Here is a 121,586-nt window from a genome sequence, read left to right as displayed (position 1 = left end):
TTAATCAAGTTCCCCATTTTTGTTTTTATAACTTCATTGAATATCGTGATTCCCCTTCTTTCCATTATTGGATCGTAATATTTTTAATACCCTTCTTTCTATTATAGGATCGGCTTTCAGCTAAAAGTTTTATTTCTTGTGATATAAGCAATCACGCACTACGATTGGGTGGTTCGCATCGCTGCCCTAACTTGGTGTTACAGGCACATCGGAAAGAACTACTTACTCTATTTGTAGGTGTTCCAATAGTTTTCAATCTCTTACTACAATCTAAAACCAAGTTGGTATAAAAATTAATTAAAATAGTAATAACTAGTTAATAGCGTCTGTTAAGGTGATATTTAATTAAAAATTATAATCAATGTATTGTTTTTATTGAATTTTGTAAATAAAATGCATTAAATATAATTTTTTAAATAATATTTTAATTAATATTAACCAGTACTTATAAATGCTTTTAAATTGAATTAAAAATAAAAACAATGATAGTTGTCCATGGGAAGCTTTTAGGTGTCTTTAATTAACTTTGGGCACGTACCCCCTTCCTTTGACCTTTGTTCAGTGTGAAATGAAACTGCCCAAGTGCGGCTAGAATTATTAGCTTCACTTCTTGTCCATATTCTCTTCTTTATAAGTATCAGGCTCATCGCGCCCCCCCACCCCCCCGTACACCCCATTTCTTTAACAAGAGGAACAGGTTGAGTAATTAAGTCATCTCTTGGCACATAATCTTCATTTTCTCTATTCAAAAACAAACTGGACCAAGGCAGGCGGGGCAGGCAACAGTCAATTTCTTTCTAATTCTAAAACTAATAATATTCTCATATTGTGTTATTGCAATTAGAAGGCCACATGACATGAAGTCATCTTTTGTCTTGGTGTGTCTTGATCTTATCATGACTATTCTAATGTGAACAATAAATAATATTTTGTAAGTTCGTATGAACGAACGTGACATGTTTTTTGCTACTGATAAAACCGTCTTTCCTTTTTTTTTTTTAGCTTCTTTCACCAACTCTTGTCATAAAAATCTTTTCTTCCGATCATGAAAAAGAACAATCATGTAATGTCTAGCAAAACTTCATTTTGTAGTATTCTAATTATAAAGAATGTTTGAGGTCCCAATTCAAACTAAGAAATTAAAGAGTGAATTATCTTTGAAGTATGTTTAGTTTGGTGGGAATTGGAGGTGGTTCCAATTACCATGCACCCAATGCAGGTATCCCGGGAGAGGGGATTATTAATCTTATGGGGTCTTTGCATAATAATTGAGACAAATAAAGAAAAGAAAAAGCTTAAAGGGAATTGGAAAAGAAATGAGCATGATTTGAGGAGAGTACTATTGCAGTGGCACAGCTTGTTGTGCAGTTGCAGAAACCTTCTACCACCCTTATACTTAACAATGGCACTTTCTAATCGAGTGGTGTTGACTTTTGGCTGAAGTTCGCAGACGCAACAAAAAGCATTTACAAAGTAATGGAGAAGTGGGGTGGGAGCTGGCAGAGGGCAAGTCGACATCAATCCAATAGTTGGCAATATAGTATGGGCACCAAACTATCATTTACAAAGTGACAAAAGGTACTGATAAGATCAGTAGAGTGGCGCAGACACGGTTAGAAGTTGACAAAAGTGCTGATACGACTTTCCTTCTAAAACTTATGGTGCTACCGTAGATCACAGCTCTATGCCACGGTTCGATAGGAATCTTTTCGGGATGAAATATTTATGCTTTATGAATGAAATGAAAGGAATAGTTAGTACTCATTCGGTAGTTTGCAATGACAAGTGCACCCATCAATCTATAATAGGAACAAAAGGAAAAGATGAACGCAGAATATCAATAGTGACATGCTCCGGATAACTGACGCTTTGGCCTAGTGGTTAAGGCGTGTGCTTGCTAAGACCCACAGCAAAGACGCAACTAGCAAACAGGAACAAGCAAGGGCCCTGTTCCGGCCACTACTCCTTCGGACTTGGGACGTTTAATAGAAGTTCGGTTTCATCCACATCAACTAGGATTAGAGCGGCAGCGCCAAACCACCCATTTGGGCAAATTGCTTAGAGGCAAATAACTTGTCTTATCGGTTGCACTACTTCTTTTCTTGACAAAATTCGATCTGGGGACTGAGATCAACACCATTCAATTGCTATCAATCATTTTTCTTTCATTGCTTAAAAATCGAAAAAAAGAAAAAAAGAAAAAAAAAGAAACAGCTATCACTTACCTGCCTTAACAGAACAACGGAAGAGCAACGAACCAACAAGAAAATTTACCAGGAGCATAAATTTTAGATTACATCTTCAACCCCTAGCAAATTTTGTTGGGGTGTAAGCGTTGGGGAAAGTTTTCCCGTGGAGATGATGGTAAAACTTTTAATCTATGTTGCAACAAAAACAGGGGTTGCATTTCATGCACAAACTGATTACCATGGAAAAATATTCACGTGATAAGCCATTCATCAGCATCCACATCCAAGGAGAGAACGAGAGATTAACACAAGAAGGATAATTTTCATAAAATTGGGCATATCGTACTCAGTGCATATAAAATTCTGATCCCCAAGTCATAATATAGCCAAACGTTTTTTTCTAAAAAATTACAACAGCTTCAGTCAAATCAACAGAATGCTGAAGAAATGTGTAAACTTCTTCAACCACATGAGAAAGGTAAAGAGGTTCAATAGCTAACAACCCAAAAGATCTAGTGGCCATACTTTTGGAACTCCCACTCACTATTATCTGCAAAAGCAAAACGACGCAGACATTACGTAGTTGCAAAAAATAGAATGCGGCAGAATATCCCAGCAAAATAAGGCATAGGGAGGCAAAGTGCGTACCCAATGGGCACACTTGACGAGTCTTGAGCCATCGGCTGATGCAGTGGAAGTGAAATGCATGGTTGCAGACCCCTAAACACAAAAAAAGAAAAAAAGCAATTAAATACTGATCAAGCATGCTGAAGCTGGAGCACAGGTCAGGAAATATTAGTGTTTATGTGTTTTCTTTAAAAGAAAAAACAATCATAGATGAGTTGAGGCATTTTTCCTTCAATACATACACATTTATATGTAAGATGAGCAACAACTGTTACACAGAAGGCCATAAAATCCCAATTAATTTCTTGAGGCCTTCACTTAGTGTAGTCATGGAATTCTATTCACATTTGATGCTAATAAAATGTAGGGATCAACCCTTTTGGCTAAGTATATGAAACCACCAAAGGAAGGGCAACCAATATAGTTCATACTAATTGGCCCAGTCCAAAAGTGAGAAAATAATCAGAAGGATTTTGGGTACAAAATAATCTGAAATTTGCTAAGTCTGCACAAACATCAAATGCAATTAAGCAAACCAGCCCAAAAGTCAACTTGCTTAAGCAGATCTACAAAATAATGTATCAGGATGCAACTAGGTGTAAATTATCATAGCCAAAGCATTAGAAATAACGATCTAATAGCCCCCATAAACTTAATGCATTAATCACCATTTGCATATTAAAAGGTATAGTTATTGGATATGTTCTTAATAATAAAATAAAACATAAAAGTGTCGTCATAATTTCTTGAAAATTTTCTTATTCGTTCTCATTTACACCCTGACAACAACGCTCACTCCTCCACTTCATGAAATCAGTAACTACAAGTCCAAAATTAAGTTCTAAAATCCCAAACCCTGTGTTTGGGACGAAGTATACCGAAACCAAACAACCTAGCACTAGTCCCCAAAGTAAACAATGCTTACACAATCCAAAACAAACAACTAGTAGTATATGTTTTAAGAGTACTCCTTTAGTAACCCTAACATACCTTTCAAGAATTCCCAACTCAAAAGCGGAGATATGACTATCAAGAATATATATGGCAAACTCAATTGAATAATTCCAACAACGAAACATGCCTAAGACATTACTGTACTGTATAATTTCGGTAAGCTTAAGGTTTCGGGGAGTGGAAAAAGAAAAACATACCCCAAGCAACAGTGCACTCCTCACTGGTGGCGCTGGCTTGGTTGGCCTGGCACTCGATACCTGAAAAACCAAATTTAAATAATCAGAATTAATAAACCTAGAAAAAAATCATAAATCGAGCAAAAAAAGTTGAAAAATAAAATGAAGACAGAAAAACCCACAGAGATCCATGATATGATTCCTGCAAATTGCACAATTATCGACCACAATATCTACATCCATCAGCCAAATCAGCGTCAATAAAACACTAATTTTAAAATGAAAGAATATAGAGGAAGCATATTAGGTTAGGCTTAGGGATTGGTACCCCAGGCCCAGAGGGCCACGGCACTCCACTTTTTGATCTCGAAGCGCTTAGGCTTCTTAGTGGAGGAGGAAGGGGCTGTGTTGCTGGAAGCCTCACCGACGGGGAGCATCGGCACATCGGAGTCTAGAGTAGCCATGGTCGCGATTGTAAAGGGCAGGCACAAGATCGTTTTGCTTTTGTTTTGGGGGCAGAGGCAAACGCAGGTGAAACGACTAGAATAAAGCACGCGCGTGCTTTTTTATGATTTATTTTATTGTTTTTTTTTTCAAAATTGTTATTGTTTATTTAATTTTTTAATTTTTAATCTAAATTCTTTTTTTTTTTTTAAATAAAATCAATTCTTTCTCTAATAGCTTGGTTTGATTTTAAACAATTGGATTGGTTATAAAGAGAAAAAGAATTTACTAATTTAAAAACTCAGTTAAAAACATTCCCAACAAATAGTATTTTTAATTTAGCAAAAATCTAAACAATTGAATAAATAGGGGTAAAAATGCAAACAAACATGGAACCAAAAAAGAAAAAATTGGGAGAGAGAATTGAGTTAGTTTTAGAGAGAGATAATGAATTTTTAGAAAATTAATATAAATTAAAATGAAGAAAAAAAATAAAAAGAAAAAAAAAGTAATGGTTATGAGAAAAAAATAATAAAATAAAATTTAAAATAATTAAATGAACGTTTTAAATTTCAGGAACTAATACCAAGGAAAAAAATGAAAAATACAATGAAAACTTTATCCTTTTATTATTCTAATCTTAATAGAGATTTGGTTTTTGAATCAGTTAAATTTTTATGTTTTTTTGAGAAAAAGTTAGAAATTATGTTATAAAAATATATTTTTATCTAAATTAGGCTTCATTTTGCTTTATTATTATTTTTTTAATGGGATTGAATATTTATGGGTTAATGTTACGAATTATCTTTAAATTATAATAAAATATTTAATATGATATCAAAACTTTAAAAATTTTTAATATGATATTTGAATTATAAATTTATAAATTAATATAGTACTTATGATCAATTATTATCATTAATGTAATTAGTTTCAAATAATAATAATTGATAGATAGATAACTTTTTAAGTATCATGTTAGTTAATAAATTTTTAATTTAAGTACTACATTAAAAAAATTTTAAATTTAAATATTATATTAAATATTTTATTATAATTTAGGGTCATTTATAATATTAATCCATTTATCTATAATAAAAAATATACTGTTTTGACAATAATTACTATTTGAATGCGTATGTTACATTACAAACGTAGATGTATGTTTGGGAAAATAGAACGAAATTCACGCACGCATGAACGGCAATAATTAATTTGGTCATTCAACTAATAAGAATGGAACATTTTAATAAACACAATTATTTGGTCTCACTTTAACAAAGAAATATTGCAAACCAAACAGTTGAACTTGGGATCCCATCAGGCAGATATAATTAAATAGAGGTTCATTGACACTGGTTTATTTGGTTCAAACTCAGATTTTCTTAGACATGTTAATCTTTGCCTAGATGACAGACTGATTTGACAAACTTGTAAGTTTGTCGATGTCATTCATTTTCTTGGTTGGGAATTTTTAACCAAGCTGAGAATCAATTCATGGGGAATCCATGCTGCTAATATAACTTGTCTTCTCTGTGGACATGGTGGGGACTGCAATGCTGAGATTTTTTGGATTAAGCAGAAGCTTGAAGTGTAAAGCTTTCTTGGGAGTTATGTTATTTTATTTGGAGTGCTCTGTCGTTATTTTTGTTTGGATAGAAATAAACGCAGGAGACTAATTTATGGAAAGCAAGCCACACACAGGCCAATGCATTATTCTGAATCACACCGGTGATATTTTTCAAATACTGCCTAAAAATTCTTCAACAAATGGCTGGTAATCCCTTTGGCAGAGGAAAGTGGCTTGGCATAAGCTTTTGTGGTCACAGTGTGTCATTCCTAGGCGTGTTCTCATTTCCTGGATGGCAATTCTCAACATACTTCTTAAAAAGGATACTGTTAACTTTGGGAATTGACGTGGATAGGGATTGCAATGAGTAGTAAATATACAAATATTTATCATTTAGATAATTAATGGATATCAATTAAAAAATTTACTATCAATGATAAATTTGAAGTGGATATGGGTAAAATTTTTTGAATATTTAATATCTAAATTGTTTAAATTTTAATAAATAGTGATAGATGTTTGAATTCGTATTTGAATTTATTATCTATTTATATATGTATATAATATATATATTTATAATTTTATATTTGTAGAAAATTTCATATATTAACAAATAACTTTTATTTATTATTAATAAGAATGAATTTAAATTTTAAATTAAATTTTTATTTATTTTATATTTTAATAAAAATTTTTAATAAACGAATATTTTAATAAATTTAGATATTTTAACGAATAATATTTATTTAAATAATAATATTAAACTTAAACGGATATTTAAATAGATTTAAATATTATAAATATTAAATATTTCGGATAAAAATATCTAAAAAAAATGGGAAATATCCGCTTCATTGCCATTTTTAGAAACGGAGAGAAGTAGTGTTTTCTGCCAAAGGAGTTGGAAACCAGGGATCACCTGTTCTTTGGCTGTGGTTTCTTGACAAAAGTATTTGGAAGGAGATATGGAAGCTCTGTGGCCTGAACAGAAGTTATAGGCTGGAATGAAGAATTGAACTCTGCTGTGCAGAGGCTTAAGGGGAGGGCACTCATCTCAATTCTTCTATGCATAGCCTGAAATGCACTCATTTACCAAATTTGAAGAGAAAGAAACAACACAGACTTTACAATCATGCTCATGAGACTACCGATGATGTTCAATGGAGGCTTAATGGTTTGCATCATATTGCTGCTGATTCTGTAAATAGGAATTATTGACACATCGTGTCTCAAATCTCAATGACTATGTTTGAATAATTTGTAATTGCCTGTCGATTGTAGAGATGTAGCAGTTAAACTTTGTTTCTTTTCCCTTAATTATTGGCGACAGCCCATCAAGCATAAGGCTGCGATTCAGTCAAAGTAGTTTAGTGGAATTTGATCCCTCACCGTATATCCGCGTTGTTTCCATGCTTAGCTGTATTTGCCAATTTAGAATATTTTGCTTTTTGATCAACATAGCTTGGTGATTACCCATTTTTGAACTAGTCTTTTGCCTGATAAAGAATTGAACTCAGTCCATCTCAGATACATTTCAAGAAAAAAGAAACAAAAAACAAAAATTCTTGTATTTGAATGAATCAAATTACACTTAACATTTGCCACAGTGAGCAATCCAAGGCAATCTTTAGTTGCCGCTTATTTACAGTTGTGCTAATCTATACTCTACGCTCCCCTAGCTTTCTGGTGCAAGGGAGAATTCGACTCATTTCCAAGATTTTGCTTTACAGTGTCCCTTTCCGAGTGAATTGGAGACATCCTTGGTGATCTATTTTGATGCCTATGGCCATGATAGAGCTTGTGGTTTTTGTGATGATGGCCGCTCTCTTTCTTCAATTCCATTTTAGGTTCGCATTCCTTAGTGTCGTCCTCCTTTGGCGAACCACTTTCGGTTGGAACCGTATAAACAAAGGGACCAATTGGGATGTCTTCATAGTCCTGAAGGGGCTCCAAAATCTTGACCACATCACTCATTTTTGGTCTTTGCTTTGGCCGGTGACTAAGGCATTGATAAGCCAATGCAGCTGCCTTTCGTGCCCCCATTTCTGAGTATTGGCCTTCTAGTCTAGGATCCATTACCCGGCCAAGTTTCCTAGGATCATTCAACATTGGCCTTGCCCACTCTGCCAAGTTCTGTTCTCTTTGGGAACGGCTCTTGTCTAGAGATCTTCTCCCCGTTAAAAGCTCCAGAAGTACCACTCCAAAGCTATATACATCACTCATTGCTGTCAAGTGACCTAAAACAACAGTTACAATTATATCAGCTTTAAGCAAATCTACATTTCTAATTTGTATGAAAATATGAAATTGATGCTTTACCTGTCATGATGTATTCAGGAGCAGCGTAGCCTTGTGTACCCATAACCCTGGTGGAAACATGAGTGTCATCCCCTTCCGGGCCATCTTTTGCTAGACCAAAATCTGAAAGTTTGGCTGTGTAATCCTGGAAAAAAAAGAACATGTCGGAAAACGTAACATTAGTAAATGAAGAAAACCCATGTTACAGTTCTAAATGGACAAGTTTTATGCGGTATATAAGAACTTGAAAAAGCAGTACTTACAGAGTCTAACAAGATATTTGACGCTTTAAAATCTCGGTATATGACTGGTTTCTCTGCTTCATGGAGATAGGCAAGACCCTTGGCAGCTCCAAGAGCAATTTTCATCCTTGCTGGCCATGGAAGTGAAACTGAATACCCTGCATACAAGGAGATTTGACATTAATTTCTTTTATTTTTTGCATATACAAAATTTTTCTAAAGCAGAATAGTAATTACAGAGAGAACATACTTCTAAATAGCTGATGCTCCAAGCTACCTCTAGGCATATATTCATACACCAGTAGCCTATGTTCTTCTTCGCAACAATAACCGATCAGCTTCACAAGATGTGGATGCCTCAATTGTGCAAGAAAGATCACTTCAGTCTGTTTCAGAAAGAAACATTTATTAGTCAATAAATCAAACTTCCAGCTGAAATAAGCATTAGAACAAATGGGAATTCAGGAAACAGAACAATTACTGTCCTAATGTAAGCAATATTGATTGAATTGAAAGTTGAAACTACACACCAGCCACTCTCTATGTCCTTGCAGGCCCTCTAGATCCAGGAGCTTAACAGCCACAGGCTGAGCTTGCAATCCAGGCCTAAGCTTGTCATCAATGAACCCCTTATGAACAGGTCCAAACCCACCTTCACCAAGAAAATTGGCCGATGAAAAGCTCTGTGTTATCACCTTTAGCTCCCCAAGCGTAAAAACATGAAGGTCTGAACCGGCAAGCGATACAGACAGATCCTCCGAAAGCATTGAACTGGGATAACTTAAGTCTAACATTGCAAGCCTCGTAAATGAACTTTGTTTTGCAACTTCCTTCTTGGGCTTGGCTTCTTTTTTCTCAACACCCTTGGAACAGCTCGGGATGATCGATCTCCAAGTAATTTTCATCACAGTCATTTTTTCTGAATCCTAACTATAATTCCACAATTTCACTTCTTCAAACTTGTACCGACGTATAGACTATTATCCGTGGTTGGTTAAAACTGACAGCTTTCAGGTAATGATTTGAAAGAACCAGAAAGTTAGGTAGAAGCGCTAGGATGGTGAAGAATGAGCAATGGCTTGGAAGGACTTTAACAAGGTTTGGGAGATGGTGGCTTTAAAAAGATCGAAATATTCAAACACCAAATCACCAACTGCTCTGAAAACCCGATAGAGAGAAAGAGGTTTCCAACTCCTTTTTGATAGTTTTCAACACCCTTCGATTTTTTCTTCATACCATTCTCGACATCATTCTATACAAGCATAAATACATGGAATTCTTCCAAGTTTCATATCATTTGATTAATGATGAATTGAGTCCATAAGTCTACAAAAGTTGGTTCAAGACAAAATGACGCGGCCGCCCCTGCCCCCTTGAACTTTCCCTCTTTCCATAGTGACAAAAAGACAGGAAAATCAGGACATTGTTTTCTGGCCTGTGGAATGTTCCGTATGAAAGCACATCTCGATGATTCAAGGCTTGTTTTGCATCTCAGCTATAAATCGAAACTATTTGTTGTATCTCCAAATTTGACAATTCAAAAGTGTGGGTTTATTTCATTAAAGAAATTGGTATTAATCATGTTGAGAACACCACCTGCTATTGCACACTAAAATCCGCGGTCAGAGGACAATTTCATCAAATTTGAAGTCTGGGTTTGTTTATATTTCGTAAGAGAAAGAGATTGGTATGTGGCTGCAATAATAATATTGTACTATATATCTTCTGTAAGATTTACTTCAATAAAAATACAAATAATATAGTATTATCTTTGTTTTAGATGGCTGACATGATGAAAATATTTTGTACGCGTGACGATTAAACTACAGGATCATCATCACAACCGCGTGAACTGGACTTTTCCTCCTTCATTCGGATTGGACGGTCATGATTTTTCTTTGAAGTTGACATTTGGGTATATGTATATCTTATAAAGTGGGTCCTCTAAAGTTGGTAGGTGAAGGTGAGCTTGATCTCTTATTGTCAACTTTAGCTAATCCATTTCTTACTTCTATCAGAAATCAGAAATAAAAAGGAAGAGACTGCTTATGAGCTTAGAGTTCACTTGAAGTGTGATTGAAGGGATTTTTATCACATCGTAATATTATTTTATAATTAAATTTTATAAATTTTATTCATTTATTAGATGAACTCTTAAAACTTTCAATAAAATATTTGTGGATTTAAAAAAAAAAAATCGGAAGTGACTTTGTTAAGGGTCACCTTTCTTTTTTTTTTACTTGAAAGAATTTAAAAGTAGATGAAATTATTTTTTTTTTAAGATCAAAGTAAGCTGATAATTCATAAGGAAATTTATGATTTTTTTTAATTTTTTAAATTTATAAATCTTTTATCATTAAAAAATTATAAAAATTTAAATTTAAATAATTTATATTCAAACACTAAATTTTAATCATTTATGTCGATCCTTTATCAGCTTTCATTGCATTATTATTCATGAAAAAAAAAATTGGCCTAGAGAAAAGAAGATAGGAGAAATTTTGACATGGAATCCAGGCAAAGAAATAGGTGAGAGGGACTATGCTCGAGAGAAAAGGACAGGGGGTCTCGTCATGTCTCAATCCTTCACCCGTGAAAGGGGCAAAATTTGTCAATGAGGGAGTAGGTGTGTGATTTGAAAGAACAATTTGAATTCGTCATGTCGTCAGATTAAGGAAAGTCAATGCGGCAATATTATCAGTCTACGTAAAAATTACGACCGCGTTTGGCATGAATGAAAGTTTGAGGAAAAAATGAAAATACAAATAGAAAATACACTGCTTAGAAATTAGTTTTGAATTTGCATGTTTCGTGGTTATTTCCTTTGCAGATTTTTCTTTCCTAACATTCTTCACTAATTAAAAACAAATCGATCTAAAGATTGCTTTCTTTGATTATTATGTAATAAATAAAAAACAAATTGTTGTTGACATTTTGAAGAAGGGAAATACTTGAAAATTGTATATAATAAATTTTACAAAAGTACGTTTAGTCTTAAATGGCAGGTGAATAATTTATTAATCACATGGCAAATGGACGCACCAAAAGGACAATTTGATTACGCTTTAAATTATAAATAATATTTTTAATAATTTTTTATATATATTATTAATTTTCATATTAAATTTAATCAATCTATCAATTCAACCTTTTTATAAATTTTTTTATTTATTCATTTATAATAAAAAAATTTCACAAACTACACTTATAAAATTTCATATAACTGTTATTCTTTTTTTTTTACATCATTTACTCCTTGAGTTATCAGTCGAACAACTAACATACCAAGAGGATTATTAAAATAATTTACATTAGGTTACGCAAGTAACATTAATTAGACATGGTCTGCGAAGTCTCAGGTTTAGTACGAAATATGACTCAGATGGTTGATATTTTGTCCCCGAATCTTTGAATCTTAATTATCGTACTATGCCGGTAAAACTTGTCCGAATAGTTCTTTGTTAGAGATAAAATTCCCTAAATATAAGATGATTGAATGACAAAAACGAAGCCAATAATAAAATTTTTTTCAGGTGAACCACCAACGACTCTCTTAAAACGACAATGATGTTAGTAATATGACTTAACTTCTAGACTCTTTCAAGCATGTGTAACGTCTTTATCTCGCATTTAGATAGTGTGAAAGTTCTTTATAATATATAACCAAAATTTTAAATCTATAATTATAAGATTTTTTTGTAAAATAAAATTATGAAAAATTTAAATTAAAAAATTTAATATTTTATAAATTAAATACATAAGATGCTTGCCTTATTAAGTGTGATATGTTGTTGGGTTCTGGAAGTCAAAGTCCGTTACCTAATGTATGCATGCACGTGGACGGGGTTGTGAATCAAAAGCGTGTTAGAAACAATTAGGAGAAGGAGAAAACTATGAAACTGGATCCAGCGGAGCATAGAAAAGATACTACGGAGTCAAAGTCAATATTTGGCGCTCGGTTTTTCTGACTGATATATTTATATATATGAAATTATAAGCTTTGGTTAGCAGCTTCTGGAACCCTTCAGGCCGAACGGTTTGTCTTTGTCATCAACGCGTAGGCGCCAGCAGTTTGCGAAGGAGAAAAAAAAAAAAAAACTTAATACTATTATTAGTCCTTGCAGCGTTTGCAGATTTAGTTACATTGACGGATTCATAATTTTTTTGAGTATTTATTTATAATATTATATATATTTTATAAATTTATCGATTTTATGGTATTTAAAATTTTTTTATTTTTTTTTTCATATTTGAATGTATTCACGATTTATTTCTTTTAATTTACAGAGTGTCCATAAACATTCTCTCTCACTAAACGTTACTCTGCCACTATCTAACTAGGTCGTTGGCTTCCTAGTCGATACTTGTTAGCCATTCCAACTTAAGTATACAAGCAAAAGCATTTAACGTCATTATTCATATTAATTTGTAAAATATTATGTGCATCATATTATTGAATCTTACGATTTTATTTTTAAAAAATATATTTAAAGTTAAAAATGATATATACATATATATCTTACGTCAAACCTTAATACCTATACTTATATATAAAAGTAATTTTGAATAGATCAAATTTTAATTTCTCTACCACGTCATTAATTTTATTGTTCATATGAATATATTGTTAATATTATTATAATTATTAAGAATATCAAAGGTATTTTGTAACAAAATATTGCACAAAAAAAAAATGAAGAATGAAAAGAACCATGACCATCGTTGGTAGTGCCAAAGCCAAGCTTCACCATTTATGAAAGTGTCGATGATACAAAGAAAAACTAAAATTAAAAAAAAAAAGTAAATTTTTTTAAATTTCTATAAAAATTCTCTAACATTCTCAAACTTAATATCAAATAATAGAAAATAAAAAACATAAATTAAACTTAAATATAATAGAAAAATAAACCAAAAATTAAAAAAAATCTAAAACTCAACATCAACCAACCCAAAATCAAAACATATATCAAACTCAAATATAATAGAAAAATAAGCCAATTTTTTTTTTAAATAATGCCAATAAAACAAAAATCAAATCAATATTACATAATCCATAAATCAACTTAACGAAAATGCAAAAAATAAAATTAAACAAAACACAATCCAAATATACCAACCTAACCCTCACTGCCACACCCCTACAAACCCATCTCTAGCCGCTCCTATTTCAAACTCCCATTCAATGCCATAACAACATAACTCTTTGAACCACTAAGACCCCTCATCTCATAACTACCACCACCTACAGACAAGCACTCGCTTGGACCGAAGCCACCAACCAGCAACCGAGACTAACCCAAACCACTCAAAACCCATTCACCCACCAAAACCCAAATCCTCCATAACATCCTACCCAAACACACATAAACCATAAAATAACATAAAAAAAGAAAGAAAAAACCAAATCCACTGGGAAGAGGATAAACATTGACAAAAAATACAAAAAAAAAGTTTGAGGTTTTAGGTTGTTTTGGGGCTTGATCTTTAGAGATGATGAAGCTCAGGATCAGATAAAAAACATAGTTGGAATTGGTGGCTAGTGGAACGGTGAAAAAGGGTAATTAAAGGGTTGGAAACCACGACCTTTAGGCTCAGATCAAGGGCTTTATGACGAGTTTTGGCAAAAACTATGACTAAAAGCAAAAGAGAAGAGAAAAAAGGGTTAGGGACAAGTTTTTTAGGGTAAACCGATGCTGGTGAAAGGTGGACGACGACAATGCTAGCAGTGGCCAACAAGGCTACGATAGTAGTAATAGTAGTAGTAGTAGGAACAGCAGTCTATTTGAAAAGAGAGAGAGAATCGATGAGACCATGAGAGAGTTAAGGAGAGGTAGGATGACACAGATATAGAGATAGAGGAAGATTAAAGCTAAAGACGGTTAATGTGAAAAAAAAAATAAAGAGAAAAGTCATATGAACACTGAGTTTCTTTGCTTCTCTAAGGTTGAGGTAACAAAATTTAATATTTGAATGAAAGAATAAGAGAATGGGAGGGATAAAGTTTGCACTTTGCACTAAGCAATGCAAGTGGAAGCATTTCACGGGATGAGTGGTCCGTCTCTCTCTCTTCCTTTTTCACCATACCACTACCATTTAATAAAAAATTAATAGAAAGAAAGAGAAGAGAAGATTCCTCTTCTTTTTTTTTTCTTTTTAATTAAGTACTTAGAGGATTAAGAAAAAAAAAAAGAATACCACATTAAATTAAATGAGTTATTAAAGAGTAGTGTTTTAAGCGTTTTATTAAAATGTTATTAATAGAAACCTTCTGGTTGGTTGTGAAAAAATTTTGAAAGAGAAGAAAATTTTATTTTGAAGGAAAAGAAGGAAATGGTTTAAAAATTTTTGTTAGCTTATATAGTTGCTAAAAAAAAAAAGTAAAACGATGTTGTTTAGGTGAAGGGACCTGCGCGCCAACCCATAATCTGACTTAGAGTTTGCACACTTGATCGGGAACTGGTTGCAATTGACCAATTTTAAATCGGCTTAACTGAACCAATGTTGAACATTGATCGTGAACCATTCGAGACAGGATCAGACCGCTTCAAATTGTTGGAAAATCACTTGAACCTTGTTAAAATCGCCTAAATTGGTTTGAACCGTACCTTTGACCAACCGTTTCTGGTATTTTTAATTTTAATTTATGCTTTATATATTTATTTAATATATATATGTTTGAAATTTAAATTTGTTTAAGTAAGGATATTAATTTTTAATAAACAAATAATAAAATAAATGATAAAATAATTATTAAATAAATAAAAGTGTTAGATTAGATTATTGGTTTTGAGGTATTTTATTCCTTTAAAAATATTTTTTTTCTTGAATTATTAGTTTAATTTTTCTTATTTGATTGATAATTTAATAGCAAAATGATAGTAATTAAGAAATTTAAAGAATATGTTATTATCATATTATTTTTTCTTTTAATTTCTTTAATCAATGTTTCATATACTCATTTTGTTAAATAAATTTGTTATTACAACCTATTGTTTAATTACTTTAATCTATTAGCAGACAAGTTTCAATTGCAATTTGAAAAAGGAATATTTCAACAAAAATATAGTATAAGGAGGCTACAACTGTTGCTGTCATTAACTTGAATAGAGAATTTAACTATTTATCACTCCTTGTTTCTTCTCATAGATATATTCTTTTATTTTTTGGTAATATATTTAGCTATTTGTTAATTATTATTGAAAATGAATTAGATTTTATGTTGATTATTATTGAATATTTATTAATGTTGCTATTGATATGGATTTTATGTAGCTAAATATTAAAAATCTATCGATTTTTATTTTTATCCTCAATGTTTTGATTTTAACATTATTATTTTTAGATGCTTAATTATTAATTTAAGAGTTTACCTTTTTTTTTTTTTGGACTAGTCTCTAGATTTTTTAAGTTTTTACTAATAAAAAAATCGTTCCACTTTTAATTTCAAAAAAAAAAAAAAACATTAAAAATCACACATTTATTGTTACATTTAATTGTGGCATCCCACACAAAACGGGCTACACACTAGTATATAATTAATATGAGATTAGTAACTTTTTTTGAAGACATGATTCTTTGCATGTTGAACGCAGTAAAAGGGCTGACTTCTATTGGGCTACGAGTTGATAGACAGTGCTTATTGGGCCCAGTGGTGGCTTATGTTCCTGGTGGGTGGAAAATCCACAATGCTACACAATCAATTTCGGACCCATCATACTAGAGCACAGAAAAAAAGAAAGGCAACCACTACTTAGGCATCTGCAAATTAATCTACAGACTCAATCGCTATTTTAAGACGTTGAAATCAAAACTTATCATAGTAGCCAATCCTGAAAAAGGACGTTTATGGACCTCACTCGACAATATTCTTCACATCCAGAAAATTACTATACAATATGGAATCTAAGGGAATCCAGAATGATCCTGTACACTGAAAGTGGATGACTCACACTGACTTGCTGTCCAACCAAATCGTTCCAGATAATTAGCCTCGATAGCTCGTTAATTTTGACAAAAAAATATCTCATCTACCATTCTTGTCCTGGACCCACCCTGCCATTGTGTCCATATATTTCTTCATCGACCTTATCTTTCGTTCTCCTTTGAACAAACAAGTGGTTTGATTTATATTATATGCCTAGATATTTCGTTGCAATTAAGGACATAAACAAACAAAATGTTTAATGAATAATCATGAATAATTTTTATTTGATTATATTTATTTATTAAATTTAATAAATAATTATATAATAAATAAATTATTAATGTAATAAAATTTATTTATATTTAATTTATTTACACTTTTATTTAAGATTATTTTATCAAATAAATAATTTGTATCAATTTCATTTTATTACCAATAATGATGTAACGAGATATTTATATGTACATATCAATTTTATTTATAAATAATTATATTTTTTTATTAATTATTTTTTGAATCAGTTGATATATTATTAAAATTAAAATTAACAAATTATAAGTTAAATAAAACTTAAATACATAATATTTTTTTTAATTAGATATGTAATAAATAAAAAAAATTAAAAAGTAAATTAAAAACTAAAAAAAATTATACTTTTTTCCAGAAAAAAAATATATTACTTCTTTAAAGTAGCTTTTTGATTTTTGTTGAGAGAGGTGGGGACGGGGAGGGGTGGCTGCTAATTCTTCGACTATAAAACAACAAAACAAATGAAGAGGAAATAGACAAGAAAAAGCTGGACATCAAGATGGGATTGTTTTTGTAGTTTAGTTGATTTTTTTTTTAGCTTGGTTGGGGTTTGATTCAGATTGATCGATGTCAAGTTTTGATCATGTCTTTTTCATTAATTTTCTCCTATTTAATCCGCAAAGCAATGCGATATCAACACTCAAAAGTTTTTTCAATTTTGGTTACAAACCCAAAGCTAATATTATTATCCCACGGTCCAAATCACCACGTCCTTTTAATGGTTAATATAAAAACTTTTGGAATAACATACAAATAAAATTTTCAAAATTGCACTTAAATTTGGAAATAAATTATCAATATGTTATTATGTGAAATTAAGAATACCAATTTTTATCTTATTATAATTATAATTATTAAATCTTAAAAATGAATGAATAAAGCTCAATTATTATAATTTTTAAAATAATATTCCTTCAAATATTTATAATTTAATTCATTCAAATAAATCTAATTAAATGTTTTCTATAAATTACACCATTAAACTAAAAAAAATTTTAATAAAAATTTAATATTTTATAACATTAAAACTCTAAAAACAATAAAATAAAAGTTAATGTTCTTAATTTGATTAAAAAAATCAATAATTTATATTTATTTTTAAATAAAATTTGAAATTTATTTGAATATCATCCCAAAGCCCTTTAATCCGCAAATAAAGAAACACAAAATATCTTCCATATGGCATGGTATTCTAGTAACATCTCTTTTAAAAAAAACGTAAAATAAAAAATAAATATTTCATATTGGTCATCAAAAACCAATAATTTCTCTTATTTTTTAGTTTTTTAAATATTAATCTTCTTTCAAATAATTTTAAAAATATATTATTTCACATCGAATTTACATATAATTCTTTAGATAAAATTTGTGATTTTTTAAAAATAATTTAATAAAAACTTTAATAAAAATTTTAAATTGATAAATTGATAGAATTAAAATTTAATGTGAAGATCAATAATATATAAAAAATATTAAAAATATTATTTATAATTTAAAATTAATTTATATTTATTTAATTCTAAAAAAATTTATTAATATTTTTACTAAAAATTCTATCAAAAAATATATCTAAAAATTTATTTAAAATTTTTAAAATTTTACATACTTAATTTACGTAACAAAATTTTTAATTTATCATTTTAAATTTTATTTAATCATTTTTAATAAAAATTTTTAAAAATTTTACTTGAAAACTTTAGTGTAAGACTTTTCCCATTACAATTGCATTAATGAGTAGAAAGCCGTTTGAAGTTATAACTGTACGTAAGGAAATACGTCAGCTCAAGTAGAAAGACAAATAGATACGTAACAAAAAAGGTTTTGCCCATACAAAGTGTAATAAATTCGGTATCTTTCAACGTGACATAAACATAATCTCCAAAACAATAATTTTCCTAATTTTTTTATCGGTGAATATTTATTTTTAATGAGTTTAATTTAGCCATCCAAATTAGTACGAATCAGACACTGCTACCCCGGCTTTAAATTTCTGTTCACCGAAGTAGCCAGACAGGCCCAGAAACAGAGAGAGAATCAAAGGGAGAGGAAAACATAATAATGGCTCGCTCAACGTTGGTGTCCTCGATCATCCTCCTGCTATGCTGCGCCGCCGCAGCAGCATCAACTTTCGAGGACTCCAACCCCATCCAGATGGTACCTGATGGCCTCCCTGGCTTCGAGTCCTCTGTTCTTCGTGTTATTGGTCATACTCGTCAAGCTATCTCCTTCGCCCGTTTTGTTTACAAGTAACCAATCGTTTCATCATCAGACGGTTATCTTAACTCTTACTTTCTTTTCCATAAAAGGAAGAGTGAAAATTGAGATGAAATTTTGGATTTTTTTGTTTTTTGTTTTGGATAGGCATGGGAAGAGGTACGAGAATGTGGAGGAGACGAAGCTACGGTTTCAGATTTTCAAAGACAATTTGGATTTAATCAGATCCACCAACAAGAAGGGATTGCCTTACACTCTCGCTCTTAATCGTACGTACTTTTTTTTTTTTTTAATTTGTAAGTTTATTTCAGCCTATATCTACGGTCTGCTGATGAATCAAAGGTGTCTGATTCCGACACCTAACTTACTTCTGTTACAAAGTGTATGAGTTGACTTTCTTAACTGTGATCTGGTTTAGTTCAGTTCAGTTCCAGTATGTTTGGTTACAGTTCCACTGTAGCCGGACACGTCAGTATTAGAGAACTGAACGTTTTTTTTTTTTTACTGCGCATAACCCACGGGGAAGGAAAGGAAGTCTTAATTCGAAAGAGCTCGTTAGCCACTAGGCAAAAAATTTGAGGACGAACTGAACTGATCTTACTTTGACTCGACCAATTGTGAACTAATGGTCTTGATTATTGCACTTCAGCTTGATCTTTTCAACTAAAACTTGGCTAATTTTTATTCAATTTTGTTTTGTAGTTTATTGTGAATGATTTTTTTTTTGTTTGTTTGTTCATTTATTCAACGATGCAGAGTTTGCTGATTTGACCTGGGAGGAGTTTCAAAAACACAGGTTGGGAGCTGCTCAAAACTGCTCTGCTACCACCAAGGGCAATCACCAGCTCACTGATGTCGTCCTTCCTGAATCGGTACTTTCACAAGAAAAAAAAAAAAAAACTCTATAAATACGAACCCAGTTATCACTAATGATTTTCTATAAAGCTACTTAGTGAATTTTTTTTTTTTTTTTGACTTGGCTAAGTTGATACTTGGTATTGCAGTATTTGTGATTAAGGATATAACTACAAATTTATGAGCTCTATTTGGGTTTGGCTTAATGGATAATTCTTCTGCTACATGATATCTACAGAAAGACTGGAGGGCATCCGGCATAGTCAGCCCGGTCAAAAATCAGGGCTCCTGTGGATCCTGCTGGACATTCAGGTTATCTCTCAGTTGTGATTCACCAAGTTACTAAGAGTGGCTTTTGAATTTTTAAGTTGTAATATTATGCATTTGCATATTGCAGTACCACTGGAGCGCTTGAGGCAGCTTATCATCAGGCATTTGGAAAAGGAATCTCTCTTTCTGAGCAGCAGCTTGTGGACTGTGCAGGAGCCTTTAATAACTTTGGTTGCAGTGGTGGGTTGCCATCCCAAGCCTTCGAATACATCAAATATAACGGTGGCCTTGATACAGAGGAGGCATACCCTTACACAGCAAAAAATGGTCAATGCAAATTCTCATCTGAAAATGTTGGTATCAAAGTCATTGACTCTGTCAACATTACCTTGGTAGGTTTACACACCATTTCCCTCCTCTTTTTCTGGTATCGCTGTTTATATTGATCAAGCTCTTGATGTCAAATAAACCTTACTTTCTGAGATGAAGCAGAAGATAGATATCTTGCTTGCTCGTGACTGAGTTTGATGGTTTATGTTGGTTGGCCATGGCTATTTATGTCATGCTTGTTAGTGTGGCATAAATTATATATTTCATATTTTGGAATTTCCTAATATGTACAATCAAACACAGGGTGCTGAAGATGAATTAAAGCATGCAGTTGCCATGGTTCGGCCTGTTAGTGTGGCATTTCAAGTTGTCACTGGTTTCCGTTTTTACAAGAGTGGGGTTTACACGAGTGACACATGTGGCAGCACTTCCATGGTAAGTTTTTTCTCTGTTACTGTTATTTTTTTGCTTTGAGTTAGAGTAGTTTGTTTTGGTGGCAAGAAAACAATATATGTTGATGATTTGTTCTTGTGAAGTTATACAATTTCTATATATGGCCAAAATAGGTTCAGTCTGTAGTAAAGCTTTCATAGTAAGCCTTGCCTGCCTTTTTAGTGGTTATAGTAGAATTGGTGCTTCAAGATTGAGATGTGAAAGCAGTAACAACTAAAAGTAAAACGGATTCATGACCTTGTTTTTTGCAGGATGTGAACCACGCTGTTCTTGCAGTTGGGTACGGAGTTGAAAACGGCATTCCATATTGGCTTGTTAAGAACTCATGGGGAGAAGAATGGGGTGACAATGGCTACTTCAAGATGGAGATGGGGAAAAACATGTGTGGTAAGTCCCAACCTCATCGGATCTCAGACATCGAATATCATTTCTGAATTATGATGAAAAAGCTAAGAATTCAATATGAAAATTTTGAACCGTAACCAGTGGATATCTATCATTTAATTCCCTTTACACGCATATCCTATTTGGTTGCAGGTGTGGCAACATGTGCATCATATCCTGTTGTTGCTTGATCTGATTGAGAAACTGTCTGGATTAGGTCGTTGCTTTGTGTCATACAAGCCGTCTAGTTATGGTATACAAATATTGTAGTTGTCGATATCGAAAGGTGAGGGGCCATGGTCTAGTTGAAAGTGCTGGCTTGATGTACAATAATGTTCAAGACGTATGAGATGCAAATGTGTTGTCCACAATAATTGACATAATGTAAAATTTATCTTTGAATGATGCTTGTGTAATAACTTGCCAACATTGAAAATCAATTTTAGTATAAGCTAATATTTGGCACAATTTATCACTTGATATCCCTTTATTGATGATCGGTATGCCCCTGATGTACATAAATGAAAAGGGTGAAATTCATTCATTTTTTAAAATTTCTAACCATCTGTACAGGCCAAACATTGCAGGAGCATGTAGAATATGAGAGCCAATAAATCAAACAATATTGAATTGCCCCACAAAAAGAAGGAAAAATAAAATCTAAACATGAAATTGATCATATCTATTTTCCTTTTCCTTACCCTAAACATGAAATTGCTTAATTTTCAATTATCATGTTTGGAGATCATGTTGGACATGGAACACCATACTGAACTGCAACTACAAATGGCTAACCTCCGCAGTACTTTCCAACTCATTCAGCATCATGCCAGTTTTCTTTAGCATCGTCAATGCATTTGAAGAAAAATATCCGTTGGTGATGTTACCCTACTAAATTCAGATTTAAGATGTAGCAGCTTTTAAGATCCTATAGCACCCTCATAAAGCGTAAGAGGCAACAACAGAAAACCATTGAGGTTTCCACCAATACCTGGAAAAATGCTTTTCTACTATCCTGCCAACCCATAGAAACAAGAAAGATACATTAAGAATAAACAATGAAGTAAATAACAATCCAACTTGAAATCAATCCTTCAAGTCCTCCAAATAAGATTTAACAGCAGATGCTCTAATATTATATATTCATAAATACATGCATGATACATACATCAACTTTAACTATGATCCTGAACTCAAAAAATCAAATCCCTCAACGGCACCGAGCTTGACCTCAATCAACCGATAATAATTTCCAGGACATTGAGCTAGCTATTCAGGCTTTATCAGTTGATGCAAACAGGTTGTACTAATTTATTAATCTTCTCCTTTATTTTCTAAATATCATTTACTAGTTATAAATCTGCAGCACAATTGAACTGAAGGGGACTAGAAATCAGATTACATCAGCATCAAACTTCCTTGCCATCATAATTACTATTGAACCCAACTTAAGATGCACATATCCTAAAAAAATCTTCTCCTGCTTAGAGGATCACATTATTTTCCCATTATATAATAGTAAGCCCCAGTATGATTAAAATAAAATACTACAATTAATGAGCTTCATTGATTAAAAATAAAAAGGGAATTGATGTACAGCTAATAAGAGAGCTGAACTGCCTAGTGATTAAAGTTGTTTTTACACAAACTTGATTGTGTTATTACTTCTACACATATAGAGCATCATTTGCATTATTTATAAATATTGCCCTTAACCTTATGACATACAGGGCAATGGACAAAGTGACTTGCCAGAAGGAGAAACTTTCTATTTCAAGAGAACCACAAAGACTAATACAAGTAACTTTGTAGGGAGAGACAGAAAAACATGCATTTTCATATAGGTCCAATTGAACCAGAATCAATTTGTAAGAAGGTTAATTGCATAGTTGAAGTTTACGCTTGAATAAAAAACAAAGACTTAGCCTTACTAAATACAAGGTCATTTGTGCTTCGAGCTGGATATGCTTAATTGGATACCTGATGCATGAAGAAGAGACTTCTCAATATTTCGGAATAACACCAAGTTCAATGATGGGGAGCTTTTCTCTTAAGCAGCCACAGGCACACCTCTATTTATCCTCGAAGGAGAACAATTCTCCAAGGATGATGAACTTGCCAACTTTATGTCCTGTGATGTTATTGTTTTAATGCGGGAGGCTTCATTAGGCATCCCAGCCTTCAAAAGGCAAGATATCAAAGATCGTACAGTGACATCATCTGGGGTACAACCAACTGACAACATTTTATTGAAAATGCTAATTGCTTCAAGCATTCTTCCTTTCATACAGTGCCCGATAATAAGAATAGTAAATGTCACTTTATCAGGATGACATTTATTCTCTTCCATCTCCACTACAATCTGATTGGCCTCATCCAAATTTCCAGCCTTGGAGAACCCATCAATCACAGGGTTGAAGACAAACGGTTTTGGAACAATATTCCTACATTGCAACTCTCTCAAAAACTCACGGGCCTCATGTAGTCTATTTTCCTTGCATAGAGCATTTATAGTAATAGCAAAGGTATAAACATTTGGAGATATATTTCTGCTTTTCATTGCATTCCAAAGCTGCAAAATCTGGTTCACATCTCCAATTCGACAGTACCCATCAATTAAGGATGTGAAGGTTACAACATCAGCAATGCAACCAAAAGAAACCATCTTCTCATACATGGATTTAGCGGAAAGCATATCACCAACCTTTCCAAAGCCATCAATCAGAATATTAAAAGTGATAACACTAGGCGCAATTCCTAAACTAATCATCTCATTTAGAAGAGCAGATGCCTCCTCCATCTTACCCAACTTGCAATAACCAGATATCACTGATGTATAAGTCACAACATCTGGTGAACAATCATCACTTGATTGAATTTCATTCAATAAATTGTGACCTCTATCTACCTCATTTGCCCTACATAACCCATTTATAATGGTGTTATAGGTAACGATATCAGGAAAACAACCAAAACACCCCATATCATTAAAAAACTCGTAAGCTTGATCCACTTTTCCAACTCTGCAAAGGCCTTGAATTAGAATATTAAATGTCCAAGTATTTGGATATAAGTTTGATCCTAAATTCTCTTTATATAAGCTAACTGCCTCTTCTAGTTTGTTTTGCTTAACCATCATATTCAACAAGCTATTTAATGCAAAAATGCTGACCACCACTTTATCAGACTGAACCTCAGCAAGCAACTTCTTTGCCATACCAAACTCACCTGCCCTAGCAAAAGAGGAAATAAAAAAGCCTAACATAGTACTATCAGGCAAATGCCCATCAACCCTCATATAATCAAAAACTAATTTAGCGGAGTCATGTAGACCCATATGACAAAATGACCTCACAAGCAAATTATAAGTCCAAAAAGAGTGAGTAATATTAAAATTCACTCTACTGAACTCTAAAAACTTCAACCCCAATGCCGGATTGTTTAACCATTTAACAACTTCAAATTCAATTAAAGGAGTCAAATTCTTGCTCAAATAACCCAAACAGCCATTATCCAAAGGTTGTGAATAAACAAAGAGAGTGCACACAACCTTAACGAACCAAGCCTCGTGCTTTTGGACTGCCTTTACCTCTTTACTGCCTTGCGGGTGAGATCCTCCATGAAATTGAATGTGAAAATCAGGAATGAAGACCTTGGAGGCGGCTCGAACCCTTGAGGAACGAGTTGTGAATGAAAAAAGGGTCATCTGCAACCCCACGCCATATCTAAGCCTAATTATATATCCAAAGCTCTCTACTTGAAAATGAGCGAACTTTCTATTGGGAACCCCAGGTTCAAAGTTGGGTTTTTGATGAAACTCTCTATTCTTCATGGAGATGGTGAGAAATCGAAAAACGGGACCATAGCAAAACGACTCGCAACTCAAACTAATTGCTGATTTACTACTAACCCAGCAAAGAGCTAAAACCCCTGATAAATCTCAACCACTCAATAACTAAAATAGATCATTGGACGATCACTGAGCATTGGGATGATTGAAAATGAGAACAAAAAATGGAAGGTGAAAGAAATCTGATATAACAAAAATAATATAATGTGAAGAAAAGGATTTTGGAGTTGTTTGATGGAAAGGGAGTATTTTGATGAAAACAAACTAAGGAATGGCAATACTAGGGTATTGCCTGTGATGCTGGCTCGCTGCCCCGTCGAGATAGACTACTGACTATTGTCTAACGAAACAAGACAAGGGCTTCACGGTTTGGCCTTTATCTTTCAAAATTTAGACCCATCGAGGCCCACTTGGTCCATATTTAAGCTACAGTTTTAACTTCTAATATAGGCTATACCTATTGGGCCTGTTGGGATTCCATTTCTATTTGACAAAAACGAGAGCAAGTGGAGGCGTTCCAATGTGGACGTTCGTTACAGCACTGAGTCTTGACCCTCAAAAGAAGTTTGTGAAATCTGTAGGAATCCAGCTTTCTTTTCACCGAAAATAGAGTATTTTTGAAAAGGTTGAAGCTTTTTCTTTGAGAGAGAGAGAGAGAAAGAGAAAGAGGTGGACGATGTCTAATGAAAGGCAAGCTTCTTCCAATCCCGCATCTCCAGAAGAAAACGCTATGTAAGCTTTCAATCCTTCATTTTCAATATTTTATTTTATTTTTCTATTTTCCCCCCTTCATCAGTTACCACCATTTTTGTTTGACAATTCTGATGCTTGAAGAACTTTAAAATTTGTTCCGTCAATCATTTCTTACTAATCACTTTCTTGCTTTTACTGTATAAATTTATCAATAATTACGTGCGTTTAGTGTACAATTGGAGTATCATTTTCAAATTATTCACTGTGGGAATCAAATTTTATTCATTTTAATGTGATCTGAGAAATATTTACTCTAATGAGTAATGGAAAGTTTCTAATTTTGTGCCATTTGTAGGTTCCTTGATATACTGCATGAGGCGCCCTTATTTGGCCACCGGAAACCAAGGAGTATCTTTGGCGGTGTTTTTTACTGTTTCATACTGGCAAGTTGAAGTTCATTGCTTTTTTTCTATCAAATAATTAAACTTTCCTTTCAATGTGTGATTAGGCAAACTCTGATAGTTTTTCAAATTTTTAGGCAGGTTATGCTATTTTGGCTGCAGCAGCTCCTTGGATATTTGAGCCCATCGAGAAATTTGTCTTACAGTTGCTTTGCAGTTGCGATGTTGTTCTTTTAATAGTCACAGGTATCTTGCTAGTTCTTATCTTGATTTGCTTGAGGTACTTTCTTCTCGGTCTCTACCATCCAAGGGGTGCATTTGGTATTAGATTTGAAGACAATATTAATTATACCTTGTTTGATATGGAAGGCGCACGGTGCTATGACAAGGATTTGAGTACACTGGTAACTGTTAAGTTCTTGTTTGCTTTTACAGGCATTTTTCAACAATATCTTGTTTATCAAGTTCAGAAGATACGTTTACAGGTAACTTTATTGATTATTCTAACCCTAGTGGTTTCCTAAGTGACATTTGATAGAAACCATTAAACGTTCTTGTGTTTTATAGGGTTATTATAGTTTCAGTCAGAAGTTGAAGCATATTGTTCGCCTACCATTTGCCATTACAGCATATGGTGAGTATGTTTTTGTGTATTTTTGAATGGCAGCACTTGATTTTCATAATTCTTTTATTACTATTATTTCAATCAGAAATGGACCTACTCAGGTGAATGTTTTCCCTAAACCAACTGTTTTGATTCCAGAATCATAATCCTGTCCAGCCTATTAGGATGTAATAATCCCTTTTAACCACATGAAAGATAGTGGATTACCTCTATGGGACCTTTTCAGTTAGGAATAATGTTACAGTTATAGTCATACTTGTATCACTTATGATGTCATAATTGTATAATAAATGGCTATTTTTTTTGTCACATCTTCATCATTGTTGTATTAGGAACTGCTGCAATGATGCTTGTCATGGTCTGGAAACCGGACATCAGTATTCTTTCCACCTCTGCCATAGTCAGGTACTATAGTGAGCAATAATTCCAATCTATTTACGCTTAATTATGCTTCTTTAAGTCTTTATTCTTTATAGCTTTTAGCCTTCATCAGGTTTGTGAAAGAAATAGTGATTGTGTATCCTATCATATTAATTTCATCAGCTTTAAAAAATGTTTGCCTCTTGAAATGTACTTGATTTATGAGTTCTGGATGCTCATTCTGCATTATTTAGTTTTATGTTACAATTTGTAATCGTGTCATTCTGATGTTATTGATTGCTGGGAATGTTGGGTTAACTTAGATGTTGATATGAAATATGAATGATAGTAATATTCTATATTCTCCCTTTATTTAGATTCAGAACTGAATATTCCTCGTTACTCTGTTGAACCACATATCATTGATAATATCCCACTTGATTCACTTGATTTGCAGGATTATTATGTTGGTTGAAGCAGTATGTTCTGGGTTCTTTATGAGTATGTATATCGGTAAGCTCACATGCATATGTAGAAGCATTTGAGGAGTTAAATTGGATAATTCATGCTTCGAATTTAGGTTTTTTCAGTTATCCAATTAGGTGCCTATATATTTCTGCCTTGCTGTGGTGTTTGCAGGTTATGTACACCAGTACAATTCACTGGATTCTCAGCCTGATGTTTTGAAGTCATTATATTCTCCCCTTCAGCCATCAAGTCCTTTGGAAGATTTGAGGTAATGACCAAAATTTTATTGATTCAAGCCAAACTATAGTTTCAAGATTCACTGTGAAAGACATTCTGCCTGCATTGAGAGAATGTATCACTTGAAAATGTGTCTTTCAATCTTTGGTTTAGTTAGTTTAATTTCTGTTGCTGGAGCTTTGCTGGTTTGTTGATATCTGATTGTGGTTGTTGCAGATTCACTAGTCATGAAACCAAGACAAATTAATGTGAAATTACAAATCATTACAATTGTTATATGTAATGCTGTGAATGTGCTATGTTCACTTCTGTTTGGTACAACAGGTATTATGATGGTGGTCGACTCTCTGACCAGCAAATGGCTTTACTGCAGTATCAGCGTGAAAACCTTCATTTTCTGAGTGAGGAGGTACTTGATCATCTCATACCTATAATTCATGATAGTTATTTTCCTGTATCTTTTGGCAGTATTGTAACGGACCACTGTTATACAAGCAATATATCTTTAACTGCAGATTCTTCGATTGCAAGAGTGCTTAAGCAAATATGAAGGATCTAATGATGGAAGCACACCTCAGGTGATCTATCTTTACACATGATGAGATGAATGTTCTTTTGTTACATATTTTTGTTTTTTAAAAGAAAAATTAGGGGAGTAGTTGGCATCTGTGCAAGAAACGGTCAGAATAATGGTCCTTTTCAGGTTGATCTTGCCCATCTATTAGCAGCTCGTGATCAAGAATTACGAACAGTTTCAGCTGAGGTAATTCACATAATCTCTTAGGCTAGTACTTGTTGCCTGCTAGAAACCAGAAAAATCACAGTTTGCTTTATTTCCTTATCAATGTCAGAGATATTCTTTTGAACAATTAAGTTTTCGTTCTTGCATATTATCTGTTGTTCTCTCATGCACCTCATGCCCTTTTTCCTCGCTGCTTTAACAATGGTTTTTTAACTTATGGTTTAAATAGATGATTTTTGCTGAGAGTAATGTTTTATCATGTTAAGAATTGGGGTGTTATCACATGATTCAAATAGGGGGCGTTTATTTGGCGGGCAAACACTGCAATATATGCCTTACATTTACAGCTGTGGATACACGCTAGGGACATAGAGTTTTATTTGTATTTTTACTCGTTCCAGGCTCCATAACACGAATAAGATGAAAATTTTCTGTTGTTTCTTGCTCCATGCACCTAAAATTGTTCCACTTTAGGCATTGATAGTAAGCAACTGACATTGTCTATTTAAATAATTGTGATAGTAGAACATTCTGTCAGAAACTGAGCAATTAAACTATTTGAATTGCAGATGAACCAACTGCAGTCTGAGCTAAGACTTGCCCGTTCTTTAATGGCTGAGAGGGATGCAGAGGTCCAGCGTGTCCGAACAACCAACAATCAGGTAAGTGCAAATACCTTGGAATGACAAGTGGTAATTTTGAGTGAAAATGGACTTGATTAACTATTCCTAGTCTATGCAAAATTGTGTTCTGCTGAAAATGTTTTTAATCGGACTGCTATGTTGACCTTAACCCCATCTATTTTGCTGAAAACTGAAATAGTTTGTTGAAGAGAATGAAAGGCTGAGAGCTATTCTCGGAGAATGGAGCACCCGAGCAGCAAAGGTAACTTCTCGGCCATCCATTTCTTATTGTTTGTATGCTTTATGATTATATAGTGATAGTAATGCTATGACAATGCTGAAGCTTGAGCGAGCTTTGGAGGTTGAACGGATGTCAAACCTTGAATTACAAAGGAAGGTTTCAAACCTTAGAAATCCAACACAGGCATCAGGTGAATCAAGCGAGCAGCGGGGAGCCTAAGTACGCCTTCCGGAGAAGTTGTATAGACTGATTTCCCACTGCTCCCAACACTGGGAGTGAAACTAATCTTTTTCTTATATGCTTAAAAGAAACTTCAAGACTGGATAACATATGCTTTACAGCTATTATCCCTTGATTTCTTGCGTTGGGGAGTGGTTCTGGCAATGTTCTGGGACCTGTGTACATAACAGTAAAATTTTTCCCTTTGCTGGATGCAGAATTTGAATGACACTAATCCAGTGTGCCAAATCCTCTAAATTTAAAACATAGTCAAATTATGATGAAAAATCAAAATAAAAATTTTCGTTAGATCCTCGTCTTCCAGTGACGTGCTATATCAGAGTTTGGATGTAGTGTTAAATATGCAAGGGTTGTTAGGTCATTACTTGGAATTGACATGTTGTCTCACTGTTCGGGTGCAGCATCAAGTAGGTAAAGATTTTCGTGTGTTGGTGGACGATCACGAGTAATATCAAATAGTTAAAGATTCTTGTGTTTCAGTGGGCGATATGAGTGAGGATAAGTTACTAATCCAAAATCATTAGGATTCTCATTTCTTAAATGATCCCATTTTTTATTTAAATTTACAGGTTTTGAAAACATGAGAAGGCCCCAAGGCTCGCAACCATATTGGTATTAATACTAAAAAAATCATGGTACCTAATTAAATTAAAATTTTTTTATAATCAAAGTAGATAGAAGTGTCAAGTTAATCGAAATTACATAAAATGACCAACCTTTTGGTTTTTAAATCAGATTTGATATCTTATTATTGTCTAAATGTTAATATAAGTTTTTTGAATTATTGAAAAGGAATTTGTCTTGTTAAAAGGATTTCTTCTTTCACCTAAATTTGTAATTAAAAATTTTCAAAGACAATTATAGTTAACAAATCTGTTTTAATTATCTCATTAAACTCGAAATTGAAGACAATTGATAGCCAAAAAATCGTATAATTTATTCTAAATATTCCTTTTTTAAAAATAAAAAATTTATTCTCTTATAATTATAAAAATAATGGCAAAAATAAAAGCAAGGCTAAAGCAGAAAGTCAACGTGTCACCTTCTTGTATCTCATGATTGCCACGTGTTAAATAAACTGTCGCCGGATACCAATAGAGGCTTGCCTCCGTTCGATCTAAACGTGAGAATTTTTTGATTTGTCTTGTTGCTTTTGATTCTTTTAATGAAGTATTTGATGAGAGTTGATTTAATTGCAAGACATGTAATTAAGGATGAGAACGAATTTTTATTTATTATGAATTTAATTTGATTTTATATTTTTAATATTATAATTTTATTTGGTTTAATTTTTTTTATATTTAAACTCTATTTAATTTAATATTATATAAATTATATTATATTTGACTCGAAATTAATAAAATATTATTTTTAATATAACTATAAAATTAAATAAATTTATAAATATTTATAAATATAAAATTAAATAATTAATTAAAAATAATTTTTTATATAATATCAAATTATATTAAAATTATTAATATTCAATCTTAATTTTTTTATTATTATTTAATTTGATTCGATTCACTCGAAATTAAATTTTAAAAAATTTTGATTATAAGAGATTGAATCCATTTGAAACTTTGTCTGATTTTTTTTTTATTTTTTATAATTAAAATTACCAAAAATTAAACAAAAACAATAATTAGATGTTAATGTAATATAATTTTTATTTAAATATTTAAAATTACATTAATAAAAATAATTTTTTTTATAATATAAGGTCATAACTGAGGAAAAAATTAAAAGCTCAAACTAATTCATAGGGACCACTATTTATAAACATTTTTTTTTCTTATTTGTCATAGGTTTTTCTTTTTATTTGAACCAATCACTTACAAGATGATCAAACTTGAATCATAACCGTCCACGTCAGACTAACGAGTCAACCAAAACCTATGACAAACACGAAACATCGTAATCTGGTTCACAACATAGTCCTGCCCCTTACTTTCTTAATTTGTACAAAACAAAAATATATTATCCAGATAATCCTCTTTTTGTGTTTTTCTTTCTCTCTACAGTTTCCAACAAAAAGAACATGAAATAAAAAGAATTTTGGATAAGGCTTCTCCCTCTTCATTTATTCGGTTCAATATCTCTGTGTTATCAACAATGGCGGAAATATCGACTGCCCATCTGCACTTCACCAGATATTAATACCCCCTGCTTTTATACTCTCTTACTTTCTCTGCTCTTTTCGTTCCCTAACACGATGTCTCTTGTTTTTGAAAGGAATGGTTGTAGTAATTCAATCAGAGGGTTTATCCACGGGATGCAGTGTATCTCGGTCTATGATTCGCAGGAGGAGAAAAGCGAGGATCGGAGGAGGTTGTTGTCGGCGGAGGGGAGAGAAGAGGATGATTTGGGGTCTTGTAGTTCGTCGTCGATCGGAAGGAATAGTGATGTTTCCTGTGAATCATCGTCGGACGGTGAAGATTCAACGGAGGCTGAAGTGCAAAGCGAGCTTAAAGGACCTTTGGATACCATGGATGCTCTAGAGGAGGTTTTGCCTATGAGGTAAAATTTTTTTGGAGAAAGTAAAACCTTGAAATTTTTTTTTTTTTTGTTTTTTTCTTTCTGGCATTCCATCCAATCTTGCTTCTTTGTTGATGGCTTTTAAAAATTTACTTGTTTCAAGTGATGATCAGCTGATGCACTTGTAAAGTGAAACATCTGAACACCAATTACTACTTGAACTTGCACTCTTTGTCAATCTAATGCCATTAAAGCTGTAGAGATTACCAACTGACTGTGACCAAAGGCCATGCACTTCCATAAGCATTGGTTGAATAACAGGGAAATGTTTTCTTAAAAAAATTGTTGTGATTTTGCACAGTTGTTGTTTGGGTGCTTCAATATGTTATTTTTGTGGTTTTGCTTTATTACAGAAGAGGCATATCCAAGTTTTATAATGGCAAATCAAAGTCTTTCACAAGTCTAGCTGATGCGGCTGCTGCTGCCTCTGTTAAAGATTTCGCAAAGCCAGACAATCCCTATAATAGGAAACGCAAGAACTTATTGTCTCATAGTTTTTTGTTGGACAAGAATCGCAATCATCCTGTGAGAAACGGTGGAAGTGAGATATCAAAGAGACTAGCTAACTCCAGTCGAAACACAGTGGCTCTTGGAGCTACTATGAGTAGCTCTGCCTCTGACTGCAACTCAATCTCATCGTCGTCGTCTAGCTGTCCTCCTCCTCTGCATCCACAGTGTAAAAAATCAACTACCATCAGATCATCATCAGCGACTGCTTTAACAAACTCTCCTTGCCGGTCTTTTTCCTTGTCTGATCGACAGTTTGTTGTTGCTGCAACTGGTAACATAGCTGGTTTGGCTGTTCATAGTGGCAACAAGGACGACAAATCTAACTGATGTCTGGCTTTCAAAATTATGAAACTGGAAGTTGCCAAAATGTTTATGGCATTCTTGGAGACTGGCAGCTGCCACTTCCTGCTTTGATCTAATGCTTGTACTTGTAGGGTTAGAGCTATACCATGTACATGCATTTTGAGAAGTAATTCCCAGTGTACTAATCTCATGTTTGCATTTAGTTAGATTATGATGAGAATGCTTTATTGTATAATTCGAGAAGTAAAATACATTCTCTTTCTAAGCAGCATATGTTGGCCTTTTTCTCATTTCTCAGCGATACTGGAGTCACTATTTACATGTAATTGCAGCACGGTTTTTCCTTTTTCTCCTATCTACCCTCTTCACCATTGTTTGTATTATTTTTCTTGCTGTATCGAGGATGATGGTTATAGTGGCTTAGGATCCTCAGGCCATCCTTATGGTTCTTGATTTTTGCCGATTCCTGTGGGTAATAGTGGAATTTGGTAAATAGCTCACCAGCATGGAAGAGATCCCATTAGCTAATTCTGCTCTTTGTGCTAATGCAATGGAACTTGCGAAAGACATTAAGTTGCAGACAATTTGAAATGAGAAATAAACCTTAGAAATGTTTTCGACTTTCCTTTTGTTATTTTGGAAGAGCGGTCTACCTCTGTACTATTAGGGAAAGTTCTGGAGCAGTTCAATCTTGTTTCCTGGGTTTACATCAAAATTATAGGTATTGAAAGTCAGATGATGGTTGCGGCGGCATGTTCAAATGTCCGTGTGCATTTATGTACACGCACATGTGGATGCATGCACGGACCAATGTGAGAGTGTTGACAGAAGGAACAATCTTATTGCTAAAAACTCATGTTTTATGTTTACAGATCTTGTGATTCCTGAACAAGGGAGATACATAACTGATCAGCCTTAGTGAAAACATATTGAACAAGCATTAATGCACTCACCAAGTAGTCATATGGCACTCAAAACAACAAAATTGATGTTATAATGGATTCATAATAACGTCAAATTATCTGAACTCGGGTTTAGTCCATTTGATTTATAAAATCACCTTTAAAAATAGCATCCCGCAAGTTCGTAATTCAAATCTTAACACTTGTGTTTCCTTATCCACAGATACTGCCTCTTTGTAACCAAAAAAAAAAATCAAAAAGCGATATCAATTGATGACAGAAGGCTTGTTTAGTGGAGTGTGGACAATAATCGCTTGAGTAAAGTAGCATGTTTACTTGAATTTATCTGAAAAATGAATGAAGTTTACCATTTTGTGTCATATTTACGTAAAACCCAGTTCTTTTAATTTCATTTAGAAACAGAGAATATCAAATTTGAGTATTGATTAACAGACTTCGTTATTAACCCTCAAGTAGTTTAAGTGTAGTCTATGTAACAATTCTGCAAAAGGTGAGGCAATCTAGCAGACGAAGATGCTGACATCTTTTTTTGGAAGGAGTAATGAATAAACTGCAACTATCACAGCATAAGCTGGCTGTTTCCATTTTAGGACAAAAAAAATCCTGGGTTCCGTCTGAATTTTGTTCCTGAATAGAATAATTCTGTACATAAATAGACGGATTTAAGCACTTTCCTTCTTAATTTCATATATATGGAATGAACACTAGAGTTCTAACCAAAAGATAAAACCTCAAAATGTCTCCTGAACAAAACCATTTAGCAGATTGGTGACTAATTATTACGTTCTTTATCTTGATAGACATTTGTAAATTCTCCTCAATGCCAAATACTTGATACCCTGAAACGGAAAGATTATAAATGATTCCAACTCTGATTACCATAGAAAGGCTGCAGACTCATTAATTATACCTTTCCATAAAGGATTTCTTTCTTGAAATGACATAAAAGCCAGCAAAGGTTCTGGTGGTATTTAGGCATTACTTTGGTAAGAACAACATTATTATTCTAGGTCAACCTTTGTTTGAATTTTGCATTGGCAGTGGATATATGTTGGCCTGGAGTGGACTGGAGTAAGAGAAGTCAAAAACCTGTCCTGTGGGGGCCCCTTGATTTTTCCTGTGCTGGTTGGTGGTAGAGGGAGGTGCTTACTGCTTACCAAGTGAAATCCAGTCCTATCTGAGAATCAGGTTTCTTTCTGCTTGCCTTCATGGCCAAACGATAGCATATAAGATTTCAATGGTTTTCACCCTTTTCTTTTCTTGGTTTCATCTCAATTTGAACTTTAATTTAGTGATTACAATGCTTATCATACAGGTTCCTGATCCTCTCGGTTATCTCTCCTAGCTAAGGCACTGCTGATTATTTACCATTTGCTGAACATGATGGTTCCTCCGTCTTCATTTGTTTCACAAGAGGAATTCAACATGTTTCACAGAATTGATCGAGAGTTGTACACTCTGCTTGTTATCAACCTATGGCGGGACCCTGTTGAGTCTATGCAGGTAATAGCCCTATGGCTCTGGCTGGAGAGGGTAGGTTTCAGAAATGTTGTACAGAAGACATTGTCGTTGCCTTATGTATTGCTAAATGAACTTGCAGATGAGGCTGTCACATGCCTCAACATCATTAACAATGACCAATTAGCTTCCTCGTCCGAAGGCAATGACAATGCTTTGATGCAAAGCCTGATTGAGAGGGATCTGTCTCTCCAATTCTTTTATGAAAATCGGCTGATTGCAACTCAAGGTATTGCAAGAATTGTGAATGAAGTATGCATGAGAGCTTTAAGGGACATTATGCTACATGCCATTGAAAGAAATGCAGCCCAAAGCTTGGCTGATAGCAGTCAGGTAATGTCACATTCTTTACAGCAACCTATGGTTAATCGCGGATTACCTGAGATTGGATTTGGTCTTGGTGATTTGGGTCTGCCTTGGACCCGAGAAAATGAGGTACCACCAGACGATCGGACCATGTTTGTCACATTCTCTAAGGGCTACCCCGTTTATGAATGGGAAGTCATGGAGTTCTTCACCAGGGCTTATGGGGATTGTATAGAGTCCTTGCACATGCAAGAAGTGCTGCCTAACGAGCAATCGCTCTTTGCTCGTATCGTTTTTCACTCTGCATCATCCATTGAAATAATCCTTAATGGTATGGGCAAAGCAAAGTTTACCATCAATGGGAAGCATGTGTGGGCTCGAAAGTTTGTGCCAAAACGTCTCAAGCTTTCATTGCCAGCAGCCCCACAGATGGATTTGCCAGTTTCATTTGGGTTATGATCATAATTTCTCTATGTAAGAGGGATTCAATCATCTTTTCTCAAATCTAGGGGAATTCAATAGCATGGAGAATGAAGTTATGTTCATGGAAAGTTAAAATAAATTTGGTTGTTGTAAACTCAAACCTGAAAAAGAGTGAATGAATTTTGAAATCTATTTTGGTTTTAATGATTCATTGAACCCATGTTTGAGGTAATCTTCTCAGATATATTCACGTCATTCATAAATGAAACATGTAAGTGGTCGGTATTCGATATTATCTCCATTGCAGAGTTGTTCGAGGCATATTCTTTTTTCTTTTGGAAATTTTCACTTTGATCATATGAATGTTGATGGTGCCCTGTCCAATTCTCTAGTTTCAGAGATTATGTTCCAATGGGTTTTTGACTTTACAAGAAAAACTCGGCAGTGATTCTTTCCTAGAAGTTGTGTGTATGTCATTTAGGTAACTGAATGTTGGCTTAGGGTCATTGGTTCTATACTAAAAGTTGAGTGTATTGCATTTATAAGTAACTGATATTCTTATCAGATCATAATTTTAGATGTTTTGTTTTTAAATTCGATACTTTACTAACAATAACATTTGATTTTTTCGTTGATTTTTTGACACGTTTCTTATGATAATTTCAAAGATTCGATTTTATTATTATAAATAACTTAGTTAATTTATTAAAAACGATATTAACGGTTTAACAAAATCTATAATTTATATTGATTAACGGTTTTTAATTACTCATCAACATAAAAAATATGATACCTTTAAAAAATTGCTCAATTTTAAAGTTAATACTCACATTATTGCTCCACTCCAAATGGTTTAGTTGATCATCCAAGATGATGTTAATGTTTCAATAAAACCTACAGCTTGATTGATTTAAGCTGTCTTTAATCGCCCGTCGTCATAAAAAAATTATAAGTGTATATAAATTTAAAAAGTTAGCACTCGCTTACCATAGCATTTAAAATTATTTTATATAATAGTTAGTCTTTACCTCTATCTTAATTTGTCAAATTTATGGTATAGAGAGGACTTGCCTTCAGCAAAAGGTATTCATAATTTTAAAATTGCCCTCTTTTTTATTCCATGGTGAATTTTAACAAATATTGTTGATTGGATACTTAAATTAAAGATTATTTATTTAATTTTATAGAGTCACAGCAAAAAAAAAAAAAAAATGCTACGTGCTTATATGTGTACTAAAGTTATATACGGATATTATAAGTATTTTATTTTATTTTTTATGTTAAAATTGATTTTAAAATTGAAGATGTCGAATCTAAATTCAATTATGCTTAAAAGAAAAACACTTATGCATCCTGTTGAAGTCTTGGTTGTCTTTGAACATGGTGGGCCTTGGCTAAGCCCAAATTCCAAATCCAAAAGAAAAAGAAAAGGAAGGATAATATCGTCATTTTTGTAAAAACAGAAAAAAAATTCAGAAGTAATTTCACTTGCATAGAAGGACATCTTGAAATCTCATTCATTGAAATTGCCGAAGCACTTCCCTCTCCTGCCATCGCATTAACCAGACCAAAACATTGGACAAAATCCCTTCCATCCAAACATCCGTATGTACACTTCAAATACGCTTCTACTGTAGTCCAATTCTATCTTAAAGGTACGTAAACTTCTCCATGGCTTCAGTAATTTCAACTCAAGAATTCCAGTAATGAAGTACTACTGAGAGTTTAGTGTTAAGTCTTTATTAACACTGGATTTTATTGTTTTTGGTTTTCTCATAGCGATTGGTTTTTCAGCTTTTGTCGGTTGAAAAATGGAGCCGGCGCCTAATGGCGAAGAACCCACTTCGTGGGATGAGTTATACAACATAAATTTCATGCCATCTGAGTTGTTCCTCAAGTTTAGAAAAGAAATTCAGGGATTTCGAGTTGGTGTTAATTTGGAGGTTTTTTTTTTTTATTCTTTTACTTTACAATCTTGAGTTGTTCCATCCATATGCTATATAATTCTCGTTATTGCTTTCGTATGTCAATGGGTCTCTTGTTGTTTGGTAACAGTGAATTTATGTATGGAGGAGCTTAGTCATTTAAGCTTCAGAGTTCGGACATAAGCCCATGAAGGGAATATCTTTTAGCTGTCTTATCTTCTATAATTTCAACTTTAAAATGTTGCTTTTAATTGAAAAAGGAATACTTTTACCAAAGATATGCATCAACCTGTACAGATTGTTGTTATTATTACCTGTTGAATATTTACATCTTAGTTGTGGTTCAGTTCTACAATGCACCAACCAATGATTTCCAGACAAAGCTTGTGCTGAAGCCGTTATCACCTGAGCGGAGGTGGAAGTTTGCTTACGAGCCTATACATCAAGATATACGCCTTCTTTCGAAAAAGATACCTGTGACCAAATTTCTTAATCTCCAGGTCTTATATACTCTCCTTAATCCTCTGTGGCTTGGAAGATTAGATAAACTCTGTATTAGTGATAGCATATGTGTAGAAGTCTATACAAAATTCGACATCTGTTGTAGTCTGTAGGTAACTTTATTTGTTCTTCATGCATGGCTTGCCTTTATTTTGTAACGTTTATACTAAAATTTTTGGAACTAGGTTGGCATGGGCTATAATTTCAAGTTGAATGCAACTGGTTGGAAATGGAAGCTCACAACCTGTTTGGGTGGAGATGGAGTTTCTCGCATTCGGAATAAGACAACACTTGGCTTGGTTCCTGGCCTTGATTTTCGATTTGGGTGGAGGGCTGATTATGTTCTTCCAGAAATTACAGGGCAAGTTCCTTGATGTTTTATGAAATTGTATTTAAGAATATTATCTAAGAACATGGAAGAAGTGATAAGCTCATGTCTAGAATAGAAGAATAGTCTTTGATGTTAAGCTTTGCAAAATACCCCCTACAGTTTTGTTGAATGTTGTGCAGAGTATGTGCCTTGATCTTCTATGAACTTATTTTTAAGATATTCCAAGGAAACTGCAAGAGCTATTTATTCGCATCTAGTCATTGATGTTATCACTCATGTGCTTTAATAACTCACCAGAACTTTTAATGGCATGCTTCTCTTTATTTGTTAACAGTGACATTTTTGTTCAGTTATTCATTTATTCTTTCTCTTCTGTTTGTTTGCCAGACATGATGTTGCACTTATGTGTAGCTTTTTGAATTTAACAGGGCTCTTGGTACCGATGAACCATTGTTCAACATGAACTCAGGGCGGTTGCAAGCATCACTAGACAGAGTTGAGGCCATTCTGACTCATTCATCATGATTGGTTGTCAGAACATCAGGTATATCTCCTGATCAAGACGTTTATAGGAGCATTTCAGGTTGGCTAGTGAGAAAACTTACAATTTGTAGGAAATGAAATTGTCAAAAGAACATAAATATTTATTCCTCTCTGTTAAATTCAATATATCTGGAATTTCATACTGTTTATCTCTTGGAATATGCATTTGATTTTATGCGTTCTTTCCACTGTGTGCTCAACCGTGTGCAAACATGCATGTGAATATGTGCTTGTGAGTGCATCTGCCTTAAACATGCTTTTGTTTTCATGTTATTGATGACTTATTTTACTTGACAGAACCTTGTTCTTGGAAATTTTCATTTTTTGTCGTATGATTTTTATTCATTTATTACATTTCTGAGCTGCATTTAGATTCTCATGAATAGATGTCTTCTGTCAACTATATCCTTGAATTATTCCCTTCTAGTTTTTTTATGCTTGAATTATTCCCTTCTAGTTTTTGTATACTAAACAGTTTTCTTTTCAAAACTTCAAACTTAGCAGGTTCAGCTTGAATTGAAATTGATAGGATGATTTTTCCATGCATGGAATGGAGGTACATTGATCAACACCTACTTTACTTGTTAAACACCAATGTAGTGGCTCTTTTGTAAAGCATTAAGTAGCCATGGCATGAATGAATCAGGTTTTCAAATTAAATATTTCCCTGACATTAAAGCAAATTCATGTATGAAATTTGCTTCATTATAGTGGTAATTTTAGTTGCAGTTCTTTTTCTTTTCTTCTCTTTCTCCACTTTCCTTTTATATGTTAATCACGTCCATCTACAAGTCCCTTGGTGAAATTACTGGTAAGTCAGGTTATTTTTTATTGTTGAAATTGATCACATGTTTACAATAGCGCTTGGTGGTGTAACAATATCAGATGGTTTTTATTTATTGGATACTTTGAACATTTTGATTTGTCATATTCATTACTATTATTTTCGCATATGAAGGTTTTCTTCAAAATCCCACGGGTTCTTTCTTCAGTATCCTTTTTCGTTCCCTCACTTAAAACAGAAATAGCTAGAAATGAGCATAAGAAATATGCTTTCGTCATTTCTGTTAAAAGTTTGAATCACTTGGAGCTGCAACTATGAATCTAGGAACATCTATGATGGTGCAACCATGAAGGAGAGAATTAAGAAAACTTTCCCAATCCAACTATTTCTAGCTCAGTTTATCTTGCTTGGCTAACAGTGTCTTATAAGTGTGCAAAGTTTTTGAATAAGAGAATCCGGATAGTCGTGCCATGCAATCATTTTTAAAGGTGATAACATCTTGTAGGTTTAAGATTTAAAATCCAGCACATATAATTTCTTCCTTTATTTTCATATTGCGGCTTTTTTATTAAAAAAGAAATTGAATAGAATCATTGCCTAGTTAAGATCAAGTTGAAGCATGCTTAAAATTTTTCTTAAAAAAAGGGAATTAATCATATTAACCAAAGTTGTGGGTTTTAACTCTAGCTTTTTCATTTTGGTTAAGAAAGCTGTTCAATTGGAATCATTTTGTAGTTGTATCATTTAACTCTAGACTTTAAAATTTTAAAGGCAAGCACAGTGTTGGAATCTTTTCGCTTTTTGAAACCATGTAGAGGGAAAAAATGCAAGAACGATGCATCATTCGAGGTTGAGTGGACCCTCTCCTCATAGCCGTTGTAGCCTCCAACGGCCATATACCACTTATTATTATATAGTAAGTTCAAGTTCTCAATTCTCCAAAACCCATAGCAATCCAAAAATCAATCGGTAATGGCTTCCTCCAAGCTTAGAAACTCCTTTTCATTCCCAAATCTTCTCCTTTCCTGCTTGAACTTCACTGTCTTTATCCTCTCCGGAGCCTCTCTTGCGCCCAATATTCTCCTCAAAATGCCTCCAACTTCACTGGGTTTAGCATTCCTAATGGTCTCCGGCATCTCACTTCTCTCTTCCTTCTTGGGCTTCTACACTCAGCTCACCCACTTCTGCTTCATAACCCATATTTCATTTCTCATTGCCTCCTTGATTGGGCAAGTATTCGGCATACTGGCCTTATTTACAAGAGAGAAATCTAGTCTTTCAATGCTGAAATCCCCGCGGGACCCAAAAGAGGCAAAGATGTTGGTGAGAGTGGAATGTGGGATTTTCATGGCAATGTTGGTAATGCAATTGTTGGTGTTAGCACTGACTTGCATGGTGCATAGCTGCTGGGTGAGGGAATACGAAGGATTAGAAGCTGAGAGAGAGGCAACAGCCAAGAAAAGGAGCAGAAAGATAGCAAGAGTTCAAGAGGAATCCATGGCAAATGCAGCCAAAATTGCTGAGATTAAAGCCAAGGAGTTTGATGAGAAGATGAAGAGCAAGTATTGTAAGTGGGTGAAAACTGATTTTGAAGGCTAAAAAAATCTAGTCAATTCTTGGTTTTGTTCTTGGGGTCACTACTGTGATGGCCATTGGCTTTGTATTGCACAATCTATCACTTATCAGCATGGTTTTTGATGGGTGTCTTATACTGTGGTTTTTCCTGTGTAATTACGTACGAAGATGGTGATTTTTACTGTCTAATAATAACGTTAAACCTTCTGTAATTTCCTTGTTCCTGAACCTGATCCTCACCCTTTCATTTTGGAGTGGGCTGCTTGACCTGTCAAGGAAATCTTTATTATGCCTTAGGCCCGTAACTTCAACGTGCTTTGAAGAATGTCAATTGGTAGCATAGATAGGATAAAATATTTTTCATTCTTATTTTTAAATTTTTATATTATATTTATTTGTATATTTATATTTAATAAATATTTTAAATTTATTTTCATCTTCATTCGTGTTAATATTTAATGGGTATAGATTATTTTTATGCCCATAACCTTTTTATTTTTTTAATAAAAGCTAGAATTTATTTTTTAATTTTTATTTTGTATGTTTACTTAATTTTTTATAAATATGTATTAATATATATTTTTAATAAAAATATATTAATTTTAATTAATTTAAAATAATAATTCATATTATTTAATAAAAAATCTTTTATAAATATATATTTATAAATATAAATATATATGAAGGGTATTATTATATTATTTATCTTTATTCTTATATTAAATAAAAATTTAAATTTATATCAATCTTCATCTTAATACTCATAAAATAATATTTATTTTCATTCGAGTAAAAAATTAAATTTCTCGTTAAGTTTAATAAAATTAACGTCACTAAGTGCTTCGATTCTTTTATGGTGATTAATGCAATGAGGCTGTGATGAATGGTGATCAATACAGTTATCAAAGAAAAAGAGAAAAAAAAGAAAAACCAAAATAGAAAGAAAAATAAAATTGTGAGGTTAAGAAGAAAGATGGCGGCCAAAGATACATATATCATTAAAGCTATATTCAGATTAATAATGAGATTGATTATGATAAAATTAAAAAATAATAATAAAATTTATTGTAATTATTATTAAAAAATTATTATAATTATAATTAAAAAAGTTTAATAAAAAAATATGATAAATTTATTAATTTGATTAAAATTAACATTTAAATTTATCATTAAATCTAAATATATCATTAAAATTATATTCAGAATAATAATGAGATTGATTGTGATAAAATTAAAAAATAATAATAAAATTTATTGTAATTATTATTAAAAAATTATTATAATTATAATTTAAAAATTTTAATAAAAAAATATGATAAATTTATTAATTTGATTAAAATTAACATTTAAATTTAATTAAAAATATAATAAATTTAATCGTATCGCACCAGTATACGGTGATATCCAAATGGCTACCAAGTGAGAAGAGACACAGGTGCTTGTTTTTCCCGATCAAAACGGTGTGTTTCTCTGCTTGTTTTGCCATACGTTATTTATCACTGTCTGCCTGCTTAACATCTCTCAGACAAACCATCAAACAATCGACCCGCCAATCATTTGGAGCCTCTACATTCATGCCACATCACCACTTATCCACGTGTCAAAATTCCGTGGGTTCCATTTTCAGATAGTTTCGTCAGATCCTATTTTCATGGCCCACCAGTAACAGTTGACACAACCGACAGCTTCATCTCGTTCCTCCCCCATTTCCAGCTCCTCCTAACACTGCTGCCAGATATATATATATATATATATATATATATTTCATTACAAGTTTTCTTTGAGATATTCTTTCTCCTTATCCTCTTTAAGATACACGAGGAAAGCCATTAAGTTTCGATAAAGTTTTCCCGACTAAAATATTTCCGGGAAAACTTAGCTGCCATGTCGGCCATTTCGATTTACAGAGCTGAATTCTTGACTTTTTCTAGCAACGGATTGAGACCCCGCCACAAATTTCAAAGAATTTCCCTCTCTCCAACTATGTGAGTTCCTTTTTTTTCCTTTTTATTTTATGATTCTTTCTTCAAGTTAACAATCAGGGCTTTTGAATCTGGTTTTAGTTATTATTTTATTTTTTTGTATATAGAAAAAGTTTAGGGTTTTCAATTTTTTTAAAAAATTGTTTTCTTCATCGCAATTTTTTTTTTAAATTTAATTAAATTTTGATTATTTGTTTCTGGGTAATTGATTAGGAAAATGGATTGTAAATCAATCGAAACTGAGAAAAAGGAAGAACTTTCGTTGCAGCTTCAAACGCCGTCAATTCCTCAACTTGAAAACTGAATATCATCTAATCTGAGGTTTGACCGGGTACAACCGTCGGATCAGGACCTGAACCAGCATAAAAGATTAGCATATGGAAAATTCGTGGCAAGAGAGGCCCTCCTTGATGAAGAGTTCTGGGAATACGCCATTCCTAACCATTATTCTTTTTCTTCCTTTTATTTGATCAAAACGACCTTTTTGGTTTGGATGGTTTTGTTTTGATTTTGAGATAGACAGCGGCATGGCATGGCATGGCTGAGAGCACAAAGTCACTGGGAGGATCGACCAGGTGAAAGGTAGGGATTAAATTTCTCAACCTTTTTTATTGGACTCATCTAAAGAAATGAATAATTAAGTCCTTATTTGGTATCTGTTTATGGTATAGAGAGATATAGATGCAGAGGAGTGGTTCTCTTTTATGCAAAGAAATAAACTTTTTGACCTAATTATGTGAAAAAAAAAAAAAAAAAAACGTAATTGCTTCAAATAATTTGTTTCAAAGGTTTACTATGGAGGTCTATCAGGTGTAGAGGAAGATAATTCTATTAAGATGTTGACAATGGACTTGATTCAATTCCCACTTCTCTACGTGTCTGCAGCCTTGACGGACTAATGTTCTGCATTTTTGCTATTGTATATTAGTGAATATTGGATGTCCCTGATTGTAGCTATTCTGATATATACAGATATGTTGATAACTTAATAAGGAAATTTGCTGAGCAGGTTGGAGAGAATAGTGTTCTCTTAATTGCTCATATATGAATTTTGGTTACATGTAAAATGCTTTGAAATTTTCCTTATTTTGTCGGAGTTCAATGCCATAAAAAGGCGATACTGGGGCAGCATGGGCAGACACATACTTGTGTTGTCGTGGTATGATGTTTTAACAGGATTTTTTTTCCAGATTGGTATTGCTTTCAATGAGTTTGTTATCTCTTTTGGGTTGGGTGAGGGTTAAATCAATTTAGACCTCTGTTTGTCTTCATTATTGGGATACAGTTCTTGTGTCATGTTGTTGTTTTCTTTAGATGAAGAGTCTTATACAATGCTTTGGTATCGCATTATCAGGCTAACAAGGGGGAGAGGAATGCCAAACGCACAGTGCTAAAAAGTGTAGTTTGTACCCTTGCTTTCAGCATGCAGCATTTGTTGCATGAAGAGTCTTTTCCTGGGGTACAATGCATACACTTTATATTCAGACTGCTAGTCCATCATCAATCCAAATAAAGAGGTTACTTGTTAATATAGTTGTGAATGGAAACCTCTTGCAGGAACGTGAAAGCATCTCTTCTGCAGCCTCAACAGAACACACCTGAATAAATATGTTTATGTTTCCAACTTATGTGCAGCCAAATCAGCCCGTCGACAAGGCATTGCTAGAAATATGTTGTATTTTGTTATTGAATTAGCCAAATCAAGTGGTAAAAATTACAAGCTAATTTCCTTCGGAAGCGCTTCATCAGGTGCAAATAGTGGGTTTCTAATTCAGTCTTTCTGTTGCAGGCGTTGGACTGGTATATGTGCATGTGCATGGAAACAATGGACCTGCTCTGGATCTGTACCAAAAGTTTGGTTGAGGTAATACTATTTTATCCTAAGGAATTTTATTTACACCCCATTTAATTTTGTATACACCCGACTTCTAAATATACCCCAAATTCAAAACTCAATTTTCTGTTTCTACTAAATACACTTCACCCCTCACTGTTTATTTTCCATTCCTACCGTTGTCTCTTCTTCTCTCTTCACTTTCTAAAATTAAACTTTTTGGAAATAAATATCCAAAGAGTTTTGAAGTTTCTCGGAAACGGATATCTGAGCAGATTTGAAACTTCTCGGATTTCTATCTTCTTGAAAATGGATATTCAAAAAGATTTGAAATTTCTCAGATTTCTATTTCCAAGAAACTTGATTTCACTTGTAATAACTTAAAAACCTTAATTATATACTTATGAATCCATTTACTTGATTATATGTGTGAATGAAACTGAAATTGATATTTTCAACATGCATAGCATAAACTTGTTCTTTCTCTTAAGTTTTTGAGAAACTTAGAATACCATTTTTTATTTTCTCGTTTTGCGTGAGTAAAATGGAGTTTTTGATTTTTTGGGCTTATGACAAAAACATTTTTATGCCTATGTATACTTGAAAATTAACATGTCTCTTCCATTTGCACATATAATCGAGTAAGAAAGGGCACATCGATGACTCATGTGTATGCATGCATACTAGTCCGAGCTTGAACACCTTATAGAGCATTCAGGGACGGATCTAGGATTTATGGTCGGTGGGGGCAAATTATTAGGTAATATTTATTTACAAACTAGTGTAATTTAAAATGATTTTCATTAAAATATAATGTCAAATATTTTTAGAAATATAAAATAATAAAAATATTTTTAAAAAATTATAAAATATTAAAAAAATATTTTTATATAAAAATTAGATCTAAAAAATTACATTTGCTTGTTTTTATTATGTCACGTTAAAAAAAGATATTAACACTTATATAAGTAAAACATAAATATGATAATTGAATAAACATGTTAAAGATTTAAATATATATACAAATATATTTATTAAATGGATATAATATCACACGACTAACAAATTTATCGATCAAGTTGGATTAAACACGACATGTTTTATAATATTGAAATATATATGAATGTATTAACAAAATAAAAAAAGTAATTGAACAAGTTAATGATTCCAAAGATAAATATAAAATTTATCTCTTTACTATATTTATTGATCTTGTTAGAATGACTTTGAAATGGGTTACAAAACATGTTATGTTATGTCATGTTTAATCCAACTTGATAAATTTGTTAGTGTGAAATTATATTCATTTAATAAATATATTTGTGTATATATATTTAAATCATTAACTTGTTTATTCAATTTTCATATTTATGTTTTGCTTATATAAGTATTAATATCCCTTTTCTAACGTGACATAATTAAGACAAGCAAATATGATTTTTTAAGTCTAATTTTTATATAAAAATAATTTTTTTAATATTTTATAATTTTTAAAAAATATTTTTATTATTCTTGTTATGATTCAAAATAACAAGAATCAATTTTATTTGGAGTCTTTTACTAATAAAAATACTCAAGTTTCAAGAATTTAGTTGAGGTAGCTGCATTCACTGCCCCCACCGTAGAGCCATCTCTGATAACATTGATGATGACAATGTTATCAGCAGATTGAAAATTTTGATAATATCTAATTTTTCGACCACCAGTCTTTATTGTTGGATTTGACAGTTTGTTAATGACATTTTTTAATGATCCCAAGATTAGAGATCCTGATTTTTCCTTTATCAAGAGTTTATAATTAAATATATATATTTAAAAAAAATTATATTTTTGGAAATGTATTCCAAGAATACAGGATGACTCCTAAAAATTCATTTTTGAGAACCTTAAAAATTTTCAAAAATGGATTTACAAGAGTTATATTTTATTTTTCATAATTCATTTTTGAAAATTATATTTTTTTGTCAAAAATGGATTTTCAAGAACACAATATAAGTCTTGAAAATCCATTTTTGAGAAATACGAGGTGGTTTGGGGTGTATAAACTATTATGGATATTTTTATCATTTATTAAAGGTTAAAATTGGTATTTGATATATAAGTATTTTTTGAAGAAAATTTTAAGGGTGTATAGGGAAAATGGAATTCTATTTACACCATAATTTTTATTCTATACACCCTAGTACCCCACTACTAAATACACCCCAAATTTAAATTTAAATTTTTTATTTCTATTAAATACACTCATCCTTAATAATTGATTTTTCCTCGTACCTTTATATTTTTTTTTCTCTCTTCGATCTCAAATCCAAATTAACCCTAAATCCATCAAATTAACCCCAAAAGTACATGCTTTTTTTAGTCTTCCATTGATTAAAAGATTTTGAGTTATTTCATTTGATTTGGCTTAAATGCATATAAAAATAGGTTAAGATTTATGAAATAGATTTTGCAGAATTTGAGCTTCTCGAAAATGCATTTTCGAGATATTTTAAAAACTTTCAAAAATCTATTTTTGAGAAACCTTTAAAGTTTTTCAAAATTTATTTTTGTTTCCAAAAAACCTTTAAGGCTCTTGAAAATCCATTTTCGATAAACCTTTAAAGTTTTTGAAAATCTATTTTCGAAAAATCTCATTTTCAAAAATACAACATAAATTTCAAAAATTCATTCTCGAAAATATATCATAATTTTAGGAAATAGATTTTTTAAAATTATGTGGTATTCTTGAAAATGAATTTTCAAAAACATAAAAAAACCATATTCGACTAGGTATAGGAGAAGGAAGGACGAAAGAGGAGGAAGAAGAAAGAAGCAAAGGGAAAGAAGCAAAAGAGGATAAAATTGTAATTTGATAGAGGATAAATCGATATTTGTTATATGGGTATTTTTGAAAGAAATTGATGGGGTGTATAGAAAATTTTGGCTGGTATATTTAGAAGCCCTCATGAAAAAAATTCGATAGTGTATTTAAAACAACCTTCTATCCTTTCTGTTTTACTTTCTATTTTCTTTTTTCGCCCTTCTGTCAATTTTCGTGTGGGATATAAATTTTTGCATACTTCATCAGATGGTTGAATTGGCAGGCTCTCAGTTGTTAAAACAGGAGATGTACCTTGTTTAAACATATAAAATACTGCTGAACACAAATTCAGGATTTCTTTTTTTTCTCTTTCTAAATGAAAAAAAGAAACCTTTACATACAGCTTGTGATCTTAAAGGTTTAATGGTTTATGAATGGCCAAGGATGGGAAGGGATTAACCCAAAAAATTTAATCTCCTGAATTATTGCACAGGAGACTTGTGTATGTCTTATTTCCCTAGTCAGAAGTTGTAAATGCTATAATTTCTCATATGCTTTCTGCTTGCGTTTACAAACAAATCGTAAATCATGAAAGGAGAACCACATTAATTATATCATGACTGCTTATTCTTTGGTGTAAAAAATATGCTGAAATATCTACAGTAGAATTTGATCATTAAACATTACCCGAAGTCATAATTCTACATTATATTTTTCCTCGTGACATTTGCGTAGGATAAGTTCGTGTCTCAATCACATTGCGCTAGACAAGAAAGTACAAACGAAGGATTGCTATCGGGAAGTGGTTACTGTCTCCAAAGTTCACGACATTAAACCAACTCTCTATTCTGCATCGAATTACATGAAGAATATCATTAAAATATTATCAATTCTCGTTTCTAGACTTCTTGCTGTATGCCAGTATAAATACTCATGTTTCTTTGCATCCAAACATTGTAAATTAAGAAATTCCAAGTTGTTCGATTGCTCCTGGCACCGCTAATCATCTTGACCTGAACCACGGCCATCATTTCCAAAGTAGGAAAGCCTTTACGCTACTTCCAATGTGTTCTTTTGGCTATAGTATTGCGACAAGGGTGAGAATAAATATGAAACTAGAATTAATTAGAACATTGTTTCATAGTTACTAAAAGGGCGTTCAGTTTTGCAACAAAGGATGGCATTCTCTCCATCACAACTGCATGATATCGATTTTTACGGTAGCATGTCCGCTGAGTCTCGTAAGATTAAAACCAATTCATGCAAATTTTAGATAAAGCCGTGGCAGACAATGAATTATTATTATTATTATTATTATTATTATTATTATTATTATTATTATTATTCCGACTATCTTCTCTTTTGTCGGTGTTTGATGATGACAGTGGTTGACGAACCAACTAATCTTAACAAATACCAGCAATTACTTGGAGCGATAACAACATTTACAGGTGACGGTGTGACTACCAGCAGAATATTTGCGCTAGAAACATTTTCAGGCCAACCCGGCAACACTGTCGATACCAATAACCATCCATCTTCATCGCAAGTACCCCAAGATATAACTAACGAGGCTGGTAAGCTAGACAAAGAGTTAATTTTTCTGTCTTCCTTTCAAGATCATTCATTGCGTTTTTGGATTGTATCTGAATGATGACAGAGGCAAGTGGAACAGAGGATGACGGCCTTTACTTGCCTGAACTGTACAAAGCAGTAGTCAAGGGTGATTGGGAGAGTGCTACAACATTCTTTCACTGTCATTCTGCTGATATGGATAATCCTAGGATCTCTAAACAGTTGAAAACGGCACTGCACTTGGCGGTTGGAACAGGGAGGTCGAATCATTTCGTTCAAAAGACACTGGACTGCATGCAACCTTCCGATCTTGCATTGCAAGACGACAACGGAGAGACTGCCCTCACTATCGCTGCAACAGTTGGGAACCTCGAAGCAGCGAAATTGCTGGTGAACAAAAACCCAGATTTGCCTATACCATCGCGGAGAAAGTGCACTGCCTCTGCACCGAGCAATCCATTATAACCATAAAGAGATGGTTCTGTATCTACTAGAAGTCACGGCCGCAGATGGCATTCAGCCAAGTCCTTATGATGGTGAATCTGGGGTCACAATTCTAATTCTCTTGGTCCTTGTTGGATTCTACGATGGGTGTCTAATGAGAAATTGTTCTGGCGATAGAAACTATCCATATGGAATACACAGAAAATCTTATTTAGGTTAACTCCAATAGCTAAACCTGAATCATTTTTTTTTTATTTCTGTTATTGGATAGACTTGGCAGATGTGGCTCTTGATCTGCTTAAGAAAAACCCAGGAATGGGATCGCAGGTTTTTTGTAGGAGAAACTCCTCCGAGTATTTTGGCTGTAAAGCCATATGATTTCCCAAGTGGGTGTGGCTTCAGTATTTGGTAACGCCTTGTTTATTACTGTGAGTTTCTATCCTCTTCTCACCGCTCTCCCTTGGACAATTTAATCTTGTTTAACTTTTTACACGATTCAATAATTAAACCGTTGTAGAGTTGTGTCCCCTTTTTCCCCCTTTATAGAGTTGTGTATATCCTGTACATTCAAATCATCAAATGCACGCTTTATTCACACCATGCTTTTCTGCCATAGGTGTTCCCCCAAGGTTTGACAAGTTTACGGAAAACAGGAATCGAGCAGACACTGAGAATCCAGCTGAAAGCACAGAAGTGGAAGCGCAGACATCCAGCTATCTAAGAAATTGCACTAGTTATGGTCAAAATTCCTTTTGTTACAATTAATTATTATCCTATGATATCCTGATATAGCTAGACTTACTAGGTAGAACAGATTTAGGCTTCATTTGGATGGGGGCCGATGCCGGTGCACCTCTCCACCACATCGACCCCATAACCGCACTAGACCACCTCAGAGGGCTTATCTAGGGGGACATTTAAGCATCTAACTCTACATTGATGTAAATCATTGCGTTGAAAATTGTCATTATGATAAATATTCAGTGTTTAATCACCTTGGTGATGAATCCCAACTATTCATCCAAACCAAATTTATGCTTAAATATTTAAAATTTGTGGTTAAACATTACTCTGCTTTAGAACTTGAAAATTTGGTCTAGTTCGCTAGTCTACTACAGTGGCTATAACACATTGCGAAGTGCATTAATAAGAAGATCCTTGGCAATTTAGTAAGACTTCAATGAAAATATCATTAATGTCGAGTTTCTTTCATTTCCCTTCTAATAAAAATTCGGTGTTCTGGTGTAGTATGGCGGAAGCTCCTTGTGTCATTTTGGGAAGAAGTAGAAAAATTAGGAAGGGAACACCAAACTTGCCCTTAATCACATATAAATTTCAGCTTGAGACTTGTCTGATCCATTAAAACATAATTTGCGGTGCCCCAAGTCAAGAACATCCGTGAGACGAAAGTAATGCATGATCAAGTACTTGAAATCGTTAGACTGCTGTGCACCTATGCTGCAGGCTTGGACGTCTCACATGCAGCGGCATTACTCAGAAATCCACTCCTCGCGGGAGAGTTTGGCATTCCTGAGATTATTGAAGAAATTGCTGAGCAATTGCCTCATGAGGTCAGGAAGTTTGACAGACAGGGGCATGGTATATTCCAACGTGCAGTTATAAGCAGTCGTGAAAAGGTTTTCAACCTTTATTATCGAATCAGAGGGCACAAATATTATATGATTAGTTCCCTGGATATTTTTGGGAACAATCTTTTACATTTGGCAGGGCATTTGGTACCTCCACATCAACTCAATCTGTTTTCTGGCGCTGCTTTGCAAATGCAGCGAAAATTACAGTGGTATAAGGTACGGAAATGAATCATTTTCCACATAAGAACATCTTGTATATAATGCATTCCATTAAATCCAAATATTCACCTGTCAGAATTACCATTTTCAGGCAGTAGAAAATTTTCTACCGCCAGCCTTTAGGGAGATGAAAAATCATGAAGGAAAGAAACCTGCAGTGTTTACTGAGGCACACAAGGACCTTGTTATAGAAGGAGAAGACACAGCCAACTCATGCACGGTTGTTGTAGCACTTATTGCAACAGTAGTCTTTGCTGCTGCGATTACAGTGCCAGGCGGCAATGATGATAGCGGCTACCCAATCTTCTTCAGGGAAAAGGCCTTCAGTATCTTCGCGGTTTCAGATGCGCCGTCTCTATTCTCATCCACCGCTGCCATTTTAATGTTCTTGTCGATCCTGACAGCACGATATGCGGAGGATGATTTTCTCTACGCCTTGCCTGAGAGGCTAATACCGGGTCTTCTCACTCTTTTTATCTCCATAACATCCATGATGATAGCGTTCAGCTCGACATTATATCTAGTTTTTGGTCAGGTCAAGACGTGGATTCTGACTTCAGTGGCGGGATCAACCTGTTTACTTGTAGTTTTGTTTGTGTACCTGCAATTCCCACTTCTTTTGGTTATGATCAATTCCACGTATGGAGCAGGCATTTTTGCTAAGCAAAGTAAGCGTCCGCTGTGCTAGATTCGCATCCGATGGGGAATTTTGGTTTGCATATTATCGGGCCGTTCTTGTGTTTTATCCAGGAGAGTCAATGCCTTCCATTTTCTATTACGGATTTTTCTTGTAATTTCTATTGCTATCCAAGAAAATTAGTGGAAACTTTGACGTGTAATTCTAACATGATATCACACGATTGACGATGATGATGACGATTATGATGACGATGATGCTAATCCATCAGTCATCATTCTTTCACTCCACTCCACACCATATTTCGACAACCAACAATAATGATAATAATAGAAAACAAAAACGGCTTCACGATTTCCCATTTAACCACCGTTTCACCGCTGTGCAGAATCTGATCTCCTGTTTATTCTATTTGGAAAGGCATTGAAATTAATTTCGATAAGAAAAAAAATAAAAATTATTATTATTTTAATTATGATTAAAAATTTTTATTTTAATTATGATTGAAAAAAAAAATAAAAAAATTTTTATTAAAATTTTTTTATTAAATTTAATATTTAAATTTAATTAATAATACGATAATTCAATCTCATTATATTAAAATTATTATAAAATACAAATCTAACTTTACCTCTATCCAAATTCTAATAATAAAGTAACTTTAAAACTCTCAAAAGTTTTTTAAAAAATAATATTTTATCTGGACGGGCAATTGAAGTCAATTTCAGTGGCCTGGCAATTCAAATTGGATGTAGCACTTGTTAGCCTGATTTATTTCCATTTTCATCATTCGTGTTTGCTTCATAGACGTTTTATTTTATTTTATTTTATTTTTTCTTCGCCTGATGAATTAATCTTTTATGGTGAAGTCTGCAAATTAATACGACTTTATAATAGTCAAAAATCTGTTTCTAAGAAATAATTTCCAATGCCTTTTATGAAATTAGTTCATAAACAATTTTATAATAAATAGTCATTTTCTCCCATTAGATTGTTAAAAAAAAAATCCCATAATTGGTAAGTTTCAAATGTAAATAACCATACATATAATAACAAAAAAGTGTATTAAAATGCTTTTTTTTAAAGTAAAAACTGTATTAAATATTTTTTTACATGTCATTTTCCCTTAGGCATGAAGATGTAGAATTTCTTGTATTTTTAAATTCAGTTTAACAGTTCAACAATATTGAAAATCAATTTTAAAATAAAAAATATCAAATTTGAATCTCAATTATAATATAAAAGACAAAAAAAATCAATTTAACACTCAAATTTCATCTCATTTAGTGTAAAGTAATAATTCTAAAATATATGTTCAACTAACCGAAAGGTTAAAACTTAAAAAAAAAAAAAAAAAATCTAATAAATGAAATTATAATAAATACAAATTCAATCATTTAGGGGCATATAAGTAAATATACATTTCCAACTGGAAGGACCACGATAATCAAAAGGACTCGTCTCATTTCCATATGTAAAATGAAACAACTCAGGCAGGCTGGCAAACAGACAAAAAATTCAGAGGCCAACCCGGCAGCACCCCTGCCCCTGTCCTGTCCTAACACATGCTATGTCGAATCTTCTCGCGTCATCGTTTTCAGAACCCAAAATCCCAGAGACAAAATCTCTGTCTCTATCGTTTTTTCTGCTTTGCTTTTTTTGTTAATGAAGGTTTTAATCAAAAACCTTAGTCTGCTTGCTTTTATATAAATAAATAAATGGTAATAAGTATAGTAAGAACTGTAAGTTCAATAAATTTATGTGGATCACCACACCCAGCATCACCACCACAACACGAGCGATGGCGTTCCACAGCGAGTTAACGGCCCGCGTTTCTCGGTTCCAATGACTCGCCGAGCTCACTCCTTTAAGCTCAACAATGGCAAAACCCAGACTATCGCCAGCAGTAGTAGCGCCGTTGACTCCAGTAACGGTAATAATAAGGGAACCGAAGGCAATAACTTGAGCGTGCATCATGTGATTGATCTACTATTAAACTCACCCAGATCGGAGGTTGGAGCTGTGGGTTTGTTTTCAACCGAAGGGTTGAGCCAAAGAAAAGTTTGTTAAGGAAGCCAAGTGTTGAATCTATGGTATTGGATTTTGGGTTGAAAGAAAGGAAAAGGCTTGGGCATTGGATGTCCTTGGTTTTCTATGGGGTTTGTTTGTTTTCGGGTGTTCTTGAGATATTTACAACTGGTTGGTTTGGATCTGCCATTGAAACAGTTACATCAAATCAGGTACTTTTACGAATTTTATGTAGTTTTTTGCTACAGCTGTTTATGAAATTGACTTGCAATGGTATTTAATGTAGATGGAGCAATGTGAAAATTGTGATTTTTTCTTAGAGACTCTTAGGGTTCTAACATCAGAATGTTCAATTTTGTTATATGATGTGTCCAGAGAGTGAATTGCACCTGCTTTTAGTTGAGGATGAAGCATGCTGAGTATATAACTGGAAAAGAATTTTAAATTCTTACCTTTTGTGCAAAAATTTTAATTTAATGCTACTCCATGTATTTTTATCAATACATATAATGGTAGATAACTTGTAGAACATTGTTTAGACTTTTCGTTGCTAATGTGCTATCTCTGTCATTGAATTTAGGATTTATCTTATCTGTCCACCAATCGACTAAAGCTAATGGATCAAGGCTCTAACGATTTTGGGTACAGGGAGGAAGGAAGTGATTCAGATCAAACTTTAATGACAGTGGCATCAGACATAACAGAAGTAAGCTTAAAATCTGTGTCTTATATTAATTGTCTCACTTCTGCTTGGTTTGCAGGAAGAACATGATTAATGAAAATCACTTAGAATTGATTGTTCTGATTGGCAAAAAGAATGTAGAGTTTTGTTTCATTTCTAATCCAGCATTCAGGTGTTTGGTCTCAACCAAATAGTGAGAATTTCACTCAATGCATTGACCATTCAAAGAATCACATAAGTATGGAATTCTTACAGCTTTGTTAACACTTTCTCCCTACTTTCTATGTGTGTGTTCACAGACATCACGATGATTTTGCATGTTGCAAACTTGCAATCTATTTCTGTGTTTTTGCTTGTTCTAAGCTTCTAAATGTTGCTTTCTTGGCAGAGCTACATTCTCGTAATGCTAATGGTGGTTTGAATCAGATGAGATTTGGGTCTGTTTGTTGTGTGTTTTTCATTGTTTTTTTATAGCCTGACCTTTTATTATTACTTTAGTCTAATTATCAATAATTTTAGAATGCAGATTTGTGATATGGTTGCTGTTGCTAAGGTTATGAAAGCAACACTTGGCCTTCCGTCACTTGGTCTAAGGTTAGTACAAACTTATCTTTGTCATTGCCAAATGTCTATACAGAAAATAAAGAATGTGCCTACTATTGAGCAGCCCATTCATATCACTGTACAAGTGGTTTTGCTTCAGTCAATCATATCAAATGTGATACTTGTATGCTGTATTACTGGTTCATTTTGAGATTAGTAGTAAATAACTAACGTACATTCTTTCATTTAGGTTAGCTATTACAAGGCAGAGGTCCTCCCTTTGTTGAAGCGGCATAAAGTAATCTATTTTAATCACACAGGTTCTCGGCTTGCTAATAATGGTATCCCAAAATCCATACAAAAGCTGAGATGCCGGGTAAATTATAGGGCACTAAAATATTTGGCTCCAACTGAAGAACTTGGAAACACTTTGATTTCTAGAATGCACCAGAATGGCAGCCCCCATCTTGCTCTCCATTTGAGGCAAGTAAAATAACTTTATTTCTCATGCATTTCAAGACTACATTTCCTTTGCTTCATACTTCTTGTTTGCATTTGGCATGAGTAAGCATTTTTGTCATGAGAATGGGCGTATTTTTTTCTTCTTTACTTTCAAGATAAATAATAACATTGATAACTTGATATTAGTGCAAAGAAATCAAGGCTGATTCGTATTCTTGCTTTTATTTGTTTAATCTGTAGATATGAGAAGGATATGCTTGCATTTACTGGCTGCAGTCATAGCTTAACAGCAGAAGAAGATGATGAGCTATGTAGGATGCATTATGAAGTCAGCCATTGGAAGGAGAAAGAGATTAATGGAACAGAGAAAAGATTGCTTGGTGGCTGTCACTGACCCCTAGGGAGACTTCCCTCTTGCTCAGAGCATTGGGTTTCCCACCAAGCACTCGAATTTACTTGGTAGCTGGTGAAGCTTATGGAAATGGAAGTATGGAGTCTCTTAAGGAGGATTTTCCTAACATCTTCTCTCATTCCTCCCTCTCTACAGATGATGAGCTGAATCCTTTCAAGAATCACCAGAACATGTTGGCTGGTTTAGAGTATGTTGTTGCCCTTCAAAGTGATGTATTTGTTTATACTATGATGGAAATATGGCAAAGGCAGTTGAAGGACATAGGCGATTTGAGAACTTCAAGAAGACTATCAGCCCAGACAGGTAATTTACTACCTATTAGATTTGAACTATTCATAACCTTTTTTATCTAGTTGTTTCCTTTGTTTTCTTGAACGAATAGTTTTATAGCATTTAATCATTGTCATCTCCAGGGCAAAATGTTTGTCAACAAGAATCAGTCTGTTGGTGCAGGATGAATTTTTTAAAACTTGTGGATGAATATGATGAGGGAAATATTTCTTGGAAGAAATTCAGTTCCAAAGTGAAAAAACTTAATAAAGATCGAGCTGGAGCTCCATATCTTAGAGAACCTGGAGAATTTCCAAAACTGGAGGAGAGTTTTTATGTAAATCCGCTTCCAGGATGCATCTGTGAAAGAACAGAAGAAATGTAGAAACGCTAAACGGAGCTTCTGCAATTTTGTCTTAATGCTACAAGGTAAAAGCTCATCTGAAAAGGACGGTATACTGACATCGTTTCAGACATACCATTCAAGAAGGATGGAATTGTACACCTTTGAAATCATGGCTCAACTCTCAACCCGTTGGTTGAAAAATGCATGCTCGAGGGAGAAAATCCCTGTTAGCATGTAAACTAACACATCGACTCATCGTCAATGGAGGTATTGGCAGGCCACAGCAGATAGGTCAGGCACACTATTCTCAAGAGATACAGGTGAAAGACAAGCATTCATTTGGTGGAGTGGGATATCCTTTCCTGTCCACCAAACTACCTTCAGAAACAAAGTCTTGTTTATTTTTTTCTCTTTTCCTTCTTTTTTTATTAAAAAAAAAACCATTTCTTTTCTAAGGAATCGATTTAGGTTGTGGCTGCAAAGAAAGTTGGGGGAAGGAAGAATGAGGTGGCTATGTTCCCATGCCAAAGTTTTGGGTTTGAATAACTGATGGAAATAAGATAGGATTATTACTGATTGATTTGTATTAAATCTGGATATTAATAATACGAAAATACATTGATTTCAATTATTATTAATGCAACCTAGTGAGTAGTTACCAATGTTGGATGGATATGCAGAATGCAAATATGTGGATTTTTTTTATTGTACAAATTAAAGCATGAATTACAGAATGGTTAGTTGAAACTTTAATGGAAAAGAACCATTTTCTTTGGTGAATATTGGCCCTCAAGGATATTCCCACATTTATATCAACTTCACTTTCCAACCTATTGGTTCCTCAAAATGCAACTATCACTCGTAACCATAAAATAATACAAACTTTCCAATGGGATAAACCTTCTGTTGATTTCTGATTAATGAAAATAAAACCAATGGATGAGAAAGGAGACAACAGATGCTTAAACGCATCTTTTTCTTCACAGATAGTAGCTCACAAAAATGTGTATCCAAAGAAAGAAAGGAAAAGGGAAAATTCATTGGGCTACAACTGCAAAATAGAGTCCACAAGGTCGGACAGAGGTGCAAGTTCTCCTTTCTCAATCAACCGGAATTCCTGCATAACATGACAATCGATTAGATTTGGAGGCCCGCAAGAATCATTAGCACATGCCAATGCATTTTTTGTAGCCACAAGTGATGAATTTGGTTGGACAAAGGTTGCAATGAGGCAAAACTTAACAACCATTAAGCACATGGATTTGACATGGACTTGGAACTTACCCAAGTAAACAGAACAAAATGCTTAAAGCAAGTATTCAAATGAGCTTCTTCCTTCAAACTCACAATCTTCTGAAAATGTGAGTGGTATATATGTGCATATACTCGGAACAATCTTTTAAATATTGTCTTCACAACATCTTGAAAATTTGGTGGAAATGGCGCTCCTGTAGCACATAAAAACTCAAATGACAATAACAAATGCTTCAATTTAAGATTATTTTTTGGTTCATTACAAGATTATACTAACCCAATTTTTGTGGGAAAATTGCTTCATCATCTAGCTGAGCTTCAATCCAATCCATCAGATACTCAGCGTACTTAGGTGCCGATACCTCTATAGGCTTCTTAATAGTAACTCCATCTGCCCATCTATACTCGTATCTGCCAACATCAACAATTAAACCAACTAATTTCAATCTTTATGGCTTTTAGCAACAAAGCAATCAAAAGTTAGAATCACTAGCTATTAAAAGAAGAAAGAACTGCCGGAACAAGCAAAGTACAGATGCAATTATCGTGGAAAACATATCCAATCTCCCTAAAAAAGTATTTAAATGGAACTCGCAAGTACAATTCTCAAGCAAACTATACTGAAATTCAGCTCTCAAAATCATTAAGAGGATCTGACTGAGGGATTAAGTATCATACTTTGGTCCTGCTGTCATTGTTGGACAGTTATTTGGAGTGCAGAACTCAGTTAGAGTACCATACAGGATATTCACCTGATTGAAGAAATCCACCGCTGCATGAAAAAGAAAGAAATGAACAGAAAAAAAATTCACAATTCATACTATATAATTGACAAAAAATCATTATTAAATATCTGGTTTATGATTATGAGTTTATGACTCTCTAGCAAAGAAGTTTTAAGTTTTATAGTCATATGCTCAGATTTTTACTGTTTACAGCCAGCCACTCGTTAATATCTTCTCCAGGTGGTAGCCGAACAGCTTCTCTCAAGTTCCCACTACCCAAGGTTGCATCAATGTGCTTTTGAAGCTGAGCACCCTGCATTTCATGAAAATTACATTCCATCAACTCGTAGTAACAAGATTGAAATCACCCAAGGACCAGAAGATATGCTGACAAATACTAAACCCAAGCAAGAAAAAAGGAAGCACACCAACCTTGCTTCCGGATGGAGCATTCTTCTTAGGCCTAAATGTCTTCTGGTTTCTGCACGATGTAAAGTTCATTGTGAAAAACGTGGAATCATAATTATCAGGAAAAAACTTTGACTTTTCATATATGAGAGTGAAAATGCCATATGGAAATCCATTTTATTGACTTTTCTTGGAATCCAATTTCCAACTATGAGAATGAGATAAGAAGAAAAAAAAGAAACTTCCTTTTCTTTTGCATGAATGACAGCTGTCATCAACTTCTTATAACGTAATCTAGAATTTTTCAACATAAAAAAAGTTGTCCTTTTTTTTTTTATTAGAAATATCAAAGTCCTTCGCAAACAACTATAATCATCAAGATGAAATTTGATTATATGTCGTAAAATTTCCATTTTCCAATAATCCTCATCCGACATGTAACAGGAATTCAGATATTTTTTCTATGACTATTTCTCGAAACCCCAGATTTGAAATCATTTATCATCACGAAACAACAGCAAATAAAGAAAAAGAGAAGAAAACAGAGATCACCCCCATAATTCATAAAGATACAGAAACGAGAAAGAATGGAGAAATTTTCGAAAGAAAAGAGATTTGGGTAATTGAATTGGCGTGTACCTGCTACCGAGGCCAAAGAGACTCATGGCAAAGGAGAAACCTTGACGTTTCTGGCGGGGCCTAAGTCTTTGTCTTTGGAAACAAAATGCAGGAAACAGAGGAGAGCCAAATTGTTAAATGAAACAACAAAGCCCTTTATATATAAATGGAGAGAAGAGAAAGCTTTTGGTAATTAAAAAAAGATAAAATTAATTTATAGAAAATGAAGATAAATGACAGGCTGGCAAAGGCAAAAAAACCAAACCCTCTCTCTCTATCTTAAACTCTGTTAAAGAACAGAACAGAACAGAACACAGCCAGAGCAGACAGGGCCTCTTTCATTCTTTTCCATTTGCCCACCTGCTTACCTGGCTTGTTATTTCCCCTTTTGACCCTTTTTTTTCCTTTTTTATATATATATTTTTATTTAGTGAAGGAGAGGATTTTGGTAATGATGACAGAATTGGTTTCTGATGATTAGGATAAGGGCAGGGGGGAATATGTTAATTATAGAGTTGATGATGATTAAAAAGGCCATGATGAGATAATTAGTTGGGAAAATCTTTGAAGAAATTAATGAGGACGAAGGGGAGGGTGGGGTTCTCTTAGCTGTATGGATTTGCTGGATTTTGTATTTGTTTGTTGGGGTGATTAAGCAAACGTTTCTGAATTCTGATGTAATAATAATGTGAGGGTGTATCCAATTTAGTGTCGGGTTGGATTGGACAATTGATATAAGGTTTTTTAAACGATTGATGGGATCGCACCAATCCTCTGTGTTTTACAGGGTTTTTTTAGTCTGTTGATTCACATACATGTTAAATTTCTTGATTCATGTTTAAAAATGGATCAGATGAGGAGTTCACATGCCGACATTGGAAACACACATGATCCGAAGCACGCCGAGATGCAAAAGGACTTTCTTATAACGGCTACATTGAAGACAACGAGAAATAATTCCCTCCTCTTTTCCCGCCCTTGAACTCCCTAATAAGCATATCTATTGTTCGAGTGCTTTAATTTTGTATTTAGGTTGATGTGTTCCTGGAAAATTGGTGATAGATTTGTAGTGGCTTTATAGTAGGAATTAGCAAAACCGACATAGATGGGCATTTGAACTTTAAAGAATGAGAATTTAAGGTTTTTTTTTTTTTTTTTTACAACCGAAATCCGAATTCTAGATTTTTAGTTTTGGAGTAGACTCCAATACTATTGAAGTAATAGCTGATTAATAGGATTGAAGATACTTTAATTATGATAGGATTGGTAGGATATGGGAATGGAATGCCCTCAAATTGTTTATGAAATGCCTCTGACAAATTATATTGGATTTCTGCTCTCGATAGCTTTGCTCTGACTATGCAATTTATAAGCAAGAACCAAGATTGCTATACAGCAAAGTCCACTCTCCTGGTTCTTGAATTTTGAACTGTGTAAAAGGGGACATTAAGACGTAGGTAAACCGTTTCCACGGTGCCAGTACCATGCATGAGATATTGTATGTCCATATACAGCTAAAGCCCAACCGAAACCCAGAAAGCCCAAATATTCCACTTGGAGAGAATAAAGGGTAAATGACTTTTTTGGTTAACAAAAGTTCAAATATCATATTCTGTATGTTTATTTATTTATTTATTTCTGGGCGTTTGTGTTTACCCTAGTCCCCATAGCTTGTAAATTTCAAGCCATCTACTTGCTGCTAGGACTTATAAAACTGATTTGAGATCAGATTCAATGCTGTAGCCTTAGATGAATATACTGTTTTAAGGTTTGATTTCACACCCAGATGGCATCAAGATACTTACTAATAAGGAAGTAGAAGATACTGTACAGCAGGATTTTTAGTCACCTTAATCTCAACCCCATTTTTGCCTGTCCTGTCCATTTGGTTTAGATGATTAGATCAGGGACATTTTCCATGAAGGTTGTAGTCTTCAAACGTCTATAAAACAAAAATTTTGAGAACAATGACAGAAGTATTTGTTTGATCAGGGCCTGCAGGATTTTTGTTTCAAGGACTGTTTAAAGTTCTATAAATGTTATACTTGATAGGGATATTTTACCGTCTCATTACTGTTTTTTTCATAGAAAGTGACTCAACACATCAAGAGGAGATTTTCAATCATTTGGCCGATTTGGCAAGTCGATCTAATTTAACGAAGCACATCTTTGGCTAGCATAGTAGCCCACCTGATACTTGCTTGACCAAGCTAAAATGTGACTCAAAAATTGGTAGTCAGCGGACCATGTCAAGTCGGGTCCAGTTACATCAGCCTATGATCTGCCACTTCAAGTCGGATACCTCTGAACTTTGCTTCTGACGGATTTTATAATTTTATGTTTCTGTCCTGGGGTCAGGATTTAGCACAAACAATAGTAAATTTAATAGGAAACTTGGCAAGCATATATTGTTAGAGGCTCCACTCTTTGTTTCTTGAGAAACTTTTGGGTTCATGGAATGGTTTTTCTATAAGAGATTTGCTGTCAGATTTCACCCTGCCAAAAGACAATTGAGCTTGAAGAAGGAATACAAAGAAGTACTACAACTAGACTCTTTTGCTAGTAATTTTAAACAAACTACCGTTGACTGGAAGACAGTTATGCTTCCAGACTTCTTAACATGACAGTTGACAAGAAACCAAGGAAACACAAAATTATGGAATCTTAGCCAGTTCCTCCAAGAACGCCTTTCAGCTTCTTAACCTGTGCACCGTCGAGGAAAGTAGTGTCTTCTATAATGTCACAGGGCAAATAATTTCCAGACAAGGCGAAGTCCAGGATCTGGAGACCAGCGTTTGGAGTACTGAAGGATACAAATACCGACGCTTGAGATTTACCAGCATTGATTTGAAAATGCAATTAACCTTGCGGGAAAACCATAATATCACCCTTTTTGAGAGATTTGAAGTGAACTTTGTTGGCTGAGGATACGAATCCAGCACAAATTCACTTGAATTACAACGAGGATTTCCGAAGCCCCAGCCGCAGGTTGTGTATGCATAGGCACCACTCCATCAACAGCCAAGTCCAGACAAGCCATGGAAATGTCAAGTCCATTAACACCAGGAAATTGAGCATCAAATGCTGGTGTTACAGCAGTTTTTATGAGGTTTGAGGTTTTGCCTGCAGCAACAAGGCCTTAGAAAACAAAATCGCCTGTGATGACTGCTTCAGTCTTCGTGTAGGAGCAGCCTGCGAGGCCTTGAGGAGGATTTAAGTCTGCAACGCAGAAGTCTAATGCATTGGAAAAGGAGACTAGGAAAGAAAAAAAAGACAAATATAGGAAGAAGCATTTTTTACACTATTCTTGATGCGTGTTAAAGTTTTAGGCTGTTCTCGAAGGGAATGCAATACCCTTTATATAGATGGGACAGTGTGGATATTTTTGGGCCATTGCAATTGGTTATTGGAGATATGCCTATGCAGACTTTCAGGTGATGATGAGACTGATTCCATGTGTGAGAAATGACAGATTTTGATCGGTGATGCATGAGAATTAGTAGTAAATTTTTTCTCAGATTACAAGAACACTCTTTCGGTTGGAAAAGCGGGAGCAGGAAAAAAAAATTCTTTTCTATCCAATTATTGGTGGTAAATTTCATTTCTTGACTGAGTTTTGATCTGTAATTTGAAATCGAGTAGTGATTTTGTGTCATGCGCGCCACCTATTTTTCTCATACATTATATGACTTTTAGCTGAAGTTTTCACTTCTGTATCAATTTATAAACACAACCATGTTTCAGGCATCACCATGCATCCGACATAATGATATGCAACCTTGAACTATCAGGTAGCATTAATGAAACAGGAATTTGCATTGGTTAGTTATTTCCATTTGAGTGCTTACGTATCATTAACGTTGCAATTAGATGCAAGATGTTCTCTTCCTTGAATTGAAATGACTAGTTGCAACCATCGAACAGTTGCTGTCAGCAATATTAGAAAGATGCTTCTTGTGAAATTGATGGTAACAACATTGCAGTATTACTACTCATCCTGCATAATTGAAGGGACTCTCTGAAGTCCATCTGCTTCTCTATTTTCCATGCAATCACACATTTGCAAACTGCAATTTGAAGTTTTCAATACATTAGACAATAACACATCAAAAGTCTGTTATTAAGGCTTAGCATGGAAAACCAAGATCTTTGTTTACAGGGTGGGGATTTTAAAGGGCATGAACTATGGAAAATATCAAAAGGTGGTTCTTTGCCTCCGCAAGGATGTTGGAAGTGAGTGAAGTTAGCGCAATAGAAGACATTTTTGACGGCTAATAAGAGTCTCTGCAAGTCTCCTCATTACTTTAAATTCCATCCATAGAAAAAATATGTGGACATTGCAAATTCCCTATCTTCCAAGGTATCTAGATTACATTCCAAAGGGTAAAAAGTGTCTCCCAAACTTTTCCCCATAATGCAAGATCTTTAGCAATATAAACAATCATAACCAATTTCAACTTGTAAATTTTAAAGTTTAGTTGTTAAGCATTTTGAATGGACCCATGCAGATCAAGCAGGAAAAGTGACAGCATGTGCCCCGTCGCTCCAGGCATCCCATTTATTGATGCCCTGTCTGAGGCCTCTTAATTGAAGATCTATTATTAATCAGGAAACTCTGCAAACAATTGCAAGTACAATATGCAGGGAATAAATGTGCAGCAAGAATTTTTCTTTTCTTGCTGTTTTTAAGCATTACATGCCACATTTCACATAGTAAAGGAATCTCACCAACATTTCAGCATCGAATGAACATATAAACAAAATGCCTACAAAAGAATTGCTTGCAAAGAGTTCAACACAATGTCACTATGGTTTTGGGTCCGTCCGATGAATTTGAAAATATAATAAAAATATAATGGAGTCGCCACCAATTTTTTTGGCTATGTGCAATTGATCACTTATCAAAATTTATCCTTTTAATAAAATTAATTAAAATTTATTTAAAAGATAATTTTATGGTCTGCGAAACAGTCTGGGTTCGAGAGTCGGTTACGTGTGAGTAAGAATTAGCACCGCCATAACGCCCGTTTAAAAACGGTACCACTTAACTACGTGTTATCCTATGATTTAATAAAAACAGTCTTATTTTTTGTGTTTGAAAAATAATTTTTTTGATTTTTTATTTGTTGGAAACTAGTTTTTTTAGTGCTCGAATTTTATTCGAAAAAAATAAATTAGAACCCTTTTATCGAAATAATTCTTAAAATATTTTAGTACATTAGTAACATTAGAAGAACTTTTCTCACCTAGAGATTTCTTAGGCATCACTTCTCGAAATACCTTAAAATCTTATCCTTGGGGGCTCAAATTTACTTTTCAAAAAAAACCTATGTCATGCATGTAATGCAAAATGTTACCATGTTGATGCACACATTTTATTTTTTTTTTAGAAATTTTTATTAATTGTTTTATTAATCTTTTCATTTAAAACTTTGAAGAAAATGAAAATTTTATTATATTGAAGATTCTCTATAAATATTTCAATATACTGATAATATTTGAAAAAAATCTTCTCACCTAAGGATTTCTTAAAGCATCTCTACTCGGAATACTTTTAGAATCCCCTCATCAGATAAAATTTTCTTTTTTCTCATTTTTATTACTTATTCTTACTTTATTAATTAATTAATTTTATTATTTTATTAAAGAAAAAAAATTTTATTGTATTAAAAACTTTTTATAAATACTCCAATACACTGGTAGTATTTAAAAAAATATTCTCACTTAGAGATTTCGTAGGTATCACTACTTGGAGTACCTTTGAATTTCATCGTCAGATAAAAATTTTTTTTTCTTATTTTTTATTAATTTTGTATTATTTTTATTTAATTATACTTATCAAAAATTTTATTATAAAATTTATTATTTATTATTATTAATTATTATTATAAAACAATAAAAATTTATTTTGATAAATTTAAACATTTTTATATGCATAAATATTAATAATAAAATTTAAAATAACAAAAAATAATAATAATAATTTTTTTTACTTGAACTGGACCGATCAAGGGTCCGGTAAACGCGATCTGGGTCACTTCAGCGATTCGATCTAGTTTGATCTGGTTGGTTGGGGTTCAACGGTTCGACGTCGGTTTAGTCCGATTTGGGTCGGTTTAACTAGACCGGTTGAAAGGCAAAAGGGAGAACGGATCGTCGGGTCGGATGCACAGATCTCAGGTCGAGTTGAGGTCAACGGACGGATCTTCTGCAGTCGAAACGACGTCTTTTTGCTATCTTCCTAAACGACGTCGTTTTAAAGACCTATTTAAAGGCCAAATCAATTTTTTTTCAGTCTTCTTCTTTCTCTCTCTTTCTCTCAGACAGCTCTTCATTTCTCTCTCTAAAACCCAAAATTTGGTGACTGCTCCATCACGTCGATCGTCGTCAGTAGTCGTCGACTGTCATTTGTCGGTTACCGTCTGTTTGTCGTCAAAAAAATTTAAAATCTCTCAGAATTTTCTCTTCACCCTCTAAACACGAATTCGAGCTTAGTTTTGCCAAAAGGGCCTTGAATCGCTTAAATCTAACTTGAAAGATTTAACCAAAGTGGCTTTTCTAATTTTTTTTTTTTTATAGACTGGCATTGTGGTTCCCGTTCCAGGGACTATGATTTTGCTTGTGTTTTGGTGCTTGATTTTTTTTACATGAGGCTTTTTTTTTAACTTGGCAGTATCTTTTTTTATCTATTTTTTTATTTTTTTTTGTAGGGTCTCTAGGCTTCTCTACCTTTTTTTTTTCCATCAGTTTCATTGCTTTATTTATAGAGCAAAAAGAAAACCAAAATCTCAAAAAATTTAAAATTTTGGTGGCCTAGTATTAGGGCGACCACCGACTGTCAGGGTCGGGGCAGCTTGCAGGTGGCTGGTAGTGCGACTGCCAACGACCAACAAAAAAGCTGGCAAAAAAAAAAAAAAAAAAGAATAAATAAATAAATAAATAAAATGGTGTCAACACATTGTAGCCCTAATAACGGCATCCACGACTCGTTTCTTTCATGATACAATAAGGGCACACGAGGCATCAAATGCGTCATCCATTCGATTTCATCTTTAGTAAGCCTTCGTAAGAAAAAGACCTATTCTTTCATAATCTTTAATGTCAGCCATTGACTTTTGCGAAACTCTTTGAATCGGTGCCTTATTTCAAAGATATGATTTCGAAAATGCACTCTTCTCACACTTGAAATGACTATTAACCCATACATATAATAGAGGTACACACCCTATGAATCATCCCTTTCCATTTTGTCGATAGAAATTCAATGACCTGATGGTTTAGGCTAGGACTGCTAGTGCGAAATTAATTTTTTGAGTTTTAATTTGCTCAAAAAAGTCTACCACAGTTAACTCAATGTAACCCAAAGTTTTCGAAAAGATTACCATGCCATACAATGCTAAAGCAAACATAACTAAGCCTTAATCATTATTCAAATGCACTTGAATGAAATTTTAGAGAAAGTTCCAACGGATGCCGAGATGTTCACCTTTAGGCTTCACGAAAGAATCTATGGTTTCTACTTTTACCCCCATAAGCTTGGTCAAATTTTTACGATAACCTAATTTTAACTTTCGGGTAAACACTTTATCCAAACAATGTAGTTCTATCCTAAGTAAAATCGAATATTCTTCAATAGTTGGCATCAAATTTTCTTAATTAAAAGTGAAGCATCTATAGGATGAATCCTAAAACTGTATAGCTGCCTTAACCAACTGTTCATCAATCACTACTGAAATGAAATATGCAATCTGCCCATCTTTTTACAAAAGCTTTCTTTCCTTTATTCACTTAACTGACCCCAGATAACGACTAAGTCTTCTAAATCATTTTGTGTGAGATCTAAGTACACTTTTTTGGGTAACTCAGACACATAACCGATAGGCAAGCAGTCTCCATTCTTTTGTTGGGCTTCTTTTGACCAAACATATACTTTATTATACGGCTCACATGAGACACTGACTGAATATGAGTAAATCTGTAGTTCTATGAGATCCATGAAGACTCATTAGAAAAAAGCTGTCCTAAAGCAAATATCTCGATGTAAAACTGTATGATATGATTTATGTAAAAAAAAATAAAATAAAATTGAGTTAGTGTGATGATGTGGTTTGAAGTTGAAAAGCTTTTTTTTTTTTTACTTTTTTTTTATGATCTTTTGTTGTTTGTTTGTGTTTTTTTTTTTTTTGTTACACACAACTTTTATTTCTACATACTTTGATAATTTTTTAAAAAAGGTGGGCGAAACTCTACCTAAGGTTGGCTTCTTACGACTTATTACATGCTGGGCTTGGGTTGGCATGCATCTAAAAGTTCTCAAATTGTTCTTTACTGTCGTCCACACTGGACTAATAAGACACCTCGATCTTCACCCATTACAGGTTACGAACGAAAAAGGTTCAATTCGAGTAAAAGTATTTTGTTTGTCATTGCGGAGGTTATCACCTTACTAGGGCATAGGTACTTTATTTCTTCAATAAAGGACGGGATCCGGGTATAAAGCTCATGTATGAGATGCATCGTGTCATTGTGTGTGTAATATGTTTCATAATTTATCAAGAGTAATATATATAAGAAAAATAAAGCATAAAAGACATAGTAAACGAAAAGTGTGAAATGTGTTTGAATTTTTTGTTTTCGATTTGTTTTTTTGGCTTTTTCTTATTAAAAATGGAAAATAAAAATTTTAAAAAATAATTAGGATTGTTTAAATCAAAATTTAAAGATAACACATAGTTAATTTGGCTTGACTTTCGGATGGCAGTCCCCAATGGAATCGTCAAGCTGTCGTAACGGTTTTGGGTCCACCCAATGAATTTAAAAACAAAAAAAAATATAACGGAGTCGTCACCAATCTTTTTGGCTATATACGATTAGCCACCTATTAAAATTTATCATTTTAATAAAATTAATTAAAATTATTAAAAAGATAATTTTATTATCTACGAAACAGTCTGGGTTCGGGAGTCGGTTACGTGTGGAGAAGGATTAGCACCCCCACAAAGTTCGTTTAGAAACGGTACCACTTAACTACGTGTTATCCTATGATTTTAATAAAAAACAGTCTTATTTTTTGTGTTTGAAAAATAATTTTTTTGATTTTTTATTTATTGGAAATTAGTTTTTTTAGTGCTCAAATTTTATTCGAGAAAAATAAATTAGAACCATTTTATCGAAATAATTCTTAAAATGTTTTAGTACATTGGTAACATTAGAAAAACTTTTTCTTACATAAAGATTTCATAGGCATCACTTCTCGAAATACCTTAAAATCTTATCCTTGGGGGTTCAAATTTACTTTTCATAAAAAAAACTATATCATGCATGCAATGCAGAATATTATCATATGGATGCACACATTTTATTTTTTTTCAAAAATTTTTATTAATTGTTTTATTAATCTTTTCATTTAAAACTTTGAAGAAAATGAAAATTTTATTATATTGAAGATTTTCTATAAATATTTCAATATACTGATAATATTTTTAAAAAATCTTTTCACCTAGAAATTTGTTAAAGCATTTCTACTCGGAATAATTTTAGAATCCCCTCATCGGATAAATTTTTTTTTCTCATTTTTATTACTTATTCTTAATTTATTAATTAATTTATTTTATTATTTTATTAAAGAAAATTTTTTTTATTGTATTAAAAACTTTTTATAAATACTCCAATACACTGGTAGTATTTAAAAAAAATTTTTCACTTACAAATTTCATAGGTATCACTACTCGGAATACCTTTGAATTTCATCGTCGGATAAAAATTTTTTTTTCTTATTTTTTATTAATTTTTTATTAATTTTATTTAATTATACTTATCAAAAACTTTTATTATAAGTTTTATCATTTATTATTATTAATTATTATTATAAAATAATAAAAATTTATTTTGATAAATTTAAACATTTTTATATACATAAATAATAATAATAAAATTTAAAATAACAAAAAAAATTTTAAAATTTTTTTTTTACTTAAACCAAACCGGTCAACGCAGTCTGGGCCGGTTTGACGATTTGATCTGGTATGATCTGATTGATTCAGGTTCAACGGTTTGAAGCCGGTTTGGGCCTGCTCAACTGGACAAATCGAGAGACAAAAGGAGAACAGGTCATCAGGTCAGGTGCGCGGATCTCGGGTCGGGTTGCGGGTCGACGCATGGATTTTCTGGGGTCGAAACGACATTGTTTTGCTATCTTCCTAAACGGCGTCGTTTTGAAGGCCTATTTAAAGGCCAAATCAGCTTTTTTTTTTCAATATTCTTCTTCTTTGTCTCTCTTCATCTCGAACAGCTCCCCCTCTCTCTCTTTAAAACTCAAAATTCGATGACTGCTCCACCCCGTCAACCACCGTCAATGATTGTCAGCCATCATCTGTAGATCGTCGGTTGCTGTCTTTCGATCGCTAAAAAAATTTAAAATCTCTTAGAATCTTCTCTTCACCCCATAAATATGAATCCGAGTTTAATTTCGCAAAAAAAGGCCTTGAACCGCATAAATCTGACCTGAAAGATTCGATCAAAGTGATTTTTTTGATTTTTTGATTTTTTTTTATAGACTGACGTTGTGGTTCCCATTCAAAGGACTGTGATTTTGCTTGTGTTTTGGTGCTTGATTTTTTTTTTGCAAAAAGCTTTTTTTTTTTTAACCTGGTAGTATCTCTTTTTAACTGTTTTTTTGTTGTTTTTTTTTTGCAAGGTCTCTGGGCTTCTCTACCCTTTTTTATCACCGATTTCATTGCTCTATTTATAGATTTTAGTGACGGCCATCGGCTGTCAGAACGACTGCCAGTGGCTGTCAGGGCCGGGGCGGCTTGCAGGTACACTGTCAGCGGCCGACAAAAAAGCTGACAGAAAGAAAAAAAAATAAATAAATAAATAAAATGATGTCAACACCCAACTGTTCAAGTAAGGAAGTTCAAGTAATTATCCTTTCAGGGCTTTCTATTTCTGATGTAAATTTTGAAATGAGTTCACGGTTATTGTCTCCAGCTCAAACCAACTAGAATGGAGGAGCAAACTAAGAATCTTCCATCTGAGGTAAAAATATCTTATCTACAAGTAAAGCTAGCAGTTCCTACTGCATCAATGCGAAAACAAACAATCCACAGCTGGTCCTCCCCTAAAAGTGGCAGCAGAGATAAGATAAGAGCCAGGCCAACAGCCCTCCATTACGTAGCTGGAAAATAGGATGCTCCTGTTACTGTTGTATCATCATCACTGAAGGTTTTCCTTGGGATTTCATCTGATCTTCTTTAGGAGCCTTCTTCTTGATTCACATAGTACAAACATGTTAGGTTCGACTAAGGACAAGATCGAGAAAGCAATGCAGAAACCAAGCTCCGTCAAGGTAAGTGAAATTAAATTCACCGTAAATAATGAACTTGGTCATCTCTCAGCCAATGTCTAAGGTAATTACAGCAGCAGAACGACAAACTAGTAAAAGGATTTCAACTAACTAGGAAATTTAAGCATCCACACAGGTTGAAACTTCATTTATTCGCAAAATAAGTCGAGACAGATTTCTGGGGACTTCAAAATCTATTGTATCTTCATTGACGACTAGCTAATCTAGCTCCTGCATAACTTTCAATTTGATGGAAGCGCTTTATGACCTTTCCAACCCTCAAACAGCCACCAAAATTCACTCTCGTGCTGTCTTGTCTAGCTAGCCACGTCTCTCGATGTCCTCGTACTTTTGAGATCTTTCTAAGGGCAAAAAAAAAAAAAAAAAGATAAAATCTCAGTGTCTGAGCACCATTCCCCCCCCCCCCCCCCCCCCACGCCCAAACTCCCAGTCCTCACTAGTGCCTGCCAATAGGTTCTTCTTATAGCCAATTCATGTAGCCAATAGTGCAACATCTACAAGGCTACCTCTGGGTTAATTTTGGGCACTTTGGGTCCTTGGGAGCTGCTTAACAACCCTTCAGAATTCACACGGTCCAAGCTAGCAACCTAGTGGTTGACATTCTGATTCTTAAATTCTTATCTACAGGGATTTCCCCTTGTGATCCATGTATACCCTTTTCCTATGACATAGGCGCCAGTACCACCCTGCCATCAGACACAAGCCACCACAACCCGTCGAAGTTCCTCTTAAATTCAAGGACACAAATTCGTCATTAGAAAATCGATTCATTAAATTCGCAAAAATAGGTTTCCGTATTTCTCTGGGGTTTACAGAATCCGAGGAGGTCGTGGCGGAGCATGTCTGAAACGAAAGCTCCCTAAAGACAAGGATATAAGGCCCCCCAGGGATCACAGGATTTGATGAAAAAACAATAAACTGAATCACGGACAGAGCAGTCAAAGTTGGAAGGTACACAAACTTTGAGAAAGATTGAACTTGCCCATCTTGTAAGGAAAGAAGAGGATAGGGGTTCCTTGAGATTGACTTTCCTCCATTGTTACTTTTTCTACAAACTTGATCTGACAAGTGACAATAATAAATTTTTTGACGGTACACTATAACACCAATTGAGAAAGCAAAGCCCCTCCGCCAGGTACTTTCTATTTTATTGGTAAAAATCCAAACTTGCTATACTATACAAAGAAGCGTAGAGAGGGTGAGAATATGAGCATGTGCTAAAAGAAAGCACATTGGACTGTAGGGAGCTGCCGGGCTGGAGTTGAAAATTCTAACCTGTGGAGGGAACGGGATGGAAGGAGTCGGGGAAACTGGTGTGGCTGCTCTTTTTGGCAATGGCTTCACGTGATTTTGCACACCCACACTTGGCAGTTAGTAGTAGGTCAAAATTTTCAGTTGAGTTCAGGACATTGTCAATTGGTTATTGCCTCTTTGTTGGTCCTAAACATGCATTCTTGCTTGTTCATGAAATTAAGGTAGTAAAATAACAAGATACTGTAAGATTGTATCAATCTGACTTTATTATTATTATTTTGAATTTGATGCTTGTAAGAGTAATATTCTTATTTTACTTTACATAGTTCTTTCCGTGTAAAATCATCCTACATCATCCTATCCTTTCCTTTTTGACATGATCATGTAATCTTATCGATATAAGACAATTAATTTGACTAATACCACAAATAAAAATTAATTAATTCAATTTAACTATTGAGTTTATTATGAAAAGTACTATTTTTTTCTTTTGATAATCATAATAATGATTAATCTGTTGATAAAAATTAAATTTTTAATTTCCATAATAAATGTCATCTCAAGTACAAAAATTTATATTATTAAACATGTAATAATTGTTCGATTATTTACTATTTCCTAGCAAAATTTTTCATTGAAAATGGCATGGATTTTGAATTTGGGAAAGCCAGGCAGGGAGAGAAAAAGAGAGTATTCTCCAGTTGATTTGGTTTCAGTTCATTTAAGCCGAAACCAAAGTAATAAAACTATGTATGGGAATTGGGACTTGTCTGTCTCATGAAACTGGGGCTCCCCTAGCATTACTGGACTTAGGTATGCTATCAGAAATGCTACCGAAACTGTGTCTTAATTTTCACGAAAATCTCTCATATTGATTTCGTTAAAAACAAGAAAGGGTTCGCTTGGAAGAAAGCAAGACGACTTTCCAATCTCCATGGCTGTCAAAAATATTCCACCCACGTCGTTTTATCATTGCGAAATATGCACAAATGGGTTGAGGAGATAAAAGACAGAGACAGCCTTCCAAAGTCAGCAAGTGTGACGCTGTCCAATCTCAAATTGGTCAATTTATTTTTTTTTGGTTGGTTTCCGAAGCCTAACTCAGTCAATTGCCCATTCAACATTTCAACTTAAGGGCTACCAGATTCTTTGTACTCTTCCTCTTTCACCTAATTACTCCTTGTCAGTTATTGACATTATGTTATTGTAGGATAGATTGAAACTGATATATAAATATAAAGGGTTAAAATTTTATCGTATGAATTTTGAGATTGAATTGAAAGAAACAGCAATTACTTTCCTTTTTTTTTTTTTTTTAACATTATCCCCAAGAAAAATATCAAAGTTCCCCTTTAGTACAGCATGCAATTCCCAGTTCAATAGTTGTAAAGAACAGTTGTGGTGGAGACGTCGGACAAAGAAAATAAGAACAAGCACGTGCATTGCTGTCTAATGTCAGAAATCGTATACACTGGAGAACATGCAAAACTTTAATATTTAGTGGAATTTATATATATGTATATAAATTGTTATATAAATTTTATATATTATTAATAAATTTAATGATATTATTTTATTAATGAATAAATATATAAAATATTAATATTTTTTAAAAAATTTATTTATTAATAATATAATATAATTTTATTTATCTCGTTAATAAAATAATTTCATTTAATTTATTGATAAAAAATAAAAATTTTATATTAATAATAAAATGAATATAACTCTATTTATATATAAAAGAGTAAAAAAAGTAGCATGCGATAGCCCGCATCAATTCCTTCCTGTCCTGTCCAATGCAATCATGACACAAATGCGGGCTTCATCCTCCATCGGTAACACAAGACTACAAGTTACACTGCAAGTTTTTCTTATTTCATAAATGCCTTATCTAAAATTTTCACACAAGTCTTCCATAAAAAAAAAAAAAGAATTATCCATTTCTATTTGTCTCTATAATAATTGACAAAAAAATTAGATAAATTTTCATTTTCATTTTTATCTATTTTTCTTTTTCAAAATTTTTACTAACAATTTCTTATCTTATAGGCTTAAAATTACATTCAACATCTAACTCAATGATTCTTATATGTTTTATTCTTATTTACTGAAATAAATTTGAATATTTCATCTTTTAATATGAAAACCAAACATACCTTCAAAATTATGAATGGACGTAAATTTTATATTATTTTTTATCGTCACTTTAATCAATAATTAAAAGCTTTTCATGATGAAATTTTAGATAAATTTCGTGAAATTTTTTTATTAATATCGGTTAAATAAGAATTATTTTATAAATTGATAGATTTTATTATGTAAATTTTAAAATTATTAATAAATTTTGATATGTTTTTAGATAAATATTTTATTAAATTATTTTTAATAAAAATTTTCATTGACTTCACCTCATCAATAAAAAATTTTGTTCTCTCTACTCAATAGAGGCGCATTGCGCCCCCGTGAGAACTAGATAAATATTACCGTTTATAAAAAATAATTAAAAATAATACATAGTTAATTAAATTAATGCCTCTTGTTAATAGATTAATTAAGATTAGAATTAGGGCAGAATTGGTAAATTAAAAAATAAATCAGATGATTTTATGTGGGGAGGGAGGCATTAGATGCTTTAAGTAATGGATTATGAAACTGACCGTCCCCTTACGTTGTCATTGTTCTTGTTCTTGTTTTGGTTTGCGGCTTTTTATTTTTCTTTCAAAATAATTATTATCATTTTCGACGACGCATACGATGAAAAGGAAAAATTAATTACCAGAATAAATTAATTTAATACGACAACAATAGTCTTCTCTTTTACTGCTTTCCTTTGGTCTTCGCTTTCTCCAAAACAGGAAAAGAAAAAAAACTGAAGCTTTTTTACCTTTGAGCACAGAGCTTTTTTTTTTCTTTATATGGCGGCCGCTTAAAGCCCTCTCTGTTTTCTTTCTGTCTTTGCTGATTTTGGGTTTTTTTCCCTGTTTCTTAATTCATCGTTTCCTAAAGTTAAAAGGCGAAAAACACATAGTTAGCTTTGTTGCGGTTCAAATCGTTCTTTGAAGGTAAGTTTAATTTTTTGGGTTTTTCTTCGTTCCGTGTTTGATTTCGTTGCCGAAGTTTATTTTCAGTGCCCAGGTTTATCTCAAAAACTCTTTTTTTTTTTGGTTTTTCCTTTGCTTTTAAGCTCTGACCTTCGTGGATTCAAAGTTTCTCTTTAAATTGTTGTTTGGGTACCTTTGGCTTGAATTGAAAGATTTTCTGAAAATTATGTGCGAATTACTGTACTTTGGACAATCATACTTTATTACTAGAAAATTGATAGCCTTTTTTTATTTCCTCTTTTCTGACTTTTGGTTTTTCTCAAACCTTGTTGTAAGCTGTAACTGAAGTACTTTTTAATTGAAGGGAAGTAACTGAATGATTTTTTCAACTCAGATAGACGTTTAATTACTATAACTTGTCTGAGTCAAAAGGGTGAATTCAGTAACACCTTGAACTCGTTTTTTGTTGATTAGATAAATAGTCGATTTTTAGATGATCACGGGTTGTTGCAAAAGGGTTTTTAGTTTTTCCACATGAAAGGCCGAAATTGATCGGACTAGTAACTTTAGTCAAATTTTTAGTGAAAATTTCAATGTTTTAGCAACTGTTCATGTTTATTCTTTGTTTATTTTGTGTATGTTGACAGTTGGAAAGCTTTAAGGATGTCTAAGATTGAAGATTCTGGTAGCCCCGGTTGGAGTGCATCTTTGTTCATGCAGACAAAGGAGGATGTTGCAAGAGCAGTTGCTGCAGCTGCAACTACTGTTCGTTCTCCCCGACCATCTGCTGTGTATTCATCAAAAGATGAAAATGGTGGTAGCCAATTTCAGAAGCTACAGCGTCATTTTTCTAGAGTGTTAAAAGGCTTCTCGCAACCCCCTGAAGTGAGAAGTGGAACTTACAATCCGGAAGTTCTGACTAGCCAAAAGCGTCAATGGGCAAACTTTCAGTTGCAATACTTGGTATGGTACATTACTCAAGTGTACATCTCTTGTTAATGCTACTTACTCTTGTGTATGGAGTTCTCTCAGCAAGTATCTACGAGGGGATGTATCTTCTTTTATTTAGCTGTCATTTTTTGTATGTTTCATTAAGTCTTTTAGCCCTGCATCTCTTAGAGGGAAGTGGTTGCTTGTCTAATTGTCACTCAATATTTATATTGAGAGGCCTAATAGAATGACCGATAAACCTCTTCTTTATATTTTACCTGTTATGAATTATCATTATAGTTAACTGATAATTAAAATTTTCAAAGTGTTTCCATAACATTTTGTAGTCAAGTGTGCAGGATCATAGATCTTTGAAGGAACCATTGAGGCTTTTCGAGAGCATGGTTATTGTTGGACTTCCTCCTAATTGTGATTTTCAGGCACTTCAAAGGCACTATGTAACCAGAAAATTTGAAGGTTCTGGAAAACTGCAAAGTGCTTTAAGTTATCAGAATAATTCTCGTGTGGAACCAAACCTTGAACCCCAGGTGGGTTTTTTTTATAAAATGAGTGATTTTTCTTATATCTTGAAGAGAGGGGGTTATGGCTGTGGATATTGATTGTCTGTCCTCTACTTTCAGGTCTTATTTGTTTATCCTCCAGAAAAGCAGCTGCCACTTAAATACAAGGATCTTCTTTCATTTTGCTTCCCTGGAGGTGTAGAGGTTGGCTATATTTAGTGTTTAGTTGAGAGTGAAATGTGAATATTAGAAGGAGTTTAATTCATTCTGTAATATGAATGCCCAGTTGAGAGATTTTTCAATTTAATTTTTGTTTCTGTCACATGTAAATATGTATTTGCAACGTAGAGGTGCCCTAACCTGCTCTTTCTAAATTTAGTTCGTGTTGTTTTAGGTTCATGCTGTTGAGAGAACTCCTTCTATGAGTGAGCTGAATGAAATTCTTCTTTCACAGGTATATATTTATGCTAAAGTGTGATGTTAATGCTCTTCTGCTTGATCATAGACTATATAGTGTTGTTTTCTTGTTCCTTCTCTATCATCCTTGTTTTGGAGTGTTACCATAAAAAAATCAAAACGAGTTTTCTAAATGAGTTCTAGATTTATTTTAACTGAATGCTTCTCCAGATGGCATATTCAAATTTTTATCACTGTCATAATTCTTGATTGACAATGTAAACCAATTCCTTTTATACTGATACCAAAGTGGGGTTATATATGCTACTGAAAATTTTAATTTTGAGGTTAGGTCAGGTTGCGATTGCTTGGCTTCATACACTGTATTAGCTAATTCTAGCTCTGCATCTGGTTCTGTTATAATTTTTTAATGCTGGACTAGTATAAGTACCCACGTGCATGTTTAGTTTGCATAATGAAACTTTATTCATGTCAAAAATGCTAAATTTTTATATAATAATGCTTGTCTTGCAGGAACACCTAAAACAAAGTGACCTGTCATTTGTATTCAGATTGCAGGTAACCTTTGAAATATTGTGCTATTTTGTATTCTATTGTTGAAATCTTCTTTTTTCATTTTGTTTCTGTTTTCAGTTGTGTTGTGTACATCTTAGGTGATCAAAGTTTGACATTCTGATGGGTGATCACCATTTTAAAATTCCATAGCTGTAGAGATAGATACTATGAAGTGAAACTAATGTGAAGCCTTCTCACTTGTTCATGCCCCAGTCAGAGATAGTAATCAATGCTAGTATATTCTGGAATTTTGATGAACTGACTTGGTCTGGTCTTTTTTGGATCCCAAAATCCTTGCTGTTCTTGTTGCTATTTTCTGCTAACAGATTTAAATTTAATTTTGTTTTTAAGTTGCTAGGCATTTGGTTATGGCTGTTATCGACATGTACTTCATTTTTTAACCTTTTAGTCATCTATACTCCGTACTTGATCTTTAAGTTTGCTATAGTACTGCCTATAGCTCTATCATTTGTATATTTAAGGATGATTGCATTTTGTTTTTCTCCTCATATCTTATATTGATCATAGGAAGTTTAATTTGCTGCTTCAGTTCTAATTTCTTTTTCTCACAGCTTTGTAAATTATAGTGGCTTTCTTATAATGTTTTACCTTTTTTATGACTTCTGTTCTTTTTCCCTCTAGGTTGCTGATGATTCTACTTTGTATGGATGCTGTGTGTTAGTTGAAGAAATAGTACAAAAGCCCTCTGGGTTGCTTTCCTTAATTTCAGATAGACAAACTGCCTGCCCATCTATGAGTCGTTATGTGATGACCACTCACAGATGTTATTGCATTCTTTCGAGGCTTCCATTCTTTGAGTTGCACTTTGGCGTGCTGAATAGGTATGTTTTATTACATAACAGATACAACACAAGATAATGAGGATCACTCAGGAGCCTCTCTCTTCTTAACTACTTCTTCTTCTTGTTATTATTATCATTAAGGGCAAACTATAGCTTGATTTGGTCTTTACATTTTTGGATCTTTCATTTGCTCAAACCTATATTGGATCTTTTATTCATGCCTTGATGGAGATAATCCCACTTGATAAACTTTTTGGACTCAAATCTTGAGGATTTTATGCTAGCAATATGGTTTTAGCTCATCTCTCTGGTTATCATGACTTTTTGTCCGATTAAAATTTTCATGCAGCATATTTGATGAAGAAAGGTTGGATCGGTTAACAAAAAGCATTGGTGATATAGATTTAGAATTGTCAGAGAGTTATAGCAGTGAAACAAACCTAGATGATGTGCCAACAGATCAAGGAGCTCTAAAGGACTTACAGAACACAACGATTGAAACCTCTGAGATAGGTTCAGGAGATTCTAAACCTGGAATTACTGATGATGAGAATAGCTTTGAGCATGAAATGCTTGAGAGGAACTTGGACTCAAATAAAGCTTTTAATAATAATAATGTTATTCCAATTGATCTGGAAACAGAGACATTTGTGAGCAAAAAAGAATCTAATGGTGCAAATCCTGAAGATTGTGATATTGATGTTGATGATTTCACAGCAAATAAGCAAGCGGCAGAAAGACGCTTGCCAAATGCTGTTTTGCCACTTCTGCGCTATTACCAGTATGAAAGCTCTGAATCTTCTTGCAGGTAGAATGTTTGCAATGCTCCTATTTGTTTAGTTGGTTACTCGTTTCTACGGATGCTTATATGGTGAAACAGTTTTATATTCTTTTGTTGAAGTATGCTTTTGGCTCTTTTATGTTTCTGAGTCTTTATCATTTGGTAATTTTTTTAATAATTCAGAAAGCAGAACTTTCATGCTATATGTTGTTTCCTATATCTGCAACTATTTAAATGAGTATTACCATGTAACCTCCATATAATATCAATTAATATGGTGTGCATTTGTTTTTCTGAAAGTTTTCCCTTTTTGTCTGTCTATCCTAACTTCACAAACACACATGTATTTACATGTTTATTTACACACACTTTTCCAGGTTGAAGTGACTTGGTCAATTTTTGGCTGATGAAAGTATGTTATTTTTATGTCTATGCAGTTTTCAAAGTTCTCCATGTGAGGACAGGAATTTGAGGAGTGATGTTGATGATACAGAAACAGAAGAGACGTCTATCTCTGGCCAGGAGGATTCCAGTGATCACCTTGATATCCTTGAATGGGCTAAGGTCTGAAAACGTCTTGCTTTAAGTTGATTTAAGCTTTTAGCCTTACCCTTATAGCATGCCACACTTGTTTTGTGATATATCTTAGAAAAATCCCCCAATTTCCAGGCAAACAATCACGGATCATTGCAGATACTATGCGAATATTATCAGTTACCTTGCCCTGCAAGGGGTGCAAAACTTAGGTTTCATCCTTTGGAGCACCTTCATCCACTGGGATATCATAGACCTGATGAAAAAGTTTTGAACATTGCTGGCTCAACCATTGATTTGAGATCTTGCAGTACAAGTCTTGAATTTGCTGAGGTAACCATGTTGATAAAAGCAGTTGCATTTCTCATTTGAGACTTGGTGGGTCAATTGCATCCAACTATTATCTGCTTTTATCAGGCACACACTGCCCTTTTGGCAGAAGAGGAAGCAACTGCTCTATCAACATGGGCTGTTGCATGCATGTGTGGATCTCTGCGGCTTGAACATGTAAGCATATGTCCCTGTTTTATTCACAGAAGGATAACATGCTTTTTAAGGTTTTCTTAAGTTGATTGTTGTTGATTACATGCTTGGCTTTTTGTATGTCATGTAAATTTTTTCCTTAATGGGCTTTAGTGTTTTAAGGACATAATTTGTTTTTGCTCTTTTCCGAATGGGCCAATATATCCAGTTGTGATGCTGCATTATATCTCTGCTGTTTCTATTGATTAATCTATGAAGTGTATCCATGATATCACCGAAATTTGCTAGCTTGTCCTGATTTCTTTAATCTTCTATTTGTTATTGTGTCATAATCACCAAATACCATTTATTTGTTCTTTTTTTTTTTTTGTGCGAGTTGATTATTTCTCCAGTTATGATGAGCATCAGTGATTTAAATTTGCTTGGTCTTGTATGGATTTTTGAGAAGTTAGCTGAATTGATTTTTCTTGTACCGTGTAGGTGTTAACAATCTTTGCTGGAGCATTGCTGGAGAAACAGATTGTGGTTATTTGTTCGAATTTGGTAGGTATCATGTATCATCTTACCTGATAGTGGTCTTTTAGCAGTTGACTCTGTTTCAATTACAAATCTTTATTTTGAAACCTGATGATTGCTTTGCATTTATCCTTTCCTAACTTGAAAACCGGAGTATCTCCTTCCATGTCCTATAGGGCTGGTTGCATCCATTAGCGTGGAATGTTTTATAATTAGATTGTGGCTTGCAGTTCACATATTTAAGAGCACAAATATGGATCTTATATTTGTACAATTAGGAGACCTCATCTCAATTCTTTTGAGTTTTTCTTCTTGATGTTTATAAGTTATATTTGAATCATATTGATTATGCCTCGTTGTTTTTTGTTCTTCAGTGTTTTATAGTTAGAAATATAGAACCTCTTCATTTATATTAGATTTGAAATGATATGCAGGGAATCTTATCTGCTACAGTTTTGTCAATTGTCCCTCTGATCCGTCCGTACCAATGGCAAAGCCTCTTGATGCCTGTATAATCTCTTAATGATTCTTGAGATTTTCTAAATTGATATTTAAACTGTTCATAATTTCAATACTTGCATATAAATTTCCAGGTTTTGCCAGATGATATGCTGGACTTTCTAGACGCCCCTGTTCCTTACATAGTAAGTTTTCAAACTCAACCCTCCTCAATTTCTCCATTTCTTTTTTTTAACAAAAAAATGCTCGATGTTGGCATGATTGAGTATTTTAGTTTCAAAGAAATTATGTGGTAATCCGATTCTATGACAAATGAGACTAGATGTTCTTAGTGGATGATACTCATGTCAAATGGAAAAGAAGCAAGGAAGACCAATGGAAACATGAGGGAAACTGTCAAAAAGGATCTTGCTTTTATTGAGTTTATGAGGATGTGGTGTTAAGTAGAGCACAATGGTCCACATAACTCATGTAGCCGAACCCACATACTGGGAAAAGGCTTGGTTATTTTTGTATATGTAATGATAAAGACTCTTGGCTAAGGGTTTTTTTTTTTTTTCCCTACTTTTCATCTATAATAATATGATCTCTCTAAAGAAATTATCTCCCCATAAATATGTTTTCAATGAACTATGACACATTTGAAAATTGAACACCGCTATCATGGAATAAATTTTAATGCACCCTTCACATTTTATCATTATTTTTTTTTAGTTTATTCCTTGATGTTGTACTGGCTAATAAAATTTTACACATCTGTAGGTTGGTGTAAAGAACAAAACCAGTGAAGTACAGTCAAAGTTAGCCAATGTCATTCTGGTTGATGCGAATAAGAACCAGGTTTGCATCATCTCTTATGTTGACATCACATTGTAACTTATTAGATACATGCAAGCTATTTTTCTCTCTTTTTTTTATAATGACTATTACATTATTTTTGTTTTTCAAGTCATGCAGTTACAATATGGTATAACAATGTTATTCCATTACAAATTATAATATGTTTGTTTGATTGCAAGATTAGCTCCATTTGCTAATAAAGAAAAAATTTTTAGTTTGATTAGTTTTCTATTCTCTCTCTCTCTCTCTCTCTCCTCTTTTTTATTTATTTAATTTTACTGTCGGCGTGGTGCACTTGAGAAAATATTGTTCCAGTGGAGAAATCAATGGTTTGATGTCCTTTGCTTTTATACTACCATAAATCTGATCGTATGACATGTCTCATAGATCTGTTTGATTTTTCTCAAGTCAACAAAAAGAATTTAAATTACATTTGTTTTCAAATTTAATCTGGATGTGTAAAAGCCTGTTTTCTTGCTTAGAAAATAGAAGGGCAACTTCACAACATTTGCTTGCCTTGTTGGAAGCTTACAAGTTTGTACATTACGTTTCTTTATCTAGTTTGTATTGTGCAGTTAAAGATGTTCATTCTTGAAACACCTTTTAGTTTAAGGCTCAACTTTTTTCTGTTCTAACTTTCTCACTGCATGATGTGATAGATAAAGGCATCTACAATACCACAACTTCCAAAGCATAGAGAGCTGTTTGCATGCTTAAGTCCTTATCATGCAAAGCTTGTTGGGGAAAGTTATTTGGGGAGGAAGAGACCTGTACATGAGTGTACGGATGTACAGGTAAGCTTTTTGCCATAGAAATTTCAGTTTTTCTTTTTCCATGCAAAACTTCCAATAAGACCTTTTCCTATCAAGTTTACTTTACCCACAATGAATTGTATACTACTGAACTTGACTAATGAGATTGTAGTTTGACACTACTTTTAATGTGCATCATTATGGATTATCTCATATAGATGGATACAGTTTCATGAAAACTGAGCCTTTTTCATTGTGATAATAAAGTCATATACAATAGTTGTTAATGTTTTGCCTTTTCAACTTATCAATATCTGGATTATGCATTGACTTGATTGTAAGGTCTATAACTAGAAACTATAATTTCTACCACTTTGAGGTGAACTAGATTACCACCATTTTCTGAAGGTATAGTTTAACTATGCCCCTTTATTTGGGAAATATCCATATGAATCATGGAATCATCTCTCATTTGATGTGTTCTATTGTTTGTGTAATTGTTTGTTAAAGGTCATCTAATGAAGTGCTGCTGTAATTCAGTGGTTTGCTAATTGTTGTTGTTTTTTTTTTCCCTTGTATTTTATGATATAGATTGAAGCTGCCAAAGGTTTTCTATCAGTGTTAAGATCATACTTGGATTCTCTTTGCTCTAACATGCGGTCACACACAATTACAAATGTACAGTCCAACAATGATAAGGTTTGTGTTTCGTTGAATTAGAATATTTCTGCAAAGCTGCTTTCTTTGGGTGTTCATTTGGTAGCCAAGCAAACCTACCATGCCTGCTTTTGTCTTACAGTATATCAGTAGATTATTTACAATTGCGAATTGTTTAGAATTTTCTATCCTAAATATTGCTGTTACCCAGATACAGTTTCAAGTTTGCGTGAAAGGGATTTGTGATTCATAGGGTCATAAGAATGTGAAAACCATACTCGGCTTTGTTGGATGGATATTGCCAACATATTAAGAACTTGGTCACTTTTTAGTACTAATACTTTCAATTGAACAAAGTGCACCTGGAGCCTGAGGATTATATATGCTTTAACCATGATTATTGGTTGAAATTTAATTGCATTATTACCCTCTAGAAAGATCACTTAAAAGACTAAGTGATATAGCTTAAGTGGACGCAATTAAGCCTCTTTAAGTATTTTCATAGTACAATGAACTTTTTTATGTAACGTGTCAAAAAGGAAATAGGATATATATTGATACTGATATTTCAACATTTTATTCAAGATAAAATATGTCTAGTGCAGAAGCCTTGGCCCAAAAGTAGGTCCTTTGCAATTCAGTCACGAAGGCAAAATTTAGGGTTTTGCCCATCCTTTGGTTGAGGAAATTTTCTAACGATTTATGTCCAAAAGATGTAATTATAATTATATGCTGACCAATCCGCCACAATTCAAACTTATATCTGGGCTTAGGATCGATTATGTACGTATATGTGTGAGAATGAGTCTCACATGGACAAATGGAAGATAGAGTTGTTTAATGCAGTATTTGTGCGTCATGTTCTGCTGCCTTGTATTGTTCAAAAACAAATGATGAAATCCTGAATTTCTTCCATGTCCAGGTATCTTTGCTTTTAAAAGAGAGCTTCATCGATTCATTCTCTAGTCGTGATCGACCATTTATGAAGGTGATTCCTTCAATTCCCTTAGCTAGATATTTGCCACCAGTCCTGATTTGAGAACAATTATAGTATAGAGCCTTATTTTCTTCAATTCTATGTTGTCATTTTATTTCATTTTTTTATGTTAATTATTTTCATATTTATTTTTAATGGTAAGCCTATGTTAAATAGCAAAATTTGAAAAAGCTATGCTACCAAAAGCTGAAAACGTACTCACGATTGTTCACTTCTCCCAGCTGTTTGTGGACACACAACTCTTCTCCGTACATACGGATCTTGTTCTCTCATTTATCCAGAAGGAATAGGACCACAACCATGAGGATGGCCAGGAATTTTTAGTGTTGTAACTTGAACGCAAGTTCAGCAATGTATAATGTCAAATTATATTATTGATATCGCCTAAAAATGTTATAGGTTTGTAAAAGTATTTATTTTTCCTACATCGCGATTCCCCTTTTTCTCTTGCTATTTTCTACTTGGCAGCCTGAAAATTAATAAAATAATAATTGAATGAGATATTTATACTGTAGCAGGGTGTTTGAATTTGTTGTGTATAAAGTGTTCTTATTTCACTGTTGGAATTCACTTGTGTTAGTGGCTCTGAAGATGGAAACATGAGTGCATTTGAGTGGTGGTAGACGAAGTTTTCGATTTAAACTGCAAAACTTGGACCTAGAGCAAGCAAGTTTTTAAGGTTTTTGTGCTCACTGAAACCAAACATTTAGCAAAACCAACATTGTCTTTGCAAGCAGCACACATGGTGCATCTACTGTCGGTCTAAGGTTCTGTAAAGTTCCTGATTGGGTCATTGACTGCCATATTTGTGGAAATGAGCTCTTTTTGTTAGCCTTTAACTGGCACTCACAGTCAAAGGGTGGTGGTGTCCCTACTCTAGGTGTTCACCTACTGAGACACACCTTGTGCTACCTTCTGTGGCGCCTCATGGCGGAGCACGTGGCTCTTGTTTCCTCGAATTTATGGAGTTGGGAGTGTTGGAAATTAAGCGTGGGTTGGATCAATGGAGTTTGAACTTTGAAATTAAATAGGAATAGGGATCTTGATTAGTCTGTGAATAAAATTTTTCATGCTTTACAGTGACAGAGAGTAATGAATGTGAAAACGGGCAAATCTTGTCACAGTGGCAAATGCATAGGGCCATAAAACTTCCCGGATTTTGAAGATAGGAATGACTATAAATATTGGTAAGCTGTTAAAACAGTTTAAAGGGTAATGTCACATGTTTAGCTTTCTCTTGATAAAGCAATAGATCATACGGCATTTGGATGCATGCTTTCACGCAAGTTAGTGAAAGATAACTTGATATCCGAAAAAGCAATCAATAAGCTACAAGTTAATCTAAAAAATACATAATAATAAACTAAGGCATAATAGGAGTACATCAAGGCAACATTTAGTGTTCCGATAAAAAAAATATCTTATTAATATCGAGAATTATACAAGCACAAAAAGATAATCAAATCTTTTCATCATTATTGGGGCCAGAGGTGCAATCCTAAATGGGTGGTCTAGCACATACTTTAGCTAGTAAGGTAGCCCAACAACACTTCGATTGTTTACCTCCTTTAAAAAGCTTAAGAGATTTTATAGTTATGTTACCAAGAACCATTACAATATTTGAAATGAAAACACTTTTTTTTTAGCATATGAAATCGACCCTCCTTTTTAATACCTTTACCTAATCATGGTCTTATACATGGATGGCTCATGACATCATATACTCGATCATGACCATATATAAGGTTAGCTCATGACATCTTCCTCCACCTATTCTGTCGATGCCCTTGTTGACTTGATGGCCTAAAATTCTTTAATCTTCTACTTGAATGCTCAAAGGTCATGGTTTCTCTTTCAATTGGTTTTTTCTAGTCCTAAGCCCTCCCACTTCACTAGATATTCATGGACTATTCTTTGAGATACTCGGTATACCTTGTCAGCTAAAATCTTTTCAACTTGACATTTTAATGGTGGCTTCATGATAATGGCAACCCTAGTTGATTCACTATGACTTACACTATGAGACCTATATGATAGGGCTTTAAGTTGCTAACATGGAATACTGGATGCACCTTCAACTATTTTAACGGGTCGATTTTGTAAGAAGCATTTTCTACTTTGGAAAAATATTCACTGGACCCTTATACTTACGCACCAACTTATGATCCCACTTCATTATGAACGTGGTTTGTTCAAGCACTAGTCTGACAAGAACAAGATCATCAAGTTTGAATTATTGTGCCCTTTGGCTCGTATCTACCCACTTTTTCATGCATTTCAATGCCTTTTCTAACTATGCTTATGTAATTTCTATGTTCTGTCTCCTTTCTTTGCTAAGGTTGAAGGCTCACGGATTCTTCCCTTGATATGGCTCAAGGAATGTATACGGTAGTCTTGATAGTTATCCGATGACCACTTTAAATGAACTCTTGTTTGTGAAAGAACACTTGTTGGAATTAAAACAAAATTGAGCTATATCCAACAATTAATGTCAATTCTTCTGATTAACTTGAACAAAGTGTCTTAAGTACTCCTCTAATAACCCATTAAATCATTTGATTTGACTATCGATTTACTGGTGATAACTTGAAGAGATGTTGAGCTAAGATCCCAATATTTTGAAAAGTTATCTGCAGAATGATCCAGTGAATCTCAAATCCTTGTCACTAATAATGGTTTGAGAAAGACCTTAATATTTGATTACATGTTTAAATATTAGACAACCCGTATATTTTGTGATGCAATACTTTTAGGCTGGAATGAATATGGTATATTTCGGGAAATCGTCAATCACCACTAGAATAGACCCAAAATCACCAACCTTAGGAAGGCCCTATATGAAGTCAAAAAAGATACTTTCCCAAAGTCTCGTGGGCACAGGTAGTGATTCAAGCATTCCTGATAGTTTTTTTTTCAGCTTTGTCCTATTAGCAAATGAGACAAGTCTTCATATAGTCTATCACATCTTACCGCATGTAAGGCCAATAAAACCTTATTTCAGTAAACCTAAGGTACGTTGCCAACTAGGGTGACCCATCTATGGTGTGTTGTGTCATTCTTTCATTAATATATATCCCAAATCTTCTACTTTCGATAAAAACAACCGAGGACTCTTTATCAATAAGACTTTTTTTTTTGCCAAACATATTTGGACTTTCTTTCTTCTACTAACTTCAGAATGGCATTAACTTGTAAGTATTTCTTCAAATTATTTTCAATTAGCTTACGAATATTTGTCATGACTTTACTAGTCGTCATTGAGGCGATTTTCCTTAAAGCAGCCAATTTTACCTATCAACTTAATGTATATGCCACTTGATTAGTTCTTCCAATTGTGTGCTCAAATAAAATTCAAATTTGGCTAAAAACACATGCCATCTAGCTTGTTTAGCCATGAGCTTCGACTAGGTGAGAAACTAAATAACCGCAGCATTGTTCGTTTTAATCACGAATTGTGAACCTAACAAATAATGTTGCTATGCTTTTAAACAATAGATTACTGCCAATAACTCTTTCTTTTAAGTAGTATATCTCTTCCTGACTTTTCTCAACTTTTGACTTTCAAATGCTATTAAGTGCCATTCTTGCAAAAGCACTCCCCTAATAGCAAAATCAAATGCATTTGTTTGAACTTTAAAAAACTTTTCAATGTCAGAGAGAGCCAAAATAGGGTCCTTCATCATGGCTTCTTTCAAGCCCTTAAAAGTTTATTGACATTCATTTGTCCAACATCATTTATGTTTTTTTTTTTTTAATTGCTTCGTGAGGGCCATTATTCTACGATAGTACCCTTCCATAAATCTCCTATAATAATTGGCCAATTCCAAAAATGAACAAAGTTCACTGACATTTTTTAGTGTTACCCACTTTTTGATAGCCTTAACTTTTTTCATGTCTATTCAAATGTGGCCTAAAAAGTGAATCCGTGTTTGAGCAAATGCACATTTCTCCTTTTTAACATATAATTGATGGTTTTGTAGTTTTTGAAACACAAGATGCAAGAGCATTCTTGGTGCTATTCCAAAGTAGAAAAATATACCATTATGTCTTCTAAATAGATGATCACAAACTTGACAACATAGTCATGGAACACCTAATTCATTAAGGTACAAAACGTGGCAGAGGCATTAGTCAATCCAAAAGGCATAACAAGAAATTCAAATGCATCATAACGCATTGCACAAGTAGTTTGGCTCATCTCTTTCAGCAATTCTAACTTAATGATAATCAGATCTCAAGTCCAATTTGGATAAGTACTTAGCCTAACTTAGTTGATCAAACAAATCCATAATAAAAGGAATAAGATATTTGTTTCTCACAGTGATTTTGTTTAAGGTCCTGTAGTCCATACATAACCACAAACTCCCATCATGCTTTCTTTGAAATAATACTGGTGCCCCAAATGGTGTTTTTGATGGTCTAATGAATCTGACTTGTAAGAGCTCATCTAATTATTTTTTTAATTCAGCTAGCTCTGGTAAAGCCATGTGATATAGACCATTAGATGACGGTTTAACTTCCGAGAAAAGCTCAATCTCATGGTCCACAAATCTTCGAGAAGGTAGAACCTTGAGCAATTACTCTGGCATCGTATTTTTAAACACTTTTAATACTTTTTGCACCCCATCAGATATTGATTCCAGCTCAATCCCATATTTGAAAATGGATATGACCACGTAGAAAGGCTTCATTCTCTTTACCTTTTTTCTTGAATTGTAATGCTAAAATTATTTTTTTCAACTTTAAGAGGATCGTGGTCGACATAACACACAGACATCCTCTAAAAATAATAGACAACTAATAGTGGGGATTGGAATCACCTAAGCCAACATCATAAAGTCCAATCCTAGGACAACATCAAAGTCATCCATGAGAGAAATCGTAAAGTTTGTATTTTTTTCCATGGCTTCAACTTGATCATCACACTCTTGGAACTTTCACTAATCGTAAAGGCTGACAAGTTAACTGCTTTCATTTGCCCCCAGTCTTTATTAACCTTAAAATAACATTTTTTTACTTTCTTTGGTGTGATGAAAATATTGGTTGCACCCATATTTACCATGGCCTTTATGGTTTTACCATTGAGTACTAGGTTTACATATATTAGACCTCTTTCAGGTTCTTTCTTTATCATATTTAGTTGGGTACAGAGGGCACTAAAAAATTGTATTAAACCCATCTTTGCTAGCTCATCTTCAACTTCGTCCATAGTTTTCGATGCTTTGAAAGACTCTTGAAAACAAGCTCTCAAAGCATTAAAGGCACATTTATGTAGGCATTCGACCACCTGATGCAGCCACTGGCATAAGAAGCAAATTAGCTGTTGATTCGACTTGAAATTTGATACATTGTTTGCTTTGGGTTAGGTATTATCTTAACTAGAAGACCTCCTATCTAATCTTTCACTCAAAAGTCGATCCACTATAGTCATCTTTCTTTCATTCCCAAAGTTAGAGTTACTGTCATTGATAAAAGGTTTTTGTTTTAAAAGGCTATCGTTATAGTCACTAAGATGTTCGGTGGCAACCATGGCCATGGCCACATCTTACATTTTTTGCTCTTGCAATTTCATCTTGGCCTAAGGTTTAAGGCCTTCAAGGAAATATAACATCTTGACTTTTTTAGACATATCTCTAATGTCCAACATTAGGGTTAAAAAGCTAGTCACAAACCCACATACCATTCCCATTTATACCAATTCTTGAAGTTTTCTTTAGGTCATATACTCTACATTTTCAATGAAGAATTGGTTTTTCAACTTTTATTTAAGATTCGCTTAAGTTTTAATAAGGCATTCATTATTTACAAATTTTAAATGCCATCATAGCTTGGCATATCTGGGAAGGTACATTGAAGCCATTACAATTTTATCTTCCTCTGATTCTATATGCACAACTTAAAAGTATTATTTTATGTCAAACAAAAAGTTCTCAAGCTCTTTGGCATCTCTTGCCCCCTCATAACATCGAGGCTCCGACCCCGTAGGCCTTTTTTCCTTTATCTATCGAGTTAGAACTCGACTTAGTCACAATCATTTGCAGCACACTCACTTGGGCTCTAAGCTTCTCAAACTCTCTCTGGAGAATGCTCAAGGCATCTCTAGTTTCATCACCTAAGCTATGTAAACTATCGGATAACTCCTACTAAGCTGTCTCGATCTCTCTCAATTGATCATGAGTTACTACATAGTTGCTTTTGCAGCCACCACGGCCTCAAGCTCTTTGATCCATTGTCAGTCATCAAATCCACTTATAATCATTTTATCAATTCTTTAGTACTTCTCAATCATGCTCTAATATCACATGTTACAGGCTAAGCTTTTTCTCGATGAAACAATAAATCATGCAGCACTTAGATTGACATTTTCACACAAGTCAGCCAATGATAACTCAATATGTAAATAAGCAATCAACAAGCCATAAGTTAATCTTAAGAATACATAATGATATATCGAAACATAACAGAATCACACCAAGGCAACCCCTGACGTTCCCGTAAGACAAAAAATTTTTTTTAATATTGAGAATAATATAACAAGTACAAAAAAGAACATTGAATCTTTTCATCATCCTCAGGGCTAAAGGGGCGGTCTTAGATGTGTGGTCTAATACGTACCTTAGCTAGAGAGATAGCCTATCAACACATCGACTGTTCACCTCTTTTAAAGAGCTTAAAAAATTTTATAATTATGCTACCAAGAACTATTATAATAGTTGAAATCAAAATACTTTTTCTTAGAACATGAGATCTACTATCTTCTTATTATCTCTATCTGATCATGGCTTTATACATGAGTGGTTCATAAAATCTTATGCCCAATCATGATCCTATACTAGGTTGGCTCATGACAAGTAGCATGTTGAGTCGACCATTACCCACATTTGAGTTGGGCAGCTGGAGCCCTGAAGGTAAACCACTGGTGGCCGATGTTTCTTCCAAGGAACGTCAATGATCATTAGCTCACTTAATCACATGATCCAAATAGTAAAAAAAATAATCTTCTCATTATTCTTTAGTCACTACTTTTGGAAGCAAAGTGAATCAATGAAAGTGGGCTCTATCAAACTATGCTTAGGGAAGTTTGAAAAGGGAATTTATTCAAGAAATGCAATGGGGAAGGCCGTTCTGGTCAGGTGGGGTTTTTCGTTTTTTAGCGAAAGGTGCTTTGCATGTGTTTGAACCTAGCAGGGGATAAGGCCAGCTTCTTTGAACAGTGCCAGAGAAGCCACTACTTTGGATAACACCTGCCAAACTTATACAAGAGTAGTTTCAGGGAATTAAATGCAACCAAATAAAATAAATAGTCCTAAACTCCGATGAAATGCTAGTCCCAAATTATAGCTAGGGAAAGTAGTATCATTTGTATACTGCTCAAACAGTTCTCTCAACAAACATTTTTTAGGGCCCGAACCCATAGTTGTTATTAATTATTATTATTATAGAAGTAATAATTAAGAGTTGCCACAGACCTGAACCGATCACCACCAGTTTTTGCTTACAGAATATTAATCCTTGGGTTAAGCAATTAAAAGAATGGATTCAGTCTCCACACTCCACTAATAAAATAAGTATAAACCAATGGCATTGGTTATTGGTTAAGACATTACCAAACTGAGCTGGTTCAGCTTTATGCAGATTGCAGACTTAGCTAGGTACTTTGCAAGAGACAGGCAAACCAGCACATGTTCCTCTTATTTGAGAATTAGGGAAAAGAAACAAAAGGCAGATGGAAAAAAAAAGTGGGGAGAGTTAGCCTGGTTAGGCCCCAAAAGAACCCTAGAACTAACCTTTCAATTTCCCAAATTGAAAAAGATCGTATAGTAAGTGGGGGATACTGTGGTCTGAGAACAATAAAAGTAAAAGAGTTAGTCGCAGTAAAAGACCAAAACCGTACAAACTTCTCATGAGGGCAGGCATTTGTCTTCAGACACCAAATCTTGTAGTTAATAATAATAGTTTTCTGTTTTGTTTTTACAGTTTTTAATCCAATCACCTTTAGTTTATGGGTTTCCGTAGAGTTGTCAGAGACGTGCTGCCACTGAGGCAGCTTAGCTGCAGGACCAGGAAGCAACATAGAGGTGCAGTCATAATATGAGCAGCTCTCTTCCCACAGGGCTCAGGAGCTAGAGAAGAAAAGAGAGTAAAGAGAGAAAAAAGAGAGGTGGCAGCATTATAAGCAGAACCATTAATTCTATCCATGTAGAGAGGATTCTGCAGGGAAATGGTCCCTGAAATAAATATACCAACTGTACACGGTCTACAGCAGCAGGCCTCTCAAGTATTAAGTAATGACTAACCCACCAACGCTTCTTTCACTGAACTGTGTGGTCTAAATAGGCGTCTTTGTTCTCCCCCCCCCCCCCCCCCCCCCCAAATCTTTATTGTTAGCTTGCTTTCAACAATTTTCTTCTCTTTTCTTCTTCTCTCTTGAACGATGAGTGAAAGAAACATATTTCCTTTTACTCTATCTCAGTGGCAAGAGCTTGAACACCAAGCTCTAATCTTCAACTACATGGTCTCAGGCATACCCATACCCCCTGATCTCCTCTTCACCGTCAAGAGAAGCTGCTTGGACTCCTCACTTTCATCCAGGCTTTTCTCTCGCCAGCCTCAACACAGTTAAGTCCACACTTCACCCACTTTTTAACTTTTCTAATGACTTCTATTTCCTTCTGTTTTGGTTTTGCTTTAGCCCTTTTTTTCCTCTGGGCTTTAACAATGAGGTTTCTGATGTATTTGGCAGTTGGATGGAATTGTTTCCGGATGGGATTGGGGAGGAAAGTGGATCCAGAGCCCAGAAGGTGTAGGAGAACAGATGGAAAGAAATGGAGATGCTCGAAAGAAGCCTACCCGGATTCAAAGTACTGTGAAAGACACATGCATAGAGGCAAAAACCGTTCAAGAAAGCCTGTGGAAATTACAACTACAACAGCAAACCCTTCAACAGCAACCCCACCAAACATCTCATCAATCACCAAGTCTCACGCCTATTCTTTTTCTTCTCTTTCATCCACGTCCTTATCCTCCTCCGAGTCGCAACAGCACCACCATCAACTTCGTTACCATGGCTATCATTCCCAGCTCGATCATCCCTTTATGTATCCCTATGCATCAAGACCTCCTGGAATTGGCCTGTCACCTCAAGAAAACACCACCCACTCTCTCATGGATTCTAGCTCTTTCTCCCAGACAAACGCAGATTACAGGTTCGGTTACAAACAACCTGAAATTTCTTTCACTGTACCTGTTTTCTTTTTCCTTTTGTATATTTCTTCATATTTTTACTGATACTATTTGCTAATGAGTTTTGTTTCTTGTGGTTTTTGTGAAGAAGAAACAGTTATGTTTATGGGCTGAAAGAAGAGGTGGATGAGCATGCTTTTTTCTCTGAGCCTTCTGGGACAATGAGGAGCTTCTCAGGTTCATCTGTGGATGACTCATGGCAACGTACACCATTAACAATGAGCTCCTCTTCTTCGAAGCAGAGGAGCTGCTCTGGTTTACAGAGTGACTACTCTTGTTTGCAGCTTCAAAGCTTCACTGATCACACATCAAAACAAAACAAGCAGGATGATGAGCATTGCTACGTTTTGGGAAGTGATATCAAATGTGAAATGCCTATTAAATTGGAGAAAGGAGAACCCCAAAAGATAGTCCATCGTTTCTTTGATGAATGGCCACCAAAACAGAGAGACTCATGGCTTGATTTGGATGACAAATCATCGAACAGCTCATCAGTTTCAACAACCAGGCTCTCAATATCCACCCCTTCCACTTTACATGACTTTCCCATTTTCAGTTCAAGAGCTCATAATGGTATTTTAAAAAAAGAGTTGAATCTAATCGTGATTCTTTTGCTCCTAGCCACTCGTTTATCTAACTTTAAGACATTTAACTCGTTTCTCTTTCGGTCTGAAAACATAAATTTTGTTTTGCAGATGGCTGAGTATGCAGTGGTGGATGTCTGCATTAGAGGCCAAGAATGTACATAGTGGGATCACTTCTTTCCATGAATTCTTACTGTTTAGTCTTTCTTTCGTTTTGTTTTGTTTTGTTTTTTTTTTTTTTTTTGCAAAATTTGGTGCTGTTGGGTTGTGCGTTTTTAATGAAGGATCCAATGACTTCTATCTTACTGGTTTCTGTCCTTTTCCTAGTGCAAATTTATAGTTCATAAATACAAGATTGAATAGCTCGTCCAAACATGATTTGCTGGTATCTAACAGGGTGATGTGTCGTGGTTTTTTATGCTGCTTTTAATTTTAAGCACTAACTCAACCTGCTGCTTATATTGTAATAATAATTGGGGGACCCCATGTTCCCAGGATTTGCTAATTTGTCGCTTCTGACTTCAGGCAAACCCGCTCCTTGTACACATCAAGCCAAGGAAATGGTCCAATCATGATTTTTGCATTCTACACTTTTGCTCTTATTTCGGGACAAAACATTGCTCTTCAAATGAATCTTTTTTACTTTCCCTCGTTGTTCCTCATTATTATACAATAAAGACAATTTTTTTTTTTTTACTAAATCAAGATATTCATATATCCCTCATTGAATTCAGGATTCAATTCTCTTCGCTTACGTTTGAAGAATATCCTCTAGACATCAACACATCCTTTTAGTAAAACTTGGAAACCATATTCAGGCCTTGACAGCGTAAGTTCTGGTTAAAAAAGGGCTGTGCTTTTCTCTAAATTCACTTTCGAAATTTGAAACTTTATCATTTAAGTTGATAGCTGTGGCTTAAACTCTCTGTTTAGGCTTGTGGGAGAACATTCCACTTTAAATACGAAGGAGCATCTTCCATTTCCATTCCATATATTTATCATTTCAGGCAGTGCAGCCTCTTTTTAGTTTTACCATGTTCATCCTCCACCTAGCTTTTTGTTTCCATCTCTTTCTCTTTATGCAGTGCCTGCCTCTGGTTACTCGTTCCTCATTTAGTACAGCAGTGAATGTTTCCTTTGAGGAGATAAAATATTCAGGTTATTGTTAGAAGTTGAAGTTAAGCTTTGGCAAAAAGAGGACTACCCTTGCATTGATCTGTTGGTGGGTGGGTGAGTTTAGTGGGTTATTTTGCTAATAGAAAGAGAGACATCAATGTTCTTACGGAAAGGACTTACCAATCAGCATCAGCTCATCAGTGGGCAGTTCTCTGTAACTGAAGGTACACTTTTAATCCTCCCCCTTCCCCTTCCCTGCCGACACACATACACGCACACACCCCAGCCCCATCTGACTCTCTGACACTCTCTGACTCTGACTCTGACTCTGACTCTTCATGTCTTTTTTTTGTCAGTCACTACCCTAAAGTATCTGACACGCTTCACCCCACATTTTCAACTACAGTTCAAGGAAATCCTCTCCCAACGATGTCGTTTTGAATGTAAATAAAATAACTAATCGCTTGATAGATCTCGACCTTTGACATGGATGGACGACCTTCCCGTGTCTGTGTTTCTATATATGACTTTTCATTTCAGACCAATCTGGATCGCAGGTTTCTACGATCGATGTTTTTTAATCTTGATAACTTCAGCTACCCAAAATTTTTCTAGGAAGACCAAATCAGCCCCCCAGACTTATTTCCACAACATCCTGAGCTGAATGAAAATTACGTGAATGGATTTTTTCTTTTTTGGTTCCTCGAAATATACAAAACTTGAGTGAAAAAACCTGTTGGCATACACTGGCAGACCAAAGTGCACAAGTCCAAAGAAAACTGAAGAAGAAACTCCAAAATTCAGATAAATGCGACACCACTTGAAAACCAAATAATCTAGCCTTGGATAACTATCAAACATGAATAACGAACATCCAAAGTAGAAGAAAAACAGAGCTCCAGGGCATCAACAGCCAGAAGAACAACAGAGAACATACAATTGCAGCCCCAGAACTAAACTTAAAGGAAACACTATTTGAGCGAATGGCTGTCCCACATAACTCGAACAATTGGTTGATAACCATTTCATCATCACCTTCAAAAGAAAAACCCAACAATATTATGGTCCAATATTGAAAGGGAAAAAAAAAATCTAAGCTTTAAGTTCATCGTCTCGTGCTCTTCAAAAACCCAACAGTTTGTCATGATCAAATTCGAATTTCCAAAACAAAACAAAGAAATGTTGGAAAAAACTTGAATTTGAATTTAAAAGTTTATGATAAGCCTGTTAATTAATTGGGCTTTTACATGGATTATTACACTTGTCTGGTTGATTTATTGGAACTTGCCCTTCTTACACACACTTCTATTGGGTACAAAGTCCAAAATGCAAGAGTACTAACAAGCTAACTTTGGACTGATCATAACTCCACTGGGTTTGTTAGTACATTTTTGTTGGGCTTATGAAACAAATGGCGTCATGATGGGCTTTAATAAAGTTTTCCTAAGAGCTGATCAGCTGGTAGTAAAAGGAGAATAAAGCCTGGGTTACCAATCTACGTCAAGGAATATACTCGCAATAAAGAATGACTAGCCTCCGAAACAAGTCGGCCATTTTCAGATAATACACAGGCAAATTAGAAAATTATCATGTCACGATACGAGAATACGAAACATATTTTTTTTTTTTTTACTAAATTCATTATAATTTTTGTCAAAAGTTTTAATTGTGTCATTTTCATATGTTTTTTATATTATTTTTATTTCGTATCATTTTATTATATTTAAAAATAATGAATAAATAATAATTGCTTTGAATTTAAAAAAGTGTATACTAATAACAAAACTAAGTTTTCGTCTACGACTTGTATTATTGACAAAAATATGTTGTTAAAGAACCAAAGAGGGAAACGAAAAACACCCAAAAAGAAACTTCGGAAGAAAAAAAAAATTCAAGTCAAGACATGCAGGAATTTTTGGTTGAGCTGTACATTGTTATTTTCTACATAAAGATAAAAGGATGTAATCAAAGTATGCCTTTCTTTACGTTAACTTAATAGTAGTAGTTTTTTCAGTCAAAAACATTCCAAAGGTTTTTCCCTAAGAACTAGATTGTTTGGTGACTGGTGAAATTGAATTATAGATAAAAGAGAGGAACTGCACAACCAAACTCTGTGGTGGCTGGCTCTCAAAAAAAAAAAAAAATGATGCCACGAGAAGCACCTTGAGAACCAAACTCCAAACTTTTGTTCTTTTTATTTCATTTTCAAAGTCTAAATTTGAATCCATAAATTACTTGCATAAGTTGGTAGAGTACTGGTAAAGAAAAACTTAGAATGGGGAACGAGAGAGAAATTCTCATCTGTTCTAAGTTCAATATCCTATCAAACTTTGTTTGTGTTTGTTCAAATAATCCATAAGAAATAAAGGAAGAGCCATCATCCTCCACATTTGGCAATTGCTAAGATTGATAAAGAGAGATTTGAATATATGCCATAGTTCCCAGGCATTGTCTTTCATGCACCAACTGGTAGCTGAATTCTATGAAGACCTTTGTTCAATTCGACTCCAAACAAGACTTTATCTGTTTCTCATTTGGAGGTTAGCCTGTCAGAATAATATATTGCTTTTAGTTGTTGATTCTCACTTCTTCTCTGGTGCTTGAAATTGGGATTTTATCATAATTAAACAGCTTGGTGCCTGCAGGCTGGATTGAGAAGGAAAGGGAATGTGTGTAATGCACAAAAGGGCAAGAACCCTTTTGCTTAACATGGATAGGTTGACCTCTGTTTAGCCCAATGGGTTTCAAGAGTTGATTTAAATGTAAGAAAAATTGACATGGAAGTGTTCACACTCCTTCAACCATCCATCTATAATCATAGAACTTAACACGTTATTGGCATGTGGACTAATTTTTGAATTAGTTGGCATATTATTATGAATTTAAGGAAGTTTATACACATAATGTCCTCTTTAGCTAGTAAAGTCGAGAAATTTAAAGGTAGATTAGGAATTTCAAAAAAAAAAAAAAAAAAACGTTTTTCCTTTGTCAATTAAACTAGCATTGAAGTCCCATGAACTCGATTCTACGAAAGTTTTTATGAAATTGATTTAACTATAATATAAATCTTCAATTAAAAAACACATCAGGATTTCATGATAACTCTCACGAAACCAATTATGTGAGATCATAACAATGAACGTACGAAATCTCACCAATTCCCATTTTTGTTAATATTCTTTCTATCAGTACATTTGTTTATATAACTCCTGGAGCTCAAGAACTGCCATTTTTGTTTGAAGTTGACATCAATATATACCAACCACCCAACACCTACTCGCAGCCATGAACCCAAAAATTTAAAAATAACTATTGCCTTTTCTTTTTATAGATGCAATTTGAAAGTGTTTGCGTTATAAAAGGGCAGAAATTTTCCTATAAACAGGCACATTTGCAATGAAGATTGCCACTTTCTCAAAGTGCTAGCACAAGGATAAAACATTATGAAAATAATCACTTACTTGAAAACTATGGTTATAATTGAACAAAAAAAAATTATATAAAACGATTATTCCACGTCAATATATATGATATATTATTTTTATTCAAATCATATAATTATATAATTATATTATTGAATAAAATCAATCATTTATTACACATTATATATATGTATATGAATATATTAAAATAAATAATTTATTATTAAATGATCATATTTGATATATAATAAATAAATAATTTTTTAATAATATAATTGTATAATATAATTTGAATGAAAATGACAAATCAAACTGCCAGCATTATCTATTTATTTTGTCATCGTCTGTCTTAATCAATTCACCTCTATTTTTCCAATAATTTTGTGAATTATTACAAAAAAAAGTGTAGATTCTACCATAGATCCAATCATCCAACATAAAACCAGACAAATTTCCTGAAGGAGATATGACTGTACCAAAGGACTTTTTGGCTCTTTCCCCTCTGCCCCATACCTTTTATCTGATAGCTGGGAGTTAGGAATTGTCCTTCAAATTAGGGCAATTTACTCTAAAAATATAAATGATATATTAATATTTATAAATTATTTAAATTTAATTTAAATAAAATTTTATTTTGATTTTATTATTATTAAATTATATTTATATTTAAATAATTTAATTTATTAATTAAATTAAATTTAAATATTTTTATATTTAATTCAAAATAATTTATAAGTTTAATGAAATTTTTATATTTAAATTTATTTTTATTATTTTAATTAATAAAATATATCGAACTTAAGTTAAAATTTAAAATCAAATATAAATAATTAAAATTTTATTAAATATAAAAATTAAATTTATTTTTATTTATTAATTAAATATAATCAAATAAATTCAAATAATTTAATTTTTATCTTAAATAAAATTTAAATTAAAAAAATAAAATTCAATCAAATTTTAATTAAATTTCAAATTTTAAATTTTAAATTTTAAATTAAATTTAAATTCAAACTTAATATTATACCCACTCAAATTCGATTACCTCCTGTCTCACCCGTCTCTTTGTCTAGATTCTGGGCTTTGTGTCCCCATCAATGGGTTTAGTCTGAAAAATGCACGTGGGAGTGTCCCCTGAGTTTTAGCCCAAGTGTTAAAGGAAGGGAGTAGCTGGCTATAGTAGATTTAGGAGTACCTGATTTTAATAACAATAAAGGGGAGAGGGAATAGGAGCAATGTGAACCGTGAAAGAAGATTTGGAGAAGATCAGGTATGGGAGTGTCCGTGGGTATCATGGTTAAGTCCTGAAGTTGATCCACCGATGGTCCAATTTACTATCTGTTTTAATATGCCATTAACAAAAAATGGAAAGTGGTTTGTCCTAAACCCTAAAGAGAAAAATAAAATTAGAAACATTGATGATTAACTATCACCCTATTGTCCATGAGACCTATGGAGAAAGAAAGGGAGCAGAGACACTGAAAGAGACGAGAGAAAAATCAAATTTTCTTATTTTTCAAAAATTAAATATATATATTTATATATATACAAAGAAAGATACAAGAGAATAAGACATTCTCAAAAGGCCAAAAAATTTCAAGTTTTTCTTACTTTTAATTTGGATGTGAATAGGGATGGAAATTCAACCTGATCCCGATGGGTTTCGACTTGACTCACCCTATGAGGTCGGGTTTTTTTTTTTTTAAATTTCGGATTTTGGGTCGGATATGATAATGTTAGAAAATAGTCGGGTCGGGTCAGGTTTTAGGCCTACCCGACCCGATATTTATTTAAAAAATTATTTTTTAATTAATTTTTTAATTATTTATATATATTTATATAATAATATTTTTAAATATTTATATTTAAAAAATAATATTTTTATTAATTTCGGATCGTATCGGATCGGATACGGATTATATAATATCGAGTTCGGATCGGGATCGGATATAAAAAAATAAAAAAAATTCGGATCGGATCGGATTCGAGTTTATTAATGATAAAGTCGGGTCGTGTTCAGGGCGAGCAAAACCCGTCCCGAACTCGATGCCAACCCTAGATGTGAATTATATGATGCAGCCAAAATAAAGAGTTAGAAAACTTTTGAAAAAATTTAAATTAAAAATAAAAAATTTTAACGATTCAAAATTATTATTATCATTTCGACATAAAAAAAATTTTACACGTCCCTTTCTTGTAGGCTAGGAAGATAAAAGAATATTCCCTATAATTATTTGGTTCCTCATTTATTTTTTTTCCTATTTTCCTCTTATTTGTTTTGTATCTAATCAAATTGAAGGTGTGATTATGATTTAAACCTTTTTCATTTGTCATTTTGGCACTGTGTTAACTTCAAATTGCATGTTTCTTTATAAATTTTTACTTAATCATCTTCATCGTTATTAGTATTAATTTTTTGCCATAGAAATAATGATAAAAAAAACTGCTACATAGAAAGAATAATCAAAAGGGGAAAACACATGGAAATCACAAAATTCCTAGGATTGAATGGGTGATCAAACAAGGAATTGAAAACCAGGTTTTACGTTGTTGATTAGTTGTACAAAAAAGAAAAAAGCATATATAGCAAATACCTAAAGATTCTAATACATACTATCAGAAAAATCGGAATTAAGAAGATCTGATAGACAAAACTCTCCCATGTCGAAGTCAAGCATGAAGTTATTATCATTCTCAGATATGGATAAGCCATTAATTGGGGTAGATGCAGATGTTTGATTCATTGTACATTCCCCGTCTATTGAAGGCTTGGCCTCTCTGTTCCTGTCAAAAGGGTCAATTTTTTGTGGGTACTGATGAGGGTTTATGAAAACTTTTGAGCACTTGATTGCCCTTGTTCGGACCACGAGCGAGGAAGTACCACCAGTTGGCTCCTGTTGCTTCGCCTGATCACTTTTCTTCATAATTCTTCCATTAGATTTGTTGTGTTTCGAAGCTGCTGTCGATGAGTTTTGGTGATCTCGAACCTTTTTCCCCAAGTTGGTGTTCCAGTAATTCTTTATTTCATTATCTGTTCGCCCTGGAAGCCTCCCTGCTATCAAAGACCATCTACAAACAAAGTACTAAACACTATCAAAAAATTCAGCTTGGTCAACAGTACATTGCTTCAAACAAATTATGAGAGAAATTAAGATGAGAAACCTGTTTCCCAAGAGCTTGTGAAGTCTGATGATAAGCTCTTCTTCATCTGCTGATATGTTGCCCCTTTTAATATCTGGTCTCAAATAGTTCAACCAGCGAAACCTACAACTTTTCCCACATCTCTTTAAACCTGTTTACAAAGAAAAACGACTACCAGGTTTCACTCATTTCAAATTTCCCTTTGGAAAAGAAAAACAAATATAATACTCAATTATCCTGTTTTTACCTGCTCTTTTGGGGAGATCTCTCCATCTGCCTTCACCATGTGCTTTAACGTGCTCTGTGAGGATTTTGTCTTCATGAGCAGTCCAAGCTCCTCTGTTCAGGCCTTCCTTAGAACAACAAGGGCTCCTCCCCATTTGGCACTGCACCACCCTCCTTCCCCTCCTCCCTCTCTCTCTCTCTCTCTCTCTGGCAGATGGGTCTTTTCTGAGTTTTAACTTGTTCTTTTTCCAACTTTCTAATGATTCTTGATACGTTTCCCTCAGTCCAGGGGATGATTTATAGTTTTTTCAGATACTACCATATTAATTTTCTCACGAATCGACAGCAACTTATGTCTTGATGCGTGACTCTGGCAAAATGAAAGCCATACACGTAGATTACAAATGGGCTTTTGCCCTACGTGTGCAAAAAGGGACCACGTTCCGTCCTCCAAATAGAAGAATATTAACATAATTAATTAATAGCAGTAGTAGTTGTAGTGTATCAATTTTCTTCTCCCTTTCCCATGGCCTTCATGGTGCAATGAAGAATATTTAGCCAATGCCATGCAAAAAAAAAAACAACTATACTACCCACGATATTATTTTCTTGATGTCTTATTTGAAAGTTTCTGTAAGTGAATATAAAAAAAATTGATAGAATTCCAATTTTAAATTTATTAAAAGTATAAATTAATTAAATTAAATTCTTAATTCCAACTTATTAAAAGTATAGAAAAAAAAACCTTTTTTACTTGAAAAAGATCACGATGATTACTTTCACCCGCCCTTCTTTGCTTTTTAATTTCTCTCTCTCAAAAACTTCAATTTCCTGGAAGCGTGAACCTAAATTTCTTGCATGCCTCGGAAAGTTTGTCGCAAAACCCCAGCCGCCCCCGGCTGTTCCCTCTGCCCCAATTCTCTCCCTCTCAAACAGGTTGTGAAGATTACAAAATGTCCCAAAGCAGGCAGATCATGACTGATTGAGTGGTACTCAGTATCCATCTTCAGAAGCTATCGTGATTTGTGACTGACAAAAAGCATCCATGTGCCTAACTTCAACTTGGACCGTCCATCTTTTTCCCCAATTTGTGGGCAAACCTTGTTCAAAGCTTGATCTTGTCCCACTTATATTTGCTTAGTATCTATTACTTGTGTACCTCTTAAACTTAATAACACATTTGTTTTAGAACATTGGGGTTTAAGCTGACAGTGCTATGAGCACTGGCATGCAGATATGCTAATTTTAAAAATGATATAAAAATAATAAAAAATATATAAAAATGATACAATTTAAATTTTAATAAAAATTATATATAAATTTAATAAAATAAAAAATATATTTTATATTTAGTATGTAGAAAATGTATTATAATATAATATATTTTATATTTTATGCATGTTTTATATAAAATAAAAATGATAAACATAAATATATAAATTATTAAATCTATTACTTGAAACAATCATCGTAATATTTACACTTATGATGCAGTAATTATGTATCCCATTAAACTAAAGTTATCTTTTCAATTGAAATTTTAAAAAAAAAAAAGACAAGGGAAATTACACTGTAATGATGCAAATAAATCTTAACCAAACCATAATTAGTTCTCTCTCCTACATTCCTACTACTTATAAAGATTTTCTTAAAATGTTATTTGAGTATAAATATGCATGCAGGTTCAAATGCGAGGAAAAAAAATCACACAAAAGTTCAAACAAATTATCAACCACGAAAAGAATCAAATGTAAGAATTTATGTATGTATATATATATATATATATATTGAAATTAATTTTTTTTTTGTTTTATATTACTAGAATTCAAGTTACATATGCAATAAAAATAATAAATGTTTTAGTATAAAAGAAACGGCAAATTAATATGTTATTGTTGTGATTTGGGCCGCTTCCAACAGTAAAAGCAATCTAAAATATCCCTTGCTAGATTCTGTTTCCTTCATTGCTTGCCTATTATTGGTAGCGATAGATAGCACTTGTTTGTGTGGTTTCTATTATTTGATCAAAATTGTTAAAGTTAACCAAAACTAATTGGCTTTCTCCTCGCTTTGGAGCAGTGATTGAAGTTAAAATCGCCTGGCTTGCTACTGCGGGCTCTTAATTTCTTAATTAAATTATATTTTTTTCTTGACCGAAAAGTCATCACGGTGTTAAATATAAAATTATTATATCACAACATATGTTGATAGTAAAATACGAAATATATTCTTTGGTTTTTAGTAATTTCATATATAATTTTTATCAAAATTTTAAATCGAATCATTTTTATATTTTTTATATCATATTTAAAATTATCAAATTTAATGTTATCAATTTTATTTTAAATTTTGGAAAATTTGAAAACTAAATTCCAAAATATTATTTAGGCCTAATAATGACTTGCGATCGTCTAATGTGAAAGGTAAATATCTAGCAAAAAAGAAAATTCTCTTCGTCTCAAATGTTACCATTGACTATTACAGTTTTTGAGTGCAAAGATCACACACGATGGCATAATCAAATAGAAAATTACTATCTTAAATTTTGATCTGATAATTTATATATTTATATTGTATAAAATATTACTAATTCGTATATTTTTATCATATTTTATATAAAATTTAAGTGTCATGATTTATATCGATAAAAAATATAAAATATAATTTTTTAATTTTATTAAAATTATTTATAATTTTTATTAAAATTTTAAACTATATCACTTTTATATTTTTTATTCATATCATTTTATCATGTTATATTTTAAATTATCAAATCTATTTAAATTCATCACACTTAAGCCCTAGCCATACCAAAAATTATAATTTATTACGAAAAAATTTTCAATCAAAATGAGCTATATGCATTAATTCTCTTTTATTTTCTTTGCAAAAATGTTTCGTTTATGCATAGGCATACACATCTCTATTCTTCATTTTATAATATATGATTATTCCAGCTTACATTACTCCATGTACTTAAGTGACAGAGTAATTACGTTGGGGAATTGACAAGCTACCAAATCTATCACTATTTGTGTTCTAGAACTTTAAATGAGTTTCAATTTTTTCTCCTAAGACAAGATTACTTTTTTTTTTTCATGAAATTTCAACTTACGAGTACAAATTACTATAGTTAAATATTTGATTCATATATAAAAAATTATTGAATAATTAAACAAATAAATTAGAACATAATTAGATAAAATTTAACACAAAATTAAATTAAACCCACATATAATGAGATTTAAATTTAAAACTTCATTATTCTAATATCTCCTTCTTATCACTAGATCAAAATTTCATTGGTGACAAGACCTACTTTCTTACTACAGAGAAAAGCAAATATACATATTAAATTTAGAATTCACGTTGATACATTAACAATATAATTTTTTAATTTTATAAATAAAATTTTAAAAATCATATATTTTATTTTTAATTTTTTTATTATTTCTTAATAAAAAATGTTATTCTTTTATTTCTGACAATAAATTTTAAAATTTTCAATGTCAATAAATATGATAATTTCTCATATATTTATGACATTTTTTTAACCACCATTACCTCATTTAGTAATCTTCATGCATGAGTACTGATAAAAGGTAAAAATTAACTTAATTTGCATTTAAAAAAGAATGGGAAATTTGGGTTTTCAATTCCAATTTACATTTATAAAAGAAAGAAAATGTCAAAACCAGCTCATCAAATTAAATGACATGAAATGAAATATAGAAAGAAATTAAACGTCTAGATTCTAGATGCTAGTGGGGCTAGAAATTTTTTTTTCAAAGTTTTGTATGGTTGCGTGTAACATCAAAAAATAATGGTGGCTTTGGAAGAAAGAAAAAGAGGTGCTCCATAATTAATGGGAAAGGACATTGGAAATAACATGTATCGGAAGAGTGGTTTTGAGAGTGATACTTTGAAGGAAAGATTAATTGATAGATTTAATAATTCGTATAATTTTACTGTGTTTGTGTTTTTTTAAGTATAAAATATAAAAATTTATTAAACACAAATTTCATTTGTTATTATTTATTAAATTTATATAAAATTTATATTAAAATTTTAAACTCTTATACAAGCTGAACAAAGGGAAAAATGCTTGGTCAATAAATCAAATAAAGATTTAAAAAAGAAAAAGGTATAAACATTCCATGTTACCATGTATGAGTTTCATATTAGTGAATGCTTCACACTCTTAAATTTAACTATTCTTCTTTGTTCGATGCATCAATGTGCAAAATTATGTCTTGCATCGGTCAATGAAAATGACTTTTGCATTTAGAAACTGGGCATTACATTTTCAGACGGCTGCTGTGATACATGGAAAAGTCCAAACCCAAAAGTTTGACCACTAAATTAATGGGTTCATTTGGTGGAACCCAACTTGCTGATTTTCTTAAGGCATGGAACAAGGGTAGTGTGCCAACTGTTTTTGGTTTTAAACTTGATTTTTCCATGGAAGAGAAGCAAGAAAACGTGTAGGTGAGTCGTGGACATAGGAGTGCAGAGCTAGCTAGGCATGAGCCTCGCATTCCGAGTCAAAATATTAGTAGAATGAATAGCTATCTCAAACTTATGTAGCAAACATTTAAAAAGGAGACTAAAGGGTCCATATTCTCGACCCAACAGAGAAAATGGCATAACCAACGATCTCCTCCGACAGTGAAGACGATCAGCAGCCCAATGATTGCTATGTACAAATGAATTACAACTCTTATATAAGCTCAACATTATGTAAAAAAAAATGCTTGACAACGAGTCCTAGACTAATGAGAGACAAACAAAAATTGTATATATAGTTTAGTTTAATGCTACAAAGAGAACCAATTAATAATTGTACAAAGTATAGCTAGGTTTTGGAATCAATTATTAAGGAGGCAAAGCAAAGTTCTAACTTTAAACTTGGAGGCAATCCAATTGCAAACCGTCTTATAATTATACAATATTGGATATTGTTCTAATAGCTTCCATTAAACAAGAAACAAGGTTTTCTTTGTAGTTAATCATCTAACAAAGACTTCAAGATGACAATGATGGCATCACATAATCAACAACAATGACACCATCCAAATAATCCCTAACCTTGTGCTTCTTTAGGTTCACATATTCTTCATTTCCCCCTGCAGCCTCCATTTCTTCAACCCCAGCAAAACAGCAAGTGAGGCAAGGGAAAAGCCCTTAGCTCTTGCAGGTGAGAAATTCTCCCTGGAAGTGGTCAGTTGAATACCGGAGATTCCCTTTTTAGTCCCTTTAATTATCCCTAGAATCTCACCTTGCACTTCATTGGTAGCGTTCTCTTTCAGTTTCAAGAAGGTTATTTTGATGGCAGAACTAGGGGATGGTGACAGTGGGGCGGGATCATTATCGGCAACCCAATCAGCAGCCATGATATCATCACAAATGCGGACATTTTCCTTGACCACACGCTGGTGATCAGGATGAGCAGAATATGTGTTCAAATCTTCTTTGGACTTGTATCGGCTATGGACCATGTGTGTAAAATTGGAGATCGGAGATCTGCCACGAAGGACGGGACCAGCAGTTATGTGGAGGACAGGATCGAGAGAGACCAAGCTATTGATGCCATTGATCATCGTGTTGACCTTTGCCTCGTCGTGTCATCTTTGACCTTGAGAAGAACCACGTGCTCGATGATGGGCATTGTGATTGTAGACACCCAATTGGATCCGGGCCCAGATCAATTGGGCCTGACCCAAATGGGTAAGGCCCATTTCAATCCTGTATATTTTTTTTTTCTTCTTTTGTATTTTATGTATTTTATTATTATTATTATTATGTATATATTTATTTATTTTTTTTATTAGATTAGATTTATATGTATATAGTTATATATTTATTATTATTATTATTATTATTATTTTTTTTTGTAATATATACTTGGGTTTATCTTATTTTATTATTATTATTATTATTATTATTATTTTTAATTATCTGTTTTGATTTTTCCTGATTATCAGATTTTTTTTATATCTTTTGATTTATCTGATTATTATCTAGTATTTTTTTTTATTTTATTTTTGATTTTGGAGGGCTAAGATTGAAGCTGAAGAATCCTACCGGGAATGGAAATTCAATCAAGAGAGTCCAATTGGATTCAAAGACTGAATTCCCGTCCAAGGAGGAATTGGGATTGATCAGAAACTCCTGATCAATCCCTATATAAAGCACCTCCTGGAACAGTTCAAGAACACAGAGAAAACAGAAGCAAAAGCTACTGATTGAGAGAATAGGGGTGTTTAGAGAGCTAAGGAAAAGTTTAGGAGTGTTCTGGCAGTGAGAAAAATTTTTTAGAAAAATTTGGCGAAAAAATTTTCTGGAAATTTCTGGGAAATTTCCAGATTCCGGCGAAAATTCCGGCGACTTTTGAATTTTCCGGCGAAAATTCCGGCGAACTTTGAAGTTTCCGGCGACAGACCCAGTTTCCGGCGGAGAATCCCAGAAACCGGCGAACATCCGGCCAACTTCCGGCCAATTTCCGGCGAAATTCCCAGATTCCGGAGAATTTTCCAGAATCCGGCACCGGCGTTCTTCAAATTCTAGAGAGAAGGCAGAGAAGAAGGGAAGAAGAGAGAGAGAGGGGAGGAACGGTCTGCTGAAAAACGGAGGAAGGTGCCTTTTATACCCTCCCAAAACGACGTCGTTTTGGCTTTAAGTTAATAAGAGGATCCGCGCGTTTTGCCGAACCCGACCCGACCCGAAGCGTCGACCCGCTTTCTGACCCGCGCGTTTCAGCCCCTCCGAGCCGAGCCGAGCCGAGCCGAGCCGCACCAAGCCGAGCCGCTCCAGGTTTTTTTTTTTTTTTTTTTGAATTTTTTTTATTTGACTTTGATTTTGATCTTGATTTTTTTTCTTTTTTCTTTAATTAATCCGACGACGGAGCCTCTACAAGTAAAAACAGTAGTTTTTCTTGCATACTCCTGAGGTGAGGGAATTTTCTCAATTTTCTGCTAAAAGTATTAGAGTCAATTGAGAATTATTTTCGATAATTAATTAATTGGTTGATCTTGATTTTTCTTTAAATAATCCGACGACGAAGCCTCTGCAAGTGAAACAGTAGTTTTTCTTGCATACTCTTGAGGTGAGGGAATTTTCTCAATTTTCTGCTAAAAGTATTAGAGTCAATTGAGAATAATTTTCGATAATTAATTAATTGGTTGATCTTGATTTTTCTTTAAATAATCCGACGACGGAGCCTCTGCAAGTGAAACAATAGTTTTTCTTGCATACTCTTGAGGTGAGAGAATTTTCTCAATTTTCTGCTAAAAGTATTAGAGTCAATTGAGAATAATTTTCAACAACTAACTACTTGGTAAAATTTTAAGGCTTTTGGATAACACAAATTCAAGCTGGTACCATCTTTTGATGGGCGTTGTGAGGGTGCTATAACCTTCCTCACACGTAACCGAACTCCCGAACTCTGTTCTGGTTAAGCAGACCCGAACCTATTCTTTTAGGGACCCTTAAGCTTAGGTGTTCCCTAAAAGGGCAGATTCCATAGGTGGCCAATCGCACCTAGATAAAAAAGATTGGTGGCGACTCCCTAAAAGTCAATGTCTGGCGATAGATCCCCGGATCTAGACGTTACGACAGCTTGGCGACTCCACTGGGGACTTTGAGAGTCAGGCCAGCAAATAATTTGTGTTATCCAAAAGCCTAATAAAATTGAACCATTTTTGTATATGTGTGTTATTATTCATTCATGTTTATTTACCTTGTTAATTATGTCATTCATGTGCATGTGCATAACATGAGCTCTATACCCGAGCTCCGTCCCTCTAGGAGGGAGTAAAGTACCTATTGCTTTCGTGAGGTCTAATGCCTCCGTAGTGGCTAGCGAAATACTCCCACTCAAATTGAACCTTTTCCGCTTGTAGCCTGTAATGGGTGAGGATTAGGGTGCCTTACTAGTCTGTGATGGACAAGGATGTAAGGAACAATTTGAGGACCTTTAGACTCTGACTTTAAAACCACATGTAGTGAACCTTAAGAGTGCCTAACCCTAGGATAGAGTCCTTTCTACCCAATGATAGATATGCCCTGAAATTAGGACACAAAAAAGGTGTTTATCTAATCATTTTGATTGCTTAACTTTGTGTATTATTTTTTGTAATGTTATGCATCAGCATTACTTTCATTTCATTCATGAAACTAACTATGTTGTTTGTCTGATTGTATGCATCTGTATTCTTTTCATGATCATGTTTCAACACAATCATTTGCATTCATTTCATGCTAGATTTCATTCAAAAAAATGTACATTTCATTTGTGTATCAAAGCATCATACATAAGGCACAGCATAACATTTCTAATCATGAGTATGGTACTCAAGGTCCGAGGATAGCTCCATCTAGCGAAAACCTTGCTCATCCATACAACACAAGATCCAGAGCAAGGCAAATGGAGGAGGAAAGTTCTCATAGATTTGAAAAGCTAGAAAAAGCTCAGGAGAAGATTGAAAATGAACTTAGCAAAATTCTGGAGGCCCTCAATAACATGAATAAGGGGAAAGGGGTTGAAGGAAATACAAGCCAACAAGTTCCCCATTTACAAGAAGTAGCTGACCCTTTGTACCCTCCAGGTTTTGGCCCATCTCAAGCCCAGTCTGCCCAAGAGGTCCCGCCACAACATTTCGCCTATCCTGGAATGCCATCAGCTTTCAACCCAGGGCAGTATAATAGCTATATAAATCCTGTCTTCACTGAAAAGGCAGCAGAACCAATTCCTGATCTAGATGATTTAAAAGAGAAGGAGAAGGAAAAGATGAGAGTAGAGGCTGAGGAAAGTTCCAAGATTAGCATGTTAGAGCAGAGGCTACGGGCTGTAGAAGGATTTAGCTTTTATGGGTCAGTTGATGCTGCTGGGCTCTGCCTAGTTCCTGATGTGGTTATCCCTTATAAATTCAAAGTACCGAAATTTGAAAAATATGACGGTACAAAGTGCCCTAAAATCCACATCACCATGTATTGTAGGAAGATGGCAGTTCATGCACATGATGAAAAACTCTTGATGCATGTCTTTCAGGATAGTCTTACTGGCTCTGCGGCCAGATGGTATGTTCAGCTAGATAGGACTCGTATTCGCTCTTGGAGTGATATGGCACATGACTTCATCAGTCAATATCGACACATTATCGATTTGGCTCCTGATCGTTTGTCTTTGCAGAATCTGGAGAAAAAGTCAAACGAGTCTTTTAAAGAGTACGCCCAAAGATGGAGAGATATAGCTTCACAGGTACAACCTCCACTGACAGAGAAAGAGACCACAGTGCTGTTTGTTAGCACTTTAAAACCTCCCTATTATGAAAAGATGATAGGGAATGCAACAAAGAATTTTGCTGACATGGTAATCTCTGGAGAAATTATTGAAAGTGCCATAAAAAATGGCAAGTTGAGAGGAGGAGAAACCAAGAAGACATCAGAAAAGAAAGAAGCTGAAGCTCAAGCTGTGAGCTCTGATAGACAACAATTCGGCGGTTATCAACCCTATCCATCTCAAGGTTACTCTCCATACTATCCCGCTGTGAATAATGCCTCATCCTACCCATACCAGCTAGCTCCCCAACCATCTTATTCATCCACTTATCGCCTTAACATTCAAGCTCCTGTAAGAACCCAAATCCGCCCTACTAACCCAGCCAGTGGCTCGCGAGAACAACGGACTACTCGAGAAAAACCTGTATTTGATCCAATCCCTATGACTTATACAGAGTTATATCGAGAGCTTTATAATAGCCATTTGATTGCCCCCAGCCATGTGGAACCACTTAAACCACCCTATCCAAAGTGGTATGATCCTACAGCCCGTTGTGACTATCATTATGGAATTACTGGCCATTCTACTGAAAATTGCACTGCTTTAAAGTATAAGGTGCAACGGTTGATCAATGATGGAATGGTAAGTTTTGACCAGGGAAAAACAACAACACCTAATGTTAGTGTACTGAGTGAAAGTCAAGAACAGAAAGGATCTGGAGAGTCACAATGAATTGAGGGGCAAGATGTCAATGGGGATTTCTTCACCTGATCATATAGGGAGCTAATTTTTAATGGAGATAAGGCGGGTTGAAGGTTTTTTGTCATTTTAAGATTTCTTTTCGAGTGATTGTTGGATTTTTTTTTAATATGACTTCACTTGTTATCATTTTTAATAAAGGCAAGTCAATGCATTTCATTACATTTTTCTCTTTCACTTGACCATTATTCCATGCCTTGTTACCTTTCATAACTTCACACTCCCATTCTTAAATTTCAGATGATGAATATTTAGACAATGATAACAATAATTCTGGAATTTAATTTTGAGAACTCATTCACAGAGGAGATGATTTGAGCGAAAATAAAAAGGGTAAGCCATCACCAGAGATGAAAGAGATATATCTTGAAGGGGTGCAATATTTTATACAAGTTCATGAGCTCTGTTCAATAGATGATGTTCAAGAAAGGTATTCACAATTGAGATGAAAAATGGCCATCTTTTCTTTTACCATTTGAAAAACCATTTATTGTTACCCCCTTGAGCTTATCATTTTTTTTTGAAGAACCCCAACCAAGGATCACCCTCTACACTGGAGGGTAATTTTTGAAAAAAAAAAAAAAAAAAAAAAAAAACACAAAAGGTCTCAAAGATGAAAAGAGAAAGAAAAGCAAAAGAAAAAAATAAATGCCACACATGACTTGGGGCAAAGTAATGAGAATCCTTTGTGTGAGGAAAGAAAAAACAGTGAAACGATGTGGGGCAAAATGCCAAGCTGCATCAAATGATCCTTCGGTCTTGAACCTTTTTAATACATATTTTGAGCCTATTATATCCATTTTTTTTTTATGACCCTTCACCTTAGCCTACATTACAACCTTGGAAAGTCCATTTGGATCAAGTGTGAATACCCAACTTGAATGATCATATGTTGAGCGAAGGCATGCTCATGATGAAGCAATGGAATCATGCTACATTACCTTAAAAGTTTGATGTATGAAGGATGTCAATAATAGGTGAAGAATGAAAAAAAGATGATGAAAAAAAAAGAAAGAAAGAAGAAAAAATGAGAAAATGAAAAAATGAAAAAATGAAAAAAGAGATCCGAATTGAAAACCTGAAAGGGTGATTTTGGTACCCAAAAAAAAAAAAAAAAAAAAAGATTCAGGTCAAATGGCTCACATGAATGAAAGATCAAAGACATCTGAAGATCCCTCAAAGACTGGGGCAGAGTTCGCCAAGCTCAAGATGACTTCAACAGTAAATGGAATGAGTTTTTGAAAAAGAATCCTAGATTAATGTTGAAAATTGTCTAAATATTCATCATTTGGACATACCATTTACCTCAATGACATCCAATTTATTTCCTTTCCCATTTATTTTCTACCAAAATAGATCTCCATTGATTATCTTTACCATAATTCACTTTCTGTCCTCTTATTGTTACACCCTTAGAATGAATTGAGAAAATGCTTGATTGCATTGTATTTGTCAAAATTTGAAATGATAATGAATGAATGAACATGTACTTAAAAGAATCTTACATTCATTTGAAAAGAAATCTAAGATGATGAAGAAATGGTAGAAACCTAAAAGAGATGATGGGGCAAATCTGGAAAAGTGATGAATTGATCGATATGACTTGCAAGTTATGATTGAATGATGAAGACAATCAGTGGACAGAGTTTGTTTTTGAATGGTTAATGCTGAGACAGAGTAATGACCCAATGATGGTGGATGAAACTTGTTTTGAAAATTTGTTATTGCTGAGAAATTCATTGAATGATGGTCAAGTGATGATCGATTGATGAAACTTATTCCAAAGTATTGAAAAACAGAACAAGGAAGAATCTGAGTGGAAGAGACAATTAAGAGCTACACTGGTTCGATCTTAGAAGAGTAGTGCAATTGGATCCTTGAGGAATCAAAGGGCTTGACACCCAAGAAAAAAAAGAGCTTGAGAAACTTGAGTACCATACATTGAACAGGAATTAATTGGCCAACATTTGCATAGCATGCATTGAAAATCATGCACATTGCATAGCATACACTACTTTCAGGAAAGTATAGTGTACAAATTCAAGAAGCAAGGGTGTTCCAACATCCCACATGAAAAAGACAGATATGAAAAGACTTTGCAAGTTTGAGAAGAAACTTGTCAGGTAAGTTCCTAATCCTCGAAATAGGATGTCTCTTGGTATCAGGGTTGATTTATAAGACCTTTGGGTATAATCTCCTGAAATCCCTTCAAACACAACTTTCAACTCCTTCGGACATGATTGTCTAGGAGTATTTACTTTTCCAAGTTCGTTGCCTCTGTTTAGAGGAGCAATTTACTTTTCAAAAGTCGTGGTGCCTCTGTTTAGAGGAGCAATTTACTTTTCAAAGTTCCGTTGCCTCTGTTTAGAGGAGCAATTTATTTTTCAAAGTTCCGTTGCCTCTGTTTAGAGGAGCAATTTACTTTTCAAAAGTCGTGGTGCCTCTGTTTAGAGGAGCAATTTATTTTTCCAAAGTCGTGGTGCCTCTGTTTAGAGGAGCAATTTACTTTTCAAAGTCGTGGTGCCTCTGTTTAGAGGAGCAATTTATTTTTCCAAAGTCGTGGTGCCTCTGTTTAGAGGAGCAATTTACTTTTCCAAGTTCGTTGCCTCTGTTTAGAGGAGCAATTTATTTTTTTAAAGTCGTGGTGCCTCTGTTTAGAGGAGCAATTTACTTTTCAAAGTTCGTTGCCTCTGTTTAGAGGAGCAATTTACTTTTCAAAGTCGTGGTGCCTCTGTTGAGAGGAGCAATTTATTTTTCCAAAGTCGTGGTGCCTCTGTTGAGAGGAGCAATTTATTTTTCCAAAGTCGTGGTGCCTCTGTTGAGAGGAGCAATTTACTTTCCAAAGTTCGTTGCCTCTGTTTAGAGGAGCAATTTACTTTCAAAAGTCGTTGAGTCTCTGTTTAGAGGAGCTTCGGCCAAAAAAAAAAAAAAACAAAAAAAAAAAACAAAAACAAAAAAACAAAAAAATCAAAAAAATCAAAAAAATCAAAAAAAATAAAAACAAAAATAAAAAAAAAAATCAAAAATAAAAATGTTGAGTTGAGTCTTGATTGGGTGTCTACGTCTTTGCGCAATTTCTGTTTCACAGAAAATGTGCAAAGAGGGGCAGCTGTAGACACCCAATTGGATCCGGGCCCAGATCAATTGGGCCTGACCCAAATGGGTAAGGCCCATTTCAATCCTGTATATTTTTTTTTTCTTCTTTTGTATTTTATGTATTTTATTATTATTATTATTATGTATATATTTATTTATTTTTTTTATTAGATTAGATTTATATGTATATAGTTATATATTTATTATTATTATTATTATTATTATTTTTTTTGTAATATATACTTGGGTTTATCTTATTTTATTATTATTATTATTATTATTATTATTTTTAATTATCTGTTTTGATTTTTCCTGATTATCAGATTTTTTTTATATCTTTTGATTTATCTGATTATTATCTAGTATTTTTTTTTATTTTATTTTTGATTTTGGAGGGCTAAGATTGAAGCTGAAGAATCCTACCGGGAATGGAAATTCAATCAAGAGAGTCCAATTGGATTCAAAGACTGAATTCCCGTCCAAGGAGGAATTGGGATTGATCAGAAACTCCTGATCAATCCCTATATAAAGCACCTCCTGGAACAGTTCAAGAACACAGAGAAAACAGAAGCAAAAGCTACTGATTGAGAGAATAGGGGTGTTTAGAGAGCTAAGGAAAAGTTTAGGAGTGTTCTGGCAGTGAGAAAAATTTTTTAGAAAAATTTGGCGAAAAAATTTTCTGGAAATTTCTGGGAAATTTCCAGATTCCGGCGAAAATTCCGGCGACTTTTGAATTTTCCGGCGAAAATTCCGGCGAACTTTGAAGTTTCCGGCGACAGACCCAGTTTCCGGCGGAGAATCCCAGAAACCGGCGAACATCCGGCCAACTTCCGGCCAATTTCCGGCGAAATTCCCAGATTCCGGAGAATTTTCCAGAATCCGGCACCGGCGTTCTTCAAATTCTAGAGAGAAGGCAGAGAAGAAGGGAAGAAGAGAGAGAGAGGGGAGGAACGGTCTGCTGAAAAACGGAGGAAGGTGCCTTTTATACCCTCCCAAAACGACGTCGTTTTGGCTTTAAGTTAATAAGAGGATCCGCGCGTTTTGCCGAACCCGACCCGACCCGAAGCGTCGACCCGCTTTCTGACCCGCGCGTTTCAGCCCCTCCGAGCCGAGCCGAGCCGAGCCGAGCCGCACCAAGCCGAGCCGCTCCAGGTTTTTTTTTTTTTTTTTTTGAATTTTTTTTATTTGACTTTGATTTTGATCTTGATTTTTTTTCTTTTTTCTTTAATTAATCCGACGACGGAGCCTCTACAAGTAAAAACAGTAGTTTTTCTTGCATACTCCTGAGGTGAGGGAATTTTCTCAATTTTCTGCTAAAAGTATTAGAGTCAATTGAGAATTATTTTCGATAATTAATTAATTGGTTGATCTTGATTTTTCTTTAAATAATCCGACGACGAAGCCTCTGCAAGTGAAACAGTAGTTTTTCTTGCATACTCTTGAGGTGAGGGAATTTTCTCAATTTTCTGCTAAAAGTATTAGAGTCAATTGAGAATAATTTTCGATAATTAATTAATTGGTTGATCTTGATTTTTCTTTAAATAATCCGACGACGGAGCCTCTGCAAGTGAAACAATAGTTTTTCTTGCATACTCTTGAGGTGAGAGAATTTTCTCAATTTTCTGCTAAAAGTATTAGAGTCAATTGAGAATAATTTTCAACAACTAACTACTTGGTAAAATTTTAAGGCTTTTGGATAACACAAATTCAAGCTGGTACCATCTTTTGATGGGCGTTGTGAGGGTGCTATAACCTTCCTCACACGTAACCGAACTCCCGAACTCTGTTCTGGTTAAGCAGACCCGAACCTATTCTTTTAGGGACCCTTAAGCTTAGGTGTTCCCTAAAAGGGCAGATTCCATAGGTGGCCAATCGCACCTAGATAAAAAAGATTGGTGGCGACTCCCTAAAAGTCAATGTCTGACGATAGATCCCCGGATCTAGACGTTACGACAGTGATCGAGGATTTTAAGGTTTTGGTGGATAAAGTGAAGGTCTTTTGAGGTGTTTGGAAAACGGGAAAGTGAGGGAAAATGGCGAGCTTTCAAACATAGCTTCTCGTTGGAGTAAAATCAACAAAACTTCAACTTACCTGCAAATTTGAGATCATACTGGAATAAATTTCCATAATAATATAATTCAAAACTTATTATCAAGCAAAACTTCAACAACTCCAATATTCAAACAAACCCTTTTATAATTGTAAGATTCCAAAAACAACTGAAACATTAGTCTATCAATTAAAAAGTGATAACATAAGAACCAATTTGGGAAAACTACCTTTACCATAGCATAATCTCTAACAACAAAAAATCATAAAATTAGTCAACAACCCTTTACTTGGGTTCCTTTTTTCCAATTGCTGCAACGAAATCAATCTTGTAACTTCTTTTCTTTTTTCCATTTATTCAAAGAGAAAAACCTAATACAGAGCTAATAGAAATTTGTAAGGTTAGCTGAAGCGTATCAGCCAGAAATGATTTAAACAGCAGAAAACAAGAAACAGATTACGATGACAAGTAAAAGAGCTGAGCTAGTCGACTGACGCTGATCTGAGAGACACTATTGCGATCTGCCAAACTTTGTGGTGGACTTTGGAATGAAAGAAAGGTGATTTGTACAATTAGGTTTTTGTTTCGTTGATTACAAATATATTTGGAAGCACAGTAAAATTAATTTCAGTAAAATTAATGAAATTAATTTATATGAGATTGGAAAAAAAAATTATTATTGTTACGATTAAAAAAATTTGTTAAAATTAATATTTAAATTTAACTTAATTTAATTACACCATATTAAAGATGCGACGAATCTAAACCCCTGCCAAAGGAGGAGCTGAGCGTGGCAAATGTTGATAAATATATGGACCGATCAATGATAACTCTAAGATTCCACACGGCCCAACCCAAATTAGGTCCTCCAAAAGATGGACTGTGTACATATGAGATTGTCTCCTGGTGCTAATGACCTTTCCAAATCCTTAACTCTAAACAACCTGATCGACAAATAAATGGGCGGAGGCTATATCAGATATAGAACCAGTGTCGGTTAACTGTAATGCAGGGAAGGGTGGTGGCGGAAACTTTGTGATGGAATTAACATATATATCGAACAACCGAGAATATGGATCTTGCAGTAAAATTTGGATTTGATGGAACCGTGATAGCTCCCACCGGATGCTCTCTTGGTGCTAATGACCTTCCCAAATTAATCCAGTACGGTCATTTTCATAAAACAGAAATATATGAAACAGATGCAGTGAATATTATAGTTGAGATCAGTTCATTCTCATGACTATATATCCTTCTGTTTCACTTTAGTATATGCTTGTCTTCTGGCGACAATAACCATGACAAATGATTTAAGTCCTGCACTAGCAATATCAAGGATAGAGTGAATCCAGAACCAAAACCTCCACAGGAGTAATTAAAAGATATATGAAGATTAAAAGTCTTTAATTAAACTATCCAAAGCTGGAGTCTCTCAAAGCACCTGGTTCTTATTATTATTATTATTATTGTTCATCACCAACAACAAAACCAGATTTAACATCAAATCCGATACGAGGAAGAGGGGAACTGATTACAATAGCAAAACTGACACTCTCAACCAAAGAAGATGAAAATGGCAAAATGGGCCCTGGTAGGAAAGTCTTTCCCTCTAGAAATGATCATGCAAACGATTAGTGTTTTAAATGTACATGAAGACAAGAAAAGAACATGACCTTCCTTTTAATTTTGCCACGTGGAAGCCGAAATTGATGGACCACATTTGGATTGACTGGTTCTACTTCGTTGTCGCCTCTGCTGATTAAATGTGCTGGTCCCAAACAAAGGAACTTTTTTTTTTATCGTTCTCCATGGAATTATCTATGTAGTTAGTATTTGTTTTTAGTATTTGATGAATTGACCAAACAGAAGAAAAGTATGGCAGAATGGACAAAAATCCAACCCAGAATCCAGTCCGATGGATTAGGCGTCACATTAAGCTGTTCCCATCTGGGGGCTCATCGTCACCCACCTCGCTCTCTTCCGTCACCTTCAATTTTTAATTGCTTTTCCCCACGTGGGAACCCACTTCCATTCAAGTGCTTGTCTTAATTATTTTATAAAAAAATTATTTTCAAACTTCACTATGATATTCATATAATTGCTTTCGACTCAAAAAAAAAAAAATCGAATCCAAATTTATTAAGTAGTGGGAACTGAAAGAATTGCCGGAAAATTTTGTCTTATATTACGGAGATTACAGATAATCATTGAAATTATTGGGTTTTTAAATAGTGGATTAAACAAATTCCAAACCACCACATGGCTGCTAGCTGCCTACATGGCTGTTAGCCGCCTGCCTACCAGCCGTGCGTATCGTGCGCGGTCGCATTGCTTTTCTTAGCTTTTCTTTTTTTATTTTTTTAAGCCAGGAAGCAATTAAGGATAACGTTCTAATAGTTCAGATTAGGTTTAATTAATTTTTTAATAATATAAAATATTATAAAATTTTAAATTTGAATCGATATTTTTTAAATTTATTCAATTTAAATTTAATTTTACCCATTCAGTTCATCATTTTTAAATTTTAAATTTTTTATATATTATTTTAATAAAAATTTTAATATATTTATATAAATGAATTATTTTTATTTTATAAAAGTTTAAAATATATTTGAAAATTAATAAAAATACAAAATTTGATTCAATAAATTTTTTTGATTTATTATATTTTGATCTAAATTTAAATATATATTTAATATTCGATTTTGATTCAAATTAAATAAAAAATTAATTCAAATAAAATCAAACACTATAAATTTTAATTATTTTTTATTTTTTTATTTTTTTATAAGTTTCTACGTCCTTTATTGTGAAAATAGAACATCAAAGAACTCAAGGCCCAAATAGCAAATTGATTCTCTCGATTAAAATTTACTTTTTAAGAATTCAATCCTTTATTCAATTAGTAATTATTTTTAAAAATAATATTTAATAAATTTAATTTTTTTTAATATTTATAATTTTTTAGATTTTCAAACGATTTTTTTTTTCTAAAAAATTATCCTGTGATTAGTCCCAATCTTTTTAT

The 121,586-nt window shown here is 33.7% G+C and overlaps 15 protein-coding genes and 3 pseudogenes across 31 annotated transcripts; 11 read left to right on the top strand and 7 right to left on the bottom strand.

Annotated features, from left to right (window-relative positions):
- Window positions 1-2,491: 2,491 nt before the first annotated feature.
- On the bottom strand, window positions 2,492-4,504 carry LOC111299190 (RING-box protein 1a-like). Its single transcript, XM_022894242.2, has 5 exons — window positions 4,275-4,504; window positions 4,129-4,179; window positions 3,968-4,027; window positions 2,838-2,909; window positions 2,492-2,739 (listed from the first exon to the last, which is right to left on the bottom strand). Exons 1-5 carry the CDS (start codon window positions 4,408-4,410, stop codon window positions 2,702-2,704), a joined length of 357 nt encoding a protein of 118 aa, XP_022749977.2. The 5' UTR covers window positions 4,411-4,504; the 3' UTR covers window positions 2,492-2,701.
- A 3,003-nt stretch (window positions 4,505-7,507) lies between these two features.
- On the bottom strand, window positions 7,508-10,267 carry RIPK (Protein kinase superfamily protein). Its single transcript, XM_022894241.2, has 5 exons — window positions 9,031-10,267; window positions 8,751-8,886; window positions 8,522-8,658; window positions 8,280-8,403; window positions 7,508-8,197 (listed from the first exon to the last, which is right to left on the bottom strand). The coding sequence occupies exons 1-5, from the start codon at window positions 9,412-9,414 to the stop codon at window positions 7,626-7,628; spliced, it is 1,353 nt and encodes a 450-aa protein (XP_022749976.2). The 5' UTR covers window positions 9,415-10,267; the 3' UTR covers window positions 7,508-7,625.
- Window positions 10,268-18,745: 8,478 nt separating this feature from the next.
- On the top strand, window positions 18,746-21,714 carry LOC111299188 (thiol protease aleurain-like). The gene is made up of 8 exons (XM_022894240.2): window positions 18,746-18,979; window positions 19,095-19,216; window positions 19,704-19,819; window positions 20,041-20,114; window positions 20,200-20,464; window positions 20,706-20,837; window positions 21,107-21,242; window positions 21,393-21,714. Exons 1-8 carry the CDS (start codon window positions 18,792-18,794, stop codon window positions 21,428-21,430), a joined length of 1,071 nt encoding a protein of 356 aa, XP_022749975.2. The 5' UTR covers window positions 18,746-18,791; the 3' UTR covers window positions 21,431-21,714.
- A 37-nt stretch (window positions 21,715-21,751) lies between these two features.
- Window positions 21,752-25,439, bottom strand: LOC111299186 (Pentatricopeptide repeat (PPR) superfamily protein). The gene is made up of 2 exons (XM_022894237.2): window positions 23,220-25,439; window positions 21,752-22,254 (listed from the first exon to the last, which is right to left on the bottom strand). The coding sequence occupies exon 1, from the start codon at window positions 25,069-25,071 to the stop codon at window positions 23,290-23,292; it is 1,782 nt and encodes a 593-aa protein (XP_022749972.2). The 5' UTR covers window positions 25,072-25,439; the 3' UTR covers window positions 21,752-22,254; window positions 23,220-23,289.
- A 164-nt stretch (window positions 25,440-25,603) lies between these two features.
- LOC111299187 (FRIGIDA interacting protein 1) lies at window positions 25,604-30,005 on the top strand. Of its 2 annotated transcripts, none has more exons than XM_022894239.2 (14): window positions 25,604-25,821; window positions 26,138-26,225; window positions 26,321-26,429; window positions 26,619-26,668; window positions 26,751-26,817; window positions 27,141-27,213; window positions 27,626-27,681; window positions 27,808-27,904; window positions 28,198-28,282; window positions 28,389-28,451; window positions 28,577-28,636; window positions 29,185-29,277; window positions 29,438-29,500; window positions 29,582-30,005. In XM_022894239.2, the coding sequence occupies exons 1-14, from the start codon at window positions 25,766-25,768 to the stop codon at window positions 29,696-29,698; spliced, it is 1,077 nt and encodes a 358-aa protein (XP_022749974.1). In that variant the 5' UTR covers window positions 25,604-25,765; the 3' UTR covers window positions 29,699-30,005. The 2 variants fall into 2 exon arrangements, with proteins under 2 accessions (XP_022749974.1, XP_089603362.1); XM_089747236.1 differs by having other exon boundaries at window positions 25,624-25,821; window positions 26,138-26,229; window positions 26,325-26,429; window positions 29,582-29,933.
- A 1,716-nt stretch (window positions 30,006-31,721) lies between these two features.
- On the top strand, window positions 31,722-33,425 carry LOC111299185 (uncharacterized). Its single transcript, XM_022894236.2, has 2 exons — window positions 31,722-32,239; window positions 32,611-33,425. Exons 1-2 carry the CDS (start codon window positions 31,935-31,937, stop codon window positions 33,092-33,094), a joined length of 789 nt encoding a protein of 262 aa, XP_022749971.1. The 5' UTR covers window positions 31,722-31,934; the 3' UTR covers window positions 33,095-33,425.
- A 1,886-nt stretch (window positions 33,426-35,311) lies between these two features.
- On the top strand, window positions 35,312-36,358 carry LOC111299184 (uncharacterized). The gene has a single exon (XM_022894234.2). It carries the CDS (start codon window positions 35,374-35,376, stop codon window positions 36,274-36,276), a length of 903 nt encoding a protein of 300 aa, XP_022749969.2. The 5' UTR covers window positions 35,312-35,373; the 3' UTR covers window positions 36,277-36,358.
- Window positions 36,359-37,695: 1,337 nt separating this feature from the next.
- ORG4 (OBP3-responsive protein 4 (ORG4)) lies at window positions 37,696-40,283 on the top strand. Of its 2 annotated transcripts, none has more exons than XM_022896021.2 (6): window positions 37,696-37,895; window positions 38,035-38,183; window positions 38,513-38,665; window positions 38,852-39,027; window positions 39,426-39,541; window positions 40,045-40,283. In XM_022896021.2, the coding sequence occupies exons 2-5, from the start codon at window positions 38,052-38,054 to the stop codon at window positions 39,520-39,522; spliced, it is 558 nt and encodes a 185-aa protein (XP_022751756.1). In that variant the 5' UTR covers window positions 37,696-37,895; window positions 38,035-38,051; the 3' UTR covers window positions 39,523-39,541; window positions 40,045-40,283. The 2 variants fall into 2 exon arrangements, with proteins under 2 accessions (XP_022751756.1, XP_022751755.1); XM_022896020.2 differs by having other exon boundaries at window positions 37,760-37,895; window positions 38,020-38,183.
- Window positions 40,284-41,255: 972 nt separating this feature from the next.
- LOC111300880 (uncharacterized) lies at window positions 41,256-42,111 on the top strand. Its single transcript, XM_089747235.1, has one exon. It carries the CDS (start codon window positions 41,297-41,299, stop codon window positions 41,921-41,923), a length of 627 nt encoding a protein of 208 aa, XP_089603361.1. The 5' UTR covers window positions 41,256-41,296; the 3' UTR covers window positions 41,924-42,111.
- LOC149513670 (GCN5-related N-acetyltransferase 6, chloroplastic-like) lies at window positions 41,970-45,483 on the top strand. The gene is made up of 9 exons (XM_089748083.1): window positions 41,970-42,051; window positions 43,779-43,884; window positions 44,095-44,160; window positions 44,203-44,377; window positions 44,553-44,617; window positions 44,836-44,890; window positions 45,058-45,114; window positions 45,236-45,340; window positions 45,439-45,483. The coding sequence occupies exons 1-9, from the start codon at window positions 41,970-41,972 to the stop codon at window positions 45,481-45,483; spliced, it is 756 nt and encodes a 251-aa protein (XP_089604209.1).
- On the top strand, window positions 43,406-53,355 carry LOC111300879 (uncharacterized). The gene is made up of 12 exons (XM_089748082.1): window positions 43,406-43,884; window positions 44,095-44,463; window positions 45,236-45,588; window positions 45,671-45,745; window positions 49,904-50,556; window positions 50,603-50,701; window positions 50,809-50,901; window positions 51,154-51,276; window positions 51,522-51,636; window positions 51,786-51,820; window positions 51,918-52,345; window positions 52,440-53,355. The coding sequence occupies exons 5-12, from the start codon at window positions 50,169-50,171 to the stop codon at window positions 53,034-53,036; spliced, it is 1,878 nt and encodes a 625-aa protein (XP_089604208.1). The 5' UTR covers window positions 43,406-43,884; window positions 44,095-44,463; window positions 45,236-45,588; window positions 45,671-45,745; window positions 49,904-50,168; the 3' UTR covers window positions 53,037-53,355.
- A 1,331-nt stretch (window positions 53,356-54,686) lies between these two features.
- Window positions 54,687-57,918, top strand: LOC111300878 (O-fucosyltransferase 35-like; annotated as a pseudogene). Its single transcript, XR_016329720.1, has 6 exons — window positions 54,687-55,225; window positions 55,594-55,719; window positions 56,222-56,289; window positions 56,494-56,721; window positions 56,941-57,415; window positions 57,566-57,918. The product of XR_016329720.1 is annotated as an O-fucosyltransferase 35-like (transcript).
- A 700-nt stretch (window positions 57,919-58,618) lies between these two features.
- LOC111299183 (MOB kinase activator-like 1A) lies at window positions 58,619-60,909 on the bottom strand. Its single transcript, XM_022894233.2, has 7 exons — window positions 60,755-60,909; window positions 60,140-60,188; window positions 59,912-60,020; window positions 59,661-59,754; window positions 59,260-59,393; window positions 59,013-59,176; window positions 58,619-58,845 (listed from the first exon to the last, which is right to left on the bottom strand). The coding sequence occupies exons 1-7, from the start codon at window positions 60,778-60,780 to the stop codon at window positions 58,774-58,776; spliced, it is 648 nt and encodes a 215-aa protein (XP_022749968.2). The 5' UTR covers window positions 60,781-60,909; the 3' UTR covers window positions 58,619-58,773.
- A 2,488-nt stretch (window positions 60,910-63,397) lies between these two features.
- On the bottom strand, window positions 63,398-64,035 carry LOC111300877 (auxin-binding protein ABP20-like; annotated as a pseudogene).
- A 12,260-nt stretch (window positions 64,036-76,295) lies between these two features.
- On the top strand, window positions 76,296-86,155 carry LOC111299181 (uncharacterized). 8 transcript variants are annotated; one of them, XM_022894228.2, is made up of 19 exons: window positions 76,296-76,417; window positions 77,044-77,359; window positions 77,686-77,874; window positions 77,968-78,051; window positions 78,242-78,301; window positions 78,778-78,822; window positions 79,462-79,661; window positions 79,972-80,430; window positions 80,841-80,967; window positions 81,073-81,270; window positions 81,355-81,444; window positions 81,901-81,963; window positions 82,371-82,445; window positions 82,530-82,580; window positions 83,158-83,235; window positions 83,895-84,029; window positions 84,579-84,686; window positions 85,567-85,632; window positions 85,863-86,155. In XM_022894228.2, the coding sequence occupies exons 2-19, from the start codon at window positions 77,060-77,062 to the stop codon at window positions 85,929-85,931; spliced, it is 2,397 nt and encodes a 798-aa protein (XP_022749963.1). In that variant the 5' UTR covers window positions 76,296-76,417; window positions 77,044-77,059; the 3' UTR covers window positions 85,932-86,155. The 8 variants fall into 8 exon arrangements, with proteins under 8 accessions (XP_022749963.1, XP_022749959.1, XP_089603360.1 ...); XM_022894224.2 differs by having other exon boundaries at window positions 77,674-77,874; XM_089747233.1 differs by lacking the exon at window positions 76,296-76,417 and adding an exon at window positions 76,474-76,490.
- A 7,463-nt stretch (window positions 86,156-93,618) lies between these two features.
- LOC111300379 (growth-regulating factor 6) lies at window positions 93,619-95,773 on the top strand. 7 transcript variants are annotated; one of them, XM_089747231.1, is made up of 5 exons: window positions 93,619-93,926; window positions 94,164-94,259; window positions 94,385-94,847; window positions 94,982-95,457; window positions 95,580-95,773. In XM_089747231.1, exons 1-5 carry the CDS (start codon window positions 93,863-93,865, stop codon window positions 95,585-95,587), a joined length of 1,107 nt encoding a protein of 368 aa, XP_089603357.1. In that variant the 5' UTR covers window positions 93,619-93,862; the 3' UTR covers window positions 95,588-95,773. The 7 variants fall into 7 exon arrangements, with proteins under 7 accessions (XP_089603357.1, XP_089603356.1, XP_022751753.1 ...); XM_089747230.1 differs by having other exon boundaries at window positions 93,775-93,926; window positions 94,976-95,457; XM_089747229.1 differs by lacking the exon at window positions 93,619-93,926 and having other exon boundaries at window positions 93,997-94,259.
- A 6,714-nt stretch (window positions 95,774-102,487) lies between these two features.
- LOC111300378 (transcription factor MYB123-like) lies at window positions 102,488-103,697 on the bottom strand. The gene is made up of 3 exons (XM_022896015.2): window positions 103,395-103,697; window positions 103,169-103,298; window positions 102,488-103,075 (listed from the first exon to the last, which is right to left on the bottom strand). The coding sequence occupies exons 1-3, from the start codon at window positions 103,525-103,527 to the stop codon at window positions 102,610-102,612; spliced, it is 729 nt and encodes a 242-aa protein (XP_022751750.1). The 5' UTR covers window positions 103,528-103,697; the 3' UTR covers window positions 102,488-102,609.
- Window positions 103,698-108,145: 4,448 nt separating this feature from the next.
- On the bottom strand, window positions 108,146-109,046 carry LOC149513669 (stress-response A/B barrel domain-containing protein UP3-like; annotated as a pseudogene).
- Between the last annotated feature and the right edge of the window lie 12,540 nt (window positions 109,047-121,586).

This window comes from Durio zibethinus, chromosome 18, assembly GCF_047325235.1.
Source record: "Durio zibethinus cultivar Kanyao isolate XHJ-2024 chromosome 18, ASM4732523v1, whole genome shotgun sequence".
In the NCBI taxonomy this organism is placed as follows: Eukaryota; Viridiplantae; Streptophyta; class Magnoliopsida; order Malvales; family Malvaceae; genus Durio; species Durio zibethinus.
This window is presented reverse-complemented; position numbering and strand designations above follow the sequence as displayed.

What these genes read in the sequence shown, in the direction of transcription:
- LOC111299190 (XM_022894242.2), bottom strand. Translation starts at nt 4,410, where the DNA reads ATGGCTACTCTAGACTCCGATGTGCCGATGCTCCCCGTCGGTGAGGCT. An exon ending in GGAGTGCACTGTTGCTTGGG is followed by an intron (nt 2,910 to 3,967) that starts GTATGTTTTTCT and finishes TTTTGTGTTTAG; the next exon opens with GGGTCTGCAACCATGCATTT. An exon ending in TCGTCAAGTGTGCCCATTGG is followed by an intron (nt 2,740 to 2,837) that starts GTACGCACTTTG and finishes TTGCTTTTGCAG; the next exon opens with ATAATAGTGAGTGGGAGTTC.
- RIPK (XM_022894241.2), bottom strand. Translation starts at nt 9,414, where the DNA reads ATGACTGTGATGAAAATTACTTGGAGATCGATCATCCCGAGCTGTTCC. An exon ending in GGAGCATCAGCTATTTAGAA is followed by an intron (nt 8,659 to 8,750) that starts GTATGTTCTCTC and finishes CCTTGTATGCAG; the next exon opens with GGTATTCAGTTTCACTTCCA. An exon ending in CAAATATCTTGTTAGACTCT is followed by an intron (nt 8,404 to 8,521) that starts GTAAGTACTGCT and finishes TTTTTTTTCCAG; the next exon opens with GATTACACAGCCAAACTTTC.
- LOC111299188 (XM_022894240.2), top strand. Translation starts at nt 18,792, where the DNA reads ATGGCTCGCTCAACGTTGGTGTCCTCGATCATCCTCCTGCTATGCTGC. An exon ending in TTCGCCCGTTTTGTTTACAA is followed by an intron (nt 18,980 to 19,094) that starts GTAACCAATCGT and finishes TGTTTTGGATAG; the next exon opens with GCATGGGAAGAGGTACGAGA. An exon ending in CATGTGGCAGCACTTCCATG is followed by an intron (nt 20,838 to 21,106) that starts GTAAGTTTTTTC and finishes TGTTTTTTGCAG; the next exon opens with GATGTGAACCACGCTGTTCT.
- LOC111299186 (XM_022894237.2), bottom strand. Translation starts at nt 25,071, where the DNA reads ATGAAGAATAGAGAGTTTCATCAAAAACCCAACTTTGAACCTGGGGTT.
- LOC111299187 (XM_022894239.2), top strand. Translation starts at nt 25,766, where the DNA reads ATGTCTAATGAAAGGCAAGCTTCTTCCAATCCCGCATCTCCAGAAGAA. An exon ending in ATTTGCCATTACAGCATATG is followed by an intron (nt 26,818 to 27,140) that starts GTGAGTATGTTT and finishes TTGTTGTATTAG; the next exon opens with GAACTGCTGCAATGATGCTT. An exon ending in TCCGAACAACCAACAATCAG is followed by an intron (nt 29,278 to 29,437) that starts GTAAGTGCAAAT and finishes AAACTGAAATAG; the next exon opens with TTTGTTGAAGAGAATGAAAG.
- LOC111299185 (XM_022894236.2), top strand. Translation starts at nt 31,935, where the DNA reads ATGTCTCTTGTTTTTGAAAGGAATGGTTGTAGTAATTCAATCAGAGGG. An exon ending in GAGGAGGTTTTGCCTATGAG is followed by an intron (nt 32,240 to 32,610) that starts GTAAAATTTTTT and finishes GCTTTATTACAG; the next exon opens with AAGAGGCATATCCAAGTTTT.
- LOC111299184 (XM_022894234.2), top strand. Translation starts at nt 35,374, where the DNA reads ATGATGGTTCCTCCGTCTTCATTTGTTTCACAAGAGGAATTCAACATG.
- ORG4 (XM_022896021.2), top strand. Translation starts at nt 38,052, where the DNA reads ATGGAGCCGGCGCCTAATGGCGAAGAACCCACTTCGTGGGATGAGTTA. An exon ending in CCAAATTTCTTAATCTCCAG is followed by an intron (nt 38,666 to 38,851) that starts GTCTTATATACT and finishes TTTTGGAACTAG; the next exon opens with GTTGGCATGGGCTATAATTT. An exon ending in GTTCTTCCAGAAATTACAGG is followed by an intron (nt 39,028 to 39,425) that starts GCAAGTTCCTTG and finishes TGAATTTAACAG; the next exon opens with GGCTCTTGGTACCGATGAAC.
- LOC111300880 (XM_089747235.1), top strand. Translation starts at nt 41,297, where the DNA reads ATGGCTTCCTCCAAGCTTAGAAACTCCTTTTCATTCCCAAATCTTCTC.
- LOC149513670 (XM_089748083.1), top strand. Translation starts at nt 41,970, where the DNA reads ATGGCCATTGGCTTTGTATTGCACAATCTATCACTTATCAGCATGGTT. An exon ending in TCGTTGCAGCTTCAAACGCC is followed by an intron (nt 44,161 to 44,202) that starts GTCAATTCCTCA and finishes ATCTAATCTGAG; the next exon opens with GTTTGACCGGGTACAACCGT. An exon ending in TAAGGAAATTTGCTGAGCAG is followed by an intron (nt 44,891 to 45,057) that starts GTTGGAGAGAAT and finishes ATGTTTTAACAG; the next exon opens with GATTTTTTTTCCAGATTGGT.
- LOC111300879 (XM_089748082.1), top strand. Translation starts at nt 50,169, where the DNA reads ATGATGACAGAGGCAAGTGGAACAGAGGATGACGGCCTTTACTTGCCT. An exon ending in TGGGTGTCTAATGAGAAATT is followed by an intron (nt 50,702 to 50,808) that starts GTTCTGGCGATA and finishes GTTATTGGATAG; the next exon opens with ACTTGGCAGATGTGGCTCTT. An exon ending in GAACTTGAAAATTTGGTCTA is followed by an intron (nt 51,637 to 51,785) that starts GTTCGCTAGTCT and finishes GTTCTGGTGTAG; the next exon opens with TATGGCGGAAGCTCCTTGTG.
- LOC111299183 (XM_022894233.2), bottom strand. Translation starts at nt 60,780, where the DNA reads ATGAGTCTCTTTGGCCTCGGTAGCAG. An exon ending in ACAATGACAGCAGGACCAAA is followed by an intron (nt 59,394 to 59,660) that starts GTATGATACTTA and finishes TGATGTTGGCAG; the next exon opens with ATACGAGTATAGATGGGCAG. An exon ending in AATTTTCCCACAAAAATTGG is followed by an intron (nt 59,177 to 59,259) that starts GTTAGTATAATC and finishes TATGTGCTACAG; the next exon opens with GAGCGCCATTTCCACCAAAT.
- LOC111299181 (XM_022894224.2), top strand. Translation starts at nt 77,060, where the DNA reads ATGTCTAAGATTGAAGATTCTGGTAGCCCCGGTTGGAGTGCATCTTTG. An exon ending in GATCTCTGCGGCTTGAACAT is followed by an intron (nt 81,445 to 81,900) that starts GTAAGCATATGT and finishes TGTACCGTGTAG; the next exon opens with GTGTTAACAATCTTTGCTGG. An exon ending in ACGCCCCTGTTCCTTACATA is followed by an intron (nt 82,581 to 83,157) that starts GTAAGTTTTCAA and finishes ACACATCTGTAG; the next exon opens with GTTGGTGTAAAGAACAAAAC.
- LOC111300379 (XM_022896017.2), top strand. Translation starts at nt 94,076, where the DNA reads ATGAGTGAAAGAAACATATTTCCTTTTACTCTATCTCAGTGGCAAGAG. An exon ending in CTCTCGCCAGCCTCAACACA is followed by an intron (nt 94,260 to 94,384) that starts GTTAAGTCCACA and finishes TGTATTTGGCAG; the next exon opens with TTGGATGGAATTGTTTCCGG. An exon ending in CAGACAAACGCAGATTACAG is followed by an intron (nt 94,848 to 94,972) that starts GTTCGGTTACAA and finishes GTTTTTGTGAAG; the next exon opens with AAGAAACAGTTATGTTTATG.
- LOC111300378 (XM_022896015.2), bottom strand. Translation starts at nt 103,527, where the DNA reads ATGGGGAGGAGCCCTTGTTGTTCTAAGGAAGGCCTGAACAGAGGAGCT. An exon ending in AGATCTCCCCAAAAGAGCAG is followed by an intron (nt 103,299 to 103,394) that starts GTAAAAACAGGA and finishes CTTTGTAAACAG; the next exon opens with GTTTAAAGAGATGTGGGAAA. An exon ending in CACAAGCTCTTGGGAAACAG is followed by an intron (nt 103,076 to 103,168) that starts GTTTCTCATCTT and finishes CTTTGTTTGTAG; the next exon opens with ATGGTCTTTGATAGCAGGGA.